Source organism: Gastrolobium bilobum, unplaced genomic scaffold (genome assembly GCF_033153095.1).
Source record: "Gastrolobium bilobum isolate Gb01-03AN ecotype WA unplaced genomic scaffold, APGP_CSIRO_Gbil_v1 utg8637, whole genome shotgun sequence".
In the NCBI taxonomy this organism is placed as follows: Eukaryota; Viridiplantae; Streptophyta; class Magnoliopsida; order Fabales; family Fabaceae; genus Gastrolobium; species Gastrolobium bilobum.
The window spans coordinates 83,187-212,590 of NW_026898325.1; the positions used below are offsets into that span (position 1 = coordinate 83,187).

At 34.2% G+C, this 129,404-nt stretch overlaps 14 protein-coding genes across 21 annotated transcripts in view; 3 read left to right on the forward strand and 11 right to left on the reverse strand.

Annotated features, from left to right (window-relative positions):
* LOC133314928 (chromo domain-containing protein LHP1) overlaps positions 1 to 4,054 on the forward strand; it is a 4,333-nt gene extending 279 nt beyond the window's left edge. The window contains exons 1-6 of the mRNA XM_061516477.1: positions 1 to 39; positions 160 to 185; positions 278 to 364; positions 513 to 1,244; positions 3,552 to 3,612; positions 3,732 to 4,054. The exon at positions 1 to 39 is cut by the window's left edge and continues 279 nt beyond it. Of these exons, the coding sequence (XP_061372461.1) occupies positions 1 to 39; positions 160 to 185; positions 278 to 364; positions 513 to 1,244; positions 3,552 to 3,612; positions 3,732 to 3,779 (993 nt within the window). The 3' untranslated portion in view covers positions 3,780 to 4,054. The remainder of the gene's footprint in view (positions 40 to 159; positions 186 to 277; positions 365 to 512; positions 1,245 to 3,551; positions 3,613 to 3,731) is intronic.
* A 611-nt stretch (positions 4,055 to 4,665) lies between these two features.
* Positions 4,666 to 5,058, forward strand: LOC133314916 (F-box protein GID2-like). Its single transcript, XM_061516463.1, has one exon. The coding sequence runs from the start codon at positions 4,666 to 4,668 to the stop codon at positions 5,056 to 5,058; it is 393 nt and encodes a 130-aa protein (XP_061372447.1).
* Positions 5,059 to 7,796: 2,738 nt separating this feature from the next.
* On the reverse strand, positions 7,797 to 10,480 carry LOC133314911 (cytoplasmic tRNA 2-thiolation protein 1). 4 transcript variants are annotated; one of them, XM_061516458.1, is made up of 7 exons: positions 9,964 to 10,480; positions 9,757 to 9,869; positions 9,571 to 9,663; positions 9,440 to 9,480; positions 9,271 to 9,337; positions 9,061 to 9,172; positions 7,797 to 8,418 (listed from the first exon to the last, which is right to left on the reverse strand). In XM_061516458.1, exons 1-7 carry the CDS (start codon positions 10,435 to 10,437, stop codon positions 8,260 to 8,262), a joined length of 1,059 nt encoding a protein of 352 aa, XP_061372442.1. In that variant the 5' UTR covers positions 10,438 to 10,480; the 3' UTR covers positions 7,797 to 8,259. The 4 variants fall into 4 exon arrangements, with proteins under 4 accessions (XP_061372442.1, XP_061372440.1, XP_061372441.1 ...); XM_061516456.1 differs by having other exon boundaries at positions 9,271 to 9,480; XM_061516457.1 differs by having other exon boundaries at positions 9,440 to 9,663.
* A 1,236-nt stretch (positions 10,481 to 11,716) lies between these two features.
* Positions 11,717 to 13,932, reverse strand: LOC133314925 (large ribosomal subunit protein uL3c). The gene is made up of 2 exons (XM_061516472.1): positions 13,244 to 13,932; positions 11,717 to 12,270 (listed from the first exon to the last, which is right to left on the reverse strand). The coding sequence occupies exons 1-2, from the start codon at positions 13,824 to 13,826 to the stop codon at positions 11,981 to 11,983; spliced, it is 873 nt and encodes a 290-aa protein (XP_061372456.1). The 5' UTR covers positions 13,827 to 13,932; the 3' UTR covers positions 11,717 to 11,980.
* A 952-nt stretch (positions 13,933 to 14,884) lies between these two features.
* Positions 14,885 to 23,593, reverse strand: LOC133314910 (UTP--glucose-1-phosphate uridylyltransferase-like). 3 transcript variants are annotated; one of them, XM_061516453.1, is made up of 19 exons: positions 22,884 to 23,593; positions 22,693 to 22,793; positions 22,500 to 22,590; positions 22,005 to 22,065; positions 21,719 to 21,796; positions 21,590 to 21,640; positions 21,458 to 21,510; positions 20,346 to 20,418; positions 20,088 to 20,145; positions 19,928 to 19,974; positions 19,777 to 19,833; positions 19,276 to 19,308; positions 19,057 to 19,094; positions 18,900 to 18,975; positions 18,167 to 18,250; positions 17,970 to 18,068; positions 17,784 to 17,888; positions 16,816 to 16,887; positions 14,885 to 15,285 (listed from the first exon to the last, which is right to left on the reverse strand). In XM_061516453.1, the coding sequence occupies exons 1-19, from the start codon at positions 23,522 to 23,524 to the stop codon at positions 15,259 to 15,261; spliced, it is 1,845 nt and encodes a 614-aa protein (XP_061372437.1). In that variant the 5' UTR covers positions 23,525 to 23,593; the 3' UTR covers positions 14,885 to 15,258. The 3 variants fall into 3 exon arrangements, 1 of the variants encoding a protein (XP_061372437.1); XR_009752025.1 differs by lacking the exons at positions 14,885 to 15,285; positions 16,816 to 16,887 and having other exon boundaries at positions 17,970 to 18,064; XR_009752026.1 differs by lacking the exons at positions 14,885 to 15,285; positions 16,816 to 16,887; positions 17,784 to 17,888; ... (5 more) ...; positions 19,777 to 19,833; positions 21,458 to 21,510 and having other exon boundaries at positions 19,950 to 19,974.
* A 2,554-nt stretch (positions 23,594 to 26,147) lies between these two features.
* LOC133314900 (MLO-like protein 1) lies at positions 26,148 to 30,951 on the reverse strand. Its single transcript, XM_061516428.1, has 13 exons — positions 30,709 to 30,951; positions 30,356 to 30,609; positions 29,956 to 30,072; positions 29,802 to 29,862; positions 29,437 to 29,534; positions 29,221 to 29,295; positions 29,019 to 29,107; positions 28,780 to 28,829; positions 28,281 to 28,321; positions 27,055 to 27,264; positions 26,812 to 26,879; positions 26,622 to 26,682; positions 26,148 to 26,525 (listed from the first exon to the last, which is right to left on the reverse strand). Exons 1-13 carry the CDS (start codon positions 30,893 to 30,895, stop codon positions 26,334 to 26,336), a joined length of 1,503 nt encoding a protein of 500 aa, XP_061372412.1. The 5' UTR covers positions 30,896 to 30,951; the 3' UTR covers positions 26,148 to 26,333.
* Positions 30,952 to 36,437: 5,486 nt separating this feature from the next.
* LOC133314917 (uncharacterized) lies at positions 36,438 to 44,497 on the reverse strand. Its single transcript, XM_061516464.1, has 11 exons — positions 43,361 to 44,497; positions 41,965 to 42,078; positions 41,672 to 41,704; positions 41,068 to 41,239; positions 40,781 to 40,959; positions 39,666 to 39,802; positions 39,283 to 39,378; positions 38,377 to 38,446; positions 38,199 to 38,276; positions 37,887 to 38,013; positions 36,438 to 36,523 (listed from the first exon to the last, which is right to left on the reverse strand). Exons 1-11 carry the CDS (start codon positions 44,495 to 44,497, stop codon positions 36,438 to 36,440), a joined length of 2,229 nt encoding a protein of 742 aa, XP_061372448.1.
* Positions 44,498 to 45,728: 1,231 nt separating this feature from the next.
* Positions 45,729 to 48,007, reverse strand: LOC133314936 (histone chaperone ASF1B-like). The gene is made up of 4 exons (XM_061516489.1): positions 47,984 to 48,007; positions 47,730 to 47,855; positions 46,357 to 46,472; positions 45,729 to 46,265 (listed from the first exon to the last, which is right to left on the reverse strand). Exons 2-4 carry the CDS (start codon positions 47,836 to 47,838, stop codon positions 45,915 to 45,917), a joined length of 576 nt encoding a protein of 191 aa, XP_061372473.1. The 5' UTR covers positions 47,839 to 47,855; positions 47,984 to 48,007; the 3' UTR covers positions 45,729 to 45,914.
* Positions 48,008 to 49,495: 1,488 nt separating this feature from the next.
* Positions 49,496 to 54,594, reverse strand: LOC133314934 (protein FAR1-RELATED SEQUENCE 2). 2 transcript variants are annotated; one of them, XM_061516487.1, is made up of 9 exons: positions 54,544 to 54,594; positions 50,956 to 53,056; positions 50,806 to 50,862; positions 50,632 to 50,700; positions 50,412 to 50,477; positions 50,260 to 50,322; positions 50,117 to 50,182; positions 49,957 to 50,031; positions 49,496 to 49,874 (listed from the first exon to the last, which is right to left on the reverse strand). In XM_061516487.1, the coding sequence occupies exons 2-9, from the start codon at positions 53,014 to 53,016 to the stop codon at positions 49,800 to 49,802; spliced, it is 2,532 nt and encodes an 843-aa protein (XP_061372471.1). In that variant the 5' UTR covers positions 53,017 to 53,056; positions 54,544 to 54,594; the 3' UTR covers positions 49,496 to 49,799. The 2 variants fall into 2 exon arrangements, with proteins under 2 accessions (XP_061372471.1, XP_061372470.1); XM_061516486.1 differs by having other exon boundaries at positions 50,260 to 50,328.
* A 1,134-nt stretch (positions 54,595 to 55,728) lies between these two features.
* Positions 55,729 to 62,308, reverse strand: LOC133314903 (DEAD-box ATP-dependent RNA helicase 50). Its single transcript, XM_061516433.1, has 7 exons — positions 61,608 to 62,308; positions 59,938 to 60,132; positions 58,195 to 58,382; positions 57,341 to 57,554; positions 56,561 to 56,692; positions 56,279 to 56,454; positions 55,729 to 56,186 (listed from the first exon to the last, which is right to left on the reverse strand). The coding sequence occupies exons 1-7, from the start codon at positions 62,238 to 62,240 to the stop codon at positions 55,949 to 55,951; spliced, it is 1,776 nt and encodes a 591-aa protein (XP_061372417.1). The 5' UTR covers positions 62,241 to 62,308; the 3' UTR covers positions 55,729 to 55,948.
* Positions 62,309 to 64,092: 1,784 nt separating this feature from the next.
* Positions 64,093 to 73,051, reverse strand: LOC133314905 (uncharacterized). Its single transcript, XM_061516435.1, has 6 exons — positions 72,897 to 73,051; positions 72,768 to 72,799; positions 67,388 to 67,576; positions 65,711 to 65,758; positions 64,613 to 64,674; positions 64,093 to 64,537 (listed from the first exon to the last, which is right to left on the reverse strand). The coding sequence occupies exons 1-6, from the start codon at positions 72,971 to 72,973 to the stop codon at positions 64,433 to 64,435; spliced, it is 513 nt and encodes a 170-aa protein (XP_061372419.1). The 5' UTR covers positions 72,974 to 73,051; the 3' UTR covers positions 64,093 to 64,432.
* A 534-nt stretch (positions 73,052 to 73,585) lies between these two features.
* Positions 73,586 to 75,668, forward strand: LOC133314904 (uncharacterized). Its single transcript, XM_061516434.1, has 6 exons — positions 73,586 to 73,780; positions 73,888 to 73,974; positions 74,071 to 74,290; positions 74,598 to 74,689; positions 74,832 to 74,942; positions 75,468 to 75,668. The coding sequence occupies exons 1-6, from the start codon at positions 73,643 to 73,645 to the stop codon at positions 75,627 to 75,629; spliced, it is 810 nt and encodes a 269-aa protein (XP_061372418.1). The 5' UTR covers positions 73,586 to 73,642; the 3' UTR covers positions 75,630 to 75,668.
* Positions 75,669 to 76,429: 761 nt separating this feature from the next.
* Positions 76,430 to 78,627, reverse strand: LOC133314902 (glutamate-1-semialdehyde 2,1-aminomutase, chloroplastic). Its single transcript, XM_061516432.1, has 3 exons — positions 78,325 to 78,627; positions 78,050 to 78,223; positions 76,430 to 77,683 (listed from the first exon to the last, which is right to left on the reverse strand). Exons 1-3 carry the CDS (start codon positions 78,496 to 78,498, stop codon positions 76,616 to 76,618), a joined length of 1,416 nt encoding a protein of 471 aa, XP_061372416.1. The 5' UTR covers positions 78,499 to 78,627; the 3' UTR covers positions 76,430 to 76,615.
* A 3,010-nt stretch (positions 78,628 to 81,637) lies between these two features.
* On the reverse strand, positions 81,638 to 115,828 carry LOC133314896 (uncharacterized). Of its 2 annotated transcripts, none has more exons than XM_061516422.1 (28): positions 115,246 to 115,828; positions 115,000 to 115,160; positions 114,458 to 114,523; positions 113,700 to 113,817; positions 113,485 to 113,594; positions 113,284 to 113,379; positions 109,677 to 109,800; positions 108,686 to 108,753; positions 107,632 to 107,718; positions 107,217 to 107,369; positions 106,990 to 107,085; positions 97,998 to 98,057; positions 97,769 to 97,887; positions 97,551 to 97,638; positions 95,696 to 95,800; positions 95,500 to 95,604; positions 95,361 to 95,413; positions 95,198 to 95,261; positions 93,403 to 93,537; positions 92,330 to 92,442; positions 92,152 to 92,245; positions 89,783 to 90,002; positions 85,926 to 86,056; positions 85,003 to 85,149; positions 84,719 to 84,847; positions 84,236 to 84,334; positions 83,533 to 83,571; positions 81,638 to 82,440 (listed from the first exon to the last, which is right to left on the reverse strand). In XM_061516422.1, exons 1-28 carry the CDS (start codon positions 115,481 to 115,483, stop codon positions 82,303 to 82,305), a joined length of 3,156 nt encoding a protein of 1,051 aa, XP_061372406.1. In that variant the 5' UTR covers positions 115,484 to 115,828; the 3' UTR covers positions 81,638 to 82,302. The 2 variants fall into 2 exon arrangements, with proteins under 2 accessions (XP_061372406.1, XP_061372407.1); XM_061516423.1 differs by having other exon boundaries at positions 81,639 to 82,440; positions 95,500 to 95,601.
* Positions 115,829 to 129,404: the final 13,576 nt, after the last annotated feature.

Consider the following 129,404-nt stretch of genomic DNA (forward strand, 5'->3'; position numbering starts at 1 on the left):
TATGAAATCGAAACCATACGCCGTAAGAGGGTCCGCAAGGTAATTAATTACCTATAAACGAAACGAACTAGTATTTATTTATTTCCTCTATTGTTTTCTTTTCTTTCTTCTGAGGTGAATGGTGAATGGTGAATGTTGCTATTGCAAATGCAAATGCAGGGTCAGCTCCAATACCTTATCAAATGGTGAGTGCTCTCGTGTTCCTTCGTCTCTTGTTATTCTTTTACTACATTCCATTCTCTCTTGTTGAGGCCTCAACGGCATTTCATTTCAATAGGCGTGGATGGCCCGAGACTGCCAACACTTGGGAGCCTCTTGATAATCTACAATCAGTTCCCGATGTCATTGATGCTTTTGAGGACAGGTTTTCCCTTCTTTTTCTTCTTTGGATTCCAATTTCTTTTCTATCTATCTATCATATCACAACATAACAATAGTCATAAAAATAACAACTAAATAACTAAATAAGCATATGCAAAACCCTCCCTCTTGATTTCTTCATGCTTTTGAAGCCTCAAATCAGGAAAACATCGCAAGCGCAAACGCAAGCATGTGGATCATCACACCCAACCTAACAAGAGGCACCAACGTTCTACCACTTCTTACAGCCTCAGACATTTTCCAACTAGTACAACTGACAACCATCCACAGTCTGCACCTCCCAATGATCTTCCTGCCCATCCTCAAACTGTCATCTTTGCTGATGATGAAGGAGAAACTAATGGTGATCCCAAACAAGCAGCTATTGTAAATGGGTTTGCTAATACTTCAAAACAAGCCGTTGTGAGGAATGAGGAAAATGATTATGATCCAAAGCTTAGTGAACTTAAAGCAACAACAAACAGTGGGGTTGATGCAGATAAGCTTGCAATACATTTCCAACAAGCTAAGGTTTCAACAGGCAACACTCACATAGATGGTCAATCCAAGGGGGATTGTGTGGAACCAGTTCAAGATGGGCGCTGCAGAGGAGCGAAAAGGAGAAAATCTGGTTCTGTGAAGAGGTTCAAGAAAGAGACATTTGCATGTGATCCTGCTGATACTCACAAGGCAATCAGCATGTCTGTTGGTACCGTTGAACCAGGCTGGACAGGAATTGCTGGTTATATGGGGAATAATAGTCATAAGAAGACGGGCGATGCTAAAACTCCCTGCAACATTGTCAAGATTATAAAGCCAATAGGCTATTCAGCTTCTTTATCTAGCAACATACAGGATGTTTTAGTGACCTTTATGGCTATGAGGTTAGTCACTCAACTGACAACTCCAAATGTTATTGTTACGCACACCTTTGACAAAAAAATTTTAATAATTGCTTTTGCTTTCTTTATGAGTATGTTTGCTTAATTAATTTTTTTTTTACCCAGATTCAGCTTTAAGGTTTTTTTTTTTTGGTGGTTTAGTTGGTCAGTTTAGGAGCGGGAATAATATTGTCCTTAGTGGATGCATATTTCCAATCAATAATAAGCATTGGTTCGTGAACTCAAAGTAAAGAAAGACCTTAAACATTTTCAAGCGAATTGAATTAGCAGAATTTTCAAAGTACTGAAGTTCAGTCATGCTCAAAATTTACTGTACATTGTTGAAGGGTTCAATCCCGTATGACCATGGTTATCAAAAGTTCAGAACTTTGTGGGACTTGATCCTCTCTGGGTTATTCCTTTAGTGCTATAAGGATTAGGTTAATGGTTAATCAGTTGGCTATTTATACCTTAAAAATTAATTTAGTAATCTATTTAAACTTAGAGCATAAGTTATAGAGGGGATATTGTTAATCAAGCATGATAGTATTTCCAGTTTAGCTGTTCTTTTTTTTTTAGTAAGATTGTTCACTTTTGGTTGTTAAATGATGATTGATAAATTAGGTGTAACAGAAAAGCATTTTAGAATGTATGCCAAATATTGAAGCATTCAGTGTCAAAAGGTGCAAACTTGTATTAAAAGACATTTTAAGCCACTGTATTATATAAGGAATCTCTTTTGCAGTCACCTCATCCGTCTATTAAGACTGTTTGGTGTAGTAAGAACATATTTGAGTCAATGAGAAGATATCAAAAGCTGTTGTTATTGTCCTTGGAAATTGATTCTTTGACAAAATTGTGCTGGTGTGCACTCATTGGATGATTATTGGACGATTTTCCTGTAAACCAACATATTATGTCAATTGATTTTAACTAATTTCTTGTAATTTCACATTACCCATGTTAGCACTCATCAATGGTATATTGGTATGATTTAATTATTTGTGCTTCAGTATGCAAGATGGTTTAATCATCTTGATTATTAAGCAAATTTTGTTCTGTAAGTTTTTGTTTGAATCGAAGGGGAGTCTTGGCACTACGGTTGGTATTGTCACCATATGACCTTAAAATCGCAGGTTTGAATCGTATGATGAGTTTCTTGCAAATGTAAGGTTAGGCTGCCGACTATAGACCTATAGAACGGGTGTGACCGTTCCCTGGGCTCAGCTCATAGCGGGAGCTTTATAGCATGGGGTTGCCCTTGTTATGTTTCTGTTTGAATGCATGAAAATGTTTAGTTATTAAATCCATTTTAACACATACTTTTTATTTATTGTTATCTTTTGGAGAGCGAAAACTTGATCAATTTTCTGTTAATAAATTAGACCAGTCACTAATATTTGCATGATCATTTAATTCTATTGTAGATTTTAGTTGATAAAACATTTATTTTCATTATAAATGTAGAGTGGAATTTTAAATGTAGCTTGAAATTTATTGAGATTGAAACTTTATTTTATAGTGAGGTGTTTTTTTATTTTTTATTTTTGGTTAATAAAAGGAAATGATGTTGATAAAAAAGAAGGGGAAATAAAATGCAATTAAGAGGATGAGATTTCCTGAACTCCTTGTAAGGAAAAGATAATACAGTAGAAAGAAAAACTCTTAAGACTACTAAAAGTTCCCAAAATTTAAAAACTAGTGCCTTTCAGTTTTGTGATTCATTTGCTAGAGGATAGCCCAATATAAATTAAATTTAGATAAAGATTCATGATTGGTTTTATCTCTCTAATATGCCCCTTCACACCGGAGTCCTATGGGCTTAACAAGTCCACGTACCTTATGTTGAAATTTAACAATTTTTTATTTATTTATTAGAACAATGAAAATTAAAATGATCAAACTCCTACTAGCTTAGGCTTCTAGGTAAAGATTCATTATTGGTTTTCTATCTCTAACGAGTATAAGTCATGCCTCATGTAGGTAAAAACCCTACAAGTATTAGAATTACAATGGTAAGCCTTGTACATTATATTTTGGGACTTGGAATGCACGTTGAAAGTGTGCAACTATCCACTACCAGCCTACACTGAGCAGTTGCAACAATTTTAAATGGAATGCAGTTGTCCACTAAATTAGCAAGTAAAAATGGTTTTGACTTGTGTTACTTAATTTTGTGGGAGCTTATGATTTCATTTTCTTATGTAATTTTGATGCCAAATTTGTATCTTTTCCACCTCTTCTATAAAAATCGGGGTGAACTGGATTACTTTTATTAATCATATAGCATGCTTATGATTAACTTTACAGGTCCGATGGAACAGAGGTGATGGTGGATAATAGATATCTCAAGGCATACAATCCACTTCTGGTACTCCGATATCTCTTAGATATTGATTATTTCTTTGTTAATTTTGCATGGTTTCATAGACTTCTGAAAATGTTTCTATTTCTTTTCACCTGAACCAAATGATTTTCTTAATTTTCCAGCTGATCAATTTCTATGAGCAGCGTCTCTTGTACAGTCCTACACTGTGACTTAACAGATTATTGAAGGAGCTTCCTTTAGGCCTAGACATTCCTGAGTTGCTGTTAGTGAAACACAGTGTAATTTTATAGATACAGCAGATGAAATGCATTGTTGGTTAGTGTATGACTATATAACCATTAAAACAATTGTTTTAATTCCTGCATGACTATGTATTTCAAATATCTGGAGACCTCTTGAATCTAGTGATTCTAGATTCCACTCTACCCCTTCACATATGATGGGGAATTGCCTAGATGACAGCTGACGCATCTTTGGTTATGCATTGAGCACTCTTTAATTTGATTTGTGTTTATTTATATTCACACAATTTTGTGAACGCCTCTCTCATATTTGGATCTTCTCGAGTTCTTACTTACTAACATGTCAATATCATGTTTAGGATTCACTATTATAGAATCCATTAGATTTACATTTGTAATATTTTTTTGGATATTGTCATATTATTAAGTTAGGTAAGAAATGAACCTGAGAGGGTGGAAGTCCCTTGTCTTTTCTATCTGGATAACAACCTCAAAGGTCTAACTGTAGTTCGCAGCCCTACTTATGCAAAAACATAGTGGCAAGATTAGTCATGTACCCTTCCCTAGTGAAGCGTAGACAATAGAAATAAATATATTTCTATTTAAAAGCATTAAATAGGTGGGGTTTGCTTAATATTGGTGATTATCTACAAAGAGATAGATGTAAAATTTATACTAGAAAAAGTCATACAATCCACTTCTGGTACTCCGATGGAACACATGTAAATATTAACACATAAATATACAGATTTCCATAATTCGTGTTTTTCTTCCTATCTTTCTTTTCTCTCGTATCAAATTCTTTAGATTCATCTCAATCTATTCGGAACCCTAATTCGGCTCAAGAGAGAAGATGAAGTGTTCTGGAGGCGACGGTGCTAGGGATATGAAACGGAGAAAGATGCAACAGAGTTATGACGATTACTATGAGAAAGGACTACTCGAGCTGCTGAAGCACCTAGATGCCAGGTCTCTGGCTATGGCATTTTGCGTGAGCAAGCGGTGGGGCAAGACGGCATGGGATGAAAGGCTCTGGAAGTTGATCTGCACTGAGCAGTGGTCAAGTACAGGGTCCGCGGCGCAAGAGCTACAATCCCTTGTCGCTCAGGGTAGTGGGTACCGTAGTCTTTACTCACGATTAATTTGGCCTTGCTCTTCTCAGTCTGATATTTACGAGTACCTTTGCAAGTTGGAGGTAGTGGGTACCCTTTCATTTGTTCTGCAAGTTGAAGTTGATCTGCACTGAGCAGTGGTCAAGTACAGTGAATTGATAGGAAAGAATACAGAACAGAACAAATGAAAGGGTACCCACTACCTCCAACTTGCAAAGGTACTCGTAAATATCAGACTGAGAAGAGCAAGGCCAAATTAATCGTGAGTAAAGACTACGGTACCCACTACCCTGAGCGACAAGGGATTGTAGCTCTTGCGCCGCGGACCCGTACTTCACCACTGCTCAATGCAGATCAACTTCCAGAGCCTTTCATCCCATGCCGTCTTGCCCCACCGCTTGCTCACGCAAGACGCCATAGCCAGAGACCTGGCATCTAGGTGCTTCAGCAGCTCGAATAGCCCTTTCTCATAGTAATCGTCATAACTCTGTTGCATCTTTCTCCGTTTCATATCCCTAGCACCTTCGCCTCCAGAACGCTTCATCTTCTCTCTTGAGCCGAATTAGGGTTCCGAATAGATTGAGATGAATCTAAAGAATTTGATACGAGTGAAAAGAAAGATAGGAAGAAAAACACGAATTATGGAAATCTGTATATTGATGTGTTAATATTTACATGGGTTAAGAAACCCTTTTATAATACAGCTCTAGACATTCCTGAGTTGCTGGTAGTGAAATACAGTGTAATTTTATAGATACAGCAGATGAAATGCATTGTTGGGTAGTGTATGACTATATAACAATTAAACCAATTGTTTTAATTCCTGCATGACTATGTATTTCAAATATCTGGAGACCTCTTGAATCTAGTGATTCTAGATTCCACTCTACCCCTTCACATATGATGGGGAATTGCCTAGATGACAGCTGAGGCATCTTTGGTTATGCATTGAGCACTCTTTAATTTGATTTGTGTTTATTTATATTCAAACAATTTTGTGAACGCCTCTCTCTCATATTTGGATCTTCTCGTGTTCTTACTTACTAACATGTCAATATCATGTTTAGGATTCACTATTATAGAATCCATTAGATTTACATTTGCAATTTGTTTTTGGATATTGTCATATTATTAAGTTAGGTAAGAAATGAACCTGAGAGGGTGGAAGTCCCTTGTCTTTCTCTCTGGATAACAACCCTCAAAGGTCTAATTGTAGTTCGCAGCCCTACTTATGCAAAAACATAGTGGCAAGATTAGTCATGTCCCCTGCCCTAGTAAAGCTTAGACAATAGAAATAAATATATTTCTATTTAGAAGCATTAAATATGTGGGGTTTGCTTAATATTGGTGATTATCTACAAAGAGATAGATGTAAAATTTATACTAGAAAAAGTCACGTGAAAATAATTTGCACATAATGACTTTTTTCCATAAATGGATAATCTTTTGTTAAAATTTTGCTCATGTAAATTGAGCCGCTCTCTTTAAAAGCATTCAATAATTGAGGCTCTATTAATATTTATGAAGAAAGAGATAAACACAAAATTTACATGAGGATTCATTGTCATAGGTGAGATCCTATCAATATTTGTAAATATCTATAAAGAAATATAAATGCCATCAACACATGAAATGTGTGAAATTTGTACATGAGAGGATTCATTTTTGTTTCTTAGTAAAGTGATACTCATGAAATTTCACATGACATTGTTTTGTGTAAATTGAATCTCTCCTTACAAACATTAAATAGATGAAATTCTATTAGTATTTGTGAACATTTATGAAAAGAGAGATAAATATAAATTTCACGTGACAAGGTTCATGTGTAAATTGTGTTTATTTCTCTCATAATTTGTGAATATATAAGAGAGAGAGAAAAAAATACAATATTCATACATGACAATGTCATGTAAAATTTACACGAGAGAATTTACATGATATTGTTACGTGTGAGTTTTGTGTCTATATCCTGCTTATAAGCATTAAGTAGCTGGAATTCTATTGATATTTATTATCTAGAGCAAAATTTGGTATGTTATCAAAGTTTTGTATTTTTTGGTTCAGTTTGAAAAGCCGTCAATTTCTGGAGAGATGCAATGGTCATGAATCTAGTTTCGCTTGTACCCAATTCAAGTTGATTTTTTATTTTTTTTAAGAGTTGGACTTAATCTAATGATGATTAAGTTAGGAATGAGCCAGTATGATATTCAGATATTATATATTGCAAAGAGCATGTTTGACACTTTATTTTAAGGTTAAAAAAAAATTAAAAAATAAAGATACAAATTATTTGATATTATATAAAAAATTTAGTTTAAAAATTACTTAAAAACTATTGATTTAAAAAAAAACACATTTTAAAAAAAATATTTATATAACTTAAAAAAATTCTCCTGAAAAAGCTTTTGGCTTTTGATTTTTTTTTATTATAAAAAAAAAAACTTTATTATAAGAATTTTTGTAAAAACTTGTTTGACCTAACTTCTACTTGTAAGGAAAAGAGAAATTAAAAAAAATAAATATACCAAACAAGTACTAAATCTTAAAAATATAAAAAAAGTATAAAGTAAAACTAAGTAATGATTTACAATATTTATTTCAAAGCAAAATCATTATCATATAATGTAAAATGTATATAAAGTTAAAAAACCGTAAGATTTATTTATAAAAATGCTTTGAAATGACATGACATTACGTTGGGTCATAATGTGACTAAGACAGTCAAACTTAAACCAAGAAGTTGATAGATATAACTGTGAAGACTTCAGTTCGGGCAAGTTCTTGAACACCTTTATCAGACAAACCAAACAAAACTAACTCCAGATAAAAAAGTATGGTAATGAAGATGGAATGCAGTGTCAGGTTATTCATATATTCCTCTAAAAAAGTTAGTGCTAGAAAAGAATATTACAATATCAAAACTCCCGCTGCATCTGTAAAGGACTTCTAAGTTCATTGATAAATTTAATAAAACTGCATGACAAAATATTGACCACAAAAAGTAAGCTAGGGGCACACAATTAAAGGACAAGTAACAAAGTCTGCAAATAATGCAACTATTCTAGGTTATATTTTCTTTTCACGATGACGTGAAACCCTGAATTTCAGGAGCAGAAAACCTCAAATTCTTTTAGATCCCGCTTCTTCTTTTGTTTAGTGTCTTGATAGGCTAGGTCCCTCTGCAAAGTCTGTTATTCTTATAGTTTTGTCACCAAATATATTGACATTCCACTATCAATAACCACCACGGGATTCACTAGGTAGTTACTGCAACCACGTTCGATTAATCAGTAGTACATAGAACCTATGGATTCATATGAAGCCTATATGGCGAATTAGAAGTCTAAAGTTCCAAATTGTTTGCTCTCGATGCTCTTTCCTCCCTGACTTTCAATTCCGTCCTTACAACCAATACTGCCCCGATTCCGCCCAATCCCCAGCTTAGGCAAACCTCGATTCAATCCGTCAAGCAGAACACAAGCTTTACACCATTTCTGCACATAAAATAGATACTGTATCTGAGCTGCTCTAGTTCAGACGAACCAAGAATGAAATCAAAGCGAGACAAAGACCAAACAAGACCTTCAGAAAGGCTACGAATGGCCCTATTAGAAAACTAATCATGGCAGGCCAAAGAAAAAAAATGGAAAAAAAGGAAAAACTAATCTTTTAAGGTAAATTGTGCACGATTATTGATAGGAGTCAGAATACAAAAGTCAAAACTGAATTTAGCAATATTAACTTCATGTCCATAAGGCACAAAAGGAGGCCAATGCAGAAAAATAAGTACAATTTGGTTATGATGTAAAAAGAGGCCGTCAGATAACCCCACAGACCTGCAAACTGCAATAATAAACTTTTATTTTGGGAAGGAATTTTAGAAAGAAAAAAAAAAAAATCATTTTGGAAACAACACAGGTAGAAAACAATGTTCAACTAATGGTTAATTTATTGACCATATATTAACTGAATCAATCACTTACATTGCCACCCAAGTCAGTTAGGGCTTAATTACAGTGGCACTTAAATAACATAAACTTACACGGACAAAACCACTAATGCTGATTGAAATGTACCATTGTATATGTAAGACCAAGTTTACGTGAAGTTTTCATACCCATGGTTCATATTCATACCTGACTAGAAATATAACCACACCGTTCACATGTTCCCTGCTCTGGCATTTTCGTAGCAGTGGAAATCCTGAAATTCTCCCCTGATTTGATGATGTCAAGAATGGCTCTGGGTCTGCATTTCACGATAAGGGCCATCGATATTTCAGTTCAGGAATTTGAGGCATATTGTGAATAACTAAAAGATTGAAGCAAAGCTACTCGGATGCTCACCTGATTCTTTCCAAATCCTTGATGAACTCACGAGCAAAACCGCGATAAGCATTTGGAGAATAAATGCCTGCAATTCTCAAGGGAATATTATAATTGGAAGTTGGATGGACCAAAAAATAAAAATAAAAATAATATATATATAAGTAAATTATAAAAAGATAAAGATTACATTCAGTGGAAAAGTAGTCGAGCCTCTTGAAATATGCATACGTAATCAAGATGTCAAGGATTTGCAAGTAAGAAGATCCAATAGCAACAAAACAAAGAATAAGGAAAAAATGATTTAATGAATAAGGATATATGACAATCTCCTTCTCGTATGTATACTTAAAAGGTTTGCATCTGGGGATGGGCCCATCTTCACCGGTGGTTATTGAAGTGCATCGACTCAATCTTATATATAAAAAGTAGAATTGTTCAATTAGTTGAGAAAGTGAATGGAAAATCAAAGTTGTAAGTTAGTCGTGAATGAATAGAACAGAATACCTAGCAATATCTCCTCTTAATATGTTGAGGAGAACGGTCTCAGCAATATCATCAGCATTGTGACCAGTAACGAGTTTATCTACTTTCAAGAAAGCAGCACCTCGATCAAGGGCCTATCCTACATACATGGATCACAAATTATTAAATGAATGAATGAATGAATGAATGAATGATTGAATATGTTAGGTTGCAACAATCTCAGTTCACCTGGCGACGGAAGACACCACAGAAGGTGCAATTGTTTTTGGTACCAATGAGGTTGACAATTTGATCCATAGTCCAACCGTACAAGTCCTTATAAGAGACGACTTTGAGAGGCAAATCATACTGAATTTGGTTTCTATGAACAGTTTGAAGGGAATCGTCACGGTAGCCTGTGATGCCCTCATCAACGGACAAGAGGAATAGATGGAGACCGTAATTGTGGACGCGGTTCAGTTTGGATAACACATAAGCAAGAACAGTCGAATCTTTACCACCAGAAGCACCGATTGCGATACGTTCACCGCTCCTAAAAAGTTGTTCGCCAACAATGAGTTGATGAATCTCATCCTCGAATACATCGTAGAAGCAATCCTTGCATATCTGTTCAAGAGTTTTAGGTCTTTTAAGAGAAGCTCTTCGTTCATTGCATAAACAGCACAATCGCCCCTTGCTTCTTTTCCTCTCCTCCCCTTCCATACTTCTATACTTCTAGTTCTGTTCTAGGGCACCACCGATTCAATCCAACTCTTTTTCATTTTTATTATACAAGTTACAGTATCTCCTACTTTTAACTCATCTTCTTAATTTAAATAAAATATTTTAAAATTATAATCGAAATATGAATAATTAATTTTGTAAAAAAAAAAAAGAATTTACAGAATCAAGTGATTATTATTAAAAAAAAAAACCCTAATTTAATATGTAGTGATGAATATTAATTATTAAAAAATTGTTATAAAATCAAGTGGGTAAAACTAGCTAATGTACGAGTGAAGCCAGAATAGGAAACAACATAAACACGTGTGAAATCTAATTTCACTCAAACCTTTTTATTTATTTATAATAGAGCGGCAAGGCCCAGCAACAAAAACAGCAGAAAAAAGCACAACAGCACCCAATCAATCAGGATTTCTCACGGAAGTTCTGGGAGGCTGCACATTCAGATCAGCAAGCAGTAGGTTCTTTAAGTCTGCAAGAGGGGAGGACAAGAAATAAGTAGGCTAAGGCATTTTTGGCAAGCCAATCAACACAAATATTCCTTTCCCTATCAGCAAAGATGAGTTTTATCTTCTAATTCTTGTCAAGCCACGCTCCTATCCTAATTAGTAATTACCAAGTGCAGTTTTCGAGCGGAGCTAAGCAAGTTAATATAGAAAAGTCACTCTCAACTATCACTTTAGTTATGCCAAAATATCAAGCATACTCTAAATCATGAATAATAACCCAGAGTTCAGCTTGAAGGGAGGGGGGAGGGGGTAGCAAAATTGAAGAAAAGATTGAAAACCACCAATCCAATTACCATTATGATTAGGAATGAGGCTACCACAAGCAGCTTTATTTTTAGAAACAACACCATCAACATTCAACTTCATCCAGTAATGAGTAGGCCAAACCCAGCAGGAGGGAGAGTACTTTCTGTTTGGATCACAAGTACTTTCATCCACTCAAACCTTTTAATTTTACTAATGGATCACAAGTTTAAAACAACTTGAAATTTTTTTAAAAAATGAGAGAACAGAAACAGGTAATTACTTTTAAGTATCATAATCACTTTTACTTGCACAATTATGAAATGTTGGGTTTGGATGAAATTTTTTTCTTCATAAAAAAAAATTTATTAAAAAAAAACACTTGTTTTATTTACTTTTTAGAAGATTTCTTTTAAAAAAATAAAAATAAAAAGTTCATTCCAATCATCCCAGTAACATGATACAAGATATATCAATTATATTTACAATTTTACACAAATCTTTAGCAAATAAATGTCATTTTTTTTTGCCAGGGAAGATGCCTCAATTTATATAAAACGTATTCCCAAGAAAATACAGATTTTCGCTGACCGGGTAAGATACTGAATTCATAATCGAAGGGAACAGTATAACTCGGTCAATCCAATGGGTTGAGAAGGGCAAGAGTAGTATACAGAAACTAGGAACTGAGGGGCTAACAGGAGGGGGGCACAACAGTTACAGATAAATTAATCAAAGCCAATACGAAGTTAAAAGAAAAAAGAGAGATGCTAATTCTTTGGAATGTTCTTGCCGACAATCTTGGCTGGAGTTATCCGCAGAAGATTTCCAGGCTTACCAGGGACAGCACCTTTGATCATTACCACATTAAGATCATTATCAATTTTCACAATCTTAAGCTTTCTTATCTTCCTCTTCTTTCCTCCCATCCTACCAGGCATCTTCTTTCCTTTGTATACATGGCCAGGTGTAGTTCCAGCACCAATTGATCCTAGTTGTCTATGACTCTTAGAACCATGGCTCATTGGACCCCTTTTGAACCCATGACGCTTGATTCCACCTGTGAATATGTGTACAAATAATAAATCAACGGCCACACATAGTTAACTGTTGAAGGCTATTGTCACGTCAACTCATTCACATTAGCTGCATGTCATCAAAATCTAAAATCTTACTAGCAGGAAATTAGAGTTTAATCTAGAAAAATCACGGCATATTTGAATTCTGTTTTCAAAAACAATTTTTAATTTTTAGATAAAAAATATCTGTTTGATAATATCTATTTTGTAAAAATAATTATAAAAATTATATCTTTTTTTAGTTTTTAAAATCAAATTTAAAGAACATATTTCAATTGTTTCTGTTTTGACTTTAATTAAAAAAAAAAAAAAAAAACACATAAAACAATTATTTTATTGATTACTCTAAGAAACAGTTTTTTTTTTTTTTTTAATAAAAAAAGAAGAAGCAAAACACAATCACGCAGCCCCAAATTTTAGACATTTGAGGCCCCCAATAACTAAGGTTATGATATGATTCAAGTCTTCTATGCTTAAGGTTGATATAAAAAATCATCAGGGAAGTGACCATCTACAGCTAAGACGAGTGCGGAAGATAGATATATTTAATTTGGGGATTCAATAGAAAGAAAGTAATGCTTTGAGAAATAGTGAGTTCTTCTCTTACACCAAATTTTCAGAATTAAATAAAGCACGACAGACATTATTCATACTTGTGACTAGCAAATGACATAATTGTGAGCAAATGGTAAGATATCAAATTATATTATTAAATACAATAAAAGAAGATAGGTTTTTCAATCACAATGTGAGTGTAATAAAATAGACAACACAATTTGCACCATTTTAAGATAAGAGCTAAGGAAAATTTATGATTTTATTCACAGGCAGCAGCAAAAGTAGAAGAACAAGAATAATATTTTAATGAAGTAAAAAAAATATAAAAAGAATTAAACAATGCGAAAAGCAAATACCAGTACAGTACTATTAGAAGAAGTTGAAAAGAGAGAGAACCTTGGAAACCCTTGCCAATGGTGGTGCCGGAGACATCAACGAGATCACCCTCCTTGAAGATTTCATCAAAAATAAGACGTTGGTTAGGGTCGAAGCCATCGACGGATTGAAGACGAAACTCCTGAAGATGGCGCATGGGAATGGCCCCAACCTTTTGGAGATGACCCATTTCGGGTTTGGTTAATTTGCGGTCTCTGAGCCTTCGGTAACCAACCTGCACAGCATTGTACCCATCCGTAGCTTCAGACTTTATCTGAGTGACAATGTTGCCTTCTTTGAAACCAACCACTGTGACCGGAACAACCACTCCATCTTCTTCAAAATAGCTCATCATTCCCAACTTGGTCCCCATCACTCCAATACCTGCTTCCATGCTCATAACCACCACCAAACCTTTCCCTTTCCCTTTCCCTTTTCTTCCTCCTCCTCCTTGCAATTTCACAAATGGGTTCGGGTTCGGGTTCTTCATTTGCCATGGCACAACCGTTGTTGAAATAGAACATGGCACGCGAGAAATTGAAAATGAAACTGATGGCGAATAATAAGAACGGGAGATTGGTGAAGAAATGGATAAGATTGACATGACTGACGACTATCTGTATCTGTATCTGTATCTGTATCTCACAGAAGGAAAATCGAAGCCATAGACAGACACAGCAAAGCAATAAATTATGAACTCTTATCCTATATGCCTCTGCGAGTGCTCTACCCAATGGATAGAACTTGCTTTACCATCTACTCGGCCCGACCCGATTCTATTTGTGGGCCTTTCATGTGGATCACCATTTCCCACTGCCTAAATTTGGTTAATAACCATAATTGTGATTTTTCTTAAATAATAATAATAAAAAAAACACGAAACTTCATCCTCTGTATTTCTATCATTTTAGAACATTAGGTTTGAAATGAAAAATTAATTTGATTTCGAATTTCTTTTTATTTTAGTTGTGTCATAAAAATTTACTCAAATTTGATTGGATTTAAGGTGCATTTTATTTTATTTTATTTTATTTTTTGTATTAATATTCTTACGCTTACTGTTTATGCCACTTAACATATTCTAAGTAAGAAAAATAAAATAAAATTATTAACCTAAAAATTTAATTAATCTTTAATGCGTGCAAACAAGAGAGCTTATTGTTGAATTAAATCAAAATAATATGAATCAATTAAACCATTTCGAATTTTTATTGTTCCAAATACAACCAAACTGATATAAATTTGAACTTTTTATTGCTAGAAATTTAATTCGTTCGTTTTGTTTCCAAGGACAACCTTTACTGGTGCCTAAATTTAACTGTAAAGTTGTCATAAGGCATCAATCACACATAGCTCCATAAGTTTTTTTTTTTCAGGTTGCTTTGACTACAGCCGGACTGATCAAGACAGTGTCACCCTTTTACATTGACTATTCTCTCAGACTTTCGAAAGCTACACTCTGGGTCTAATGGTGAATCCCGAGCTGGTGAGTGGAGACAAGTTTTAAACATATTCGTTCACATCACATTACATTACATAAAGTTGCTTGATAGCAAAACGTCCAATATGAGTTAACGACAAAAATGGGTGCGCAGCAAGATAGAAGAAACAGAACAAAACAGTAAATTTTTGTGGTAGCTGATATAAGCCAATGACAAATATATGCCCTAAATTAACTGGGAGGAAAACAAATACCCGCTTCGTATTCTCCAACTCATTGGTACTGTAAACAATTGGTGTGATTCTAAAGTATCAAGGAAAAAAGACCAGCCCAAATAAATGAGATCAACCCTTGCCAAAGTTACAAAATCAAATAAATGACTAGACACAATTATTTCTCACTATTATGACGCTTGAAAGAAAATGTGTGAGAAATTATTTGCTTCTGCAACCTTCTAGTTCCCAGCAAATTGAAAAGTTAGAAGATGGCTGGTTGCTAATGTAACAACTAAATTGTATTGCTCTACAAATCAAAGCTTCGGCAATCATGTATTCGCTGGAAACAAATCCCAGATACTTCCATGAACCATTCATCCTCAGATATCTACAGGGTCGTTGATCTCCTGTAAAACAGCAAAAAGTGAGACTATCAGAACATTTTAGATCTTAAAAAGCTTAGTAGTTATTGTTAACAAAGACATTGAATAACTTGTGCTAATGTTCCTGTAATGTAATTGAACTTAAGTTCTCTGATATATTCCATCCACAAAAGTATATGATGGATCCCCCAACACGGTCTAAGGAGTATATTAGGAAGGGATTTAGGAGAATCAGGGGTAAAAAGGGAATAGAATTTGAGAAAGGGAAGGAATGCTGGAACGGATAGGACAACGGCATTAAAGAGGAAGGAAATGCGCTGGAGATAAATATCCAGAAATTAAGGTGCGGGGAGTAGGGCGTAGGCGCCTTGAATGGCCTACAGCACTATTTTCATTCCAGGTTTTCCTTTTCCAGTTTGAGAGATCTATATACTACATAACTTCTTTCTGATATCTCTTATTTTCAGTAAGAGCAAATTTTAGTAAATAATACAGTGATATTTTAGTTCTCATTATCAGTTTCTATCAGTCTAAGACAACTTTTGACCAATGGAGAGAAACAATTTCTAATTGGGACAAGAATATATTTGAAGATAGTTGCAGAATCAGTATCTTCGTGGTATTCAATAATTAGACGATTTGAAAAGCTAGATAGATGTGAGCACGAATTTAATCACAATGAGCTAATTCCATGGCTGTTCGTTCCAAATCTATTTTTGTTTTAAAGAATATGAATTAATGGAGGTTTTCAATGCCGCCTGTACATGAAGTGATCTCCTCTACTGCCAGGAAGTTCTAATGTGAATGTTGAGGGTGCTGTAGTTGCCTATTCAAAGAAAGCTAATTCAAGATTCATATGCCAAGGCAGTTTGTGCTCTTGAACAACTGAGATCTAGAGCTGTAGCTCATGAAAAAGGGTCCCGGCTATTTCTGTTGAATCAAAGATTCTCAAAAGAGAGGTTCTGAGGTAAATATATCAAGATTCTGGTTCCTGATTGGAGGATCATTCGAGTTCTACATGAGATACCAGGCAACCAAGGATTATGCAACCAAAAAAAAAAAAGAGAAGTGGATATATTTTGAATGCCGTCATCCTCCTCCATCCAGCTTTTAACCTTGCACAGTCTGATTATATAACTGAAAGGAGCTCCATCCTGTTATTTCTACTGACATACATACCCATTTTTTGACCAGCAACTAGACAAGAAACCAAAGATACCCGTTACACCACTTCAAACAAAACACAAACTCTTCTTCCAACACACACCCCACCTAGGAAACACCACCCCTTTTGGGCCCATTTGTTTGTGCCTTTTCTAAGAAAAAAACACTTTAGGATAATTAGATAAATTTTTGAAAAAAAAGAAAACATAAAAGCAACAAAAAAAGTTGTTTTAGTGCTTTTTCATATGCTAAAAAGAGTAGCTTATGGGGAAAAAAAAAAAAAGCTATATCATAAAAGCACATTTTTTAAAAGCTTATCCAAACACATGCGAAAAGGTGAAGTGCCGTGAGAAAGAAACTCAAAAGCCCATAAAGAAAATATTATTGTACCTTATTCTCAATTACCACCCCATCCGGAATTTCCAACTTCAAGCCAGGTTTTGCAACAATAGTCACTTGCCCCTGATAAAGTGCGTGTAAAAGATCAAACAGGTAAATGCAAGGAAATACAAGTCTCTGAAATAGTAGTTCATACAGACTCACCCAAGACAATCATGCATATTTTTTGGTCGATGATGTAAATTTAGTATCATGAACAACTTAAATTACTGGAAGTATATTGAATTTGAATGCTTACAATAAATTCTCTACTCCCAGATGAGCTAATCTCAACCTTCAATTCCATATGAAAAGCTAAAACTTGCCAAGTTTAAATTAACAGAAAACTTAAAGAAAATTTGTGAGAAGAATTCAAGAACATTTTTTTCACGGAGTCTTTGTAAGGTACTGATTGTAGATATCCACTTTAGAATAAATATATGAGTTATCTTTTTTCTGTATTATCCAGATATTTTCCTTTCTCTGATGATCTAGAATAATGAGTTTTAGAAAAATAAAAACCAATCTTGGCCTTCACCTAACAACTTATGGTCCTTGACATGATATCAAAGTCTCTATATCCTAACAGCTTATGATGATCTAGAATATAGCCAGTGCATTGTCTATGCTTTGCTTCTCCCAGCCCAAAGGACTCTTGCAAGAGAGGATGTATTAGAGATACAAAACTAATATGAGGAGAGAAATAGAGAGAGATGAAGCATGCCAATTTGTTACCATTGTATCTTTCCAAAAGTAAGAAAAAAAAATTAAAAAAAAGTAGTAAAAATCAAACTTGTAAGAAAAAGTTTTCCCAGATATTCTATGACCACCATTAGAAAAGGACAAACACAGAATACTGCATGCAGTTCTCAGTAATTTCAATTACGAGTGTAGTCTGTACTCTGCATATAATTAAAGGGAATGTAAAGCGACTATTCAATATGCTGCATGACTAACATAAAAAGGAACATCTATTATACCTTTAAAGTAATATTAGTTCCAAACCACACATCACCTCTCACCATCAAACTATCCAACTCAATGATGCTTGGAATGGATCTGAAGCGACTTTGGAAGTCATCAACCTGAGAATGAAACAGGATATACAATTCATAAGAAAGGGAATAACTAGGGAAGGGTAAGACAACAAATAAGTAAATCTTCACCTTTTCAAATTCAGCTCCCAAGTCTATAACAGGATTTAAAGGATTAGTTCTAGCTGGATTACGAGTTAAAACGCCTTCTTTACAAGTGTATAGATCTGACTGCAAGAATACATGATTGGTGAAAAGGAAAGTCAGTCACGTACACCAAAGTATGTTTTTCAGTAACAGAATTTACAAGTACATGAGGTAATTGTCACCTGTAGAATTAGCAAATCTGATGTTGCATCCAAGGGAAGAAAACGGGACTCTGGTACGGAGACACCGATCACATTATCAAAGAACTAGCATACAAACAAAGGAGATAATATATTAAAAACAGCAATCAGTAACTTCAAATCTAGATGAAATGAGCTTATGTAAGGTGAACCTTTCAGGAAGATATATACAAGGAAAAAGAAGAGGAATGATCTTAAAGGGACAGATCCAGAGAATAAAGAGGAGGTGGACCCAAATGAACAAATACACAAAGGCCCAAGGACAGAATGGGGAGAAGCAACAAATGGCATAGCAAGCAACAATCAGCATAACAGAATGTGGGTGGAATGAACGTGGGGTATGGCATGGTTTGGGTTGTTATAAGAGAGAGAAGGTAGGAAACTAGTATATAAGGGAAATTAGTATAGTGAGAAGGCAGGCAAAATTTGGATAATTAGGTGTAAGGTGAAAAAGAGGGACTGGGAAGTCCTCTTGAGTGGGAGTCAGGCTATGTTAGCCATATCAGTAGTGTCCATTTATTTCTGTTATTTTTCTCTTGTAATGTGTCTCCATTTGTTGGACAATTTTTAATATAATCAGTGTTAGTTTTTCTCCAAATCAGTATCACTGTTTTATCTGTTTAATTAGCTGTGCGTAAATTGGTTTCACCAAGTAACCCTTCAATTCATTCCCACATAAGCTAACAGTAGGGTAAAGATAGTTAGGGAACGGTACCTTTGAAACTGAAGGCTTCTTGTGCTCTAGAATATCAGCGTCAACAAGCCTCTTAACAGCTCTTAAACTTACCCACCTATACAGAGTACAACATATAAAATTTAGCACATTTGGTAAATTTCAGCAAGAGATTGAACAAAACTAGCATTTCACTCACATGTTTGTTGTATCGATGAGTTTGAAATTATCCTTCAACTTCAATAAATCAATCAGGAAAAATAAACCAAAATAGAAAAGATAAATTAGATTATGTTATAATATTCTTGTAAGTCTTGTCAGAAAGCCATTATAAAACTTCTAGAACTAGAGCATAAAATGAAACAGATAATAAAAATATATACAAGTTGTAAAAATAAAATTAAAAATTACAACTTACATGTTTATTGTGATTTTGAGCAATCTCGTGAAGCTGCAAGGATCACAAAATATATAATGTTTAAACCGAAGCTGTTCAAGTTATATATGTCACAGTACCATTACAACAGGATACTAGCAACCGAATTAGCCTATTACCTTATCAGAATTTGACAAGAATTAGTAGGTCCTAAGTACTGAACCTCAGGACTAGACCACTCGAGATAAGTGAAAAAGAGCTCACATCAAACAATCTAAAATGTGTTTCACAATAGTATCCCCAGTGATAAATGAAAATTTTAATTTCAATAAACTTCATTTAGTAGCGCAATGCTTTTCTGGTTTATATTTCTAAATTTCTGAATTCGAAAATTTACAATATATACTCGTATGTAGTGCCACAGGGTAAAACTAGCACAAATATTAATGACCTATTGATCTAGAATCAGACGGTTACAAGTCCTGACACAAATATTGAAGAGACTGAAGGGGGAAGGTAAGAGTGAAGTTAAAGAAAATATACCCTAAAATTTATTGGAGTTAAGATTAAACTAGGTGTAAGTGAATGGCTTGGTGTCACCTGGAAAAAAAGAGAGAAAATGAAACATGAAACTTGGAAACCTAAAAAGGGAACTGGCAGTATTACGCGTCATAGATGAAAATATTTATGTTACCTCCATGCAATATCCAATGTCATTAGTCATCAAATGATTTAGTATGTCTAAAAGATGCAGTCAAGGTTGACAAAAATCTAAATATTTGAATCTCAATGCTAGGTTATGAAGCAATGACTTCAAACAATATTATCACTAATGATCAAAACTATAAGGATACTTGGATCAATGACAGTAGCCACATTGTCTGAGTTCAACACAAGGATATACTCCTTACCCTGGAAAACAAAATGAAAAAATTAGTCAAAAATGCACAAACAAATAGGAGCACTTCCCACACATAAACATATACAAAAGTGTTAGATTATAGCTTTGTGTTGTTACTGTTGTATAATTCAATTCAAGTGTTCTACAGCTCTTGCTTAGGGGTTTTGAAAGACAAAGGAAAAGAGCGGTCAACTGTATAAAAAGTTCATACCTGTGACAATAATAAATCAAGGGTTCCACCAGTTATTAGTGAACAGATCACATCAGCATTGTCAAATGGATACCTTCACATGTATAGAATTAGCAGGTTAATTTAAATGATAAAGTACATACCATGTAAGCCAATTTGAAAGTCATGGAGAACAAGATTAAAAATTGAAATATAAAAGCTTTCAATTGTTTTATTCATTGATAATGATAATTTGACGGCTTGATATTGTCAATTTTATAGTTCAACTGCTAACTACTTAATATTTCAACAATCTTAAATTTACAGCTATTAAACTTATATTTTAATTTTTTTTTATTTAAATTAAAGCATAAATCTCTTTTATTTGGGTTCATTGACTGCCTACTCCAAATAGTTTGGGATGTTGGTGTTGATATAAAGTATAAATCTCTAGGTACTTCAAGGTGCTATGATAATAAGACTTTCTCAGCTCTTTATAAATACCAATACTTTTTGGCAATCCAATAAACAATAGTTACCTGTCATCTATAATGCCATATAGTCATATACTAGGAAGACCATGTTAAAGGGATTAAAAATTTTAAAGAGGTGAATGTGAATATATCATATCATGGTTTCAAAATAAAGAAAATTTGAAGAGATATTTTTACATGCATTAATTTTTGCATGCCAAACCAAATTCAAATGTCAGTTAAAACATAATATGTAACTAGACCTCTTTCATAGGTTATAAGTACTTATAGATCAACTACATCTATTTTGCTCAGTATAAAATAAAATTCTGGAAACAACCTAGTCTGTCCCACAATAATTCAAAAAAGATTAAGTAAACAGAGAATAGCTTCTTGACTATCTCTAAGCTTTGCCTCTGCATCTAAATTACTCAGTATAAAAAAATTCTGGAAACAACCTAGTCTGTCCCACAATAATTCAAAAAAGATTAAGTAAACAGAGAATAGCTTCTTGACTATCTCTAAGCTTTGCCTACAACAAAGGTAATACTAATCTCAATATTTTGAAAATGTCCAAAACAATAGCGAACAATAACTGAACTTTAGATCTCTTATTCTACAAGCATGCATATAAACATCTAGAATTCTATTTAAGAGACAGATATTTGAAGTATGGCATACACTTCATCCATGCTGTAATGTCCACCCAATAACTTCAACTCTGGACCTTCACCCTATATAGATTATGATGAACTAATCATGAGAAATCACAAATCAACATCAATTCATTGAAAATATGAAACAAATGCAAACCTGCTTAAAAGTGTGCACATCAATGCCTGATTTCGAATACTTTTCCAAAACCTATGCAACATGAAGCTGAAGATTTCAATAATAGTTGAGATCAAACAATCCAATATGGAAATTGAAATGTCAAATCACCTTTTGAGTATTATCATGAGTGTCATCTTTGTTAAAAAGAAGCAATGGAACCTTGCACCCATACTTGGAGTTGAGGATCTACAAACAGTCAATGGCAATTATATATTAAGGTAAAATAAGAGTTGCAGATACTATATGAGGTATGTGCACAATCTGGATCATTCATAAAAAAACTGTAGTGGGACCCAAGGAATAAACCAAAGGCTTGCAGAGGAGTCTGTAAGCAGTATGGTAATATAAGTATGTATGAGTACCATAACTCGTATGTTAATTATAAATGTCTCACCTCAATCTGGTTTATGATCAAGTCCAGAAATGTCAGCCCATCGCAAATATCAATGGCAGATCTACATGAGATCCAAAAAGTCTCATCAGTCTAAATCCATTGTGAATTTTGAATAATCCGTGGAGGGAGGGAGCATGAGTAAACAAGTGCATGAAAATGACTTCAAACACTTGATGCATATATGTATAAAGTGCTATAATGTTTTACAAGCCTTTCTAATATATTGATCCTTGATAAAAGAGAAAGAAGAAGGCTAGAAAACAGCAGCAGCACAAACAGAAAGAAAAATACATATGAAACAAATAGGCACAAAAAGAGGGAGAGAAGGAGAGGGGGGGACCCTCCAAAACAGAAGGTCCAGTTTAGACTTGGCATAGATGTGCTTTCAACTAGGAAATTATATATAAAAATATATTGCTCAAATGAAGCCAACATTTTATGCAAAAATAACTGAAGCATGAATATTGCAATTTGAGGAGTTGGATGAATGCTTACTTGGGACCTTCGAAACCCATATTTCTTCCTGGGGTACCATTGAACTTCAAAACAACAAGCTTATCCAAATGCTTCTTAGTTTCTTCTATATCTGCTTTCGATGTGAAAGTTGCTCAGCTATACTTTGTAAAAAGCAATGATCACAATGGCAGAGAAAACAGAAGGCAAATAAGTTATCCAATGATTGTTTTACCTTTAGGTAAGGGCGCTAAATTAGCATAGGGGAGAACAGTTACGTTCAACTTGGCCAAATCATTTTTGCTCATGCTTTCTTCAGTTTGTGGAGCTTCTTCTCTTTAAAGGTTAATGGCATACCAAATAATCAATTTAACAGAAAATCAAATCAAATCAAAAAGAGGTAAATAAAAAAAGGGGGTATAATACCGAGCAGCATGAATATCGGGAGTGGCAGTAGCAGAGAGCTGCAACTTGTTCTGCTCAAGCAGCAAGGTTTTGGTAATCAAATTACAGAACAAATAAACAAATTGGACAGAATCATTGGCGGGAATAGGATAAGCAATACGCTTGTAAATATCGAGGGGCGTGCTAGAGTCAACCAAAGCGACAATGGGAATTTGAAGTTTAAAAGCTTCATTGATGACGGAAGACTTGCGCTCAGTATCAACAATAACAATACAATCGGGTGGCTGTGTGGGACCAAAGTAGAGCTTCTTGTGGCGAGACCTGAACTTCTTTGGGCTGTTGCTGTTCGTCAAGAACCCACCGGTGCGCCACAGAACATTCGCAGAGCGGCTATAGCACCCAACCTTCTTTGTCATCAGCTCGAAGATATCGTCCAACAGAGGGTTCGTGTTGATGAACATGAACCTGCCTTTTTGCCGTGCCAGCGAAGCCATGAAGTTGCACGCGCTGCGCATGCATATCAATGTCTTGTCCGAATCGATTATGGCCATTTTGTTGCGGAAGCCATACGTGTACACCTTGAAATGATGAGCTGCAACTCGCCGACCCAACTGGGCATTCGTGCTCAGCAGCTTCTGAATCACGATCGAATGGATCGTCATGCTTTTCTCGATTGATTCTCTCACTCACACTCTCTCTCGCATTAGGGTTTTTCAATTTTCGCAGAGCAAGGTTTCTCTCTCAAGAGATCTCAATGCTTTGATCTCTTCACTTGAGTGACTAATAAATATTTAAAAAATTATTGAACATAATCAACAATCAATTAATGTTTATTATAAATATATAAATATATATATATTCTATGGAGTTATTTGTGAAAAAAAGAAATAATCTATTCTTAAATGGATTTAATCACGTAAAATATGATTACGAATAATGTGTGTGTATATATATACGAGACTGGCAACCTATTTTATTTTTAAGGTTACATCTTGTAGGATCTTAAATTCTGCAGTTCATATCCATGGATTGTTGCTAGAGCCTTGATCTATTTTTATTTTTATTTTTATTTTTTATTTTCTTTCTGGAAGAAGTGCAAAGTTTCTCAATTTATTTAGATCTCCTTTGTTTTTATCTTTGGGGTATTACTCCATTTAACTTCACCCAAGTTACTTCTTAAGAAAGCTGTTATGCAAAATCGGGAAAGTGCAGTCAATTGTAGAGAGGAACCACCAAGTTTGTCACTCTTCTTTCCATTGATTCATAAAGCGACTCGGAGAGAGGACACAACATATTAGCATCAGGCGAAATTCGTTTCCTAGAAATTTTTTGAATACTAGAGAGACGTAATTATTAGAGAAATGATCAGAGAGTGAGTTTAATAGGAAAATGTAAAAAAATTGTTTGGTTGACTGAAATATTATCAGGAAAATTTATTTAAATTTGCAAAATTTATGTTTGGAAAAAACTTCGCACCTGTTTTTTCACTCCTCCAGTTATCTCAAAATACCACATCTCAAGTGGTATTCTGTAACAGTGAATTTCATCCAAAAATTAACACAAAAGTCATTTATCTATCTATCCTATTTCCCTAGTATTTTTTTCAAAATCATAAACAAAAATAATATTTTTCAATATCCAGTTGCCTCCCCCAAAATAAATTTTCTAACAAAAAGTACATAGAGTGTCCGGTGAAGAATTAAGCGAGAACCAGCGGACATGTGCAGTAAGGGTGATGTTGACAAATTTTAAGGCCTGTTTGCCGCAGTTTTTTACCTTTTTTTTTTATAATTCAAAAGTTATTTTTAAGTTAAAATTAAAAACAACAGTTTAATAATAAAATTAAAAGCAAATTATTTATGAAAAAAGTGTTACGGGAGATGAAATTATCTTCTCCAAACGAAACGCAACCCAAATTGTATTATTTTGAGGGTTAGAAAAAGAGAAAAAGAAGTATAATGTTGTAGGAAAATATTTAGGTAATATTATAGAGATAGAGATGGTGGGACCCACCCTTGTTTTCAAAAACCAAAAAAATAAACAAGTGTGGGTCCCACCATCTCTATCTCTATAACATTACCTAAACATTTTCCTACAACATTATACTTCTATTTCCCTTAGAAAAATTAATGAAAGATATTTTAAGAATTTTATTTGTTTATTTGTTATATGAATTTTACTAAAATACCCTTTATTAATTTCTCTAATCCTTAAAATGATATAATTTTTTGGGTTGACGGAAATAAATTTATCATGTGCCAAGAGAAATGATAAATCCATTGTTTATTATATAAAACTTTTAGCTTTAAAATTATGTTAAAACTCAATTTAAAAATAGGTTGTTAGAGAAAATAAATTTCAAAAATTCTGTTTTAATTACATAAACAATTCTGTTTCTAATTAAATTCGGTACATAAATAATATATAATTAAAAAATTCTACATTATTTACATAAATATAAATAAATTTATATAAATAAAACTATATACTAATGTATTAATTTATAAAAAATTATTTAAAATATTTGTTATTTATCAAATATTTATTTGTATCAATAAATAAATTTAAATTTTTTAAATATATTAGTAATTTTCAAATAATTTTTTAATATAGTAATATTTCATTATTTCAAGTGACTATATCAAGTGAATAAAGTTTCAATTATATACCTTAATAATTTTTTATGGATAACAAAAAATTTTACCCTTTCTACTTGTCAAATTTCCCATGCTTGAACTTATAATATTTCCCTATTGTATTTTTTTTTCTATAACTCTATTTAAGAAGGAAGATAACAAAAAAAAAAATAATAATAATAATAGATGATGGAGAAGTCGATTTTGAAGCCTCCACTCAATTTTTTTTGTTTAATATAAATTATAACTTAAAATACATGCTCAAATGGAAAGGAAAAAAAAAAGAACCAACAGCAACCTAACATGGAAATCTCGTTCAGAAACGAACACTCTTATTAACATTTTGGAAGATTATAGGATACAGGGTGAAATTTTTAAATACAAATTAAAAATATGGACATAGTTGAAAAATAAATGTAAAAATTCCGAAAACTTAATTATATCTAACAAAAACCTTCTCCTAAGAACTTCTTAACTTTTTTATTCATTTTAATTAAAAGCCTTTTTTATTCATTTTAATTTAAAATTTTTATAATAATAACTTTATAAAAGTATATTTGGCTTGGGGGGGGGGGGGGGGGGGGGGGGGGGGGGGGGGGGGGAATGGTACACATCTTAATATCTTAATATTTTAGAAATAGATATAGCAATGCTAACTTAAGCCATACACATCTTTTACCTTATATCTATACCTAGCCAAACACGTGCTAAAATGGTACAATATGTGTTGGCAAGGAAAATATGATAAAGAAAACTGCAATATGTTATGTAAATTTACAAACTAAGATATAAACTATAAAGCACAACTCCTCCTGCTGGCGTTTTTCTTCACCTCTCAGTTGGACCCGTCAGCTCTGGGCACCATTGGCCCAAGCTGAATTCCTGCATTAGCACCCTCATGAGGATTTCCTTGGCCAGTTTGGTTATCAGCTTTTAGTCCTTTCCTCTTCTTTGCCTTTTCCGCCCAACCAAGAACGCCCACTTGTACATGCTCATTAAATATTGCCCTCTTGAAGTGAGTTCCCATCTACAATTGAAAATAATTGAAGTCAACGCAATGACGACACGATTTAAATTCACAAAATTAATCTGCATTTTAGTTTGAATAGCTATGCAAACGTACCTGTGTAACAATTGCATAGAGAGGAAGGGTGCTGTAGCTACAAAGTACCTGAATAAATACCCTATAACCCCAATACAAAGTGGCAAGAAAAAGGAGAAAGAGAACAAAGATTGTACTTTCAGAGTTCATAATGCACAAGCAAAGAAAGAGGTCGTTAAGAATCAAGAACGGAAAAGTGTTAGACAGTTACCCAATAATGAGCCTTGGAACAATGTAACGAACTTGTCCCATTATACAGGAGTCAAATCCATATTGAACCTGAGAACACAAGCTGATATGTTATATTCAATACAACTATACGTAAATCTACCCACAACCCTACACCATCCATGACCTCTCTAAACCAAAAAGCAAGATGAAAAATGAAACGAACAATAAAAAAAAAAGGTCGGCAAAGAGTATTCCAAGTTATGCTTCGAAAGAATTTGCTTACCCATATCCAGAAAAAAAATGCTATCTCAAAAGCATTTTGGAAAAGGATGAAGTGAATCAAGAAGAGGACAACGTGGGGCCGATGAAACCAAAAGTGATTATCTGATGGTTGAACAACTAAATCACCTTCTATAGCTGCATGCTTTTCAGCTACTTCATGAGCAAGTTGGGTTATTACATGCTCCAGCTTAGTGCCCACAGCAAGTAAAAGCTGAAAGAATGCAAACCAGAAACTATGAAATTAACAAAGGTCAAAGGGGGAGGTAACAAGAAAGAAATATTGAAAATTCCAAACATAAGGTCTGTGTTAACACATCAACTTGCATGGTAAATTATACGCATCATAGACATGCATGCCTATGCACACCTATCCATACAAGGTTAACAAGAAACCAACATTGATAGAAAGGGAAAGACTTGCATAAATACACGAGTCTTCTATAACTGTTAAGAACCTTGAGGTCACCACCCCAAAAGCTAGCTCAAGGGGTGGGAGTGCCCAAAGCCTTATAAAGGCCATATTAGTTGCTCATCCAATCAATGTGGGACTATATATCTCAACACGCCCCCTCACGCAAGAGCCCTTTAGGCTAGAAGCGTGGAAATTGCACAGGCCCATTTTTTGTTTACCTTTTTGTGCTTTTTTTTTTTTTTTTAATTCCACTTTTTAAAGCGAGGGACAGTGAGGCTCTGATACCATGTTAAGAACCTTGAGGTCACCACCCTAAAAGCTAGCTCAAGGGTGGGAGTGCCCAAAGCCTTATAAAGGCCATATTAGTTGCCTATCCAATCAATGTGGGACTATATATCTCAACAATAACCAAAAATTAAAGGGCAACCTGGTACTATAAAGCTCCAACTATGGGGGCAGGGTCCAGTTAGGGTCATTCTTAGTTAAATGCTACAAAGTAATGATGTGGACATAACTTAAGAATGGGGGTGGGGGGGGGGGGGAATTGGCATAGGAACTTTTCTTCCTTAACTTTACTTAGGAAAAGATAAGATATTAACAGAAAACCAAGGTACCATATCAGGTTAATAGAATATACAATTTAGTTCTACTTCGGAACTATGAGTTAATTAAGAAATTTCATGCAACATTTTCCAATTTTTTCCTATGCCTTGAACAAAATTAAGAAATGAGGAATTTGCAAGCTGAGTATAATAAATGCATGGCCATGGAAATGCCCACACAAAAAAAGGCAAGAATTTTATCAAGATACTTACAATTAAAGGAAAGAAAGCAATCCAGAAATACGTATGCCAACCTGGAAGAGTTAAGCAGACATCTTAATCATAAGATTCGAAGTAATGTTCTTTAATAACTAGCAAAACCAAAAGAAGCAATTAGATCAACTACTACTCATAGGCAAAAGTATATTGGACATTATTGCTAATGCCATTCATTCTAGAAATTCATCACCAAATCACAAAATATTCTTAAGCTCCTTTTCTTTTTAAATAGCAGAAAATGTTACTTCAATCAACAAATATACAAACATAGAGATGGATAGAAGATTGCTGCATTTGTAAACAAGACCACATCATACACGAATACCAACAACATTGGCCATTTTAGCTCAGAGAATGGCACATGGAAAAACATAAAACAGGTTCCAGATGCCAGTCCTGGAACTACAGAGAAGCATCAGCCATGGCAGAGCCAATTAAATGATGACACACTATATATTAGCATACAGCATAGCTGTTAAGTCTTATAGCATACCGTTGACATTAAGCAACAAGAACATGACTACAAATAGCCAAAGATACCAACTGCAACCATGAAAATATAATTGTTAGTACAAAGAATAGTAGCTTTACAGAATGAGACGAACAGCAAGAAATTTATTTTATTTTATTTTGGGAAATTTACTGATATATATATATGTGTGTGTGTGTGTGTGATATTATACATAGAAACAATAAATACGTTTGACAAAGTTATTCTACAGAAGCATTTACCTTATACCAACAACTTGCTTGAAATCATCTTCAAGGGCCCGAATCATGTACTTGTGAAAATTAAACTTCAGATTTGACTTGCAGTGGGTCTACAACAATGAAATATACCAAAGGATAATATTATGATTCAAGTATGGAAGCCACTGGCTAACAGCCAGCTGAGAGGTTATTTAATGACAAATATGGCACGCTAGGACTTTACCATAATGAAACCAAGTCGTAATGTCACATAATCTGATTTTGTCACAGATCCATAAAATTGCTTTGAAAAGCATTTCTGAAAGAAACAAAAATGATTAGGAGAAATTACTAAAAAGTAAACAAAAACATGGACAAGGCACTAGTATTTATAGCACTGGTAGCGCTAAATGTTTAACAACAAATATAATACAAATGAAAAACTTGTAAATTAACTTACCAACCAACCCATCACAGCAGAGTCTTTGCCGAAACCAGAAAAACGACTCTTGATAAAATCATGCTGGTGAACGTGAGTCACGCTCACCTTTTTCAAAACTGCAGTAAACCAATATGCATTTAAGTGGCAGCGGGGATGAAATAAATTTAGATAGCTTTTCAGGGGTTAAATAAAAAATATAATCTGCAAAATTCTATTAAAATGTTTAATTGTTGACACGTGCATAAAATTAGCCGGTGCAAACATAAAGTAGCATTGTATTGGTTTGAAAAGCATCTTAACTTTAATAGCCGTCAAAGAATTCACACATGAATAAAATAATTGAACATAGAGAAAATAGACCACAATTGATCAAATTTACTTACCTCGCTCTGTTTCGTAGTTCTCTTTCGCAATTGAGTCTTCCCAGTGCTTCCACTGACGTATCTATAAAATGAGAGTCATATGAATAATAGAGAAGATTTTTTAAAAGAAAGACATTTTATGACAAAATTAAGCATATTATTATTAGGTACTCACTCTTGCAGATCCAAAAACAACAGTGAGAACGGAAAAGGTCACATGGACGACAGCGAGGACAAAAATAAAGATGTGGAGGTGATGCAGTGCTTCGACGGATAATAAAGGCACCTTGTTCTGAAAAGGAAACAAAAATTGAAAGCATCTGAAAGGGGAATAATCATAATGATTTTTATTTTTGAGGAAAAGTCGTAAATTAATTCAATCTAACAATCTCAAGAAAGATCAGATCGTGCACTGTAATATCTAATTCCATAGAATAAAAGCGAATCTCGTTGCTGCAGTTCTGTAATGAAGTGCAGGCAGCAAAGGGTGAGTTTTATAACAAATAAAGTGCGAAACAAACATAAAGAATTAGAATGGGTGTAGTGTAGTGTAGTCTAGTCTAGTCTAGGGTTACCTTGCGAGCGCAGTATTCGGGTTTAAGCTCCTCAGCGACAGCGTCAGCATTAGCCTTAGCGTGAGCGAGAAGGCGCCTAGCAGTTCCAGGGAAAGAGAAAAAGGTTTGAAAATGGGATTCATGCTTTTCTTCAACCTTGTCTTCCAGACTACAAGGAAGCATATGACGCGTCAAACCGGGTGGAACGCAGATTTTGGTTATGCCGTTTTGTGAGACCGTTAAAAGCAGGGAAATAAAACCCAACAGCATCAACTCTGCCAAAAAAAGAAAAGAAAAAAGAAAAGAAACCCACACAGATCATAAAATTGAATTGAATGGAATGAAGAAATGTATATGTAAGGAAATAAGCTTACCCTCTTTGATCTTCTGGAGAGCTTCGTAGAGCGGCTTTTGATCTTTCTTTTTGAGAAACTTTCCGCCATAATGAAGACAACGTTCAGCTGCGAGTGAAATGGCGACGATAACAGTGCAAACGGCAGCCACTACCCATGTCGGAGTGAACTCAAGAGTCGTCTCCTCTTCTCCGCCTCCACCACTCATGTCTCCTTCCTTCTCAGTATAACCTTTTTCTTCTTACAATATTATCTTTCTAAATATTCATGACTTCCCCTTTTCTTTTCTTTTTCTTTTTCTTTTTCTGAAAATATGACTTCCCTTTTCATCTTTTTCATTTTTCAAACTTAATTTCCACGTGTCTTTCGACCATCACGCGAACAAACCCATTACAGAAGTTGTTGCGCTGGGTTCCAATCTCTCTTTAGGAGTAACTACTATTTAATGTTTGTAAAATGAATTTAAATAAGTTATTTATATTTGTTCTTAAAATAAAATTATTTGGGATTAAAAAATAAATTATAATTATGAAAATATCTTAATTTTCACACTGTAAAAAAAGCTAACCCTAACTTTATTATTATTGTAAATACAGTTTTGTTTGGTGGATTTTTTTTGAACTCTTGGATGTGAGACTAAAGTTTATTTTACGTTACCAAAACATTAAAAAAGTTCATATTTTAAAGTAGAATTTAATTATAATAATAAATTAAAATTTAATACTATTTTTAGCAAGTTATTAAATAACAAACTACTTGAATAATTATTATATAAACTACGCTACGTATTATGAATAATATATACTATTTGAGCATCTACTGTTTATAGTACGCAATGTTGTTTGTAAATTTAATCTATCTTTTTAAAAATACTGCAATAAAAAAAATTGTAAAGATAATAAAAAATTTAATTATAGTATAATTTGCAAAAAAACATGAAACATAGATTGATGTAATAACAGTCTAATGTCAAATTATTTACAGAGTAGATAAACGTTAAACTTATTTTGCGTTACAGCAAAGAACAATAATCATTGAAATGCAGTAAGCAACTTTTTTGGGGCGTTTGGTACAAGGTATTCTTCAGGATTTGTAGGAAATTAAATTTTTCTAAAATTTTAATTTTTGGATATTATAGTAAACTGAATATTTTCATCATATTTCTGAAAATTAAGATTTCCAGATAAAAAAAATTTCTCTTCTACCAAACACTCCCTAAGTAATTATTGAAATGGAATCCGCTTTTAAGTTGTATTCGGTATAGCATAATTGTAATTTTTATTTTGAAGAGATATTTAAATTATATAATTTTTTATTTTAAAAAGTTAAACTCTTTTCCATATTAAAGTAAAGGAAAATTGTTTGTCCTTTTAAATGATATAACTTATATCTTTTCACTCTCACAAAGAGATAGGATCCACACTTTTATATTTTTTTGTCCACTCTCTCCTCTTTTATCTATCTCTTTCTCTCACTTAAAATGACACAACTTTACATTTTTAAAATGATACACACTTTTCTCATAAAGTAATGTGGGTGTGTCTGTTTACCAACAAAAAAAAAAGGTAATGTGTGCTACACTTCAACTAGTTTTAATATTAATAAGTTGAGTAAATACTCTTTTTTGTACTTAGCAAATCACGATGTTTGCTTTAATCTCTAACAAATAAAAAGGCGCTTTAGTCCCTAATAAATAAAAAGGCTCATCGTGGTCCCTAAGAAATTCAAAATGGACCCATTTTAGTCCTTTTAGGGACTAATACAAGTCTTTTTTGAATTTGTGTGGATCACAATTTCAATTAAATAGGTCCATTTTAAATTTTTTAGGGACCACGATGGGTCTTTTTATTTTTTAAGAACTAAAACGGGTATCGTAAAATTTACTGAGGATCAAAAAGAATATTTACTCTAGTAAGTTTTTAGGAATATTTTTTGTTCTCTTTATAACTCTAAACTTTATTGACGGTTACTTTTGGCCTTAATATATTTTAAAACTTAAAAAGATATAATAAAAATTTTAAATAAAGTTCAAAAGCTAATAGTTAATAATAAAGTATTTCAAAATTCATATAATCTTTTGAAATTCCAACATTTATAATAGAGTATTTTAAATTAGTTGTAAGTGACAATGACAGTTATAAAAAGAAGAAAATGATTTTGAGAAACTGGTTTATTGGCGTTAATTACTGTTGAGAAGTATTTGTATTAAAATAAACTAAAAAATAACTTATTATCCCGACGAAGGTTATATTTATAATTTTTTTTTTTACAATCTCTTACAATTATATCTTAACAGCATTGATTTTCGTCAATTAACAGTTATCATTTATTGTGAATTAATAATTAATTAATAATTTTAATTTGCGAAAATAATAACCGTTGATTAACGAAAATCAACAGTGTTAAAATATGATTATAAGATATTATAAAAAAAAAAGATTATAAGTATAACTTTCCTGTATTATCTCATTTAAAAAGAATAATAATAATGAGACAAATATATATTCTTTTAAAAGATATAAAATTATATTTTTGTAAAGAGAGAGAGAAATTATGAAAATGAGAAGGTCAGATTTTTTTTTTCTTCCTATAATTTATCTTTATCTCTTCTTTTGAAAGGACCATATTTAAAAAGAAATATAATTTTTTTAATAATAATTTGAAGAAAAATGAAAATGTAATTTAAGTACAGTTGACAAGTTATTTATACTTCACCAAGAAGTAAGAACTCACAACAAGTGAAAAGTTTCGCTCAAAAGTGGAAGATAAGTGTACGTCAATCAGCGCGATTTGCTGCTTCAAGTGAGGAGTGGGGACAAGACATGTTTTTAAATTAAATATTAAATTTTCAAAAACGGGCGCTGACCCATGCATCGTGTTGGGTGGCCGTTCCCTAATGATTAGGTTAGGTACAAAATAGTAGTTTTGATAATCTCACACGGCTTATTTTAAAAGAGTATCTCATCTTATATAAACTCAAATTATCTTAGTCATTAATGATAAATTAAAAGTAACATCAAGTAAAAATTATATGTAATTTTATTCCTAAATTTATAATTATTCATTACTCTGCTAATAGAAAATAGAAGAATCATTTTAATTATTAATTTAATAATAATATTTAATTTATTATTAAAAATATGAATATTCACAAGTGATATAATCATATTGATAAGTTTAATGTTATAAATTTATTTTTTTATAATATTTTTTAGGGAAAAATTCATCAATGCTTCTGTGGTTTGCTTCAGAATCACCTATGCTCCTGTGATTTTTTTCTATCACATATGCCCCTGTGGTTTGCAAAAGGGTATGTTTTTTATCACATATGTCCCTGTGATTTTTTATTTTTTACAAAACACAGGGGAATATGTGATAGAAAAAACCACAAGGACATAGGTGATTCTGAAGCAAACCACAGGGGCATTGGTGAACTTTTCTCTATTATAAAATATTGAGTAAATACTCTTTTGGAGTTTGTTCTTTTGGGGGGGGGGGTTTTCTCCTTTAATTTGGGTGATTCGCAATTTGATTGGAGTTTTTCATCTGTTTATTTTTCTTCTTTTTCATCTGTTAATTATCTTTCGTAGTCTTCAACAATAGACCCCAAAAAGAATAAACCCCAAAAGAAGAAGAAAAAATCAAAGGAGAAAAAAAAATGGCGAATCACCCAAATTAACAGATGAAAAAATCCAATCAAATTGCCTCACCATAGAAACACATAATCAAATAGCACCAGCAGCAGAATAAAAAGGAGAAAAAAGAAAAAAGAAACTGTAGATGGGTACCTTTCAAAGATTGCAAGAGGCACACAGAGAGAGAAAAGGGTTAAGGAAGTAAGGAATGGGAAAGTGGTAAGTGAAAGAGATGCGTAACAGGTGCATAAAAGAAAGAAGAAGAATGTGTTCCTCTTTCTGTACTTTCTTCCAAAATATTAAACACTCACAGGTCTGTAATGGCGGCAACAAGGTCGACCGGAGACAAAAATCGCGCACAGGTGTGAAACGCCGACAACAAGATCGACCAGCGGCAGTAAAAGAGCACAATGGCTAGCGCAACGATGGTGGGTGACAGACATGACTGAGACGGCGCGCGAACAAGATGTATGGCAGATGGTCGCGATGGAGCGACGTGGACGCAGACGGCAGTCTACTGCGGTGGAGAGGTGAGGCTTGATCGGAGGAGCGGAGAGAGTAAGAGAGCGTAAAAGTGTGGTAGACGTTAAGAGACGTGAAATGGAAATTATTTCTGAAATCGAAGAATTAGATCAACACCGTCCATGAAACAATTAATCTAACGGTAATTAATTGTTTGTAAACATTTGTAAACTATTTACTTTGTCAATATAACTATGCCCATATATATATAGTAAATATGTGTGTACAACGACTCGATATAAAATTTGGTCCAGTGCACTAAGTTCTCCCGCAAGAACACACAGTTATAGTAAATATTATAACTATGTTCTATCGAGAGAATACCATTATAATATTTAGTGCACTATGTTCTCGTGGGAGAACTTAGTGCACTGGACGGTCCAGTGACTTAATTTCCATTTTGCCCCTATATATATATATATATATATATATATATATATATATATTGAATTCTTCCATCTCTAGGGTTCTTAAACCCCAAAAAAACGGAGGAAACTACGTTGTTTCCCATTGACATGTCTAGAGCAAACGTCACTGTGCCCAAAACCATCCGCTGGATTGACGTAGTCTTTCCAGAAAAATGGAAACTCGAGAAGGCAACACCTGCTCAACCTAGGGCCATTCCAAACTTTAGAGAAATTGAGCAGTTCCCAAATGATGCTGTTGAAATCACCTTCGACAGAAGAAACTCTTTCAGCTCTGCGAGTTCATTTAGATCTGTTCAAGCTCAAGATTTTCGTTCTGAAAATTTTCAATCAGCTCTTTCAAAAAGATCTTTTTCTACAATCTCTGAGCCTAGTAGGTTCAATCTCCATCTTCAAGTATTAGACATTTCTTCCTCTATTCCTATATATATATATATATATCGCTTTAATGTTTCTAGAGTGGATGTAGATAAGTTATCTACATTTGCTCCCAAAACGACGTCGTTTTGGGTTGAAAAATTAAAAAATTATAACGAAAAAGACTATTATAACCCTAAAATAAATTATAATTACAAAATTATCTTGATTTCCGCCTTAAAACAACGTCGTTTTAGGCTCAATGTAGATAAATTATCTAATCTGTAGAAAAAGCGAACACTATATATATATATATATATATATATATATATATATATATATATATATATATGCGCTATCCAATTACACTTGCTTGCATCAGATACAGAGGTACTCAAGGCAATATGTATGAATGTTGAAATCCTTCGTACATTTCCATGTTTGTGGTTGTATAGTGGCAATCTAAACACATACTTTCAAATTATTGAATATCTTGCTTAATACGAAAATGGCGGCATATTAAACACATACACCCGTACATCTTATTTGACTGTTGCTTCTAAACACAAAATATCTTATTTTTATTCACAAAGTTACTTGAAGACATTTATTTAATAAAAAATAATTCGTTTACAATTTTTTTTATAAATTTTTAAAAATTATATTATATACTTCTAAAAATATATAATATAACCTAATGTATTTTCGAAATATATAATATAATTCATAAGAGTTTGTAAATAAGAAATTTATAATATAACCTCTTATTTAATAGACCGGCGTGGTTGGTCTCCGCTACAAGAACAAGCATTTATAATGTTCCACCAAATAGTTGCACATGCTTGCCACTTTTTACAGACGAATTCTTGTACCAGCTCATGAATTTCGCTATAAACTCTGTAATTAAAAAAATCCACTAAATGAGTAGATATTTACTTTGAAAAAGTTATGAGAGAATTAGAACTAGTTCAAAATGATGAATAAGAATTTAAATCAAGGCATATATATATATATATATATATTTCAATGGAGAAAACAAGTGAATTAAAAGAAGAAAATTCTGAGAAAAATATATCATTATTTATTACTCTTATTTAATTATTATATTAAATTCATTACTACACAAAAGTATCGTTATTTTCAAAAAAAAGGATGGTTAAATTATTAACTTTTATGTTACAAATATTATTTTAAAATTAATTTTAGATATAAATTATAATCTGTCATATTCAGAAATTTTTTTAATAAATAAATCATTTATCGGATACAGTTAGTTATATCTATATATATAGATTAAACCTTATATGTTTCATTAGTTTAAGAAATTAACAAAAATATTTTCTTTATAATTTTGACATGAAAAGTTATACATTAATTCTTTTAAATAGAAATAGAAATTATATTTTCAAATGAACATAACATGCATGACTTTTTTTAACATGGGAAATATAAATTATTTTGTTTTTTATTTGACTCCTGAAAACTTTTATCTCTTATATATAGTATTCTTTTTTTTTTTAGATATTGTAGAGACACTGAAATGTGAATCTAAAACTCATGCAAATTACTCAAATCGCTTATCACTGCACCAGTTTTAGTGGCTTATATATAGTATTCTTTCTTTTCTTTTTTCTTTTTTGGTAAAATTATATAGTATTCTTTCTTAATCATACGATTCCTCGATAACAAATGTGATTTAATACAGCTGGGCATAGTTATTTAATGAAATAAGAAAAATAATTTTAATAACATGAAGGCTATGAAAGCACCTCGCCGATCAATTTATTTAAAAATGAGTACTAGAATATAAACAACTAATTTTACGCAAATTAATTATACGTCTGTTTATATCATTGGACTTTTACGTTTCTATGAAGGTTACACCAACAATTACATATATATATATATATATATATATATATATATATATATATATATATATATATATATATATATATATATAATTAAATAACTTGAATGTTAATTTAATTAAATGAATTTTAGCATAAAAGTACTTTTTACGTTATCACATAATTTTATATTGAAACTTCGTCTAATGAATTTTATTGTATTAAATGCATGTAAATAATTATATAAAATAATAAATTCATATCTTTATGCATAGTAAATAATTTTTGTGCAACTGACAGTCTTATCTGCCAAATGTAATACTCATTCTTAGTTTTGAACTAAATTATGCATGATTACTAAGAATTAAACATAGAAATGGCAAAGGGGGAATTGTTAGAAAGTATTTTACCTTCAACTTTCAAGTAACTTAACGTATTCTTTTTTGTTGGCTCCTTGTTCCTTTCATCAGATTCCACTTGTTTGTTTTGAACATGACCGAATTGCTTCATAGTCTCAAATTTGATTTCACTAGCTTTCTGAAATATAATAAAACAAAATTATTTGTGTATATATTCTCGATATCGCCTTCAACACATTATAAAAAATGAGAGGAGGAAAAACTAAATATATAGTCCCACATTAATGGTAGGTTTTTTATACTATAAAACACGAAATAAACCCAAAATATGCTAAAGTAAACAAAACAGTTTAATGTTTTTACGTTGTATTCCTTGTCGAGTTTGGCAACCCCTGAGCGTAGTGAGTCATCAACTAGACTCGTTAACCCTGCTACCAAAGACTGCATGAACCAAGACAACGTCTTAAATTGGAATACATCTAAAAATTAGAAAATCAAAATATATCGTTAGAATTATGAAAATACACAACTAAATTCTTACCTTGTAAATAAACCCAGGAGCAACATCATGAATCATGAGGCTTTGAAGCTTTCTACGAATGACGTACAACCTATTAATAATGGTTGTCAAGTAAGTTGATCGCAGAATAATAAAATTTAATTTCAATTTATTTTCACTGTATTCTTTTTAGATGTTTGTTTAATAATACATTACTATATATTAAAAGAATTTGATTTTTCAAATAATTATAATAATTATTAAACTCCTTTACTGGTTTATAAATACGTGATTAGATATTCAGTTTCTAATTGTTAAACATAGATAATGCACTTTTAACTTCAGGTCCTATAGAAAAGAAAAGAAAAAAACTTCAGGTTTTTAAAGGCTTATAGTATGAGAGTGTTTAAAGGTGTATTAGCACAAATTACTGAAATTAATTAAAAGTGTTATTGATCATAAAAAAAATACCTTCGTAATCTATAAAAAGAACATAATATTTTATGTACGTGTGTAAATAGGTATGATGATTTTATTTTTTGAAGGTTGGGTATGATGATTTATATATCAGGAACTTACGACTTGATCTATCATAGGTTGGGTTTGCTTTCAAAGACTTGGTTTATAAATATATAGGCTGAAATATATTTTATTATTTATTTTAAATCAAAAAATTATTAGTTAAACAAATTTAAATGATAAAAAAATGCTATTTTCATTTTTTCTTACTAATTTTTGACCGGCTTAGAAAGTTTGTTAGGTAAAGTTGGATATTTCATTTTTAAAAATAAATTAAACCAGATTATAATTTAACTCATTAATCAATTAAACAAGACTCAAAATATTTTTATATAATTTTATCTATTTAAGTCAAAGTCTACCTAACATAGTATATTTTTACCCTTAATCCTAAGCATTCAATAAATATAAGACTGAAAATTTACTTACTGTCTTGGACTTTGCTCTTCAATTATATTCTTAGCAATATTCAAAATATCATCTTCCCATCCAGTTAAAACTAAATCGTCGTCTTTTAGGGAATCCCTGCATGCAAAATAAACAAACATTTGAATAAATAATGACATTTGTAAGTGCGCGAGCTCAATAATATTCCTCTAGATATTCCTAAAGAGTGCTATTTAATTCTTATACATTTTACTACAACATTCATTACAAAAATGAAGTTGATTAACAAAAAGTCATTTAAAATTTCATCCCTCACTTTTTTTTATATATGACAATAGATATAGTGTGCATATTGAAAGCTGTATAAACTAGTTACATAATTGTACTAATTAATTAACATAGTGAATATTTGGTAAATGACTTACTTGTTTCGGCAAGTGGCCTCCAATGAACGAATGGCTTGGCGGAGATTGTTTCTGGACCTCAAAATAATCTTCTTTACTAAGTCCGGTGATAGTTTTATTCCTTCTTCTTTTCCAATATATTCCAATATCTTAACAATCTGTTTATTAAAAAACATAGAAAAATTGAAACTTCATCAAATACTTTTCGTTATATGGTTAATGGGTAATACTCTTTTTTTTTTATATTATATAAGAAAAATATTATCTACTATCCAAACAATAAATATAAGAGAGAAAAGAGTTGCACGTTAGAGAAAAAAGTTATTGTGAGACCCATTTGAAAAATGTGAATATAGGAAGTAGCAGAGCCAGAAGACAAACCCAGTCAGTGCCAAAAGACCCACAAGGTAGAATTCAGTCAGTGCCAAAAGACCCACAAGGTAGAATTCAACCACTGTTAAGGTTATATTATTTTTTAAAACTCAACCGATACTAAGACTGTACCATAATTTATGAAGAAAATATGTACCATTTTTAAAAATTAGCTAGTGCCAAGACACTAACTGACCTGTAAGTGGCTCAGTCAATAAGTGTAGGAAATAATACTTTTCTTATGTAATGGTTAATTTGGTGTCTTCTTAGAACATTGATGAAAAATTAAGAATAAAACTTTATATCTAATTAGTTGTATTAAAATTCATTTCTAAAGTTCTTATCCTAAATTTTTTAAGGCAAACTGGTTGTAAAAGACAAAAGACCCACTGATGTCGATCTCTAAGCATTATCTAAAAACTAATTATAGATCTGTAAAAAAGAAGAAACGCATACTTTCTCACATTAGTCTTATTGCATTTCTATCTGTCATATTTCCCGAAATTTTACAAATTTATTAATCTAATGCTACTCAATTTCGGATTATAATTATATCGTTATGGGATTGCATTCCAAAAATAACATACATATAAAAGGTAATGTGCTCAGATCCACATGTCAGCAAGATGAGACTCTGTCCATTAGCACATTACATTTTTTACATATAAATGATTGGAGTAAATGGAAAAATAGATTAGATTCTGAAATTGAAATTGCACAATTAGGTCTTCAAGTTGAAAAGAAAAGTTATTGGAAATTCTAACCTCTTGGCTTGATGGTGATGAAAGGCGGACAATGGTGCAAAGTGGTTTGACAAGTTGGAGCTTTGATCCATCAGAGCAACAAAAGAACACCTTATTACACCCTTTGTACTTTTCTAGTAGCCATTTTATATACAACAAGGATTCCCTCGATAGCTTCTCCGCCTCATACAAAATGATCGCTTTCAGATAATTAAATAGTACGTAAACATGTTACTAACTCGATGGATTGGTCCATAAGAATTATAAGAAACAACACCTTTTGCTTTAGTGCTAAAATTAGAGCGTACCTTGGCAATTTTCAGGGGTACAAGGCATTGAGTTATTTATGATCTTCCCATATGTTTCTTTGAATAAATCAACAATTACATGCTTTTCATATCCCTTTGTCTCTGAGAGATTGACCTCAACATGATGTAGTGATTTATTTATGCGCACTTGGAGATTATCAATCATTTCTCCCTATGGATGTTAGGGGAGGAAAGAAATTCAAACACGCAATAAATTCATTTTTTTCTCTCCATTAATTATACTCTATGAAAATAAATAAATAAAATTCATTTGTTGGTTTCATACAAATAACTAACGAGACATGATAAAAGGTTAATATATATATATCATGAAGTAATGACTCCATTATTATAAGCCTAGGGTCTGAACGTGAAAGCATAAACTTCCTAAATGAATTAGGCTTTGTTGATGAAAATGACAGCTGAGAATATTTAAGTCATGAGGCATGGCGAATTAGTTGTATTGATCTTAAGGCCCCCACTCAGATATTTGGAGCCATTTGCTTGTAAATTGATTTAAAGGAACATTTCATTTATCATTCTGTTGAAGAAATTGATGAGAAGAGAACATAAGGGATGGAATGATGATAAAAATACACATTACCTTCCAGTTGAAGTCTTTACATTCTTCTATGACCTGTCACTCAGTAGCAAAGTAGAGTTATCTTAATTTGTAGTTTCTTTTTTTGGTAGTAAATGCACATACACACATATAGTATATAGTATGTACTCCTTTTACTCTTTTTTTTTTTTTTTATAAATACTCCTTTTACTTAAAATAAAAGGAGTATTTATAAAAAAAAAAAAGAAGAGTAAAAGGAGTACATACTATATACTATATGATGAGAGTTCTGAAGTGAAGAAATTTTCTACTACAAATATATCTAAAATCATTACCTGTACTCTGTCAGCGCCAAATACCTCTCGAAGCATAGCCCGTATCATGGATCTCTTTCCTGCACTTGGTGGTCCTTCAAATATAAAATGATTACAGCCACACCCCTCTTTTACCTGCGATTATAAAAACCAATTTTATTTTCATCTTTTAGCTTAAACAATGTTATGAAGTTGATATTTTCTTAATTGGAAAAAAATCTTTACAAGTGTGATGGCTATATTTTAGTTCCATTAACACTTGTGTCGAATAATTTTCACAAGAAGTTTTTACATCTACTTGGTGTATTAAAGAATTTAAAAATGCAGTTGTCTAATTTTACGTCCACTCCCCATAGCATTAAAATGTAGAGTGAGATGTTTGAAAAGGATTAGTTCATGTATCCCCTCATAGCAATAGCGATAATCTAACGAAAGATGATAATAATAATAATAATAAAGGTTTACATATGAAAATGTCTAACATCTTTTCATCATATTAATGGAAGTAAGTTTGGAATTCTTTAAATTTATTGATTGATCATGAAATAAATGAGAACTGCAAAAGAAAAAAAAAACTTTTTTTAAGTAATCTGAATCTTAAATCAAAATCATATTTTATTACTTTGTCATATAAATCTTACGTACTTTCTCCTATAATATGTAGCAATAATTATAAGATATTTTTCAAAAAAAATTCGAATGTTTATGTAGACTACTGGCCTTGTAAATGATTAAATTCACCGCGCTTCTGCTTCAAATAGTAGTATTATATTTGTACAAGGCGTGCTTCTGCTTCAGTTGGCTGCAGTCAGCAGGAACTTCTAGTCAAGAATCCATGATAAAACTCTTGCTTCATGATACAATAATATTATTGTTACATTTTATAATTTTCATTTTTATTTTACACATTGTTTATAAAAGGAAAAAATTCGCTTTTTCCTTTTCTCTTTTTCTCTTTTATCCATAGAAGTTACTTAGATGTAAAATAAGAGTGAGGAAAATAAAAAGTAGAAGGAACATGAATAATACAAGTATTATATATAAACGGTTTCTATATGCTTTGCTTTTCTCTTGTAGGAAAGAAAAAAATAAAAATAAAACACACACACACACAGAGAAAAAAGAGAGTAAAAAAGAGAGAGAGCAAAATAAAAGTAAAAATATTAAGAGTAAATATTTAAATTGGTCTTTCAAATATTAGTGTGTCAGTATATTAATCTTTGAAGATTATGTTAATAATTAATCCCTAAAGATATAAAACAGTTAACAAATTTGTTGTTGAGTCACTGATTTAGTTTTGTATAAGAATAAATGTTGTGACATTTATAATTTCTGAGATATTAATTTGGTGACAATATTTTTTAGAGAACTAGTAATTTTTGGGGTTTACTGAAGTATCAAGTGGAGTCATTCTCACCAATTCTTTCAGCTGAAGTGCTGTATCTCTGTTGCATATGAAGTCTGCCAAGGTCATGGGCTGGTATTTGGTTGCCCACAAATACTCGTACAATTTTCCTTCTTCTGCTTTGTCTTTCTCTGCATTTTCTTGTAATACTTTCTCAACATTGCTTGCTTCTGATACTCTCTCTCTCAAGGGCTTCTTTTCAATCACCAACCCAACATCACCAATACCATCGCCAGCCTCCTTTGTCATCAACTCCAAAATTGTTTTCTCTGCATTTCCTTCTAATACACTCTCAACCTTACTAGCCTCTGATACTCTCCTGTCCCTCGATGGCTTCTCTTTAATCTCCAACCCAACATCACAATCATCGACCCCTTTTGTCATCAGCTCCATCTCCTCCAAAATTATTTTATCTGTTTTTTCTTCCAATACATTATTCTCAATTATACTTGCCTCTGATACTCTCTCCCTCAATGACTTCTCTTCAATCACCTCTTTTGTCATCAATTCGATCTCCTCCACAATTGTTTTCTTTGCATTTTCTTCTAATACACTCCCAACCTTAATTGCTTCTGATTCTTTCTCCCTCAGTGGCTTCTCTTCAGTCAGAAAGGCAACATCATCATCGACCATCTTAGTCATCAACTCCTCCAAAGTAGAGTGATTCTTAATCTTAGGGGGTGATAGCTGTGGTCGATGAAGTGCAAGGGAGTAATCTATGAGACCCCTATAGTATGGACTACACTCGTGTGGAAGGGAGTTGTTGGCAGGATTGTTCTGAAGCACAGGGCTCCAAGAATCAATAACAAGGGAATAATCTGTAAGACCTTTGTAGTATGGACTATGTCCAGATGGAAGGAGGTTAGAGGTAGAAGAGTGAGGTGCAGGGCAGGAACTAACAGCAAGGGATTGATCTGTGAGACCCTTATAGTATGGACTATTAGAAGACTCGCCATAGATGTCATATGGTTGGAGGTTCACTGATGACAAGGAACGACCATTGCTTTGTTTAGGCCTTCTCACAGTTTTTGAAGATGAAGATTTCGACCGGAAGTTGTGGCGGCGGGACAGGTTTGTATCTGATGCAGATTGCTTGATCGTTGGGCTACGCATTTTCATTGTTGCCACATTTTGCTCACCACTCACCATTACTCACAACTAGTATCTCAACTTCTGACAAATATCTATCTCGGAGCTTCCTAGGATGCGATGATATCCATGGAACAAAACTCCTACATCGTTAAAAACTACGTTATCGTTGTTCTTCTCAGCAAGTCAACTCTGCTGCCCCGGTCCTCATGCCTTCTTATTATTAGCTTAATTGTCTGTGAGTGTCTCTCTCTCTCTCTATATATATATACATGAGAAAAATACTTGAGATAAATTTAACTCCGACCACCCCAAAACTACGTCATTTTGTTTATTTATTTCTTTATATTAATTGATTCACCTTTGAATGGTTATGATTTCTTTTTTCTCTCTTCCTTTATCACCATTGATCCATCTTTGTACGGTTATAATGTAGCCGAAAATAACATTGTCTCAAGCAACTTGAGAAATAATAAGCCATATATATATATATATATATATATATATATATATATATATATATATATAGGGTTTAATATTTCTCATTTAACATGAGAATTGAATTCTCATGTTGTAGAGACAAAAAGCATGTGGGACCCGTATGTTAGAAAAATTATGTGTAGGACCCACGTTGGCACGGAAATCGAAGAGTGTGTAGAAAAATTCAAATTCTCATGTTAAATGAGAATTATAAATCCCATATATATATATATATATATATATACAAAAGCTTAATGAGTTGGGCTTGAATTCTATTTCAATAAAATAAATTTAAATATATTTAATTAATAAAAATGATTTAGGAAGACACAATAAAATCAAATGCAAAAATATATTAAGCAAGTGAGCTAAAGATGTAAAATCTCTCATCTTTAGGAGGGATATAAGACCTTAATCTCAAACTTGCGGGATATAAGACCTTAATCTCAAACTTGCTCTGCACTCAGAATTAGTCTCATTATCAATTCAAAAAACCGAAGCTTGTGAAGGTATCCGAAAAAACCTACTCACCTCAAAGACGTAATTAGAGTTGGTATAAAAAAAAAGAAAGATGTAAAATCTCATGTTTAGCATATTCAATAAACTAGCCAAAATTTTCAATTCATTGAATTGTCGCATTCAAGCAACAAGCTTACTCAACTTATTGTCAAACCTAGTCTTAATTTATATCATTGAGCAAAAATTCAACGAAAACCAAAATGAAAAAAAAAGCTAAAAATAACGGGGGCTATCTTTGCTATTACAAATCATAAATATTGATTTGCGAAACAGTGAGACAAAGTTTCATGGATAGAAACTGGTTTTCACATTATACAAACATTTTGAACCAAGTGTTTCAAAGGCCCCTACTTCCAAAAGAATTCATAAATCTCATTCACATCATCCATAATAGATTCACAAAAATGGCATCTTAATCCCTACAGTGAATGTAAAGTTGGAGATTTAGGAATTGAAAGGTCCGTATACCTACAAAATGTTAGGAATCCTTCTCATCTGGGGGATCACGATCAACTAAAGCAAGCTGATCTTCTCCAGTTTCAGATGGGTGCTCTGATGGAGGGGGTTGCTCTTCATTTTCATTGTTCTCAGGATGGAAATTGATGGGGAACTTTGTGACCCTTGGTTTATCAGATAAAATATTCCTTTGAACCCTATCAATTAAAACCTTTGGTGGAGGTTCCTCTCTCAGCTGCTCATCATCATAATCATTGTTCACATAATAGCCAACACGAATAAATTCCTGACCAAGATAAGAGCAGGTCAACAGAAGCACTGTGACACCAATTATATCTTCTTCACGAATCTTTGATGGGTCTGGTGGATCTGCCTGCTATCAAAACAGTATTTAAAAGTTTGATTCTAAAAGCAATTGCAAGTCGCAACACAGATTTCAAAGGATTAGTTTTCATAAAGCTTGCCTGTAAAACAAATCGATAGTTTCCAACATTGACAGGACCAACAAGGACACTCTCTAGTAATTGGTCATAGGTCTCATCCTCAGCGGATCCAACATAAATGAGCTTCCATTCCAAATCTGTACCCGCACGACAGCAAGCATTGTCACAACCAAACAAGGAAAAGTAGACTATAGAAGCGAGATTAATCAAGGAGTAAAATTATAATGAAGCTGATAGAAAAATAGGCTTCATTATGACTTTAGGACCCAAACTTGACATGATAATTCAGATCAAGTTGTTTCATGAAATCACTTGATAAAAATTATTTTCCATGTGTTTTCATATATCAACGTATGGAACATTTCAGGAGAAGAAAAATGATGTCCTCTTCTCAAAATTTAGAAAAACCGTTTCCAGAACAAAATGAAGCACTAGAAAGTTAAATGAGAACACATCATTTTACAGAATCATATTTTATGAAACAAATGGAGCCTCCATGAAACTTGCAAAATTGCAATTTTAAGTTTGCACTATTCCAAAAACAAGAATAAACCCCTGCAAATTCAGCACATAGTTATCAATCCTAGGTATTGATGCGTAGCAGCCGATCCCAAAAAAACACTATAGCTATATTGTGGTAGGGGTATAGTCGCTACTGTGAAGTCCACATGACTTGAGTGGGCTTGCTGGAAATACTGGAGCAAGAAAACACTGGAGCCTTGCTGGAAATCTGAACTGAAGAGAGGAGAAAATACTATCAATAGCTGCAACCGAGTCGAATACAGTTGAGCAAACTTTTGGTAGTTAGATTACATGGGGAATGTTCAGGATAACATGGGAAACGCACAGCCTATAATAACAGAGAAAGCCCTCGGTTTAACTTGTTTAAGAGAAAGACAGAGATCCTCCCTTATTGTATTAAACAAAAGATTCATATTTAACTTGTACTAACAAACATGGGGCAAGGATGAAAGGGCGAGATAGAGGGTGGGGTTTGACAGTGCATGCCATGTTTGGTCTGATTGGTTTGGCTAATCACACACAGCTACCAAGTTATTGCAGCAACAAGATCTGTAGACATGGATTGAAAAGAAAAAGCTATCCAATCTACAACAAATTCTTAAGAGAGAGGATGAGGATGGATTTGAACATTAAAGGCAGATGAACAGTTCCCAAAATCAATATCTGGTGTATAAAACTATAAAAATGTTGTAAGGTAGCAAGAGATGACAAAATTTCATTCAGCATCAGCACGTGAAGTGAGTAAAACCTAGGATACAAAACAATGGCGTCCTTGTTATAAATGATAAAAAAAAAAAAACACCAATACTGGCAGAAGCAAATGAAATCAAAGAATTGAAGTTGAAGAAACCCTAAAAGAGGGGAAGAAATACCATCTTTGAGAGCGGTCAAACACTCGTAGGAAATCTCGAACTGAAAAGGGGTAAGAAAGGAAGCAGGGTTGTCGAGGACGGTGACGTTGGTGATGTTCACAGCACTCATCGTTACTCTTCTCGAATCTTCCGAGTTTTCAAAAAGGCAACACAAAGCACAGACAGGTGTTGGCGGGAGTGAGTTTGAAGGGAAGAAATAAAAAAACAACCAAAGTTTAAGAAAGAAAGAAAGAAGGGGCAAAGCTACTTATTACAATTGCTTGCCTTGCACTTGCACAACCTACACTACACGAGAAAACTTCAAAACTGCTAGGGTAAAGCTTCGCTTTAAAACTCTGACTTAAACTTTTTATTTTTATCTTTTATATTGTTTTTCATACATAAAAATTAAAAATTATTACTCTAAACTAAGTTTAATATAAATAATAGAGTTTGATTAAAAACATATTTATTTACTTATGTACAAATAAACAACCAATTCGCTATTCGAAATCTCCTTCACATTTTATACTTCTTACCCTTTATAATGGAAATTTCCTACCCCCTCCCCTAAATTTTACCACAAACAAAACAATAAGAAAGTGAGTTAAGATCTATAAATTAAAAAAACCCTTAAATCCTTCATCAAAAAAAAAAAACCCTTAAATCAATAAATTTTTTCATGCTTATAACTATAAATGAGAAAACAATTAACGTATTTATTTTAATTGCGTATTACTTTCTCCGCATTTATATTTAAAAGGATTATTTTCCTGATATTTAAAATTTAACTTTTTTACCAGTTACACATTTAAATTTAATGAATAAAGAAAACTGAGTTAATAATTTTGTTAAAGAGTTATTTGATAGTATAAGGATGACCCTGTAATAAAATAATATTACCAGCCATATAAAAAAATATTATAAGCATTAAGCAATATATTATAATACTCCTACATTAACATAACCCTAATATGATAATGATTGAATTTAGTTCTTTTAAAATGTGTGATTCATTTTAAAGGAAAATGCGAGACGTAATAACTGTGATAAGAAAATCAATTATTAAGATTATAATAAAATTTATACACGCGTACCGAAATAAGAGGTTGGAGTTTAAATATCATCAACAATTATAATTCATTACTTATGAAAAATCAAATTTGAAATTGTAAATTCAATCCAAATATTAAACTTGAAGTTTATTTTATTTTATTTTTTTGGTAACATCGGTGTTTATTTTCAAAACATTCTATTGTTGAAGCCACTATTTTCAATGTCCCGCCCCCCGGCCACTTATTTGTTATCAACTCCCCGTTGTTCTTTTGGGCTTAATACGTTGAGATATAATTACAAGATTCACCGCCTCTAGTATGGGCAATGATTGTCTCCTTTTATAGGAGAGAAGGAATACTTCCTACACTCACATTAAATTTTGTGTCAAATATTTTTTTATTTTTTATTTTTTAAAAGGAATGGTGGCCCCACATCTTTGTTTGAGTAGGAGATAACTTATTTTTTCCTACAAAATGAGAAAAGTTTTTCTCCTCTAGTATTTGATGTTGTCTTTAATAAATTTTCGGTTTAAATTATCTTATGTTACTTGCGAGAATTCTCTCATGCAAGTGACACATGAAAAGTCGTGTCATTCTTTTTTCTTTTTTTTTGATTTTTTTAAAAATAGTGGGACCCACATAATTTGTTTCTATAACATGAGGTAAGTTATCTCCTACAGTAGGAGATTAATAAATCCCATTTTCTAATTATCAATAAATTATGTTATGGGGAAAGAAAAAGTTAAACACAGATATTATAAAAGCCCGGAAGAAATAATGAACCTCTCATAATTTGTTGGCTCACAGACCCACAAGCCCACACCACAAGAATCTTGCCACCGACGAATATGCAGTCGTCCTCCGGTGACGGACTACGCCAGCACTGATTTAGGTTTGACAAGGGCGTTTAGTGGAAGCTTTTTGGCATTAACCCTCCTCCCCAAGCAAATGAGCTTCTTAAATTGTTTAATATATATTAACTATATACATATTACGTTATATTCTGACACGGAAAGAAACGGTACCCTTCCAGCTATCAGGAAAGTGATTTATCAACATCTAGTTGCTTTGATGTAATGCCATGGAACTGCGAGGCCCTAATAGGTTGTTCCTGAAGCAAAATCATATATCATGAATCTACTTTGCAGCGCAAATTAAAGTGCTAATCAGAACTCACTCACATAAGTGCATACCATATCTTGTACACTATCTTGAAGCTCAAAACACTCATGCACTGTTGGCGTTCTGAAAGTAAGCTGTCCCCCAAACTGCAAAAATAAACCAGAATAAGCTGATTACTACGGATCTAAAATATTAAGCCATACTGCTTCAAAATGTAACATAACCCACTACCAGTCCTTGCATGCTGTGCTGCATCCCATAATATGGACCGCGGTTTGGCACGGAATGCATTTGCCCCTGAAGATTAGGACAAACTATGAGATCCATAAACATCTCTTAAAACAAGAGCTTAGGAAAAAGTACATGCGCTCTACCATCCCCAGATTGGCCTGTTGACTGCTATAATAGCCATCATGCATGATAGATACTGAGTTCAGCTGTGCCTTTAAAAAGTACATAGAACAATTAATTTATACATTACAGTCAATCCTACTATAAGAAAAGTACAGAGAAGACTAGAGAATACGTCTCCAAGCACATTCTGTTGAGCCCCATAATAGCCATCAAGAGTTGAAGCTCTAGAATCCAAGTTCTGTAAGACCAAAGGCAGAAATATCTTATATGCCAAAAGAATATAACAGAAATTAAATAATAATAAGAATAAACATTTAAGAAGCATGGAACTATTAAAAGTACTGTAACTGGATACTTTTATGGACAATGTTGGGCTCAGAAATACCCCATACCACTGTTTGCGTGTCCAGTTGAGAAATATAACAATTATCAAAGTTGTGTGCTCTCGAATTTCTCTGTTCCTGCACATAAAAGACCACCGAAGATGCTATAAATTATAACCAATATAGGAGCTCAGAACTTTGTTCATGAAGGACAAAGGGCAAAAAAAGCAACATGTGACAGACCCCCTTTTGGAAGCCGTCCAGCATCTTGATGTTGATTTTTTCTGGATCAAAGCATTCCTGTAATATACAAAATCTGTTTAAGAATGCCCACCACTTACTACAAGTCAAAACAAGTATTAGCATCGCCACATTATTCGATCATTAACTAACCCTTCTATTACATGACTTCTTTTTCTTTGTAGACTTTGTCCGATGGCAGCCAGAATTCTTCTCTTCAACATCAACAGCCAACTTGTTGGACTCTAAAGTGCTTCTAGTCACACACTGTTTATAGACTTCTTCCAAAGCCTGAGATGCAATACGGTAAGTATCTTCAGATAAAGACCCAATTTCACTTAATCTAATAGCCCGCCTACAAAGATCATTAAAACGTTGCACTCTACTAGCAGTTCTGCTAATTAGGTCACCAGAAAATTGATTGGCCTTTGCATCTTTTGTCCATCGTTTTAAAATATAATTTGATGGAATGTTGGTTATACCAGACATCTGAATGACAAGAATTGCATGTCTACACAGAAAACCTTTGTATTGAAATAAATGACATGAACAAAAGACATCCAAATCTGCTCCATTCCAAGAAACAGTAAATTTCTTCCGCTCCTCAAAATCATCAACAAGAAATGTTACATTTGACCTGTTTTCTGTTTTCTTCTGCAGATGACAAGACACCATTCCCAATATCTCCAACTGAATTTTTCTAAATATGGCATCTGTATAAATTGTTGATAGCTGCTTCTCAAAAGGTGATAGAGATCTTAATGCAGGTTGCTTTTGTCTTGTTTCAAAGTCAGCTTTGGCTTCCAGGTCAAAACTGTTTGTAGAGAAAACTTTATACCGTTCAATAAACTCTTTAAAGGTAGAATCGGCACAAATATAGCTGTCAAAGGAAGATGCTGCACTTTCAGACCTTACAGTTGTTGACAGTCCAGCCAGACAAACATCCCGCATGTATGTGAGCACCCACTTTTTACGATCTTCATACAATGATTTAACCCATTCATTGTCCTTTAGTTCAAATCTATTGATCAGTTTCCACCATCTCTTTTCAAACTGCTCATCCGAACAGGAATGATGAATGCATTTGTCAAATTTTTCCATAAAATTATTATTTTGATTTATGATATAACCCAAATTCTTGGTGATTTTATGTACAATATGCCATAGACAGAAACAATGATGTGTATCCGGAAACACTTCTACAACTGCTTCTTTCAAGAATTTCTCATGGTCGGTGATAATCACCTTTGGAGATAGGCTACTCATTGCTTTTAGCCATGTTCGCATTAACCATATAAAAGCTGAAACAGTCTCCTCCCCAACCAGTGCACATCCAAGTAAAGTGTACTGGAAGTGATGGTTGACTCCCACAATAGGAACAAAAGGAATTTTATACTTGTTTTTCATGTAAAAAGTGTCAATCAAAACAACATCATGGAAGTTTTGATAATCAAGTCTTCCCTTTGAGTCAACCCAAAATACATTTCTCAAATGTCTATTCTGATCCAGGTCTATTGCATAAAAGAAGTTTGGATTCTCACCCTGCATAGACACAAAGTATTCAATCATCACCTGAATATCTCCCTCATCTAGAGCCAATTGCATACCCTTCTTCTGACAAGCTACATTACTTGTAAGTTTGTTCCGCCCCCTGAAAAAATCATCTGGGCAGATCTCATGATTATGCTCTTTTACAAAATTGTATATGACCCAGTTACCGTCTAGCTTCTTCTTCATATGCATGCCAGCCTTACAGTCTGTCTTTATACACGGTCGTGGACTAACAGTTGTACTGGACTCCCGCTTACTTCCAAATCTGGAACAAGCAATTTTAATATCAATAAATTTACCACACTTTTTTGAGCGTCTACTGGCTTTTATTGTTATGCCAAATCCCACTGAGCGAGCATATTCTCTGTAGAAAGAATACGCAGCCTCCTTTGATTCAAATTCCAAGCCATTCTGTGGCTCTTCAAAGGGATTTTTATCAATAGCATCCACCTGATTGGAATTCAAATCCACCTGTTCCTGGCAACAGAAAGCATTTTCACTTAAAACTTCCTCATAGTGTTCAGTCATTGGAGAAGGATTAATTCTTTGCTCCTCAACATGTATATTACATGCAGTATCGGCAACATCATTTCCATTAGATCCAATATCAAGCTTCTCATGCTCATATATAGGCAGCTCAAGATCAATCTCCATGGTTGACATGGACCATTATCTAATGGAGAAACCATTTCTATCACAATATCTGAAAAGAAGAGTATAAGAAAAAGCAACTACAACATTATTAACACAAGATGCAAGTATAATCCAATGTTTAATAACAGCATAAAACATATGCAATGATCATATATACGGCACAATAATGAAGAACATTGGATGAAGAAGATAGAAGCATAGAACGCTTGAATATCATAGATACAAGAGGAAATGATAGTAATCCTTGTTATATTAAACTACACAACATTGGTGCTATTATATAGCAAACCAATTGAAGAATACAAAGAGACACACTCAATGTGGGACTTCTACACTATCAACACTAACACTCTTAACAGCTTCAGGATTTGAACAATTTCTCAAGGTAATAGATTAAAGATTCTATAGTGAACAAATATATTATAAAGTAGATAATAGCTATAAATTCCGTGTTGGATTATTATTGGTTTTCACTATTCATTCTATAATAGTCATAAATTGAATTTGACAAAATAAAACATATATCTTACTTTTTTATTCTAAAAAAATGATAGCCTGGTGGCTGGTGCTATAAAGCTCCTGTTACGCATAGGGTCCAGGAAAGGGTCTATATTAAGCAGTTTTACCTTGCATTTTAACGAGGCTGACAACATGAATCGAAACTGTGACCTTCAAGTGTAGTTGAAATTATATATATGAAAATATATATTTCAAAGTTCATTTGAGCTTTTGTTTAGAGTTTCATTTAAGCTCAGTTTCATTTATATAGGCTGAGGATAGCAATTGAGCAAAACCAAGTATCTTATATTAAATGAACTGAGCACAAGAACGAGCACAAGTTTAGTCTCGGTTAATAAACAAGCCAAGCCTGAGGCTGCTAGTGTTCCCCTGCGCTATACAACTTGGACCCAGCAGTGAATAACTACCACGTAGTGTGATTTGAGTGAACGGGGCATCTTCTATGCATATTTGCTCATTTCTCTCACTTCTTCTTCCAACATGCGACGCACAACCCTCTCACACCTCATCAATCTCACTATGCTTAAAAAGCATTTTCTTGATTCTATTCATATATGCTTCCATACTCACTTTTCAAAAGCAAAAATGTTTCTAATATGGTTATGGAAAATACTGTACATGATATGATCTAAGGCCATAAATATACAGAGTAACTAATTTGGCTTGGCCTCCAACTCTCTGGCATTCTTTCTTGAATAACTTGAAAACCTAATAAAGAATCGCTGAATCATTCCATGAGCTTAAGCTCTTCCGATTATTACATGAAATTCCATGAGGCTGGAATTGTTAACACTGGCACCATGCCATTGTCAAGTGGATCAGCTAAAATTTAATAAACTCTCATCTCAACATCAAGGAAACCATTACTCAAAATTCAAGTTCAACTATAATAATAAAGCACATGAATAGGAAAACAGGAACCGCGAAATTATGAATTTTCCTCCGGAAATGAAGTAAACTAATCGTAATAAAAAGAAGAGAACAGCGATAAATCGAAAGGAAAAGTGAAGTAACTACCGAAATGGAATGGTTGACGAAACCACCATTGTTGAAAGATAGCATAGAAAGGGGAAGCGCGCAAAACCCAAGATGCTCCTCCGCGGATGAAGTTTTGATCTTCCACCAAACGACGAAGTTTGATATAAAAATTTTCGAAAAATTCTTTTTTTTTTAATAGGTGAAAAATTTACTTCAAAGTAAGTTTTGTAACCAAAGTGTAGAAATAAAAATTTATTTATTGCTAATTTAATTTATAATACGTATATAATTTTTTATTTATTAAAATTTAAAGATGAATAAATTCTTATTTATTTTATCCATAATCTTTTTCTTAATATGAGAACCGATTTCCCTAAAACCACACGAGATTGCGTTTAAGAGCGGTGGCCCTAAGAAAAACAAAATGTTTTTAACAACAGGTTATAGGATGAATGTTTTTTGAAAGTCTTTTTTTTTTATTTTTTTATTCATAATCCCATCCAAAAGGCTCAAGAAGTGAATGGATGAAATTTATTTTTACTTGAGTAATAATGGGTTAATAGTTGTTTTCCAGTTTCCACCTAAAGAGAACTTGGTGGGTGAAAATTTTGCACTTACAATATTTGTATCGTCTTCTTGGTTCGACCACGTTACCAGAGTTTCATACAAGGAGGAGAGAATAATGGCATAAGGAGTTTAGACTTTTATGCATTTTCTTTTCATTTTCTCCGTAGATCTATGACAATTTATTAGGAGCCCATATTACCACCACGTAAAACATATGAAGTGAATTATAATTATATAATAATAAGTTAAAAAATATTTGAAGACAATTTTTTTTCATTTATGTAATAAATAAAGAGTTTGGTGTTTGTCATTTTAAATGACATAAATTATATCATTTTAAGAGAAAGATAAACACAAGGAATGAAAATCATAGGAGAAAAATTGAATAGTTTTTTTTTTAATTTAAATTTTAAATTAAAAAAATATTTTTTCATGTCCATCTCTCTCTACTTTTCCCATAAATAAAATGACAGATCCAAGCACATAATTACTTTTTACTTAATGATTTCTGAGTTCTAATTATTAATTTGCTTTCAATTATCTTCTAGACTTGCACTCTTACTAGTTTCATCAACGAATACAAGAGAATTAATTGTGCATTTGGAAACTACGATAGTTCAAAATATATTAAAAAAAACTATCATAGGTAAAATCAATATTTCATTTCATACTTAAGAGATACAGGTAGTTAATGTAGTTGTTGCTTTTGCTATAAGGAAGTGTTGCAAACCACATTGTGTGTATGCAACTATAAGCCGAGTGAGAATGAATGTGCAATTTGGTGGTTCTTAAGCATAAGCAGCTTGTAGTGCTCCTTGCCATTGTTTGTTTGAGAATGAGAGCACACAAAACTCAAAATCAAACTCACCATAATAGTTCATCTCATGAGCTCATAAGCCGAAGGTACATCATGTAGTGGATGACCCTTCTGATTTCTTTCCATTATTTTGCGTGCAAGTGATACTTGCTTCCCAACTACAAATATATATGCCTTCCCCTTTCCGCTAGCTCCTCTCGCTGTTCTTCCAACACGACGTACATATTCACTTGGATCACGTGGAAAGTCAAATAGTATCACATGATCCACTCTCGCGAAGTCAATTCCCCGTGATGCTCTGCCATCATTTCATTACTTATCAAACAAGTCAAAAGTAAATAAAAACAACTGAAAGACAAGATTTTGAACCTGAGTTATAGAGATAAATACCTGTCGGTGCAAACCATAAACTGGGAGACTTCTTTTGACGGAGAATGTGTGAACTCTCCCATACTAGCAAGCCGTGATTCTTGTGTCATTGCAGCATGGAAAGGTAGAACTTGAATGCGAGTTCCTTTCTTATCAATACGCTTTAATGAATTTTCAACTTTTCTGCATGTTTCAATCTGCAATTTATTTTTGGAGGGTTATGCCAAAATAAAAAAGAATAAATACTGCAACAGAAAATCAAAATTATAAAAGATAAGTCCCGGAAGAAAGAATTCAAAATACTTTGTTACAGAACACAATAGTTCTCGGGACAGGGCTTTCCTCCATAAGCTGCAGAAGAGCATCTTTTTTGTTCAAAAATGCGGTATCAGGAGTTTTTTCTTGTCCATCTTCTCCACTGCAATCTACTATAATCTGAAAAAAAATGAGAAATAAATCATCGCACCAATGTACGCTGAAACAGACTACTCAAAACAACGGTGCAGAGTTCAGTTATATTGCAAATATTAATTTGGATTATAGCGCGGTCTATACATGATTTTATATTATAACTCTCAAATATTTGGAAGCGTGGATATTGCACAAGTCTATTTTTTAGTTCTATCTTGTGCTTACTTAATTCCATTAGAAAGTGGGGGCAGAGAGGATCGAACTCGTAACCCTGTAGTCATAGACAATATGAAACAACCATCTCACCCAACAGTTTAAGCTTGTAATTAAAAACCCGTAAATGGTTTTACATTATAACTCTAACAATACATGTCATTATATCCAGCATGGCTGGCACACACCAAAAGATCCCAGCACTCTAAGAATATTATAATACTCGTGTGCCATACCAGTTTTATAATTGTTACGAACTTGAGTGCCATACGCAATGGTACAGAACAAAGTATATAAAGCTTGAGAATAAAATACAAAAGGAGTTTTGTTTCTCATATTTAGTCAGCAAATGCAAGGATTGTGTTTTCTCATATTTAGTCAGCAAATTCAGGGAATACGTTTTCTTCTGTCCAAGAAAAATAAAATACAAGGAAAAGGATTTTGCAACTGAAACCTAACCTCTTCAAGGCGAGAGCTTATTCGGTGCATACTAGGTCCCATGATCATTTCACAATCGGGAAAAAGTTCAACAAGTTTGCTGTAAACATTTTTTGGTAAAGTCGCAGTCACAAATAAATATTGTGTGTCGACCGGTGAAGAATTAATCAAGCATTGAAGAGCCCCTTCGAAGTCCTCATCACCAAAGAGTATATCTACCTCATCCAACACGGCACTGCAGCAAATTACTGTTAAGATAAATTCCACAATTGACGTGGATGGATAAACATGGAATGGACAGATATCCATAGTGGTGAAGGAAGGGGCGAAGAAGTCTAGTACTTTTCTATTCATTTAATAGGAAAATGTTATAATATCAAAATAGGAATAAAAAGTCAGACATCCCAATAGGCATATATCCATAGTGGCCAGCATTTATTCCTGATATTATCACAGCGCAGTTTCAACATCAATTTCCACATGTTGGATAATTTCTGCCATAATGACAGCAGATCAATCAGCAAAAGAAATCAATTTTGCTGTGGCCTAATCCTGATCACCAATTTTGTACCACGTGCTAAATGACAAGTTAAAATTTATGTCCTTGACTCCGTGTCATAATATGTGAGTCAAAGATTAACGATATGTTGACTCCAGCTACAAGACCATGCAATTCCAAGGACCAATTTCGCACTAGCTACACTAGCTTTTATTTAACTGTTGTACATTGTGTCAACAAAATCATAACATACTAAAGGAAATTAATTGCATTACTGCTCGTTTAATGATAAAGCTGACGCAACAGAAAATTTATGTGGAAATTTATAAGGGTAATAACTAATAAGTAGTTCAATCTAAAAGAGACCAAGGCTTACCATCTTAGATTTGTTAACTGCAAGAAGCCTTCCTTTATCAGTAACAAAAAACGGCCAGGTGTAGCTATTAAGACATCAACACCCTGCTGTAAATTTTCCAGTTGAGTTTTTTGCTTAAATCCACCTGTGACAACCATAGATTTGAATGGAACCCCAGATTTTGACAATGATCGACAATTATTTAAGACCTGCAAGCAATACATTAACAAACAACAGTTATACCACTCTCCAGGGGATGAAACTGCATTTTCTTAACTTGTACTTGTGCATTCAGATGGTTGACCTACCCCTCTGCATATTCTTAGGTCATCAATTACCATCATTTTTGGGCTTCTGTTTTTAAATAATAAATGCTACAATGGCAAATGATCAAACATACTTTCTTAAAGAAAACTTCTATTTCTTATGTTTGGACAGTAAGGTTACAAAATGTACAATAGTTCTATTTAATATTTATTTTAAAACACACAAAAATTCCAAATCAAAATGGAAATTTCGATTCTTGCAACTGGTTACAATTGGTCCTTTAAGGTAATAAAAATCAGCTGGATACAAGTTATACACTCAGATACAATAAAAGACAACTATATTCATAACGGTAACTAAATAAACAAACAAGAAATATGACGAGGGGTTATTACCCATAAGCCATCACCCTTGCCTCAAACATTTATTCTACATCACCCTTGTCAGGGACCAACTCTTGTAAAAGTTTAAGTTGTTAGGTAAAGGCTCATAAGTCATAACACGCCCCTTCATGCAATAGCTCTTTAACCTTTTAAAGCATAAATAATACATAGACCCCGCTCAACTTTAATTAGAAGAATGAGGACAATAATGATTAAACTCTAAACCTCTTGGTCATAAAGGCTTTGATACTAAGTCAAGGGCAAACTTTTCTAAAAGCTTAAGTTGCTACGTGAAGGTCATAAATGATTTTACACCTCCAGAAACTTAATCAATCATAATCAATCAGGCCTATTAAAGGCAAATTAGCTTCCCACGATTGTTACAGCAATAGTTTTAACTTCCCATCTCAAATTATTTCTCGCTAGTCAAACTCAGTACTTGACGAATTCCCCCTGGGAAACTACTTTTATTAAGTTAAATTTACACTCAAATGCTTTAAGGAACAGCAAGGTATAAGCAAGAGAATATAAAACAGGAACATTTAATGTGAGCCAAAATGCCAGCATCAGTTTCAAAACATAATAATAGCCTATGATGTTATTTATTTATTACATTAAAAAAGTACACGAAACAATCTTTTTGAATTCTCCAGACACATCAAAATATTGGTGACAATATAATCTGATTGTTTCCCATCTCATATTTGAAAAGTATCAAACCCACACCCCACAAAATAAAAAAAAATAAAAAGAAGAAAAGCTCAAGTGATCCCTGCATAAATAGTAAGAGGTAACATCAAAAAACGATCAAGGAGCAAAGCTCTTTCCCTTTTTGTTTTATTTTATGGTTTATTTTCTTGTTTTCCTTTCTATTCTGTTTTTAACGTGATTCTTAATGTATTAAGTAGCCACATTACTAGGATCTGACCTTTTAATGTCTAAAATGGGCTGAGTTTAGATGGGACTAGTATTTTGACTTGGAGCTTCCCTACACTTAAACCATAATTCTGTTAAGAAGTTACTGTTTATGTACTTTCTCTGCATCAGACAAGAAAAAAAATAAAGAAAAGGAAAATGAGATAGATTCCTATTGAGAATACGAGCAGCATTTAACCTGAGAAGCTAACTCAGCTGTCGGTGCCATTATAACCACTCTAGGGGCTTGCGGAGAGGATTTACTAAGTCCTTCTAGTTCTTCTTGTCTAAGACGCTGAACTATTGGTGCAAGATAAGCTAATGTCTTTCCAGAACCGCTTTGATCAGCTACGACACAAGTCTTTCCGCCAACAACAGGTTTAAATGCCATGGCCTACACATAATCAAATTATTCACCATAAAGCACACTTGGAGTATAAAAACTAAAAAAATGGTAACTAATTTTTTTTGACAGGTATACAGTTTACAAACTTATAAATGTATATAATGCATAAAAAATGACCAGAAGCAAACCCAAAAAAGTAAACGTGTTCCAAGCCTATAAACAAGGGGAATTTTGGTCTTGGTAACTTGATCTTGCAAAATAGCACTTACATGCTGCAGGTTCATAAGCCACATAAGTCTGATGTGTGTTGTGTGCAACAGTAGCTCAGAAGCAGTTCCCCATTTATTCTTACATTGTTTTGAAGCTAATTAGTTAAGAATTATTTGTTTGGCAAGAGTGTTGGGTGTGCCCTAGGTCTTTGGAAAAGTTTTTGTTGACTAGCTTTACTGGCTTTGGTAGAATAAAGAAGCCAATTTTTTTGTGGCTATGTGCAATCTATGCTACACTTTGGTACATTTGGTTGGAGCATAATTCACGCATCTTTAAAGATATTTCTATGGATCAACAACTTGTTTGGAATAAGATTAGGGGTTTGTTTGGCTTCCATTTGATGAAAAGCACATGGTCTTTTTAAAGGGGTTTCCCCTACAGGTATGTTGAGGGATTGCAAAACTTTGCTTCACTTATGTTTTTGTTTTTCTCTCCTGGTTGTTTATTCATATATATATTGAGGGTCCGTTATCCTGGTAACTATTTGAATTATCTTCTATTTGTTTTAATGAAAAATTTTCTTGAGTAAACTCCTAGATTGGTCCTCCAAAGTTTACGGTGTCACCATGTTAGTTCTCCAAAGATTTTTTTCACCAGATAAGTCCCTCAAATATCTAAAACATCACCACATTCCTCCTTATGGAGGGCTAAAGTGGTGATACTCAGACAAATTTTGTATCTTTAAGGGACTGATTTAGTGACAAACTTTTGGAAGACTAATGTGGTTATATGCTAATCTTTGGAGGACCAATTTATGGGTTTACTCTATTTTCTTTTATTAAAAATAAAAATAAAAATGATATCTAAGAACATTGCCCTAGCTAGCCAATGGCTATAACAGTTTCCTCTGGCATCAGAAAATTCGGAACAAGTGTGGGATTCAACAGAATGGCCGGGATGCAAGAACTGCAAACAATGCAGCTTACTAAAGTTATTGGCATTTATCTCACTTGGGTATTCATTTTTCCTTCCATCGGTTTCTTTCAGATTAACAGATTTTGAGAGGTTTTATGAATTGGGGTTCATCCTTTATCTATGTCCTACTCTTATCACTGTCTATAAAGGGAATATGACAATAATATGAATGTCCCCGAACAAATATCGAACCAACTTCCAATACAGGAAGAACTACTGTTAGAGAAATCAATGGTTAGCTGAAATGAAAATGGGGTAGCAGAGATAGTTTAGTTGAGCTGTCATGGTATTCCCATCCATTCAGGGGAAAAACATAGTTAAGAAATAGAGTTGATTACCTGTACATGGGAAGGGCGCGTAAGAGATTGTTTTTTAAGGGATTGGATGATATAGTCACTGTAGCCTATATCTTTGAATGACTTGAGACTGAAAAAGTTGTTGTCAGGCAATTGTTTTCTCTGTTCCTTCTTCTGCGTTTGAGGCTTAGGAGGACTATACCCCCATCCACTTGAATGAGAGGGAGAACGTCTTGCACCTGAACCTGAACCTGAACTCGCTTTATTGGTAACATCAGGGTTTTCATCTTCAATATCAATACGTTTGGAAAATGGTGCACGTTTTACAACTAGGTTATCATCAACACTGCGTTTTTGCTCCTTGGCTCGGTGGATAAGAGCTTTCACTCGCTGAGCTTTTAATCTTCCAAAATTCGATGATAGTTTTGAGGGAGAGTTTGATGAAGAATCATTATCAAGAGTAGAGTGAAGATTGCCACCGTTATTGGACGTTGTTGTGTGTTCATTGGCGGAGGCGCTTAAAGAGAAAGAGGAAGAGGAAGAGGAAGAGAGTATGTGTGTGGGACTGGGTGTGAGTGTGAGAGAATAGCCATGCCCATAGCCACCTCTGAGACCATTGGATTTGAGTTTAAGGACCAACTTTGAAGAAGGAAGAGGAACTTGCCCAACCACCATTGCCCTTTGTTACTTGTTGTTTCTCTTCTCTTTCTTTCTTCTATCTCTGTGTCTCTCTGTGTGTTTGTTACAACTCCCAATTCATGAAGAAGATAAGGAGAGAAGGACTATTCTACACTTTTGAACCAGATTCGGCCCAAATCCACCTCCCAAGCCCAACATTGTTTATTAAATATAACAAAAAATAATATTTTTATATTATTTTCATTTTTACAGATATTTCTACTCATATTCTATATTTTCCCTCTTTTGGCAATGGAAGATGTATTTCCGTTGTACCGGAAATGATCTCTCATAAAATAGAATTATTTAATTTAAAGAGAAAAATAATTAATTAGAAAGAAAATTATTTAATTTCAGCTAATGATCAAATTTGTCCTTCTCAAATCTCAACCATCCATCTCTCTCCTTAATTTTGTTACATCAATTGCACTTTTGTCTCGTTAATGCTTTAATTTACTTCTTCTTTCGTTTGCTCGAAACAAAAACAATTCAAAATCTATTTAGGACAACGGGTAAGTTTTTAAAACTTTACCTCTTCTTTTCATATTTTTTAATTTTTGTTATCAATAGTTACTGAATAGTCATACGTTAATGCTCATTAATCATCTTTAAATGGTCAACAGTTTGATATTTATCATAAACGACTGCAATTCATTTTTGATTGATCAATAACAGTCTTTGGATGGTCATCGCATGGATATCGTCGATGCTCAAATAATAAACAATAGTCATTAAGTCCCTTTAACGATAAGCATCAACCACGATATGAAAAAGAACATATATTGAAACGAAAAAAATAAATAAATGGAAACATGAATCTTTTTACTACCGAAATTGGCCTCGCGACCTCTATGGAAAAGCAACTTATCAACTATTGCAATGAAGATAGCACTCAACTTTGGTAAGAGCATCTAGTTTAGCAATTAGCGTTAATGAGGGTATCTGGTTTGACAACTGGCATTAGTGAAGGTGTCATCCAGGGAAGAAAGAGCTTGAAGAAAGCAAAGAAGATATAAGGGAAGAGATTGACGTTAAAGATTTCATTAAGATTACCCTCTTCAATTAAAATTTGAATAGTCATTCTTAATAACATTATTTCTTAACAATCCTTACGGTTAATAACATTATTTCTTAACATTCTTTTTGTTTGAGAAGATTATAATTACTATCTCTTTTTCATATTATCTCTTACTATTAAATCTTAATCGTTGATTTCCGTCAATCTAACGATTGTAATTTATTGCATCATACTTAATAATTAATTATTAATAAATTATAACTGTTAGATTGGTGAAAATTAACGGTTAAAATTTGATAGTAAGAAAAAATAATAAAAAGAGGTAGCAAATATAACCTCGCTTCTTTTTTATCCCTTCAAAATAAATATTATTTCTTAACATTCCTTACAGTTAATTTTCCCTTTAATCAATTCAAACAAAACTAAGGACATACCATGCATGAAAAATAAAATGGACACAACGATGAACCAAAATTATCACCTTTAATTTGGCGTACGAATCTCAAATTCAATGTCTGTTGCTTTCCCGATGACCAAACAACAATCCCAAAAAAAAGGCATACATACCTGTCCAAAGGAAGCTAAGATTGCTTAGATAATTGTTGTGGAAAAAGTAGAAAACGGGATGGAAGTGAAACACAGATTTCAAAAGCCAACACATCAAGGACCAGGTCTACTGGTGAGAACAACAGCGCTTATAACACACCGCTTGCAGAAAAGGCCCATGGCGGTAAACAAAAGCAACACAACCGGATGTATACTAGGGCATCGAAGAGAAGCCAGACTGAGAAAAAGCACAAACTTCATCTATAAAAGATAATTAATCTCGAAGAGGTTATAATAGTGCATGTCAGTTATATCATGAATTTTAGCTTCTAGTTTCTTCATTTTTTACAACAACCAAAAAATGGTCATACCAAACCTCTGTAAACTATGAAAACTATTTTTCGCAAGCATACAGAGTAAATATTTAAATATGAATCCTGAATGGACGACATCCCAACTTACACATACACAGGCGCGGCAGAAACTCTGATTTTCAGTTACAAACACTATGCAATCAGTTTGACATATCAATGTCACAAAGTCACAAAAAAACAGGTAGCTGAGCATCTAAGTCTCCTTAAAGCATTCAGCAAATCCAGATTCAGTCAAAAACTTTATTAAATAATCATATGCTGAAACTAGGATTAGCACTTTGCATTTGGCGTTGAAGTTCTCCCAGGAAGTCCAGCTGTGACACAGAAGATGAAGCACTTGCAGCTGGGGACATAATCTGAAAGAAAATATAGTATCAAAATATCACATGAGAAGGTAAGAGGGAGGGGAATGAGTTTAATACCAAGCTTACCTGATGAGGGAGTCTAAACTGAGTCCATACTGATGTTCCACCGGAATACATAACTGGCTTTTCTGAAATGTGACAGCAGTAAAAAAAGAAAATTAAAATGCATGCTCTATGCCAGCAGTACAGAACACAACATGCCCATACTACACAGTTCACATGCAGCACATAATATATTATCGCTTGCATTTACTTAGGCCAGCCATGATATGAATTCTCCATATGATAGATGCTCACAGAAGTGGGAAAATGGTTATATAATATATCCCAACATCAATTATAAACTAAAAGAGCCAAAACCAAAAGGCTGATTAAAGAATGATGCTTCAATGAAAGAATAATGATATCCATCACTTAATGAGTCCTCAGCTTGAACAACAACAAAACACTTGGACTCAGTGTAATTATAAATCATTAATAAAAGGCAAAATTACTTATACTGCATGTGGTTGAGATGCAGACCCATTGAAAAAAACCATTAAACATTAGTTACTAGTGTATAACGTAAGAACATCTTCTAGTTACTTAATTAAAGTAACCGAAAATCTCATAAGCATCTCAATTGTAAATCAGACCACTCCTGAATACATCTAATAACCAAATTTCCAGTAGGTGATGGTCTTAATCATGGAAGGCCCAAGATTTATCCAATTAGTACCTAAGAACAACTTTAATTAGATGCTTTAAAATCACCATATTAAGCATATTTATTACATGAGCAAGATCTGGGTTTTTTTTAGGTTATTGGATAGAAGAAATTATTAGAAAGGAAGAAAAGTCATCAGGTCAAATAGACTTGGCCAGATCCCAGCTTACATTGGAGCTAAAAGTACTTGTTTCTTTATTCCCATTACAGTTGCAAATTCTCTATAAATACAATTACACCCACAAGAAACTGTCAGCCAAATATGCAAAATAAAAATTTGGTCTATTACAGTAGTTATTCTGAATCATTAGTTTCACTGATGACCTGAATTCAATTCACCAAAAACTTCCAAGGCATACAAAACAAGTTTGAGTTCCATCATCATCAAATACTAGGAACAGAGTAGCAAATATTCATAAAACGGAAAAGCTTGTCATCTTTGATGGTTGCCCACTCACCAGATGAATCTTTGAGATTATTGTAGGAATGTATTGCAGCTGTCCAACCTGGAAACAGAAATACATTGCCAGAGATAACAGGTAATATTAACCAAGGATATGGACATAGCAGATTCATAACAGAAATTGAACAACTCCTGCCCCACCCACCCCTCCACCTTCCTGTCCTTTCTTTTCTTCCTCCCTTTCTCTCTGTAATCCAATAAATTTAAATTCTGTATTGTGGAGAGCTGAATAGTTAAAATACTGAAGACAATAGAACCTTTAATCAAACAAAAAATATGCAACCATGTAAGCAGACAGTTAAAGCAAAACATATATTCATTATAAGCAAAACAATTTCTAACAACGTTGATATTTCTTTGGACTTTGAGTTAGTAATCATCTGTTAAGGAAACTAACTCGATGGGATGCAGACAAACACTTTTGGAATCCAACAAGAATGAGTGAGCATAAACCATATTAGGTCAAACTAAAAGTTGGCCTTAGGCATCCCCTTTCCACCAACAACCTCAAAGAAATTACCATGATCCAACTATTCCAAAAACCTAAACTGTAAGGCGAAGAAATATGAATAATGTTATATTTTATATCTAACAAGCTTCTTCATGCAAGAGCCATTTAGGCTTGAAGCATGGACAACGCATAGGTCCACCTACCTTGCATTGAAATTCAACTTTTTATTAAAAGAACAAGGGCGGCAAAGATCGCACTCTAGACCATTTAGTCATAAAGGCTTTGGTACCAACTCAAATGAAAAAAAAGGGACTGTATATTGTTAGAGAAATATTAAAACCATTATTATAGCCTCACCTAAAGGCTTTTTAACCATTTTGCCCCTAATTAATTATTTAATAACCATTTTGCCCCTGATTGGAAACTATCTACCAATCTGCCCCTCTTTAATCGACTAAGCCAAAAATTTAATCGACTAAATGATCGAATGAAGATTTAGTCGATTAAATCTCCCTATTTAATTGACTAAATCTCCCATACACAAGGTTGTTCTTCTGATAAAGAGGTAGATTTAGTCGATTAAGTTGAAGATTTAATCGACTAAATCTTCATTCGATCATTTAGTCGATTAAATTTTTGGCTTAGTCGATTAAAGAGGGGCAGATTGGTAGATAGTTTCCAATCAGGGGCAAAATGGTTATTAAATAATTAATTAGGGGCAAAATGGTTAAAATGCCTTCACCTAAAAGCTTAAGCTTTTGGGTTGAATTGGTTCTTTTATCAGAGCTCGGTATTACGGATTCGATTCTCACCGCCCCCATTTAATTAATAATTAATTATATTTTGTGGAGTTTCTTAACACAGATAGGTGGGTCTGTTCATTATCCACCTTTCAAGTCCAGTGGGTTCTCGTGTAAGGAGGCGTGTTAGAGATATATAAAATTATTAATGTAGTCTCATCCAACAGCTAAAGCTTTTGAATTGAATTGACGCTTTACATATATCATTTCTGATTAATTAGTGTACATGAGTTCATTCTAATTCGTAGACCTAGCTAAATAATTACTTGCCTAAAATAACAACAGGTGTCATTGTCATTGGTCACGAACTCCAGTGATGCTCTAATAAGAAAACCTAAGGAATTGTAGAAACCATCAAAGTAAAGAATACGCAAATACTAAACATATACAAGTTTTCTCAAGCAAGAGTCAGGGTACTTACGATCAATAAGAAGCTGGGAAGCTGGACTGCAACTACACCCTTCTAAAGCTATGAACCTTGAATAATGATTCTCATTAAGAAGATTACTGCTACCAGCATCTCTGTGATCTGGAACTTGAAAATTTCTTGAAGAAGCAACTTGATTCTTTTCTAAATCATTCCCAACACTGTTTGTTCGATCAAGCCGGTCTACAGAATTTGATAGAAACCAACAGATATTTAAAAAATTAAAAAAAAAAAAAAAAAAAACAGGAACTGGCAACAAATGTGCCGAAAGCTTTGCCATTGCTAGCTGATAATTATGTAAATGAGTAATGTACAGTTGTTCAGTGTGGGGACTTCACTGAGACAAGTACTTTATCTTTCTTTCTTTTTTGTAATATTTTTTCACAATCGGAAATTGTAGAAAAACAGAACATAAGTTTTCTCTATAGTATTTCCATGAAGGTGGCTTCAATTTAAGGGTGTGGGCCACTCACATTGGCCAATCAAATCTCATAATTTAAGGAAATAAAAAAAATAGGATTATCTAAACAAGGAAACAAAATATTTTAAGGTTGACAAGCATATGGGCCTAATCAACCGAAACTAGGAAAATATATATATATATATATAAGGATCAAGTGGAGAGTCACTCATACTAACAATGAATCAGTGAATGAAGATTGTTGAAATTATAGGGATTTAGATAGGGAAGGAAGAAAAAATAGAATAAAGACTGATTAATCTGAAGTTGATATTGATTTGATATGAAGGAAGTGTTATAAAAGACAAAGCAATAATCCTTATTTATACTAATAGTAGACTCCTAATCCTAATCAAATAAGGAAACAAATCATGAAATATAAGGAAATATGAAAACCAATCCTAAGAGATTATTTAAGATACTCTTAACTATTCTAAGATATAATCAATGATATTATGAGATATCCTCTCGATCTTCTAACAAAGATATTATTTTTTAAGGAAATCATAGCTACCGGACATATGATGAGTCTCTAAGGTGAGATGCCTTGGTTAATTTACTCCCCTACAATCCTAATCATTTTTGTTCAGTTCACAGACCAGATTCTTTGGTAATAAGTATTAAAAATTTACCCGCATTGAGTCACAGTTTATTTCTTGCTTGAATTATTGATGATATTTATTACACTTATTTGTTACTCTTAATTAGTAGTTTTAGGATTATTTAGTGTGTAAATAATGGTCTTTTGGGCCGAATTGGCTGTTGGACTGTTAATTGGGTTTAATTCGCTTTTATGCAAAAAGTCCAGATTTACGTTGTTCCAGTATTTTGAGCAGAACTTTTGTTATAGGTATCCGATTAATCTCATTCTTGTACCATTTTGTAGATAATTCAGAGATCTACAAATGTTATGAGACATGAAAGCCAAATTCGGATAAGAAGATGGTCAAAGTTGGAGCCAAAGTCAGACACGAGTTGCTGGAGTTTTAGTTAATTAATTGGGCTTAAGTTTGTAATTGAGAACCCAATATCTATAAGGCCCAAAGCTATTATTTACATTTTGTTTCCTTTTACTTTCAGTTAGACTTGTGGAGCCTCGTAAGGGCGAGATTAGGAACCTTGTAGGGAGTCTTTAGTTTTAGTTTTCAGTTATACGTTTTACTGTTTTTAGGATTGAATACAATTTCGTTTTCTCTCTTCTGTTGTTCTTTATTTCTATTTTCGTTTTCTACTTAGCCATAAAAGGCTAAGCGACCTTTAATAAATCAAAGGATTAAGGATTCCATGGTTGAATCCGGAGGACCTGTGCCTTCTTTGCATTCAATTCGTTTCTCTTTCTTTATCTCGGATTCGAGATGTACAATTGCACTCTAGGGAAGGGATTAAGAGAAGAAGAGGACCTCCATAGTGGATAGACATCATCTCAAGACTCTCTATGAGGAGCCCCAACAGCAGCCTGTGAAGGCAGAGATTCAACTCACTGATGCCATTTACCCTCCTTAAGGAGGATAGAGAGTCTCCTTTTCCTTTTTTCTTTATTTTTTGTTTTTCTTTGCATTTTTTATTTCCACTTTGATTGCAAATAATTGGATTTTCCTTTTTTTCTGATAATTGTTGAGCTTCACATAGAACTTGGACATGTTGCTTTTGATGGATCATTCTGATTGTGCTGAGTTCTTGATTCTTAGATTATCTGACTTGGTAGTTGAATTCATGATGCTGATTGCATGAATTGGTTTAACCCTTGTGAGATTTTAGGCCTGTGTGAATGGATTTCCTTTTTTTCCATTCTTTCTTTCTTGTGTGCTTCTACTCATGATTTTTGTTCTCTAAAACTTACTCTTTTTCTTTTTCAAAATACATTTCTCACTTGCATGCATAAATATGATAGAGACATTCTTTGTTTTATTTTCCCACTTTGGTCAGATAGCCACCACTTGCATTATATTTCCCTTAGTTAGCCCCTTTGTGTCTTTTTATATCATTCTTGTCTTAGCCACATTACAAGCCTAAGTGCAAAACCATTTGATCCTGCACCTTAGAAATTTTTTAAGAATTGATTTCATCTTAGTGTTGTGTTTAAGTGGGGGGTTGCCCAAGACGTGCAACATTTTAAGCGCGGAGGGGGGTTGCCCAAGACGTGCAACATTTTAAACGTGGAGGGGGTATTTTATTTGGCATTGCAAGCGTGGAAGGGGTATTTTATTTGGCATTGCATTGGTTTGGTCATTGTGTTTGCATAAATAGCTAACTGTTGAATCATTATTATAAAAAATAATTGCAGAATATAAAAAAAAATTGTGTTTGGTCATTGTGTTTGCATAAATAGCTAATTGTTGAATCATTTTTTTTAAACCACTCCCCGTTAAACCCGACTAGCGAGTGTGGGGTGGAGAAAATCCTTGTACGCAGCCTTACCCTTGCATAATTACAAAGAGGCTGTTTCTTGGATTCGAACTCATGACCTTTCAGTCATGAAGGAACAGTTTTACCACTGCTCCGGTTCGCCCCCTTTTTAATTGTTGAATCATTATTATAAAAAAAATTGCAGAATATATATATATATATATATATATATATATATATATATAGAAAAGGAAGAAAAATAGAAAAGAAACAAAAAAAAGGAGAAGAGAAAGAAAGAAAAAATGAAAAAAAGAGAAATTAAAGGAAAAACTAAAAAAGAAAATGTCTATTTCAATAACTTTGTGTTATCTTTGTTTTATTTTTGTTTTATCCTCGTTTCTGTTTTGTGTAGTTCTTGACCAATGCTTTTTTAAATTTATTGGGTGTTTAGCCTCTTATTTCCATACTTATCCACCATTCCTTCGCCCTAGCCCCATACAATCTTGAATAATAAGTCCTCTTGATTTGTGCATGCATGTGTTTTGAGCAGTGAAGAAGTAAAAGTTGAGCAAACCTATGGTAGGACAATTTTCTTGAGTGGAATTTGAGTGATACACTTGCTTACCCCATACACTTGAGAGATTGACTGAGAGCATCCCTTGAGAGACCATCTTGCGTGAATAGCATTATCAAATGAGATTACCATGTTTTGTAATTTGAGATGAAGGAATTCTTGTCTTGATTGGTTGATCTTTAGAAGCTTTATGATCCTTGTTCACATTCTGTGTTCTTGGCAATTGTTAGAAAGGATTGGTCTATCCCCTAGTCTTTATTTCTGTTTTGTCAACTTTTTGGTTTGTTTCAAGTTTTAATTTTGCTCAGGAGTGCAAAAGGATAAGTGGGGAGGATTTGATAATTGATATTTATTACACTTATTTGTTACTCTTGATTAGTAATTTTAGGATTATTTAATATGTAAATAATGGTCTTTTAAGCCGCATTGGATGTTGGTCTTTTAATTGGTTTTAATTTGTTTTTATGCAAAAAGTCCATATTTATGCTGTTCCAGTATTTTGAGCATAATTTTTGTTCTAGGTATCCGATTAATCCCGTTCTTATCCCATTTTGCAGATAATTCAGAGATCTAAAAATGTTATGAAGATATGAAAGCCAAATTCGGACAAGAAGATGGTCAAAGTGGGAGCCAAAGTCAAACACGAGTTGCTGGAGTTTTAGTTAATTAATCGGAGCCAAAGCGACCTTTAATCAATCCAAAGATTAAGGATTCCATGGTTGAATCTGGAAGACTTGCGCCTCATTTGCATTCAACTCGTTTCTCTTCCCTTATCTCGGATTCAAGATGTGCGATTGCACTCTAGGGAAGGGATTAAACATTTACGTTTATTAACCCAATGATCTTAAGTCGAACGGGTTGATACTCTACGATTGCACGAGTAGACGCGCTGTATTCGATTAAACGTTAGGCGATCATCTAGAGAGGAGTTTCTAAACGAATGAAGGGATTCCGATTCGTATTGTCCAATGATGGATGTTCTTGAGAGAGACGATTCAGGTTGTTTCCTATATTACAAATCCTTATTTTTTTAAACCTGATTAATTTAAGTGAGTTTGACAGCTCACGTCAATTATCCCTAAATCCTATCCAACCCCAAATTCTAATCTCACAACTACAGTTCACAGCACCAAACAGTCACTGATTTAACTCTTAATATCTCTCCTATTGCCTACAAGTTAATCTTGCCTTACTATGACTTCGATCCACAATTTTACAAGCTTAAACTCACCCAAGAAGACCGTATGCTATTAAATCCTAAAGCATCTTTTGTCCTCCATCAGAGACATTAGACTTATTTGACAGAAAGAATCTAGATTCCTCTTCAACTATATAATCAAGGTGGCAAGTTACAGGAGTATGTCATTAGAGTTCACGTGGTCAAGATGCTGATTAAGCAGCAAGTAGCTTTTTTTGGCTAAGTATTCTGAGATTAATTGCTGAACAAAATGATAACAGGTGAAATTTCACATCAGAAACTCCAGTTTGACAAGGGAAAATAAATTTTTTACCTAGATTACATAAACTCCAAAACTCACAAGTTTTTTGTTTTTCAACTCTGGATTGGATTAGGATCTTAATCTTGCATAGCAGTATAGTTGAACATAATTTGATAGTGGAATGGGCAGAAAAGATATCACAGAAAGAGTAAAGAAATTCTAAAATGCTGTTTTACATGGGAATCACTCTGGGAGCGCACCAGTAATGATAAGTTCGTTGAGATTTCTGTGAATTGCTCAGATCTTGTTATGGGTTAAATTCAATGTCTAAACGCGTGGTTTGTCCCGATTTCACTGCCCGACATTGTAGTTAAAACTTTGTCACACTATCTACTGTGATTTGTTCCATTATCATATAACCACCCTATTCTTTATATATATCGCCAAGCTCCTAAAAGCAAAAAATAAAAAATAAAATAAAATAAAATAAAGAATCGTTAAAATGAAAGGTGAATTGATTGGGAGATGGATGAAAAGAATAAGGAGTGAACTGACCAGATGACTTGCGCCTGTTGGTAGAACGGCTCCTGCAAAAAGAAGAATGAGAAAATTGAAAAGGGAAGAAGAAGAAGAAGAAGAAGAAGAAGAGGGTAATAGGCAACAGTGTTGTGTTGGTAAAAGTACCTTTGATTGGGAGGAGCATAGCGCTTCACCACTGTGGCCGATTCCGTTGCTGGAGCTGACTGAATGTTTTCTAGCATCTCTCTCTAACTACTACTACTTCTTCTTCTTCTTCTCCTTCTTAGAGAGAGAGAGAGAGAGAGAGAGAGGAATCACGAGTTGCAACAACTCGGTTTCCTTTGACCATAGATTTAACATTAATTAACTAAGCGAGGACTGGATCGGATCGGGTCGGTCCGGATGAAGCGGGTACTCTTCTGTGCAATAAATTAGCGTCACAAAACAAACATGTATCACACCTCTCACTCTATTTATTCTGTTTTTAATTACTTGTTACATAAATTAATACCCTAACCCGCATCCCATCAAATATGAGTTATAATAAACTAGGGCACCATCAAACGTGTTGGAACTTTTTTATAAATTAAATTATTTCATTTATAATAGTAATTTTGACTTTATAATTATTTATAAAAAAAATATTTATTATTGTAAATGACATAACTCTTTCTAAGATTCATATTTTTTTTTTTTTTGTACATTTTCTCTTCCTCGTGATCTATTTTTTTTATGACACAACTTTACATAAATGATACATATTTTTTCCTTATTTACATGTTTTTCCCATTTACTAATATTATTTGATACGGCAAAGGAGAGAAAAAAAAATTAGCGCGCAGAGAGAGAGAGAGAGAGAGGGAGGGAGGGTGTGGAAAGGTGAAGGAAGCGTAGCGGTGAGGGTGATACTGATGAGAGAGATGGAAGGGAGAGAGTCAGGGTCAGGGTCAGAGTCAGGTGCAATCGCTTCAACTGCAACTGCAGCTGCAACGCGGCCATCTCTAAAATCGAATTCTCAATTCAACAAATACCAATTCTGGAAACAAAAGGTTTATCCCTATCCCTATCCCTATTTAACCCTTGTTTGATTTTTATCGTACAAATCAAATCATGATTATTGAAGTAGAAACATTGATAACGTACATGTGATTCGCAGTTGAGGGAGAATTGTTTCAAAAGGGTGCGAGACGACAGAAACCGCTTGCTCTGGAAAGTAAGGTCTCAATCATCTAACCAACACCAGGTTCTCTCTCTCTCTCTCTCATTTTTTCGAAATTCAATTCTACTTGTATGCTATATGCATTTAGGAACATTTGGATAACTTTTTCCTTGGTTGCAGGATATTGTCACAACTGCTTTCCAGGATATTGTATCCGATGAACTCAACAAAATCAAACACTCATCGATTCATAACATTCCAATTTCTGATTCTGAGATGGATGATCTATTATGGGACTATCAGGGTCTCCATACTAGTTACCAGGGTGAATGCCAAGAGATACTCTTAGAAATGCAAAGGATATTTTATGAAAATCTCAAATCCGAACCACCCATTGAAGGTCTAACTTTATAATATCACCTTCTTCTCATTTAACATGCTACATTGCATTATTAAAGAACGAAACTTTCTCTCTAACATTATTATTTCTGTAGTGAACAGTGAAACAAGAACAAAATGACGAGTGTTCTGTTGAACATTTGGGTAGTTCTAGATTATGCCAGAAGATGAGATGGAAATAAAAGAATCATCAAAGCTATTAGGAAAATCTATAAATGGGCCATGTGGCTGTAGATTTACTTTTCAGTTAAATTTGCTTTAACTCGCACCTGCTTTTAATATGGAGATTTTACTTGATCTCCCTGCAGATTTAGAAAACGAAATTGAAACATGGGAAGATGAAGTGGATGAGTACTTGGCTCGTGCAGTTTATGAGCACATGCAGCTAAATGCAGATAAGGTATGCAAATTCAAAACATGACCATTTTCCCAAAGTATATTCTAACTAGATATTGTCAGCTCCCAAAAACAGCAGCCTTAGGTTTTAGTTCTGCATTTACTTGGAATGAAGTCTCTGATTTAATTATGGGAATTGATAATAGGGGCATAGAGAAGAGATTTGGTGTCCTATTTGTAAGCAAGGAGAGCTTAAAGACAGTCACAATGTTATACACTGCACTCGTTGTGATCTTAAACTAAACAAAGCCAATGAGGTACTTACATTTCCTCTCTTTGTCATAACCCTTGATTTTCTTCTACTAAACCATTTTTTACCAGCTTAAAGAGAATAAAAACATGGTTTTTTTTATTTATTTTTGAACTTGTTTAAACATCAAGTCAAGTGGCACTGAGGCTATAGATTTGTGTAGCCTAGCTCTCTATTAGCTATTCAATCTATTGCTATGGACTATACTAGTTTATTTTAGTCTCTGTAGATTTGGAGATTTGGTTTTTTTCTTATATGGGAAAGTGGGGGTTCAAACTTGGGGCCTCCAACGATATAATGACAATTCAGTTCCTCCAGATAGGTCACTGGGTAATTGCTCTTGTTTGTTCTGCATTCCTGGATGCGTTTTCTTTTCTATTTGACAAGGATATTTTATTATTAAATAGGAATTTGTCTTTCAATAATTTTTACAAATTTAAATGACATAATAAACCTGGCATATGTACTAATGTTGATGTATCGTGCATCGTTTTTAACTACTAGCCATAATCTTATTCTTCTGAGATTTCAGCTTACTTTGGACTTTTTGCGGGACCGGCTGGCTGAAGTTCATACAGAGCATCTTGACAGGGGCTGCAGATTGAAACCCAGATTTTGTATAAAGACAAATTTTAATTTAACTGCATTATACATTTCATGTGAAGGTTGTGATACATTTGAGGTTGTAATTTAACAATTTCGTTAGTGCTTGTGACATAATTAACAGAGGTTCAACACACGTCAAGATTTTTCCTTATCTTTTTTGTTTTGCTTCATCATTTTGTTTGGTTTCTAATATACATGGGAAAAGGGAATTTGCGTGTAGAAAAAAATGTTGGAACTGTAACCTGAAGAACGCAGAAACGGAAATACCTTGCCTCACATTTTAGAAAAATAAAAAGAATGCAAAACTATAAACTATGTCAAAAAAAACCTATTCATTTTCTCCTGTCAGAAACTGTTTTTAATCGTTTTAAAAGAAATGTTGGCAATACATTCTTTTTAACACTTTTTATTATGAAATAAAACCTTTTCTGAGTTTCAATGAGTAATTTGGACTTCTTTGAGACTCACATGATATTTTGTGAGTCATGATAAAGAATATTAAAAAGAGAATATAAACAAAAAAATGTGTTGTTAAGATGAATTCAATTTATCTTATCTGCTTTGATATATCTTTTGATATAGATCATTCTCTTTAAAAGGAAGCTCCGTCAGGAAGATAAACGCTAGAGCCTACTGTTTTCAACTTTCTTTACGGGTCTCTCGGTCTCTCCTACTCTGTACCTCAAGACTCTTTAAAGTCTCCATTTGCACAATACCTTGCTAATGTGTTCTCCAATGACATCCGTGATTTCCACCCGTAGGCAGCTTCCGATTCCCGGGTGAGGGGCCAAGAGAATTACAATCATTTGTAGTTATGAAAGTTCGGTAGAAAATGCTTAGCTGTATTGAAAAGTTTACATGAAGATTCAAGATTTATGAGTCAAACAATGAATTCAAATGCTTACAACCTTCAAGTGCCTTACAGCTTAAAATGATACACGCAGTAGATACAAGAAGCGAAAATGATACAGGTTATAATTAAACCAACTGCCATTATAATAGTCTAAATTGACCTACAAAACTATTACAATGACCTTTCAGAAACTCAATTAGCAACCAGACAAAATTTTACATTCAGATCTCCCTGAAAACCTTCTCGGCAGCGGCTATGGTCTTTTTGATGTCATCAGAAGTATGTGCCAAGCTGGTAAACCCAGCCTCAAACTGTGAAGGTGCCAAATAGACACCTTCTGCTAACATTCCCCAGTAGAACCTAGCAAACTTGGCCGTATCACTCTTTTTGGCATCTGTAAAATTGTACACAGGTCCTTCTGTGAAGAAAAACCCAAACATCCCACTTATATGCCCACCACATATTGCATGGCCTGCCCTCTTCCCAGCATCAATGATGCCTTGAACAAGCTCACCTGTGATTTTGTCCAAGTATTTGTAAGTTCCTGGCTCCTTAATACGCTTCAGAGTCTGTATGCCAGCAGTCATGGCCAAAGGGTTCCCGCTCAAAGTCCCAGCCTGGTACATAGGCCCAGCTGGCGCCACCATCTCCATAATATCTCTCCTGCCTCCATAAGCGCCTACTGGCAGACCCCCACCAATGATCTTTCCTAGAGTTGTTAAATCAGGAGTAATGCCATAATATTCTTGAGCACCACCATATGACAAACGAAATCCAGTCATGACTTCATCAAAGATGAGAAGGGTGTTGTTCTCCTTGGTGATTCTGCGCAAGAAGCTAAGAAAATCAGCATTAGGAGTAATGAAACCAGAGTTTCCAACAACAGGTTCAAGGATAACTGCTGCTATCTCTCCTTTGTTTGCCTCAAAGAGCTTCTCAACAGCTGAGAAGTCGTTGTAGGGGGCTGTAAGGGTTTCAAAAGTGGCAGCTTTAGGAACCCCAGGGGAATCAGGAAGTCCTAAGGTGGCAACTCCACTTCCTGCCTTAACAAGAAAAGGATCCGCATGGCCATGGTAACAGCCCTCAAACTTGATGAGCTTCTCATTTCCGGTGAACGCACGAGCCAGGCGGAGCACACCCATGCAAGCTTCTGTACCTGAATTAACAAATCGAACCATTTCAATGCTTGGAACCGCAGAGATAACCATCTCCGCTAAAGTGTTTTCCAGCAGACAAGGTGCACCAAAGCTTGTTCCTTTTTTCATTGTTTCAGCCAGAGCAGCAAGCACCTGCAATTCAAATTAGAAACATAACCTTTTGCAACAAAGTAAAAACTAGCCATGCTAATATCTCAGCAACCCCAAAAGGGGCTAAGAATTGAATGGATCGTCTTCCATTACCAGGAACATATTGAGCAAAATACTTTGACAAATAAAAGGAGTTCTATGGGATCCCCAACCAGTCACCAACCACAACCCCAGCAATAAAAGCTTAAAAACCCAAAGCCATAGATATCTAGGTTGCTAAAAAACTCGTAATTAACATAACAACACAGTATCATCATATAAAAAATGATATGAATACAAGAGCGCCTCTAAGAAAGAAGACAACAAGTAGAAAATATGAAGCGGAATGGGATTTAGAACAGTGGAAACCTGATCATCAGCATGACCAATAATTGCAGGACCCCAAGAACCGACATAATCAATGTACTCATTGCCATCAATATCCCACATACGAGATCCCTTCACTGAATCAATCAAAATTGGTTGACCACCCACAGATTTAAAGGCACGAACAGGGGAGTTGACACCTCCAGGCATCAATTCCTAACAACAACATAACATAAACATTCATCACTACAAATCAAATGAGCAATTTGAGAAAGAAAGAAGAAAAGAAAAAGAAAAAAGAGAGAGTGAAAAAGTACCTTAGCAGCAGCGAAAGCTTCTTCAGACTTGCGAAGAGTGAGATTCTTCTTGGTCTTCTCGTCGATGGAAACGGCCATTACGAAGGAAGGAGTTCGAGTTGAAGTCCGAAGAGGCAGAGTTGAACCGGCAAAGCCTAGTGCAAGCCCTGCACCACTGACGCCGGCAACACCCATTTTCTTCTTCTTCTTCTTCTTTTTTTTAATGTGAATTCGATTTGGAAGATGAGATATTAACTAAGATGATAAGATTGCCAAACTCTCCTCTGAGTCCTCTCCTCTCTCCGGCTGCTGTAAATTGGATAGGATCTGTTAGACTTGTGCAAGAGCGAATTATAATTTTCACCTCCATTTAAAAAATAAAAATTTATACTTATTTAATACTTAAAATATTATTATTTTATTATTTAAAATTATTATAAATAATAATTTATTTATTTTATTTAAAATAAATAAAATGATATAGACCAACATGTATGCTTGTCAGCCTGGTATGTAAAAAATACATATATAATTTGCTTTCTAAATAATTTTTTTTGAAGACTAAGTTTGTTCTATTTTTGCTTTTATTTTTTGAAGTTAATTCAACCTTAATTACTTTTTTAAGACTAGTTAGTTTTATCCGATATTTTCATAAGTTTCGATTCTTTGAACCGATTATAGGACTAACTTGGAGTGCGGGTCGAGTAAGAGATTAAGATACTTGAACATCTTTCAAACGTGGTATACGAAGATTAAAAAGAAATTTCTTTTTTCACTTCCTCAATTCCCTTACTACTATTTAATTAAACTTATTCTATTTAATCATATGTAAATGAAGTCATACATCCTTATTAGACCGAATAATCCATTTGCATCATCTCTCAGCTCACTTGTAATTGTAAATAACTTAACCCATTTCCTCCTCCTTAAATTCTAATCTTTTGCGAAATCATATTGATATTCTTACATCACCGCTTCTTCTTTTTCTTTTTTTTTTCACAATCTTTGTCAAACACGTTTTCACTTTAGCAATACCACACAGTTAGGTTTAGAAAAAAAAATTAGGTCCTCCCTCGTATAAATTTTGGTTTTTGTAATTATTGTTTTAATTATCAATACTTATAATTTCATTTATTTAAGTTAAGTTTCTTCGTATAAAACGAGAATTAATACTAAAATGACTAAAAATAAAATAAGATTCTTTTTTTTTTGGATACAAAATAAAATAAGATTCTATATATTAATTCTAAATATGAAATAAAATTAAAGGATTGTTTTTTATAAAAATATATATATATATATATATATATATATATATATCCCAAACTCAAATTATAAATGGTATAACACTTTCGATAAACCTATTTGCCTAACATGGCTTTTGGAGTGATTTAGTGCTAAACTATCCAAGAAGTAAACACTTCGACTGCATCAGAGATGCAATTCCCGTATTTTTGCAATATAATAATCATGTAGTTCTGTTCTGGAAATATAATAACCATGAATAATATGCACGAAGTCTTTTCAAAATATGCAAGAAATCTATTTACCAAAAGTAAAAATTGAATACATACAAAATAAAAAAAGTGTCCCAAAAAGTGATAAATTTTATACATAAGTGAATGTTTTAACATTACTTACTGAAGGGTGTTGTCATTCACTGTTATAAAAAACTCGACCAGAAATGTAGAAATATAAGTTTTTATGTTTTTATTAAGGGAATAAAACTTCTGCCGTTGCAGAATAACTTTTATTCTTGCAGCAGAGGCTAGAGCTCAGCATTTTGTTTTATCTTATCTATTTTACTTTTCTCTCTTTTTCATTGATGGATCTATGAGAAGAATAAAAGTTCTTCTGCAATAGCAGAAGGTTTATTCCCTTTTATTAAAATCATATGTATCAAAATATAAGTAAAAACCTATCTCAATAAAAATAGATAAAAACTCCGCATAAAAATATAAAAACAATAGAAATACAAGTTTTTATATTTTTTCTTGTACCCAAAAATAGAAAAGTGATTTGGTGGAAGATGCAAATATGAAGATGCAACAGGTGGTAATAACAACTTGAAGGTATTTAACAAAAAAAAAAACTTGAAGATTAATTTTTCTAAAATAAATAAACAATAAAAACCTAAAGTAGCTTAGCCAATATTTTCTTAAATAATCAGCGCCAAACAATAATTTTTTTTTTGGTAACAATTTTTTTTTATTTTTAATACTAGAGGCCGTTGCAATAATGTTCAAAAAATAACATTTCTTTTGAGAAATGATACTAGCATAGAGACCCCCTCACAAAATCTTTTTTTTTTTGAAAAGAAGGAAATAAAGACAAAGCAAACTACAAAGATTTAGTTAAACGAGACCAAGCAACACTCCTAAAATTATTCCCCAAGACTAGAGGTGCTAAACGATCCTGGGGCCTCTGGCTCGGCTCGTGAAGGCCTGAGCTTACATATCTAAAATTGATAGTTGAAATCAGGTTTGGACTTGTATAAAAGTTCGTTTAATAAAAAAGTCTCAGGCTCCAATTCAAAAGCTCGGCCTTAGAGCATCTTAGGCTGACCTAATATATTAATTTTTATTTTTATTTTATATTTTTTATGCTACTTGTGATAGCCTCTCTCTCTCTCCTCAATCTATTTCATAGTATTATACAGTACATTACCAAATACTAGATTATATTATCTTATACACTATATTATCTTATACAATACCGTGACAAACGCTAGATAATATTAAAATTCAATCAGGTCTTATACACTCAGGTCTTAAACTATCAGGTCTTATCCTATACTATGCACCAAACATACTCTAAGTTAAAATAAATGCTTTGTTCATTAAATTTACTAAAATTTAAAAATAAATTTAACAGTAGCAAATTTATTTTAAGAAAAAAGTTTTTTTTTTCTTAATCACAAAAACACCTTTTTACCCAAAACTAATTTTTTTTCAAAACCTAGCTATTTTACGAAATATTCCTCTATTTTTACTTCTTGAACAAGTACAAGCATCATAATAGAAAAAAGAAATATGACAAACTAGGAAATTAAACTTCAAATGTCAAAATAACATTCGCCAACGCTAAATAGAACTTTCTCTATTAAAAAACCTATAACTAGGACAAACCATTTGTCCACCCATTTTCTCAATGTCAAACCCCCTTCTTCTATCTCTTTTCACAAGACTGAAGTTGTTCAGTACAGAGTCTGACCATGACATCAGTCTAAACTTTCATCCTTTACAAAATATTACGCAATAAGAGATTATTCAAAAGTTATACATAAACTTAACATTTGTTCCCAAATTTTCTGCCACAAAATTGCAAGCTTTAGTTTTCTTCAAACAAAACTATAAAGAACTCCCCGATCAAGTAATTTAGTTACAAAACAATATTTTAAGAAGATTTCAAACCGCTAAAGATAGACTAAGGTATGAACCTTTCTATTCTATGATTCTATCACCATCTAAACACAATTTCTTTTCCTTTTTTTCCTTTCTGGTTTTGACTAGGAGCACAAAGAAATCAATTATACAAAAGTATCAAAAAATAAGCCAGTTTCTAAAGAAATATCATGGACAATAATATACATGCGTTCTACAAAAGAATATATCTAACCCAATCACTCTACGTTTCGGGTGGTTTCGGTTTCATCCCTCCCCTAATTTTCTTATCTATTTTCCTTCTTGTCCCGACCACTTAAACCTTCAGAATCTTTGCACTACCATCAGTGAACTTTGAATCACCCAAATCTGGGAACAAAAGAGAATTTATACGGTACCACCACAAGTATACACCTGATCTTCCACACTCCATGAACCATAATTACAAAGAATACATTTCTTTCACATAAGACGAAAATGAAGAAATCGCATAAATTGGTTGCTTTTTCCATCATAGGATCCCAAGATGCCACCAGAATAGAGGGCAGCAGTTTCTCCAAACAGCTACTATACAAACACCAATCATTCTTCATTTTTTACTCCACATAGATATGAATTATTTGGCACGGAATTCATGCCGAAATATGGTGAGGTTTTGAGTAAACTTATCCCTGTTTTTTGAATCTAAGCTTAGCGTAACATCCGCCATAAGTTTATCAAAACATAGAGAGAGCCGCTGATGCTGATCCATCGGCTGCAAAAAGTAACCAACCTGACTTACTCAACATAAACATAGTAGAAAAACACACTACAGTTCCAAACACTCAAATACATGCAAGATATTACAACAACAGTTATAAAAACTGAACCATTATAGGATTCTGTTGAGATATATAGTCCCACATTGATTGGATGGGCAACTAATATGGCCTTTATAAGGCTTTGGGCACTCCCACCCCTTGAGCTAGCTTTTGGGGTGATGTATCCCAAGATTCTTAACATGGTATCAGAGCCTCACCGTCCCCCGCTTTAAAAAGTGAAATTAAAATAAATAAATAAAAGCACAAAAAGGTAAACCAAAAATGGGCCTGTGCAATTTTCACGCTTCTAGCCTAAAGGGCTCTTGCGTGAGGAGGCGTGTTGAGATATATAGTCCCACATTGATTGGATGGGCAACTAATATGGCCTTTATAAGGCTTTGGGCACTCCCACCCCTTGAGCTAGCTTTTGGGGTGATGTATCCCAAGATTCTTAACAGATTCTTAGCATGCTATTGCTACCACTCTGATGATGTCAAATAAAGAATCTGATGTATTGTCATCTGTAATCACGCAAACTGTCAGCCACATGGGAATGGATCATCTCTCTGAGTTTTCCATGTGACAGTATCATGTGAAGTGAGAGATAGATATAATAACTATAGGGTCACACTACTGAAGCCATATATAGAGTTGTTGTATCTATCTCTCTCCTCACATCACCTCTTCATATGAAAAATTCACATGAGAGGATCCACTCCAGCCATATATAGAGTCTTTGCATCTATCTCTCTCCTCACATCACCTCAAACCCTAGTGCACAAGACTCCCCCAACTTTGAGAAAATAGGGGTGAGGATCCATTGTATGTAGCCTTTTCTTTGTATTTTTGCAAAAAGACTATTTCCTAGACTTGAACCCATGACGTTAACGTCACAAAGGAGCAACCTTAAAGGTTCACCTTCATCCCATCAGCCATACATTCTCAATATTTTGCTATATGGTTATACCTGATCTGTAATCTAGATTAATAACCACGATAAAAAATTCTGTAATCCAACTTTGATGTTTCGGTGAGAAGGAAAATACCTGTGACGACAATATTTGAGCTTTCAAATTTGAGAATATCTGCAAGTAAATAATAACTCTTAGTTTGACATGTCAAATAAAATTCAAAGAGTGTGGCTGGAATTGTGTGACTAATCATACTATGTTCAGGATCAATTACAAGAAGATTCTGTTACAACTCTGGATTCTTAACAGCAAGAGTAGACAATAATGTGGTATCGGGAACGATGGGAAGATATGTCAAATGAGAAAAAGGAAATGTATTATTGATGAATTAATAAAGAAAGAATACAAGAGCAGAGCTCTTCACAAGGGAGAGTTCCCTTCACACTGAGAATGAACTCAATCACTTACTAATTAAGCCAAAAGTCCCGAACAGTGGAAACTGTGCCCCTTTTATACACACATGTGATTCTAACTTTCTAACTTCCTGGCACCCCGATATTTACTGCCTAACCCTATACACACAATTACTAACAGTTCACGCCTTCTAACTGTTACCTGGGTATATTCCCACCTCCAAACCCCTATGTCAAATACAAGTCGTAACAGATTCAACTACTAAATTAGAGCACTAATTAGTTGGACGGTAAATACATATCTAATATACTAACACTCAAGTTCAAGTAGGAGCATTTATACAATTTGTACCAAGCCTGTTACACATATAACTGCTTACAGTAAATTTGACGAGAACAGAACACAGATTTAGAAGGTCCATTACCTGCTCATTAATAAGTATCAAGCTCAACATTGGCCTGCTCAGACTCCACTGGTTGGCACAGTCTTCAAACAATATGATCTCAAATAGGGTCTTCAAAATCTTGGTATGCAAAAGAGAGATACCCAAGTCAAATAACACACATAAAAATGGTTCCCCACTTCAGTCTCACAGAAGGAAAAAAGGAATAAGATGAGCATAATTTATAAACAAAAATGGCAGTTTGCTATGAGGAGCTAGGAGGCTTTTTTAAGAATAAGTCAAGCACACAAAGTTTCAAATCAGTCATATAACTTGTTTTCTACAATTTGAAGGTTTGCACTGAATTAATATGTGAAAATTGGAATAAAATGAAGACATAAATATTAACTAGCAGAATGTTTTTCAGATTCCAGACAAATAATTTTGTAAAAAAATTCCGTGCAAAATTTATGAATTTTTAACTGACTGGTGAGCGGTTAAAAAAAAAAAAAAAAAGAAACATACTTCTGGAAACAGATTGGGACACTCAGCAATATGACGAGCAAGATTGACGGATGCAGGTAAACTTGGAGCCTCTCCCATAGTGATGTTATTAAAATAGAAAGCAGCCAAATTATCAACAGCAGATGCACACTGTAATCAGAAATTAAAAGAGTTGGACAAAGGCACAGTCCCAAGAAACCAAATACTTATGCTTATAGCAAGAGAATCCCCTGAAAAAAATGTTATGCAAAAATGTGATTTAGTCCGAGGACGGGAAGATGCAAATGAGATGTTGTTTCCATAACCTGTGATGAGATAATTGTATCCAAGCCCTTGAGTCCAGATTCAAGGGAGCCAACTATATGCATAAAGGTGTTTGAGCCCACGTTCAACATGAAAGTGATGTGGCTGTTGAACAAAACCTCCAAGAATGCAAAATAAGCCCTTGTTAGCTGCATAAAAGCGAAAACCAAGTGAGGTTTACCTTGACAATATTTGGCAAGCTGGCAGATAACTAGTCTGACATAATTCAGGACCTAGATAAAAGAGTACTTAAATAAGCTGTTAGATGAAGATTAATAAATTGTTTATATCTAACAAAGAGCCCATTGGGCTTGAAGCGCGGACTATGCAATGGCCCTCCCTAACTTGTGTTGAAATTCAACCTAGTTGAAATTTGGAATTCAGAATTTGAATATTATTTACTTATTTATGTACAAATGTTCACAATATATAGACTAATGTGAATATTTACTTTCCTTATATTCTAGGAAAACAAATAAGAAGCATATCAGACGTATAACCTGTCTCATATCACTTACCTTCATGGGTTTCCAATTTTTATTTCTAAACAAAAAATAAATAGAAAAGTAAGGGGATGCTAACCTCCATAAAAAGGTAAGGACTAAATAGCATTTCAATATATACACACATCTTATGGACGAAGAATGATTAGATCCAATAGAAACCTAAACATCAATCTCTTCAAAATACTTTAAACAATCAGTCTATATAAATATTTAAGCAAATATTAAAAAAAATAAAAATTTATAACTACTTAGTCGAGGTTTTATTAGAAAAGGTAAAAAAGTAAAAAAACAAAGCTTTGTAAAAAGATTTTAATTCATTCCCTCATTTGTTTTTATATCCTTTACCTTTTAATTGCAACTTTAAATTGAGGAACAAGGAGTGTACATAATAATATATGGCAAGCAAATAGTTTGCATACCTTCCGATAAGCCAATATATCAGACAAAGGAATTGACAGGGTCATCTTTAGAGCAGCATCGAGTGCATCAGATAGAGCTCTGTCACCATATAGTTCAAACACACCGAAGTTGACATAATTTCCTGCAAGGGCTGTCATTTGGCGAGAGTATGTTAAATTTAACCCACCCACGTACAAGTTTGCTAGTACATCAATTAAAGGAGATGAATCAAGAGGATCATGAAAATTACCCCTCATCATAATACCACTAAGGATTTAGAATGCCCGTTCAGTTTGAAACCAAAACAATCCAAAGCCCCAAATAGCAACAATCATAACAATCCAATATACTTAAGCACAGACATCTATTTCCAGGTAGAAATTACAGAGTTTGCTCAAACTGCCCCCACACATGTTAATACAGCCTGCTAAAAAAGTGCAGGCTGCAAGTGAATATCCAGTTATACCTTTTTCTGTGTAATTTTATGCCTTTATATTTATATATAAACATATAGATATACAAAGATATTGGGTAGCCTAGTTGCATTCTTGAATTCTTTTACCCCTTATTTTATCTAGTTTGTATATTTTGGAAGATATCTTATCCTCTCCTAGTTGTACTTCTCTCACTAATAAAATTCCTTTTCTACTATTGCAATGCAAAAAATTATTATAAAATTTGGAACAACTAGAGTTGGATGATAGTAGGGTTGAATGCTTTAATTTATACACTTGATCCTTCAAAACTTTGAAATATGAAGAAGAAAAACCAATAAAACATGAAAAGCCAGACAAACGCAGACAAAAATTCATGAAAGCAAAAATGTTGATATGAGAAAGCTAAAACTCATAATTAGTTTTAAGTGCAAGGTCAAGAGCATACAACAGGGAGCAAGACGAGAAACAAAAATACGACAAAAGGGATAGGCCCCAAGACGTAAGAATCTAATCATCAATTTCACTTTCATATATTAAACATCCAAAATCTAAGCTATGGGTAAAGAACCAATTCAACCCAAAAGCTTAAGCTATTAGGTGAGGCTACATTAATAGTTTTATATATCTCAACACGACTCCTAACACGAGAGCCCACTGGGCTTGAAGGGTGGACAATGCACAGGCCCACCTACCTGTGCGAAAAAACAAATTCCACTAGAAAAAAGTTGCAGGCGATGAGGATCGAACCCGATACGCCGAGGCTCTGATACCATGTAAAAAACCAATTCAACCGAAAAGCTTAAGCTATTAGGTGAGGCTACATTAATAGTTTTATATATATTGTTGTAAATATTAGAATTTTACCTATTTATTTGTAATAGCTAGAATACTCTAGAAGTGTATTTTGGGCTTAACTCATTAGGTCTTTCAGTACTCTTTATATAGAACATAGTAGTTAAAAGCGGATTGCGGCCCGTTGCGGCCAACCCTGAAAAACGCTATAGCGGCCCGTTGCGACTTTTGAAATATCCGAACAAGCCCTTTTGAAAAACAAGACAATCAAATGATGTCGGATCAAACAAACGAGCACAGATCCAAAAAGAGCAAAAAGAGGCGATCAGAACCCAAGTGGTCTGTGACGGAAAGTCACTGTCACGCGCCAGTGAAGTTGTTGGCGCGTAGGCATCACGCGCAGAAGGACTGGTGGCGCGTGAGAGCACGTGTGAGGTCCGCCGAAGCTGGGCTCTTCTCGATGAGGTCGTCCAGCGAGCGCGAACCTGTCTGTGGCTGGTCGGAGTCAAAAAGTCGCTAGAACAGTGTTGTTTGGCATCGAAACAGTGTTGTTTAGCGTCGGAATAGTGCTGTCTGGTCATTTTGGAGCTGTTTTGGTCATCTGATGAAAGGGAAACTTTCGTAGAATGATAGATAAGAGAAAAACAGAACGAAACAATAGGCCTCTTGATCCAAAAGGTCCCCGAAAAAATTTTCTAGTGGCAACTTCGTGATGGCAAGAGGCAAATTGGGTTTCGCCTTTAAAGGCGACAGTTTGCGGAAGCAGAGCCCTCAGAATCGAGAGCTCTAATACCAAATTGAAAAGAAGGATTTTGTATATTATTGAATTGTGTGAATAAATGTACAAGAATTCTCTATTTAAGGAGACTAAAAAGACCTAATGGGCTAAACCCAAATAAGCTTCTAGAGTATTCTAGCTATTACAAAATAATGATACAAAACTATAATTAAATAATTCTAATATTTACAATACAATCTATAATTCACTCCATTAACTCTTGTTTTACTACTTTCCTTTAAGTAAGTTTCGGCCAACCTCTTCCTTTTTTTACGTCATGCTCCTTGTAACAAATTTCTTCTTACCGAAACATCTAAAGGTCTTCAACAAAACATGCGCAAATCATTTCAATTTGTGTTCTCTCATATTATGTTACACTGACACAACTCTAACTTTTCGTTGAATATCCTCATTTTTTTATCTTATTCGTCCTTCCATGATCACATATCCACCTTAACATCTTCATCAATCACCCCCGTACAAGATTGATGCCAGATATCTAAATATATCTTTCTTGGGTACTTGTCTTAACATATTCACAAATTCGTGATATTTTCCTCTTGTCATAGCGAATTCACACTATGTATTCAGTCTTACTCCAACTTAATGTAAATCTTTTGGACTTCAACGTGCTTCTCCGTTATTCCAGCTCATCTGCAAATAGCAAATAATATACACCATGGCACCTCATCTTGGATATCTTTTGTTAACTTATCCATAAATAGGTAAAAAAAATAGAAGGACTCAATGTATAACCTTGCTGTAAACCTACTATGATTGGAAAATAGCTTGATGTGTAATTACAATCCCTTACATATATAGCAACACCATCATACATAATTGCCTCCACGTACCTTGCATATACTTTTTTTTCCTCAACAACCCACTACAAAACCTTTCTTGAAATTCTATCATACCCTTTCTCAAGATCAATAAATATCATATGTAGGTCCTTCTTTTCTTGATATCTCTCCATTACCTGTCATATCAAGAAGATAGCCTCCATGGTAGATCTTCATGGCATAAACCCAAAGTGATTTACAGAAATCATAGTCTTAATTCAAAAAACATCTCCCCAGTTCAATAGAGACACCATTGTGCCAAAGTTTTATCGGTCTTCATCTTCTTTAATGCATCCTTAACTTCATGCACTCTAATTCTAGACACAAACCTTAAGTTTAAACCATCAAAAGCATTGATAAGTACACCCTTTTTTCATGCACAAAAGTTCAAAGTGAGAGGAGGTTTTCCTCCTTTCACCAAAAATACACTTTGATTAACAAAATAAAATCACAAAAATAATAGAAGCTACGATAAGATCAAATACAAAACCAACACGTTATTCTTTTGGGTGACTAAATCTTCATATAAATAACTTTTTCTAAATAATTTTTTTTGCTAGACTCTTATACAACATGCGTCTACCCAAACTTAAATATTCACCTTGCTCAAATTATATTGGCCCCAATCAACACGTAAAAAATTTAAAATTTTGACTCTTCTCATATTCAAACAAATACTTCGGGAAAATAATAGGAGACAGCATAAAAGTGGAGGACAAGTAAAATCCCTAATGCAGTCAAGCACTTAACTAAGTCCCTAATCCCCGATAATAATCCACCCCAATTTAGGAGCTGATGATCTAGAAGAAATCATATCAAACTAAAACAACGAACAGATCAGATATATTATACGCCCATTCATATAACTCTGTTAAGCAATATCATAAAAAAAATATATATATAAAATAAAAAAAAAATAAAAAAAACTTACTAGTTGCTGCAACTAACAAGCACAGGTACAAAAATTCAGGCAGAACACTAAACCACGCTACTGGAATAGAAAGAACCAAACAGGGCAAGTATTTCACCTCTTGACAGTATTGTTAAACATATCCATATTCCTTTGTACTTGTACGTATATATATCAGCAGCATTAGGAAGAGATAAAACTCCAGATCCATAAGCGACGATCAGTTTACTGACTTCCCGGAAGAGAAGTATGCCATTTGGAGAAGAAGAGTCAAATGTCAAACGTTGAGCTTTATTTAGCACAAACTCAGCCATGAACTTCAACAACGGGGTGGTAACCTGCAGGCGGAAGGGGGGGCATACATCAGAATACATGCATCAGAAGCAATTCAACATGTAAACTACAAAGTGCATTCGAAGAGGGAAATTTAGCATCCAAATACATATTGATACACATTTCAATGACTGTGACCATCAAAACTCGAGCACAAGAGAAAGAAATGACACAATAAAAAAAGAATAAAGCTGCAGCAAGAGGGTGCACAAAGTGATCCTCTACTTCAACATATACTATACATCCAATAAAAAATATTTTTAACTCATGAACCAATTCTCCCAAAAACTTATGTTATTAGGTAAAAGGCTAATGTTTTATATCTAACACGCGCCTCATGCAAGTGTTCTTTAAACTATTCGGTGATAGCTCATGAATGGTTTTTATATCAAATACTCTACCTCTCAACAATTTTCAGACCAGTTTTTCTCCCAAAAGTTCCAAAATGACCCTTCCCCTTTGAATGTCCACTAATTAAACTAATCAACATAATGAACAATATACTATTTTTAAATTGTCTCCTTTCTTTCCTCACAATTCACAGTTCACTTCATCTCATGCAACAAGTTAATCTTATCGAAAGCAAAAAGTCTGGACCCACACCCCATACTGTACCTTCAATTTTTTATTTTTCTTGAATCCCACAGTTAGTGAGTGTCACAAGATTTCCTTTAGACCATTCGTATATTCCGATAACTTTGACTGCTAATAACAAGTTTGGAAAGGATGTTCAGGTGAAGATTTTTCCTTTCATAGAGGCTTTTCATTGCCTCTACTAACTCTACTTTGTGTAATACTCCCATCAAATCTTATTTTCAATACATTGTTTATTTTTAGAGAAAGGGGAGTGATAGAGACAAGCAAAATAACAGACCCTCTGCTTCATTACATTACTTTCTCCACCAATGCTTCCCGTGAGTTTTCTTGTAAATTAATCATCCAGTACCTTACATCATCAAAGGCTCTTTCTTGACAAACACATTTCGAAATCCAAAACACCTTCATAGTTCAAGACCTCATACTGCTCTTTCCCCTAATGTGAGTGCATTATGCGCACCCTCTAACTCAGAAACAGTACACCACATAATTTTGCTTTGTATTGTGGCTAGCTTCCTTGGAACAATCCTTTTGGGGTCCTTAGTGACCACTGTGTGTGTCGTGAATTGGAACAGTTTTTTATTTGGTACAAGTAATAAGTTAAAAAACTTATTGAAGTTGCAGTCTTTTCAATCCTTTGCTTCATTTGGTTGGAGCAAAATGCTTACAGCATTAAGTATGCGTCTTTGCTCCAAGACCTGTTATGGGATGGGGTTGTGTTTGTGGCTTCTCTGCTCAAGCCTATTTCAAGGAAGTTGCTATCTCCGATATGCAAAGAAAGATTGGGCAACTTTACTGCACTGTTGAGTTTTTCTTGCATTCTGTATTATTACTTTTTCTTCTTTGGAGGATTTCATCTGCCCCCTAGTTGTCTTTTCTGATTTTCTCTCTAACAAACTTCCATAAAGAATATCTTGCCCCGGAAAATAATTCCAATCCAAATGCAACAACTTCTACAGTTCTTTCGCATTGGATTGTGACAAAGCACTTGCCTTATTAGCAGTTTAATACTAATGCAGAAACATAACAGTATTGTCACAACGCAATGGAGGATTGAGGCAGCAACCCAGAAGCAAGTTGCAACAGAAGCAGCCACATCATGAATCAGCAAACCTCTCCAGGTAATGTGGTGCCATATGGCTGCCTATCCTATATTGAGGTGGCCAAGGAAATCTGAGGTGCTTGCAGTTTGGCCCAAAAGCCACCCTCGTTTTCTTAGCCAGCTACAACACTATAGATAATGATTAAATAATTTGTGCTTATAATGCTAAAACTCCTCAACATAACAAAGAGTCATGATAGGAAATTCGATGCCTCAGGTTGTGTTAAAAAATCCTATTAAATATAAAGCTGAATAATGCAGGAGAAGTTACAAAACCAAATTGCTGCAGACCATAAATTTTTCCCATGTTATGATATTACGTAGTAATTCATGTACTGTCCTAGTATCTGCAGAATTATATTTTGAAATAACAACTTCAATAATGGGTAATGGACTGTTAATTAAATATTTGAATGTATATACAGGCAACGAAAATTATCCACAAAATCCATAACCTCTGGGGTGTCTGTCCAATGCGAGATGCCTTTTATGAGTAGAGGCATGTGAGCAGGATACAACCAATCAAATAGAAGGCCATAAGCTCGGCGGCTAAGAAATACAAACATGAAAAGCAGGGAGGTCAGTTTAATTGCTTTCCTCAGCTTGAAAAACAGAAACAGTACAAGTATCAACCTGTTTGTGGCCATGGCAATTCCTCTAAGGTCCCTCATCAAACCAACAAGTGCATACTTTACAGCATCTGTTCGAAACACTGAATCGGGAGTTGATTCCAAACTGAGAAAAACCTAAAACAGAGAAAACATTATATGCTGACTTCATCCATAACCAAAAAGATTAACCAATTAATTATAAGAAAAGTCCATCTAGATGCCATAATTAACTAAATAAAATAAACAAAAAATTACTGTTTCTTATGCTTATGCACTTGCAAAAATTTACTTTTCTTGAAAACATAGAAAGGAAGAATTAAGAAAGAAACAAGTTACCAAAAATAGGCCCCCTGAAAAGATTAGCTTAAAGAACAGAAAATCAAAAGAAATACAATAGAAACCCGAATAACAATAACAACACCCTCCAGTCTTGCTGAATATCCAGAATACGAATATCTCTAAATAAGCCTTGATCTGAACACTAAAGGGAATGAAGTGCACAGTGTGGTCATATTTTATTTTTATGAAAGAAATATTTTTATCATTGAAAAATTAAAAAGTTCACATTTAATCGTTGGAGAAGGAGAATGAGTTTCATTTAAACTGGAAGCTCTCCCCTCTAAGTGACCTGGTTTCTAGGGAGAGATCCAAATCATCTAAGGTGCAATTCCACCAAGTCTAAAAAGCCAATCCAAGCATCGCTATCAACACGACATTTATCACAAACTAGTTGGTTTGGCGGTTGATGAACCCAAATAAAAACCAAGAAAAAAATAAAATAAAATAAAAAATCCAAGCAATCAAAAGGAAATCTCACTATTATGGTATGCATAGCCCAGCTTCTAGCCAATGCAAAACAACCCATCACACAAGTTCCAAATCTTACTATTGTTGAAAGAATCTATGTCCTCATATCAATTTTATGTTATTTCATATTGTTTGTCAATGTCAAGTCATCATTATGTCATCATGTTTAATATTTAGATTTGTTTAATTATTTTATTAATTACACAATTTAATCTGCATTAAGTAGTAGAGAGACATCAGATGAAAAATGACTCCGCAAACATATTAACAAGAATAGTAATAGAGTACCTGCTGGAGTGGATCCATTGAAGATTTAAATTTCATAGGGCTATCCTCCATGAATATCAACCAGCCAATAGTGTAATAGAATGTTGTTCTGCTGCGGGAGCATCTCTTCGCTTCCAAAAATGGAAAATGTTCCCTCTAAGATTAATTTAAGGGAAAAAAGAATTAGAAGAAAGAAAAAGAGGAATCTATTTCTATAAAAAGAAAAGTGGACAAATATGGGGGAGGAATGTGCCGCCTCCTGCACACAGAGAGAGGAGGGATTTGCAACATTGCTATCCATTCTCTCAAACATTAAAATCAATTTATATCATTTTTTATAGAAATAAACTTCATTAGATGGAAAAGAGGGGAAGTGAGGCTAAAAGGAGCGAGTACAAAGTACATCGCGAAGTAAATATTGCCGCAAGACAGCCCGGTCTCTTCACATATCTGAAATGGCAACTTCCTTAAAAAAATTTGCAGAACTCTAGAGAGGCGCTAAAAAAATACAACTCTATACCAAATTGAGTTGAGGAGAAAAGAGATGCCCCTAAAGTTCCAACCGCTTCACTCCAATCAAATGCACCAGAGGACAGTCTAAACAGCAGGATGCCACAAAGTTTTCGCCTCTTTTTTTTTCCTAAAGCCCTTAAACCTTACCACCAGAAGATATTTCAAAATAGGACACTTACTCGCATCTGGACTCTGGATTAGTTCAAAGCTTACAAGATTCAACTAGAACCAGAAAGGATTCTAGGATTATAGCTTCCATGTCATTTAGGTCTCCATAAAAGTGAAAATCCCAAGAAAAGGGAGACTCTCTAGAAGAAAGAAAGATTAATTGGTAAATTATGCAAAGTGGAGAGATGGTAAAAAAACAGGGGAAAGGCCTACATGAAAAGGACATTTCCACCCCCAAACATCCTCTCAAAACCTTAAGCAAGAGCTGTCGCCCACAAGTAGAGAAATTAGTAGTATAAAAGGAGTCTATCCCTGAGAGAAAAACTTCCAAGGACTAGCATGAGTGGGTTGGTATCCCACTCATTCTAGTTTAAACCATAATTATTCTAGATTACTTGGAGCCATCAGGAAGCCTCTGAAAGAAATTGCCATAGCCATTTAGCCACCAAAGCAATCTTTTTTGAAACCAGAATCGCAAGACCCAGATCCTTTCATTCTTACGCATGCAATAGATCACCCAGCTAACAAGATGATCTCTTCTTAGGACAACCATACCCTGTAGCACCAAGGTTTAATTGAACCGATTTTTTAATTGATTTTGATCACTTCAAACCTTTTGATATTGTTTTATGGATTTAAGGCCAAAAGGTTAAGTTTTCATTTTATAAGTTCCTTAAATACGCTTATTGTTAGAATCTACTCACTTTGATACTTAGTGCTAAAAAGTTGGTTGCTTCAAGTACTTTCAGGTATCACGGTGCCAAAGGATGATATTTTGAGAATCTGGACTGATGAAGCTCTAAGCTAACTCAATTTGGAGAAAATTCCAATCTGGCCAACACAAAACACAAAGCACTTACCAAAAGGTAGAGACACCGTGCTACACTCTTTTTATTGAAAGAACGGGAATAGAAAAGTAGAGAAGGATTTCTCTGCCAAGGGATACTCCCTTTCAATGTGCCTACTCACGATTTAAAAGATAATGCTAGAGATGCCCTCTCCTCCCCTCAAACCATCCTATTTATTATTATGAACAACTGTGTCCAACTTTAAGTTACACTTGTCAGCTTTAGTTTTGGCGAAGTAAATGATAATCCAAGATAGTTTATGAGCAACTGACAAAAAGAGATTCTACCGTATGATTGGCAACAATAAATTTCACTGTGTCCAACTTCAGAAGTAGCTTTCCAGTCATGTAGCTGTTGCAAGAGAAATCAGTAAATTTGGGTGCATTGTCCTAACCACAAAAATAAAAGGTAGCTAATACTCTTCCACAGTTCCACCCAACGAAAACTAACCCAGATGCAAGCTCCAAGAACAAACTCAATGTGTGATGAATGACTTCTTCACTCTGAAATTAGCACAAATACAACAAGTGTGTTAAACCAGGAAAGAATTTGAAAAAGAGAAAACAAAAAGAACAAGCTAAAAACTCACCTCCGTGTAGCATTTAAGGTTAGTCGCAATCTTGCCAATAATAACATTTAACAGTAATAGATGATCATGCAGGCCAAGAAGCTCAGATAACCGGGCATATAACTGCTGCAACATAAAAATATAGATATATAAAAAGATGCATAGAAAACTAATTGTTTGTTATGTCTTATTATCAATAATCGAAAAATTATATTACCTTGGAAGAATGCATGGCCTGATCTCCTACATAAGACTTTCGGAAATGCTGAAAGAAAGTAAGAATTGCCCTATCAAGCCTTTGTTTGCTTATTTCACCATATCTCTGTCAAATGCAAATAATATGAACAAATAAGCAAAATATTCTTCCAAAGCATATCATTAACTAAACTCATCATTAAGAAAAGCAAAAGCAGAAAAAAAAAAAAAAAAAAGAGCAATGATAAGACCACCACCAAATAAAGAGATATTTTTATTCTCTTGTTGCATTAAGAGAAATATATTAGGTCTGGCAGTTCCCGAAAGACCAAATGATTTCCACTTCCACCAATTGCACGTCAACTAGTCAGTTACTATGAGACAGATAGGAGACATTAAGAGAAAGATAAGAGGCATTAAAAGAGTACATTTCATTTGTCACATAAGCATCTTATTTAATAGTTTAAAAAAGAGAGAGTAAAACCACGTTTTAGTCCCTGAAAGATACACTAGTTATCAATTTCATCTATTAAAATTTCAAATCTCCCAACATTTGAGTCCCTCCATCAAGTCTAGTCCACGTCATTTATAATGGAATCAGAACCTTCCAAGAGAGTGAAAGAAACTGAAAGTACAAGAGGAAAGAGACTAGAGAAACGAAAGTGTCCTGAACTATTACTGAGTGAAAATGAATTCATAATGCTGATTTACAAAAGAGTATATCTATTTATAGGTTACATAACAGCAAACCAAATCTGTTAGCTGTTACAACAGTCTGAGAATGTTACTTCTGTAACAACCTAACAGAATTAGCTCAGTGCTTAACAGCGCTAACAGAATCAGCTCAGTGCTGAGTCAGCACAGTTTAAAGTGCCTAACAGCTATATTCTATATACTCTAATGTTTAACCTAATTATTTGGAAGAAGAGACTAAAATATTGGGAATTTGAACTTTGACTATTTCACTGCATTTTGGAACCATTTATTCATCATGCTCTTGACAAACTCTTTAAATCATGTAATAAAAAATAGTGGATTAGGCCTGTCATATCAGTGTCGTGTAGTTTACTGTTGATACAGTTACTTATACTCATAGGCCATAGCTGCTATGTTCAAATTATAAATTCATATATTTGAATAAAATTCTTGTAACGCAGGGATGTCTTATCCTCACCAGCTTTGTGAGTACTCCCCTTCTATTCTCTTCAATAAAATTCTTTTTATACAATATATATATATATGGGACAGGTTATTCTACCTATCTTTTTTTCTACTTACCACTCTCCAACACCATTAGACCAGAATCTCAATAGGAGAGAGAAATGATGAAGGTAGTTTAGATTCTGATCTAATGATGTTGGAGAGTAGTAGGCAAAGGTAGATAGAATAACCTATAGCCTATCCCTATATCTATCTATCTATCTATCTATATATATATATATATATAGGAGAGAGATCTTTTCACTCCGGTGTAAAACTTAGAAGTCTTACTACTCATCTTAGCCATTGATTTTCGTCCATCTAACGGTTATAGTTTATTGAGTTGTACTAATTAATTAATTATTAATTTCAAATAAATAACAATTGTTAAATGGACGAAATTCAACGGTTGAGATGGGTAGTAAGACTTCTAAATCTTATACTGGAGTCAAAAGACACACACACACACAAAAGAAAACAATAGATCACCCTTCAGCCAACAACATAAATACGAATTACTAAACACAAATGTCTTAACATACAACCATAGACACACATTATTCAATAGAAGTATATGTCAGTTATGCAAATTTATAGCTTTAGGGTTAAACAATAAAAATAAAAAAAGATGATTCATGTTTCAAGATTTGCAAAAACTAATGTTTGAGCTGGTATACCTGACTGTGAATTCCACTGTCAGTTACATTTATCAACTGTAAAACTCGTGCTGAAATTTCGGCATCAAGCACTTCCTGGGACTCCACACTACATAAGAGAAATATTGCAGGAAAATTAGATTACAAACAGGTTGATATGCATATAAACACTGCTCAGAACTTATTTGACAATCCATAACATTTCAACAGATACTAAGGTATGAGCCAGAGGTTTTTACCTACAACCAGTACAAGATTTTATCTTAAGAATTGCAGCAATGATATGAACAATCCAAGCAAGTTTGTCTTCAATCACAGCGAGGTCACTGTTATCACTAACTTGTACTCTTGCTCTTTCCTACTCCAGTCATTGAAAACAATCAAACACCAATTACAAATTCATTCCCCCCAGCCAAAAAAAATACAAAAAGATAAAATTGATGCATTCAGAGAAATTTATAAACACACCGTGTATATTTGCAGCACTGGCTCCATTATGTTTATTATAAACAAACTACTGCTTTCATACTGCACAATGAATAAAAAGGAGTCAAACAACCAACATAGTTCAATAAATTGCCCCAGAATTACAGAAATCAATTTAGGAAAGAGTTTCCTATGTTGGAAGCTAGATTATCTTCAGAAAATAATTCACAAATAATAATATTTATTCCCATTCCTTGATAGAACCAAAGGTTTGGATTTAGTTCGAGGAATTTGTTAACACTTAAGAGATATAATAAAATCATTTATTTGACTTCATCCAACAGTTTAAGCTTTTCGGAGAGTTGCTTCTGTGACATAGTATCAAAGCCTATGACCAAATGATCTAGAATTCCATCCATATCACCCACATTCTTCAAAAAAAAAAATTAAAAAAAAAAGTTGAATTTTAGCACAAGGTAATCAAAAGAAAAAAAGGGGCCCATACGTTATCAACACTTCAAAGCCCAAAGGTTCTCACATGAGAGGACATATAATAAAATCATTCACGTGCTTAAGCTTTTGGGAGAGTTGATTGTGTGACAGAATTAAATCAAAGTTTCCTCTTGATGGTCACTTTCTCTCTGGTTGTAAAGCTTGACCCCAAGTTTAGGTTTCAATGTTAGAGCAGAGTTGAACAAGACCCCATTTACCCTTTCTTGTTAAGTACGGTGGCAGGTTTATTGAGTAAAATGAATTTCAAGAGAATATTTTTTGGACAAAACGAAATTCTAGAGACAAGAAAGTACATATAAAGAAGAGACTATTAAAATATATTCCTTAACAGGGCAGCAAAATAAAACAGAAAAAACAAACAGCTTTATCAAAGAGCCTCTCCAATTTCTCTGCATATATGCAAGGAAGATTCCCATACAGAAACTGCTGCATATCTGATTTCCATGGGATTTGACAGACACTATAGAAATGTCATTTTTCACTAGCAATTTGCAGAGGGAGATCAGGATAATTTAACTGTTGAGATATATAGTCCCACATTGATTGTGTGTGTAACTAGTGTGGCCTATATTCTGTCAGGTGGGTCCCGGGGGAAGCCCGTGGCGGGAGACCACCACCAATGAGCTAAGTGGATCCGATACACCAAGTGGGTCCGACACCACGTCTCAACCCAAAACCTTAAGACATTAGGTTCATGGGTCCTTTCACTTATATACTCTTCACTTAGCCCATTACCAACCAATGTGGGACTCGTCACACTTGAATATCCCAACAATCTCCCCCTCAAGTGTGAAACCCACCATTGGTATGCTCCCCCTCAACCGAGTACCCCAAGCGCAAAGTACTCAACCGGCCTCATAGCCAATCATCAGGCTAGCTCGAGCCCAACCTGGCTCTGATACCACTGTCAAGCGGGTCCCAGGGGAAGCCCATGGCGGGAGACCACCACCAATGAGCTAAGTGGATCCGATACACCAAGTGTGTCCGACACCACGTCTCAACCCAAAACCTTAAGGCATTAGGTTCATGGGTCCTTTCACTTATATACTCCTCACTTAGCCCATTACCAACCCACGTGGGACTCATCACACTTGAATATCCCATGTTGAGGAATCCAAGTGTGAATGATTGTGTAAAAAATGTCCCATGTTGGTTAAGAATGGACTAAGTGAGCACCATATAAGTGGAAGGATCCATGCACCTAAGGCCTTAAGGTTTTGGGTTTGATTGTGGTGTTCCGAGCCCACTTAATGTTGCTGCTCACTTGGCCCAAGGTTGGCGGTCTCTTCCCGCCATGAGCTCCCCGTGCACGGCCCAACAATTGGTATCAGAGCTAATGGTGGATTGACATGTGGTGATCCGAGTATGTCTTGATGTGGGAAGCCAAGGTCTTGATGGATAGCCAAACCTTGACGAGGAACCCCATGAATACTCGAAGAAAGAATGTGGGCCTTGGATTCACACTTGAGGGGGAGATGTTGAGGAATCCAAGTGTGAATAATTGTGTAAAAAATGTCCCACGTTGGTTAAGAATGGACTAAGTGAGCACCATATAAGTGGAAGAATCCATGCACCTAAGGCCTTAAGGTTTTGGGTTTGATTGTGGTGTTACGAGCCCACTTAATGTTGCTGCTCACTTGGCCCAAGGTTGGCAGTCTCTTCCCGCCATGAGCTCCCCGTCCACGCTTCAAGCCAAATGGGCTCTTGTGTGAGGAGGCGTGTTGAGATATATAGTCCCACATTGGTTGTATGTGCAACTAATGTAGAGTTTATAAGGCCTTGGGCACTCCCACCCTTTGAGCTAGCTTTTGGGGTGGTGTATCCCAAGATTCTTTACATTAACTATTGCTTGTCATCAGAATTTTGAAGTCAAGTATGACTAGAAAATCAATTTGGCAAAGAGTAGATTAGCAGGTGACAGAACCTATTTTTATAAAACTGAAAATGATGAAAACATAAATGGAGCCAAGCTCCTTACAAAGATAAAGTGCAGAAAATAAATCCAGAAAGCCACAACTCCCCCTCAAACCAAATACCTAGGCTAAAGAGTTCCCTAGAGGTCTCCCAATTCTCCCACTAAACCAGTATTGAATTCATGCATACCCACACTGCCTACCTTTTATCCTATACTTAAGGAATATTCTAGAATAGTTTCCATAACAAACTAACTAATTCACTAACTTTTAGGCCCATCAGGTATTAGAGTAGGTTCTTAAATCTTGCAACTCTAGTTGTGGGTTAGGTTGGGGATGATTGTGAGGAAATCCTCAGGTTGTTTCTTTTAGGGACTCTATGATTCAGAATATTTCAGAATTTGGAAGGGTGCCTCATTTTTTCATTGGGGGTCAATTTGCTCTCATTCACACTTATTTGTCCAGCATCCATCTGATTACTTATCTTTTTTTCATATTCCAATTCGGTTTCTCAGTAGAATGGAAAGAAATATGAGATATTTCCATTGGTCAAAGATGGAAAAGTAAAGAAAGGATCATTCGCTTTGTTTGTTGGGTGTACACAGAAGGGGGAACATTTTCAATGTAGGTAATGCCATGCCCAAAAGCATTGCTTCATTTGGATAACTAAAGATTTCTCCCTTGTGGCACCAGGCTGTGAATAGTACGTCTAGTTGAAACCATTACGCGTGGAACGCTAACCTAGCAATCATCACAACTCCCTTCAATCCTAGGAAGTTTATATCTCAAGAAAGCGTCACTTTTAGAGAACACTGGCCCATTTTAAAGGTGCTAATCGCTATCAAATTATTGAAGGATCTTTGGGGGGAAGATGTTCACTTTACAAATGCTTATCCTTTCCTTTATGGTCTTTCTTCTCTACATCATTCTTCAATTCCAAGCTTAAAGAAAGTTTACAACATTTCTTTTCTTTGAACTTCCTTTTTTCAGTAACTTGAATGATACAGGCTTTGATCTGGAATCACTTTTTCTTGCTTCTTTCTGTTGCATGTCATTTAATCCTGATGGGAAGATTTGGACACGTGATTCTGCTGGTTTTCTTTGCTGTAAGTCCTTCTCCCACTTTCAAACCAATTATTAAGAATATCGAAAAATTCCTTCTTCAAAATCCAATCTGGAAGTCCACAGTTCCTAAACGAAAGCAAGATGAACTAGAGAGAGAGAGAGAGAGAAAGAGAAAGAGAAACTGAATATTATTGATGTGTAAAATTGTTGTATTGTGAATGTACACTGAGGTCACTATATAGACCTTCAGATTAAGCCTAATACACTGAGCTAGGTGGTTATGAGCTATCTAACTAACTCCTTAGAATCAGGAGCTGATTAACCAATTAATACAAGGGTGTGATCAGCTACTACAATGATGCACAGTAAGCTTTAACAGAAAGTAAGCTAAGCTAGCTATTCTCTAATATTCCCCCTTCAAGCTCAAGGAGGTTTGAGTAACAATGTGTAATCAAACACCTTGAGTTTGTCTCTGAGTTCTGCAAACCTTGAGGCAGAGAGAGGCTTGGTAAAAGTGTCAGCTACTTGTAAAACAGCAGGAATGTGATGAACCACTAGGGATTTGGCCAAAACCTTTTCCCGGACAAAGAAGAGGTCAAGTTCCATATGCTTGGTTCTAGAATGGAGAACCGGATTGTGAGCAAGAGCAACTGTGCTCTGATTGTCACAGTAAATAATTGGAACCTTGAAGGGAATGTGGAGTTCCTGCAATAGGGATTGTACCCATAAAATCTCAGCTGCAGTATGCGCAAGGCTTCTGTACTCAGCCTCAGCACTTGAGCGAGCCACCAATGATTGTTTCTTAGCCCACCAAGATATTGGATTTGACCCAAGAAGAACACACGCACCAGAAGTGGATCTTCTATCATCTGGATCAGATCCCCAGTCAGCATCACAAAAAGCTACAAGAGACAGTGGCTGCTGCAGTGAGGAAGGATGAAACAGAAGTCCATATGTGAGGGTGCCTTCAAGGTAACGCAGAATGCGTTTGACAATTTTCCAATGCTCTTCAAGAGGTTGAGATAAGAATTGGCAGACTTTGTTGACACTAAAGGCAATTTCTGGCCTGGTGAGAGTGACATATTGGAGTGCTCCTACAACAGATCTGTAAAGAGAAGGATCAGAGATGTAGTTGGAGCCATGTTTACTTAACTTGCAGCCACTTGGCATAGGAGAGGAAATGCCCTTAGCTTCAGCCATTCCAGCTTTGTGGAGAAGATCTCTAATATATTTTGATTGGCATAACATCAGTCTGCCATCAGAGAGGGATTTTACTTCAATACCAAGAAAGTAATCCAGATTGCCAAGTTGTTTCAAAGCAAATTTGGAGTTAAGATGGTTGGTAAGCTGCTGAATGAAGTCAGAATTATTCCCTGTGATTATAATGTCATCTACATAGACTATAATAAGATGCAGATGCCTTTGGATCGAAGAAGAAAGAGAGAGGGATCACATTTGCTAGAAACAAATCCAAGATCATGAAGAGATGATGCAAATTTTTCAAACCAGGCCCTTGGAGCCTGCTTTAGGCCATAAAGAGCCTTGTTAAGCTTACAAACTAGAGATTTGTCAGAAACCTCAAAACCTGGAGGTTGAGACATGTATACTTCTTCAATGAGTTCTCCATTAAGAAAGGCATTATTGACATCAAGTTGTTTAAGAGGCCAGCCATGAGACAAAGCCAAAGTAAGGATGATTCTGACTGTAATGGGCTTCACAACCGGTGAAAAAGTCTCATTGTAATCAAAGCCAAGCTGTTGATGAAAGCCCTTGGCAACAAGCCTAGCCTTGTACTTATTGATTGTGCCATCAGGATTCTCTTTGATTCGAAAAACCCACTTGCAACCAATGGGTTTTCGAGTGGCTGGCAGGGAAACTAATTGCCAAGTTCCAGTAGCAATGAGTGCATCATACTCTTGTTGCATTGCTTGTGCCCATTTGGGATCAGCCAAGGCTTGTTTAGCGCTGGTTGGTTCAGTGTTGATGGTCAGAATTTCAGGGGCAGGACCTTTGGAACGAGTAATAATTCTGTGTGGAGATAAGCAAGTGCTTAGTGGTGCTGAAGGTAAATATTCAGAACCAAAAGATGGTGGGGAGGAGGAGGAGGAAGGGAAAGGAGTGTGTTGTGAATGATCAGTGGATGGTGTGTGTGTGTAGGAAGTATTTTGAGAATTTGGAGTAGTGGAGGTGTGAGAAAGAGACTGAGTTGCCAAGGGTGAGGAGTGAGATGAAGATGGAGAAGTTGGATGTGGTAAAGTGTGAATCTCAATTGGAGATGTATCAGGAGCACTGGAATTTGTAGAGTTAGGACTGGAAGAAGAAGTGGGAGTATTATTGGTGAAGGAATTATGACTGGAGGCAGAATCAGAAGCAATAGGAGAAGGTACAGCAGGATTAGATTGTGATGAAGACCAGGGAATAATTGTGCTAGAGTAAAAGGAGGTGGTAGATGGAGTTGAAGGTGTGGTATGGAAAATAGTAGAATATGGAAAACGAAATTCATTAAAAATGACATCCTTAGAGATGTAGATTCTGCCTTCAGAACTGAGGCACTTATAACCTTTGTGGCTGGGTGAATACCCCAAGAAAACACACTCTTGAGACCTGAAATCTAGTTTGTTTTTGTTATATGGTCTGAGTAAAGGGAAACAAGCACATCCAAAGGTACGCAGGAAAGGATAGTTAGGTTGTGTTTTGTAAAGTTCTATGTAAGGAACTTTGAAATGTAAAGAAGAGGTAGGAAGCCTATTAATGAGGTAGACAGCAGTGACAAAGGCATGATCCCAATATTTCAAAGGAAGAGTGGCATGAGCTAAAAGGGTTAAGCCCATGTCAATTATCTGCCTATGTTTGCGCTCAACCAAACCATTTTGATGGTGAGTGTGAGGACAAATTAATCGATGAATAACACCTAATTCAGAAAGAAATTTGGTGAAGGGTCTAAATTCACCTCCCCAATCAGATTGAACAGATTTAATGGTGTGTTGAGATTGAGTTTGTACAAATGTGTGAAACTGTTTGAAAGTGTTTAAGGCTTCTGACTTTTTCTTGAGAGGATATATCCAAGTGAACCTTGTGGTGACATCAACAAATGTGATGTAATAGAAAAAGCCCTGTGATGATTGAATGGGGGCTGGTCCCCACAAGTCACTGTATATAAGGGTAAAGGGTACTGGATAATCAGTTGATGAAGGAAAGGAAGGTAAACGATGAGATTTCCCAATACAACAAGCAGAACAGAAATCAGATGTACTTTTATTATGAAACGGGATATCACATTGTTTAAGTACATTTTTCACAGCCTCAAAATGAGGGTGTCCTAACCTACAATGCCATAGGCTATATGAAGAAGTGCTCCTTGATACATCAGAGTGGAGATTGTAACTATTACATGGACTATTTTTTGATACAGAATTACAAGAAGAAAGTTGTGTATTACAAGACATAGTATTGGACAATGAACTGGACAAAGAATTGCAGATAGAAGACTTGGGCAGAGAGGTTGAAGTATGTGCTCGAAGTCCTTGGAACTTATAGAGACCATCTTGACCAAGAGATCCTTCAAGCAAGACCTCCTGAGTCTCCTGTGATTTGACAAAACAGTGAGTAGGATGAAATTCAAAAAATACATGATTGTCCTTGGCAAACTGACTGACACTAATGAGATTCTTTGTTATTTTGGGAACAAGAAGGAGATTATGTAAGTGCAAGAGAGTGTGTGAATTAACTGGTGAAGTAAATGTAGTTGAACCAACAGAGTTAATAGGTAAACCTTGGCCGTTCCCAACAAAGACTTGATCAGGACCAGTATACTGTTGATATTGCAACAAGTTGGCAGGTTCTGCAGTGACATGATGTGATGCTCCTGAATCAGGATACCAGTCAAGGGCTAACTGTCCATTGGTGGAAGTAGAAAGTGCTCGGGGTGCTCCAGATTGTGATGAGAAACCAGTATAATGAGGTGGTGTATGAGAAGATAATGCTGCTGAGTTCACGAATTGGGAACCAGGAGCAGAGTTGATGGAATTCCAGTTGTTGTGATGAGCTGGAATTTGAGAGAGAGTGAGATTTGCTGTCGCCGGAAAGTTCGCCGGAAAGTTCGTGTGTGGTACTGTGGTGCTCGGAAAACGTGACTGAGTTTGCTGTGGAGGTGTGAAGTTGGAATTGTACCTCCACCAGCAGTTAGCCGCTTCGTGGCCTGGTTTCCGGCAAAGTTGACACGAGACGGGGAACCTTCCACCACTTCTGCCACCACGATACCGGCCACGACCACCGCGCCAACCACCGCGGAATGGAGGAAAGTATCCTCCTGCATTGATTCCTTGACCAAAGGATCCTTGTTGCAGAGCTTCCACATCAAACGTGCTGGATTCTCTTCCTCTGAAGTAGGTCATGAACGAACCATAGTCCTCAGGTAAGCCTTCAAGTACAGTGCGTACAAGTTCACGTTCAGAGAGTGGTTCTCCTATGGCCAATAAGACATCACCAAGTGCTTTGACTCGTGCTAGATACTCTTCGATAGTTTTGTCATCCTTCTTGATATTATGTAATTCAGAACTAACTTGATTGGCTTTTGCTTTGGTTACAGATTCGAAATACCTGTGGATCTTGTCCCAGGCTTGATGAGATTGACGTACGCCAAGGATTTTGTTGATGATTTCTTCAGATAGCGTAGATTGCAGCCATGTGAGAAGCATTTTATCCGTTTTCTCCCACTCGATGAACTCTGGATTTACTTTTTCAACAATTCTGTCTTCTTCTGATAGAAACTTCACAGGAATTCTTGGATTAACCAAGAAACGTTCAAGTTGATGTGCTATAATAGGAGGTTCAACGATTTGCTTCCAGAGGAGGAAATTTTTGCTGGATAGTTTTACTGACATTTGAGTATTGAATAGTATAGATGATTTGGAGTTTCCCAAAGGATTTTGTGTAGCTGAAGAACTAGTATCACTAGAACTTTGTGTAGCGGAAGCCATGGATGAGCAAGAAATGGATCAGGGCCCCAAGATTGGAGCTCTGATACCATAAACGAAAGCAAGATGAACTAGAGAGAGAGAGAGAGAAAGAGAAACTGAATATTATTGATGTGTAAAATTGTTGTATTGTGAATGTACACTGAGGTCACTATATAGACCTTCAGATTAAGCCTAATACACTGAGCTAGGTGGTTATGAGCTATCTAACTAACTCCTTAGAATCAGGAGCTGATTAACCAATTAATACAAGGGTGTGATCAGCTACTACACTGATGCACAGTAAGCTTTAACAGAAAGTAAGCTAAGCTAGCTATTCTCTAATAGTTCCAATCAAGATCAAATCTTTTATTTTGACAGAGATACACCCATTCAATAGGATTACATCAATTATTTATTGCACTTTAAACAAGTACGGGAGCTGTAAAGCAGTTTTGAATTAATACTTCTGTTTATTTTAGCTTTGTCTTCTTCTGCTGCTTTGTTTATATCCTCTGTCTTACCTTCTTATTAAATTTCTTCTTTCATCAAAAAGTGAAGAATGATAATATAAAGTATATAGGATACCTGAAATCTGCATAGGTACGGAAAGCAGTCTAATTGGTCCTGAAGAAGTTCAGCATTGTCTAAGGGATTCTCGGAAAGATCATCAGGTAATCCAGCCTTCAAAAAACAGGCAGAAGAAAATATATTACTGACAGCTGTCTCGTTAACAGTGGTGTTAAATTAAATACATACAGCCTGGAAGTATGCAGCAGACAACAAGTAAAGCATGCATGGAAAATTGGAAATACCTGAACAGAGTTGAATCTTGATGTGATGAAACTTTCAGTAATCTTAGGAACAAATTCATCAAGCAAGCTTGGTGCATCACCTTTTAAATATGGAACAGAAGACACCAATCTGGACCACAGCCCTAACAGGTAGTACACACTATTGCTGGCCCACTGCCAAGAAGGCATCAACTTATTCAATATTTCACATCACACTTGCAAATAACCTAAGTTAAAATTTTGATAACTCATGAAATATATCTTCTTATTGATAATTTCACATGATGCCATCCTGAATTTCATTTCACAGGGGAAGGTGGCAGTGCCATTATCACAAAGATAAAATGGCTTTAAAAGATAAAAAAGTATGTCATTTTTGAGCTACAATACATCATGTACTCTCAGGAAATTTCTTAATAGTGACACAATAATTAACCTGCCATGATTGCAAAGATTTGAGAGTGAACTCTGCAACCAAACGTATCCAATCACTATAGCCTTCCACGTTAACAAGCTCCGACAACTGCAGCATTTATTTTGCAAATTTAGGTAAAGAAAGAGTTGAAGCTAATTAATCAAAGGAAGAAACTACAGAACAAAAATACATTCAGATGGAATAAACTATTCCTCCACATTTTATCAACATAACTGTCAATGTATACCAAGTGTAAGGAATTTACTAAGTAATTGACAAGAACGTTGATAGACATCTCTTGTAGTCCATTTACTATTTTTGGGTCAGCAATTTTGGGAGGAGAGAATACATGTGACACTGGTTTTTAGTTGCAATAAATGCCAATCAGATTTGGATACTAAACAAATCTTTAAACATTAGAGGAAGGATACAGTTGGCTGAGAAACATTAAGTAAAACCTAGTAATAAAAATGTGGTACAAGGATAGGACACCCCAGAGAATTGACTTCTATTGCACCAGTTAATAAGTACGAAATAAAACATTTATATCTATAATGGTTAGGATAAGACACAATTAACAATAAAGGCATACATCTTCTCTGACCATTTTAATTATTAGGTGTCATCCTTTTTTTTTGGTCTCACTATCTAAATGTGTCAATTCTTTTTTCAGTTAGGCAAATAGAGATGTCTCAATATATTGTTATTTAAAAAAAAAAAAACTTATATTAATTATGGAATGCCCGCAGATTGGCCCTAGTGCATAGGACTTTTGGCCGGTGTGGGTCTTTATCATTGCAGGCTTTTTGGCCCTACCCCTTACGGGCTAAGGCCAAATGAGACGGGTTGTCCCGTTTTGATACCTCTAATTAAAAGTTCAAAACTTAAAACCCAACAAGTACACTAATTGCCAGTTTCTGTGATGCACACGGTACAATGCCCTTCTAATTTCTAAGCCAAAGTATGTACCTAGCCTCTACTGCATGAACTCCATGTCCCTGCTTATGCGCATGGCATCACTACCAATTAGAAACAAAAACCAGCAGATAGGCCAGAAAACTACACAAAAGTCTACCTGATAATTCACTCTGAACCGACCAAGAAGACGACAAAACTCATGGTAATTATCATGATCTGCAAGACCTGCTTCCCAACAGAGTTGAAATTATAAATGCATGGGCATCAAGAAGAAGGTAAAAAACAATGAAATGAAAATAAAGACTTAAAATTATTGCTCGAGAATGTATATGCAGGACTGGCCAATTTTTGTTATGTGTAACTTCTTTCTTCGTAACATTTTTTGCTTTGCTGAATCTAGAGGGATTTACCTGCACTTTCCACTTTCATTGCTACTTAAAAATAGAGTATGATTGGATCTTAAATCCAACTAATATATATCCTAACTAGTGATTGGTAGGATACAACCACGTGTTTAGCCAATTTCAGCTTTGAACAAAACCTCACCAAGAGCTTTTACCTAGGTTGAATAAGAAATTTTCCAAGTTACCATACAACCTTCTGATGCAAATTTTAGAATGGAACTCTCATTTCCTACCACGGCGGGTAATAACAGATCAATTTGTTAGAGAACCAAAAATGCACTTTTATTGCTACTTAAAAATAGAGTATGATTGGATCTTAAATCCAACTAATACATATCCTGACTAGTGGTTGATAGGATACAACCACGTGTCTAGCCCAATTTCACCTTTGAATAAAACCTCACCAAGAGCTTTTACCTAGGTTGAATAACAAATTTTACAAGATAACATACAAACTTCTGATGCAAATTTTAGATTGGAACTCTCATTTCCTACACGAGTTAATAAAAGATTGAACAACTCAGGGCAGAGATAAATTGCGATGATGAAAAATGCACTCATAAAAAGCAGGTGAAAGAGAGATATATTCTTCTTTTTTTAATGCTACCGATAAGGAATATGTAAGAAGTCACAAAATAATAAGGAATAGAAGGTATTCTTTTCCTTACATGTACAATGATAAAAGATAATTTTTCCAGTTAGTTATTACAATACAAAACAAGCAAAGTAATAAGCCTACAACACCTTGTCCTGTTTGCAGGATTACTTTGGTTCCTGTCATTAAATGGGCCAAAAACTTGGAACGGGCAGCATCATTTGTAAACAAAGAACGTCTTACAGAAGCTAGTCGCACCAAGCACTCCAGTGCCTGGAAAGCAAAAAAATTAATACCCAATAGAGAAGGTTCAAAAGTAGCAAGCTGATGAACCATCAATAAGAACATTTCACAATTCAAAATAAATATTAACCAATCATTAATCAAGAAACACTTATTTTCACAACTTTATAAAATGACCAACATAATCCAATAACAAAAGAAACTATCAACTAACAGAAGTGATAATATCAAATTGGAAAATATTAAAGAAAACACTCTGTTTTGTTGCAGTATTAAATTTTCATGCAATACGCAATATAAGGTAAGAAAGAGGTAATGTTGGATAATCACTGTTTTCTGCAGGATGCATTGCTCTAATTTGGACATAGCAGCACAAGTAATTTTACACTGCCCAGGAGCCATTCATTACCACATTTTTGTGTGTATGGTGGAGTTTGGAGTGTTTGCATTGAAACTTTTGATCTAATCAAAAGGATTTGCCAGAGCACATCCTTTTGGTTAGATTTTAGTCCTTACCCAGGCTTTCAGACCAGACCACTTTCTGGCATCCCTCTTGAGCTTGTGGATTCTCCTTGTCACACATACCAAGGGATTGAAGAGCCCTTTGTACTAATAAGTTTGGTTGTTCCCATTTTCCCTTTCCATTTATTTTTTCCTTTTGGTTACGACAGAAGTCCAAGGACATGTTGAAGGCAAGGAGAAAGGTAGGCTAGTGTCAGTACTAGCATTTATTGGAGATCGAACTTGGCATCAGGTGCTTCCCATTGAAATAGTGGGAGCTGCTAGGCCACAAGGCTGTTAGTTTTATGTCCTTTATATATTATACCTTATGATCAAGGAAAATAACTCATCGCCCTCTTTCTTTGTTTGTTTATAGACATTCTCCCATCTAATAAAATTATTCTTTTATCCCAAAGAAAATATTGCTGCTTCCAGTGCAATAGAGATCAACTTCACTTTTTCGTAATCTAAGAATTGGGGCATCAGCTATTTTCCTTTTTCTATCCAAAAACAAAGAAAGGGGGGAGGCGGGGGGGACCTTGTATTTGATTACTGTTCTTTCTATCTCAATGATGCTATGCACAGAAAGTCAGAAATTTTGAATATATCTCCAAAACTAACAATATAACTATTTTAATATGAAGCAATTTCTGCAACAAAGAGCTTCAATGGAATTTATCCTACCAGATGTCCAATCTTCGTCTTTTTCATAGAAAAAGAAATTTTTGTAACAACTAAAGAGGAGCGCCACCAGAATTTATCTGACCAGTGTCCAATCATCCTCTTTAAAAGGGAAGGTTTTTGTTTCAAACCATAGTTCTTAGAATCTTAGGATTCGCGATTCAAATCTCTTGATTCGATACGATTCGGCAAGCCAGCAATTCATATCATATGATGAATTGCAGATGGCTTTGAATCTTGCGATATATGCATGAATTGGGGTGATTCCGTATCACTGATACAAGTGGAAAGATTTAATGAATCATTAATATTTTTTTCTTTCTTTGCTTGCTTTCATAAAATAGCAAGAGGACGAGTGTGGAGTAGTGGTAAATAGGGCGAGCTTTGACCTTAATAGCATAAGCCTATGTAAAACATTTAGAGCCTACAATGACCTATTAAACGATTAAAACTTGGTTTATAGGCCTGATCTGGCCTATTGTAAAAAAAATGAAAAGCCTAACATAGCCTATAAGACCTAGACCTACAAAGTTGCAAACCAAACTAAAATAATAAAGATAAAATTTCTCATTCATTAAATAGTGTTTCCAGCAAGAGTCCAAAATCCTTAAATAATGTTCATAACAACACATAAAATAGTTATTTTTATGATCTTTTTCTTTGCTTTTGGCAGCCTTCATAAATATATTATTTTAAAAAAAAAAAATTAAAAAGACAGGCTGCAAGCCTATGGCCTAATTTTTAAACGGCTTTTTCTAAAAACCTAAACCTGCTCTATTCTGTACAGAGACTAGGCTAGACCAGGCTGTAGGCCCCTGATAGGCCGCTTGTACCATTTACACCCCTAGTGGTAAAGATGCTCCTTTGCGACTAAAAGGTCCCGAGTTTGAATACAAGAAACAGCCTCTTTACAAATATGCAAGGGTAAAGTTGCATACAAAGATTGCTTTCACCCCACTCTCACTAGTCGGGATTTGATGGAAAGTGGTTTCTTTATTTGCTTTCATCAATTCTCGTAAAAGAAATTGAAAAATCAAAGAAGCTTAAATTGTTAAATGAAAAAGAGCTAAATGAGCACCACTAAATACACCCCAATATTCCATTGCCCCATTTTCATTATTCTGAAACAAGGGACTTACACACTATTTGGCTATTCTATTACTCTTTTTCATTCTTTTGCAACAGATGCTTCACACAGTCACTTGTTCACTTTGTATGCACCTTATTTGGTTATATCATTGCTCTATTTTTGTTTATTGTCTATTTTTTTTTAAAATATATACTTCACGCAATCATTTTATGTGACTCCATCATGACTATTGACTTAAAATTTTGTTTTATGAGTTGTGGTTAAGTTATTTTGTCAATTCCTAGTTTAAATTTTGCACATTGTGCATTGTACATCATTTTTATGATATATTTCAAGTTATTTTTCATTGTGTCTTTCAATCTTATGATTTGATACGATTTACGATTCAAAAATTAACTTGCCAATTTATAATTTGAATTTCAATTTGATAAACTTGTTAAAAATTTAAAAGCTCAATAATATAGTTTCTTTGGTCACCATTAAATAATTAATTATGCTCATTTAGCTTCATTATGACATTGTAATTACCTATTCAAATATATAAATAGCACCCCAAGGTGCTTTGGCTAACACTTCTGCATTCTAATGGCTTTATCATATGTGCCGATCTCAAATAGCCTAAATATAGTACAGAGTAGGTAGGAAATCTCTTATGATTCTCTTTATAATTTGATCAAAATTCTTTTACGCGTAGAAAATAATATAAACCCAAAAAAATTGAAATGAAGTGAGACCGCCTACACACATCTATGCCCCTAACATACTTCAAATAAACTTTGACATTGATATCACATGAAGAATATCAAGTGAAATGAGTGGGTTATTGTGAGAACAAAATAAGCAAAATCATGACTATTGGATCATGCATGTATAGTCAAGATTAAAACAAAAATGCATGTGTCATTTTTAAGTGGTCATGCGACCTTTAAATAACTTATAATCTTGATTATCCATGTTAATATACTGCTCTCCCTTCATATGCCCCTAATATATATATATATATATATATATATATATATATATATATATACATTGCACGCTCAAACAAATATATATGGCCAAATTTAAGTCCTTCAAATTAAGGGGGACTATAAACCATTTCTAAAATAAATGGCTAGGTAAAATGTAAGTAGTAGAGAATTTCCCAAGACCAAAATTGATTCTAATTCTAATGGTTAATTAGTTATCTTCAAGGTCTGACTGTTAAGTATACAAACATAGAAAGAAATGCATGTACAGACCTCCTTTGAAAGAGGGGGCTTTGTAATGGCATAGTAATCAAAAAATATTTGAAGCGTTGAAGAATCCTCCAAAACTGGCTTCCAAGGAGATGGAATCTGCAAACCGCCATATTACAAGGTAATAGATGAGCCAACATAAAAGGAAATACGGTAGGACTTCCAAAAATTAAATTTTAAAATAAAATTAAAATAAACAGATACCTGAACTGTGCCAAACTCATCTGAACTTTCATCAACAGTTGTCCCCACAAAATCAAATGATAAACATTTCAAAGAAAGAGAAAGCGCCAATTCTTGCAATTGACTTATGACTGCAAATAATATAATCTCAACTCTTAATTAAATGATCATCATAAAGTAATAAACACAATAATAAAGAGAGGGGTAAAATTTTAAGATGGGTATAGCCATTTTACCATCATTCTTCAGTTGACCCAATGATGTTAAAGATATCTGAAATATTTGAAAAAGAGATTGATCCCTAAAGGAGCAAGCTACCCTTCGATGATTTGATGCAGGCAAACCAGCATTAGCCTGGAGAAGGATTTAAGAAATAAGAAAAAAGGTATGAGCACAATAACAAAAATATAAAAGTAATTTTGAAACAGTTTTGAAGCCAAACTAGTTTTTTCAAAAAATAATAAGCTCCTAATACAAAAAAGCATCAGCAACCAACACGATTATTTAAATTGAATAAACCTTGGAGGGGAGAAGGTTAGCACAAATTTCAACAATGACTTTATGAAGCATATACGCACATGACCAATGCTTTAAACTCATTAAGGAATACGTAAGTATGGAAATTCATAAAAAGTACAATGGAAACAAAAAGTATTAACTGAAAAAACACGTGTCAGTGCCTCAGCTCTTATCTGTGAGTGCTATATCGAGGAATCTTACTCAACTTCCAATGGAAATTTGATGAGTACATCTCCCGTTATCATTCAATATCCCCCACCCCTCAGCGCAGAACCATCAAACCACAACCCCCCCTTTTTACCTTATTGAAAGAATTCAACTAATTTAACCTCCAGATCAATGGATGATCTCCATAAACAAAAACAGGCACGCACACAAAGCATGGACCTACTCAGTATGATAAATGTTCCAACAGTATATCGTAAATTCCACTCCAGCACCAAACATATTCAAGAAGCACAAGTAAATATCTAACCTGATTCATCTCAGAGATAAGCTGATTTAATATCTTCAAACCAATGGCATAATGACCTGGCATTGCCTGGATTAAAAAATAATGTGAGCAAAGTGTACCAGAAACATTAATCTACAAGTTGGGATGGTACGCAAGGCAACAATTTCGTATCATAAATTGATATGCGGTTAACCTAATAGGATTAAAAAAAATGCAGAGACCAAAGTAACTACTAAATTTGGCATGCTGAATAGATCATAAAAAAAGGAATAAGAGCTGAGAGGGGAAGAAATCAGATGAGGGAGATAGGATAAGTTCTTTGTCTAAACTGAGACAAACTTATACAGGATAAGTCCTTTTAAGTACACAATTGACTGCTGGGTGCAAAAGAGAATAAACTATATTACCCAACCAAATGTAATGCAAACAAACATACCAGACTCAGAAAGCTCATTGAGTTCAGTAAATCAGTCGTCGACATAAAATACCCCATTACATACTAATTAACACCCCTCAAATCCTTTTCCTATAGTAAAACCAATAGAACAAACACTTTTCATCACCTGACTCAAAAAGCTCATTGATTCTTTAACCAGGTCCCGGAATCGGTCATCATCAAACCATCCAAATTTCGTTACTCGACACAAAAGTTGGATCAAAGAAGCAGTCACGAAAGGCTGTAACTCGGGCCCTCTGGTAGCTAGATAGTTGATAAGGTAGGTCCCTGACATGCATTAAAAGAAATCCATCAATTCCGGCATTGAGTCACCGAAGAAGGAGAGAGGGAAGGGGGGGAGAAGAAAGATTACATATATCAAGGCGAAGCTTTAAAGCCAGGCTATGTTCGGTTACTTGTTTCAACAAACTGGAGCTAGCTAGCATCAATGCATAAGGGGTCAAAGCATGATCAAGAATGTATTGGCATTGGGAAATATATTCAGTGTTCATGGAGAAGCATTTCAGTGTGTTCTCCGCATGAGCCCGTTCCACCGAGTCCTGTGAATTATATAGCCTCTCACACAATGCTTCTAGTTGTGCCAACTCCATCGCTGTCCGAGATTCGGCACACACAGAGGGTTGCAATCTCAAAACCGCACTTTCCTACTCGGATTTTCTTACAACTAACGCTGATTAGGGTTGCGAAGGCAAGAACAAAGCGGCGGCGATGACGACGGAGATGCCGCCAGCAACCGCGAAACAAGGGGGAATTACCGGAACAAGGCGCAGTCGCCGATGGAGATTACAGAAATCAGAGGTTGTGGTTCATCACAGCTTCACAATCACATCGCATTGACAACAGAGAAGAAATTCTTATACTTGATCCCTTTAGGTTTTCTCGATCGCTTTTTTTTTAATTTCTTTTTATTTTTTTCTTGGTTGAGAGGGTTTTTTTGTTTTCCACTCGTGTAAGTTATTAGTTTATGGCGTCTAAAAGACTAAAACTATTAAATTATAATTTTGGGGATACACCGACATATAAATATATAAAAGGAAATTTGTGAATTGACATCGATTTTTATATTTATGGGGCGATGATTAGTCCCTAAATATCTTCTCTCGTGTAATTAATAGAAAAGATCGATTGTATCAAAAACAATTAATGAGAACAAAAATTATTGAATAAATTTGAATTTTTTGTTTTTTACTTTTTAAGATACATGGCTCCGTCTTATTTCTTCAAACTATAAAATGAAGAGTTTTATTATATACACTTCCGAATTTATTTTTCCTGTTTTAAATAACTAAATCATTTTTTTACATTTTTCGTATAGGTTAAATGGTTAATCTTTATTTTTCGTAAAATATTTTCAGATTAACTTTTAAATTAATTGATAGCAATATTTTTTTAAAATAATTTTAAGATGAACTACACATTTGCCTGGTGCTTCTAAAGTTTTATCAAAAGAAGAAAATTCATGATAGCACAATTATTTTATTTCTAAATCAATATCTATTTTATATAGCTAATAAAGTAAAATGAGTCTTTCACTAATTTTTCACATATCACATTTTTTTAAATGGATGTTTTTTAATTGTATAATAATACCATTAGTCAAATATCTCGTCCTTTCAAAAAAATTATTTTTCAATACAAGTCTGTCTTCATTAAATTATTATTTTTATGACATTTATGTTGTAACAATTTGTATCAGTAATTATTTTATTTATTTATTTTTGTCTTTTTTAATTCATTTAATTACTTCAAACAAATATTTGCATAAATTTTTTACAATAAAAGGTATTTCCATTGGGTAATAACAAAAATGATTCATATATCATATTAATATCTGAATTATATAAATAAATATTTTCATATCATAAAAGTAAAAATTTCATATTAGAGCGCGATAAATATTTGCATCATATGTAAACAAAAACTTTGCGTAAATTTAATTAGCAGTTGCGTAATGTATAAAGAAATTTTTATTTTTATAAAAAAAAATTAATTATCAAGGAACTACCTTACGATATTTTATTCAATTTTTAAAAGAAGACATGTCTTATAATTTATTTATTTATTGAAAAAGTGATATTAAGTAAATCCCAACTGTAACTGTTCATTTTATAATAACTAAAGTGGAATATTATTATTTGGTAATATTACAAAAAATTCATTTTATAATATTATTATAAGAAAAGTGTTTGTCCTTTCAAATAACACAACTTATGTCATTCCACTCTCACAAAGAGGTGAAACCCATACTTTTATTTTTTTGTCTATGATCTATCTTTTTCTCTCACTTAAAATGACACAACTTTATATCCTTTAAAATAACACACATTTTTCATATATATATATAGATATATATATAGGGATATGATATTGTGACACCCAAGTTATGTTACACCCAGGTGACACCCAGTCAATCTCACCGTTAGATTGCTTATGTTGATCCAACGGTTATATTTATTTCCATCTTTGTATGGTCATGATTTTCCAAATTTAATATTTTATATTTATTTCTACCTTTATATGGTTATGATTTCTCATATTTAATGCTTTCACTTTAAATTTAGGAAATCATGACCATACAAAGATGGAAATAAATATAACCGTTGGATCAACTTAAGCGATCTAACGGTGAGAATGACTGGGTGTCACATGGGTGTAACATAACTTGGGTGTCACAATATCCTATATATATATATATATATATATATATATATATATATATATATATATATATATATATATATATATATATATATATGTCTGGCCTAATTTATTTTCTGTTTTGCTTATCGTTAAAAGAAATCGGATCAGATAATATTTTATAGAAGCTCTTAAAATAAATGAATTTTTTATTTTAATGAAGTGCAATAAAAAAAAGGGTTTAGCCCAACTTATTTTGATTTTTTCTTTTCTTCGAAATGAGAAGCTAGGACAAAGTTTTTTTTTTTGTACTAATCATCGTCGAAGTAGTTCAACCAAACCTAATAATTTTGGGAGAATTAATTGTGAGAGAATTAATATTTTAAAAAAATAATTTTGAAAGGAAACTATATTACTTGTGTTTTAGAATATTATTGTAAAAATATTTTAATTCGGATAATAAAACACAATCAATTTTAAAGTGCAAATAAATATTTTTTTAAGATTCTTTTATATCCTATACCTAGAATAAATTCTATTGACTGGAAAAGTAAAAAAAAAAAAATTGCATCTCTCAAAATCAATTCACTTACCACATAAATTAGTTTTAAAAAAAAAACCTGCAGACGATTTTTATAAATTATCACAAAGCATTTGATACGCACCGACCAACGGAGACCGTAGATATGGAGAACCAACCGAGTTAAGGAGGACAGATCGAACAGGCTGAGGAAGGACGTGGCATACGTCTGAGGGAGAGAAGAGAAAGAAGGACACCTCAGTGGCTCAAAGAGTTCGTAAAGTTGACAAGTGGCTGAACTCAAAATCAAAGGACAAGGATGTTGGGTTGAGGAAGGGCCCAATAGATGTTAATAGGATTCTGGTTATTAAATAAAAGGGTTTAGGAGGCTGATGGGCCCAACCCATATAATTCCTTTTGATGAGTATTCTGTTGCTATATAGGATAGTAGGGACCACAGGGAAGGGTATTGAAAATTGTTGTAACGACTTCTTCTTCCTTCTTATGCATATTCTCTGGAGTAACCGGCATACTCGAAATTGCCGTTGAAAATACCAATTTTCCAGTATTTCGTTTCAGTAATTGTGTTTTGGATTTGTTGACCCTATAATTTGGTGCTCTTTTCATTGAGAGAAACTTCCTTAAGATGGCGGAAGGAACTCGTTCAAGGGTGAAGACTAACATGATGGAAGAATGCTTAGCCAATCTAGCCCGTCATGAAGAGCAGTTTAGTGCTTTGGGTGAGCTACTCCAGAGCATGAATCTGAAATTAACGTTGATGGAAGCCAGGTTAGACCAAAAAAAAATAAAAAATCAGAAGTCAAAGGAGGAAGCAAGAGCAGCGAGTCTGGGTTGAATACCTTCTTTGGAAATAATGCATACAAATCGGTGAAGTTCTCAGTGCCTAGATTCTCAGGAGGAATTCCGGAACCATGGATTCACAAGATCCAGCAATTTTATGGGTTTCACAATTTAAATGATGGGGACAAGCTGACCTTGACATCCTTTCAGATGGATGGATCAGCTGAAGATTGGTTCCGTTGGATGGAGAGAAGCCAACGATTAACAACCTGGGATGCATTTGTAGTAGCAATACGCTCACGGTTTGGTCCTTCCAAATATAGGGATCTCATAGGAGAATTGGGAAGGTTGATGCAGAATGCAACAGTAGCAGATTATCAGAAAGAGTTTGAACAATTATCCAACCAAATCATAGGGATTGATGATATTACCTTGCAAAGTTACTTCGAGAATGGGCTTAGATCTAAAATTCGGAAGGAGGTTCGAATGCACCTCCCTGAATCATTGCAGAATGCCATTGAATTGGATAAGGTGGTGGAGGATAAATTGAATGATAGGACCCCTTCAAGGGTGGGATTCCAAAAGAATTATACCAACAACCACACGGTGAGACAACAACCAGGCTTACTACCAACTCCAGCCAAAGGGGTGGTAAGCAACACGGGAAATTCAAAGGAAATCCTGCCAATTAAACGTTTGTCAGCTGCTGAAATGATGGAGAAAAGGGAGAAAGGTCTTTGTTATTATTGTGATGAAAAATTTAATAGGAGTCATGTGTGTAAAGGAAAAATGTTCTTGTTGCTTATTCAGGAAGATGATGAAGAAGAGAAGGATTAAGTATTTGAAATTACCAATGAGATAATATGAGGTGAGGAGGAGGAGATATCTGGCATTGGCTTGCGTGCTATGGATGGGCAATACTCTTCAAGTACCCTAAGGTTGACAAGGCTCATCAGCAAGAAATCAGTCCAAGTGTTAGTGGATGGAGGATCTACTTACAATTTTGTGCAAGAAAGGTTAGTGAAGTTTCTCGGTTTGGAGATAAAACCTGTTAATCAATTCAAGGTTCTAGTAGGAAATGGAGCCAGCTTGGGTTGTAAGGGGGTATGTCAAAAGGTGAGGTTGGAATTACAAGGGAACCAATTCCTTACTGATCTGTTTGTCCTTCCCATCCAAGGAGCCGAGATAGTTCTGAGAGTACAATGGTTATCGGAACTTGGGGATGTGACTACCAATTACAAGCAATTAGTGTTGAAGTTTGAAAGGGATTGAGAGATGGTTGATCTACAAGGAGAGAGCCGAATACAAGTAGAACCCATAGAGCTACATCAGCTTCGCAAACTCACCAATTCTGATGTTGTTGCTACCTATTTTCAGATGCAAACTATTGATCATCACTACTCACAGGCAGCAATCAAGGATGAGGACTGCCATTTGTCAATACAACCGGTTTTACAAGAATATGAAGACATATTTGCAACTCCCATTCAGCTACCACCCAGATGATTAGAGGATCACAGAATTCATCTTGAACCTGAAACCAAAGCAGTAAATGTCAGACCATACAGATACCCATACTTTCAAAAATCTGAAATTAAAAGAATGGTGAAAGAAATGTTGGAGACTGGTGTCATTAGGCCTAGCTTGAGCCTGTTCTCATCACCAGCCTTACTGGTCAAGAAGAAGGATGGGACTTGGAGGTTCTGTGTTGATTACAGAGCTCTAAATCAAGTCACTATACCAAATCGATTTCCAATTCCAACGATGGATGAGATGTTAGACGAATTAACTGGCTCTGTCATTTTCTCCAAGATGGATTTGCGCTCAGGGTACCATCAAATTCGAATGGCCCCTGAAGATGTTTACAAAACTGCCTTTAGGACTCATCATGGGCACTATGAATTTGTAGTGATGCCCTTTGGGCTCACTAATGCCCCAGCAACCTTTCAAGGAATTATGAACTCAATTCTAAAAGAGTTCCTGCGCAAGTTTGTAATGGTGTTCTTTGATGACATACTGATATACAGTAAATCAGTGTTAGAACATGTGGATCATCTAAGAAGAGTTATGGAGTGTCTTAGGCAGAATCAATTGTATGCCAAAAGATCAAAGTGTGCATTTGGCCAAGAGGAGGTGGAGTACTTGGGTCACATAGTTGATGCTATGGGGGTGAGGCCTGATGTGGGTAAGATTCAAGCAATACAGGATTGGGATAAACCTTCCACTGTGAAACAGTTACGTGGATTTCTTGGGTTAGCAGGATACTACCGCAAATTCGTTCGCGGATTTTCCCAAATTGCATCCCCTTTAACTGCTTTACTGCACAAGGGTGCCTTTACTTGGAATGAAAGGGTCGAGCAAGCTATGTTGGAACGCAAAACAGCTTTGTCTAATCCACCTATTCTGACTCTACCCGATTTTACTAAAAGGTTTGTGTTGACTACAAATGCTTCTGGGGTTGGCATATGGGCATTGTTAAGCCAGGACAACAAACCTATAGCCTATTTCAGCAAGAAACCCAATCCAAAGATGCAACAGGCTTCTACCTATGTGAGAGAGATGTTTGCAATCACATAAGGGGTGGCTAAATGGAGACAGTATCTGTTAGGAGGGCCTTTCACTATTAGAACCGACCAGAAGAGTCTCCGGGATATGATGGGGCAGGTAATCCAAACCCCTGAACAACAATGTTTTCTAGTCAAATTACTTGGATTTGATTACACTATAGAGTACTATCCTAGAGCTGTGAATAAAGTAGCCGATGCATTGTCTCGAAAGTCTGAAACTGAGCCATCAGAAGACACCAGCAATGCTTGCACCATGACACTTTCCACAGTAATGCACAACCTGACTGAGCAAATCAAATCAGAGGTTCAAAATATGACCGAGTTGGTTCAATTGAAAGAGAAGATTGAAAAAAGAGTTGAAGGTTATGAACATTACAGCCCAATAGATGGCCTTATTCTCTTTAAGGGAAAGATCACCCTAGCTTCCAGCTCACAGCTTCGCATAGTTATTCTTCACGAGTTCCACTCATCGTTAATTAGAGTCCATGGAGGTGTGAAGAAAACATTGCAGCGAATACTTCCCATATATTACTGGCCCAATCTTAATAGGGATGTCCAAGAGTTTGTGAGGACCTGTCCAGTTTCTCAAGTGACAAAGTATCGGCCACTATCACCTGCAGGGCTCCTTCAACCACTGTCAGTATCGCTCGCAATCTGGGAAGATTTGTCCATGGATTTCATCATCGGACTTCCCAACTCAGAAGAAAAAATGGTCATCCTAGTGGTAATAGATCGCCTCTCAAAGTACGCCCATTTTATAGGGTTGCCTCCCAATTTCACAGCCACTAAAGTTGCTTCGGTTTTTGTTGAAAACATCTGTAGATTGCATGGGATTCCTCGATCGATTGTCTCGGATAGGGACAATATCTTTGTGAGCAAATTTTGGTCTGAACTGGCGTGTCTGAGTGGCACAAGGCTCTGTTACAGCACTACCAATCATCCTGAAACAGATGGCCAAACAGAAGTTACAAACAGGGGGCTTGAACAATATTTGCGATGTTACACCATAGAGTCACAAAAACAATGGACTTATTACTTACCTTGGGCTGGATTTTCCTATAACTCAGCATATCATTCCTCAATTGGAACTTCCCCTTTTCAAATCGTCTATGGACGATCTCCGCCTAGCATCCCACCGTATGCAGAAACGACATCCCAAATTGAAGTTGTCGATGTGTTGCTAACCTATCAAGATGAAATGATCAAACAACTTAGGGAGACCCTGCACAAAACCAAACACAGAATGAAGATTCAAACAGACAAGAAAAGGAGAGATGTGAAGTTTACAGTGGGTACCCAAGTCCTGGTAAAGCTCCAACCGTACCGGCAGCGTTCCGTGCGCAATCAAACATTTTCCAAACTTCGGCGCCACTTCTATGGTCCTTATTCCATCACCGAGCGTGTGGGTCCAGTAGCTTACAGATTGGATCTTCCAGCGGAGTCAAGGATCCATCCAGTGTTTCATGTGTCTCTCCTCAAACAATATCATCAAAATCCAGCCTTTCGTTCCGCCCCTCTACCACATGCAAGCTGGGAAAACCACCCGATCACTAAGCCAGTGGCGGTGCTTCGAACTCGAGTGTTGCAGCACGGAAAGAAGGAGACTTTACAACTCCTGGTGCAGTGGGAAGGTCTTCCACTGGAGGATGCTACCTGGGTTGCTTATTCAAAGATCGAACAAGCCTTTCCAAGTTTCGATCTTGAGGACAAGATCACGTCTTCAAGAGGGAAGAGAAATGATACGCACCCACCAAGGGAGACCATAGATATGGAGAACCAACCGAGTCAAGGAGGAAAGATCGAACAGGCTGAGGAAGGACGTGGCATACGTCTGAGGGAGAGAAGAGAAATAAGGACACCTCAGTGGCTCAAAGAGTTCATAAAGTTGACAAGTGGCTGAACTCAAAATCAAAGGACAAGGATGTTGGGCTGAGGAAGGGCCCAATAGATGTTAATAGGATTCTGGTTATTAAATAAAAGGGTTTAGTAGGCTGATGGGCCCAACCCACATAATTCATTTTGATGAGTATTCTGTTGCTATATAGGATAGTAAGGACCACAGGGAAGGGTATTGAAAATTGTTGTAACAACTTCTTCTTCCTTCTTATGCATATTCTCTGGAGTAACCGGCATACTCGAAATTGCCGTTGAAAATACCAATTTTCTAGTATTTCGTTTCAGTAATTGTATTTTAGATTTGTTGACCCTATCAGCATTTGAATCAATTGGTAATAAATCGTCCCAACTTAATCAATAATATCAAGTTCGAGTTCTAAGTATATAATCGCGTAGAGTTTTCTTTTACGGTCCGACTAATTTTTTACTGTTCGACTCATTCAAATTAGTTGATTAATCAATAAATTGAAGAATTAAAAAAAAAAACTGTATGGATTCAATTGTTTCCCTGCTTTTTTTTTTGGTAAGCTGTTTCCCTACCTCTTCACAACTTGATAATATTTGGATGCAAAATAACACACATTTTCACATATTTGTCAAATGCCTTTTTTATGCTTGAAAACTTCTAAGTAAAAAAACGCGCAGCATAAATTTTGTCATTCTTTGAAATGATATATAATTCATTATAGAAGTTGTTTCATAGCTTTATGTTTTTTCATTGAAAAAACAAAAAGAGAAAAACTACAAAGTAGTAAGGTGATAATTTAGAAAATAACAGAAAGAATGTGTCACTTTCTAAATCACAAGAAAATAAAGTTATCTTGAATTAATCACGAAAATAAATTATAATTTATTTTTTTATTAAACTAAAAATGTACTTACAAGTTACGACGGTAGCTCAAGCCTCAAAGCAATGGCGCACCCAGACTATTGCAAGTGTGGGCACTTGTAGACACAAATTTTTGTGGAAATATTGGCTTTATGAGATGTTAGAGTTTACTTTATGTTATAAAGACTTGAACAACTGGTAATGTAAAGACTTGAAACTTATTTCTATGAAATATCAAATGAAATGTAAAGACTTGAACAACAATATATTTCAAGTCTTTACACAAGTTTTATATTAATGTTTCAAATCAATCAATTTTACCCTCATTTTTTACATACACATATTTTATATTAATGTCTAGCCATGCATCTTTTAGGTATAAAATTGGCTTTACAACAAAAAATATTAAAACTTATTGGAGTTTCTATGAAATGTTGTACAAGGTCCTAATGTAAAATTTTTTATCCTCACTTGTGATATATAGTTATATTTAATATTAAAATAATAATAAAAAATAGGACAAGATTATTTTGCTTCGCTATACAAATAAAAAACTTAACAAATAATCATTGCTTGAAATTATGATAGCTTAGTTGACTCTTGATTATTATTATTTTATGTTAAGGTGAAGTTTTTTTTTTTTTTTTGTTTATATTTTTTTTGTTTTTTAATTCATTTAAAAAAAAATTAAAAAAAAATCAACACTGTTAAACATGCAGACATAAATAAAATTTATGGATACGCTGTTGGCTCAAAGTATTAGCATCAAAGTATTAGCAATACTTGAACGCCCGAAGTACATTGGGAACATCATGCAGTATCACAAATTAAACAAGATGGGAATTAATGTAAGATATACCAATAAATTCACACCTGAATATAATTTGTGGCATTATAAAAAGGTGAATAATTTTTGTTGGGCCAGATAAGAATCGGAAGAAATAGGGCGATAAATACGCAGCCCAAACCAAATCATATAAAAAAAACCCTCATTCAACTTCAGCAATGGTACGGTGCGTGCTGCCACTTATCTGCAGTGGTACGTATCTCATCTATCTCGTCTGTACTCTATCATATTCATGCTCCCTTTACTACATTTAATATTCTTGATGTGGGTTTACGGATGGTTTTAATTTCTTGTATTTATAGAGGTTGTTTTCTTTGTATATTTACTGCATTTTGACCTTGCTCATTTTGGCCCGGTAAAGTTAAATTTTGAAATCAACAGATTCAAGAGGCATTAAAGTTGGCAGTATGAGTTCTCAACAGCCTATTACGCTGTAGATATAATTTATTACTTATTAGACTCGTCCCTTTTGGTCCTCAAAGCTGTCTTCTGAGAATTATTCAATGTCAAAGATCTGTTACAATAAACTTTGCTTGATATTTCATAGGTTTGTTTTATTTCTCAATGGGTGAATATTAATTTCTCTATAGAATCCGACGGTGCGAATTGTCTCCTAATTATGGGTTGAATTAAATTAATAGTATTGTCTGCTTTTTTAACCACTTTACTTATATTACGTATTTATTTATTCCTTATTCAAGGTATGACCTATTGTTTTTTTAATATTCTTGTAGATCTATAACCAGAATTAATTGAATGATGGAATCATAAGCAAAATTTGGTCTATAAAAGAATGACTTTTTTATTTGTATATGAGCTTGGGATCTTCCGTTAGGCAAAAAAATTTAAATATTGTTTTTAAATAAATAATTACGTAAATATAGTCATTTAGAAACTATTTACATAGGTATAGCAGTCAAATACGTTCCACGGTAGTGTGACCGGTTGGAGAGAGACACTTCTCATTGGGGCGTGACCGAGTAGAGAGACACTCCCCTGTGGGGCGTGTTTCACCAGGTGCTGCCACGTGGCACAAAAGTCAACAGTTTGACCGTACAACTTTGGAAGTCTATAACTTTTGACTCGGTTATCCGAATTAGGTAATTTTTTTTATTCCTCATAACTTTTTGAGATTTACGTAATGACACCTCATTTGGGATATTTTGTCTCGCAAAAAATTTAAATTTACAACAATGATATCATAAGAACGTTTAAATCCAAATTAATAAACAGAAAATCACTGTTATGATTAGAAACATTCATAGTAAAGACCCTTATGATTATAGTAAAAATACATCAAAACGATATAGTTTTATTAAAAATAACAAAATTTTGTGTCATTTAAAATAATAGAAATTATCCCCACCTTAATAATTTTATCAAAACATTCATGGTATCTCATCAAAAGAAAAGGAAAAAAAATAATAAAAATAGCACTACCATATTGTTTATATTTTAAAACAAAGACAGGAAAAAAATTTTATCACTATCTTAATATTCATTTTTATCTTTCTTCATTAATAAAGTTCGTTAGTCTTAACTTTTTTTATTTATCTATTTTTCTTTTAATAGAGTATCCTCAAAAATTTCCAAGACTCCCCTCTTTTATTCCCGCTCTCTTATTTCTCTAAAATAAATTATTTTTGATAAAGCCTCCTTACTATTTATTAATTTTATATTCTTTATTCTTTATCTCATTCTTTTTTAATTTATTTTTTTGCTAGAACTTTCTCTCATTTACTAATAGTAGTCTTATTAATTTTTGCTAGAACTTTACTCTTAGGCTCCATTTTTTTTCAGGTTAATAATTTCTTTTTAGAAATAACTATAAAATTATTGTTACCTTATAATTATTACTAAAAATAATCTAACATTTTTATAATCATGAACTAAAACTTAAAAATTAAAATAAAAACAAAAAGCATTCACTTAACTTTTTAATATAAATTATTCGATATTCTGTCACCGACAGACGTTAATCGGATAAATTTAATAAAAAAATTCATTTAAATTTTTACTATATACCTCAATAACATACATAATTAATTTTGATAAAATAAGTCATATTCATTGTTATAGAGAGAAAGAAGAAGACAGAGAGAGACATAGGTGGAAGATGTCACCGCAAAATTTACTATCAATTTAAAAAAAACTTTACCTTTTCAACCCCTAAAGTGAACATTTTTTATGCAAAGAAAACAAAGAATAAGAGAAGAGAGCAAAGGTTTAAATTTCACAAAAAATATGTACTAATTACTATAATCTAAATAGATAATTCAAAGCAGACCTCTCATTTCTAAACCTCTTTTTCTATTCACTAACTGTTAGCCCAACAAGAAAAAAAAACCAAAGACAAATTAGAAGAGACAGATTGCTAAGAAGCACAATCACCAAACCCTTCTGCCCCTCACTTCCCTCTCTGTCACGAATCATCAGAAAAGGAGAGGGATCGAAAGAATAAGGTCCATTCTTTCATAAGACTCTCGGACTTCTTATTTTTATTCATGGATGAGAAGATTTTTGCTAACATCTAAGTATAATACAAGTTGAAACTGCAATCAGAGTTAGAGGGGTTTCAATAGATATAGGACCTGAGAATATAAAGAAGTTCTATAAACTCTTTGCGGTGGGAGAACACAACTTCACATTAATGGTGAGAAAAAATAGAGGTTTCTTGCATTATACTTATGTTAAAAATTTTCTTCAAATTTTGAGAGGGGCGACCGCCTACCCTAGCACCCCCCTGGGTCCGCCTCTGGGAGTGTCTCTCCTCGATGACGCTCAAATGAGAAATTTCTCTCTCCAATCGGTCACATCTCTATGGGGCGTGTTTGACTATTATACCTACATAAATAGTTTCGAAACGACTATATTTACGTAATTATTTGTTAAAAAAGTAATTTAATTTTTTTCCCTCTTCCGTTAAGTATTGGATATTTTCATTGGGTTCATTTTTTCTGCAGTTACTGCAGATAAGTTATCTGCAGTAAGCCCAATACGACGTCGTTTTGGGCAAAAATCATGATGTTTTTGTAATTTTATTTTATTTCAGAGTTATAATAGTCTTTATATTTATAATTTTTTAAGATTTAATACCAAAACGACGTCGTTTTGGGAATAAATGCAGAGAATTTATCTGCGTTAACGGCAGAAATACTTTTTCCATTTTGATTCTATTTAAGTTTATAAAATTGCAGCCTTGATGAAAATTCTTGTATCATAAGTTCGACAATTAGTTGGATGTGAAAAGGCATCTATAATAGTTGGTGTAATTGTGACGTAATAAAAGTAATGTGTAATTGCAGTTTTGAAAAGAAAAGAAAAGTTATGTCTAATTAAATGTTGACTCTTCATATTTGGAAGTAGGGTCGTAATTGACATTTATTTGACAGTTCTTTATGGATTTTTTGGGTTTATCACAAATAAAAGCGATTCATTATCTGATTGAACGATCTGAAAATAGAATTATGCACGTTTACTCATGCAAGCCGAATTTGATAATCCAAGACAAGACTGGACTCTGTTTAGTTCGAGAAGATTTCATTAAGAATATATGCTTATATATAAATGAACAAACCCCCTTAAGAATATAAGCTTATATTTTCAACAACATAAAAGTAAAGAAGCTTACATATCTTAAATTGTAAACTATTTATGATACTAACATATTAAGATACACATTTTAGTTTATATATATGTAAGCTCATATATAGTAAAAATAATAATTACAATTCTCTTATTTTAGTTTTATTGAAGTTACGCGTTAAAATTGGAAAATCAATCACGTGAGCAAAACTCGCTCCGGTAATATTTAATGATTAAGATTAAAGATTTCTCCTAGCTTTGTTTAATGATTCCTTCTTGATACCATTATTGATAAATAATAAGGGTATTTATCAATCGATCATTCAAACCGCATTGACCAAACCGAAAAATCGATAACCGAATAAATCGAAAAATCAAAAACTGAAAAAAAAAATCGCAAATTTTAATTGGATTGGATCGATTTTCAGATTGATTGATAAAAACCGATCAAATATATCGATTTTTCTCTACCTACTTGGGTCTTTCCTTAATTATAGCCTAAAAATTTCTAAACCCAAGATCCATTAACCCATCAGCTACACCCAAGAAAAAATCTAGTCACATCTCATCAACAAAATTTCATTGCGTAAAGCTTTATATCTCACTGCAAAAAAAAAAAAGTTATGTTATCGTTTACTTATGCTTTTGTATTTCAAAAAAAATAAAATTACAAAGCCAATATATACAAAAGATATTATTTGTACAATAATCATGAAACCAATGTTAGGATTTTCAAAAAAACCGAAAACCAATCTAATTCAAACCGAAAAAAGTTGGATTGGATCGGATCGGATTTGGAAAAAATTCAAACCGAATAGATGATTACATT

Coding starts and splice junctions, on each gene's coding strand:
- LOC133314911 (XM_061516455.1), bottom strand. CDS start 10,437: ATGGAAGGGGAGGAGAGGAAAAGAAGCAAGGGGCGATTGTGCTGTTTA. Junction 9,870..9,963: donor GTGGTGTCTTCCGTCGCCAG/GTGAACTGAGAT, acceptor TATGTAGGATAG/GCCCTTGATCGAGGTGCTGC. Junction 9,664..9,756: donor TTAAGAGGAGATATTGCTAG/GTATTCTGTTCT, acceptor TTTATATATAAG/ATTGAGTCGATGCACTTCAA.
- LOC133314936 (XM_061516489.1), bottom strand. CDS start 47,838: ATGAGTGCTGTGAACATCACCAACGTCACCGTCCTCGACAACCCTGCT. Junction 46,473..47,729: donor TTTGACCGCTCTCAAAGATG/GTATTTCTTCCC, acceptor GTGCGGGTACAG/ATTTGGAATGGAAGCTCATT. Junction 46,266..46,356: donor ACTATCGATTTGTTTTACAG/GCAAGCTTTATG, acceptor TTTTGATAGCAG/GCAGATCCACCAGACCCATC.
- LOC133314910 (XM_061516453.1), bottom strand. CDS start 23,524: ATGACGATCCATTCGATCGTGATTCAGAAGCTGCTGAGCACGAATGCC. Junction 20,419..21,457: donor CATTACAGCATGGATGAAGT/GTATGCCATACT, acceptor ATACATGTGAAG/GTATCCATTTGACAATGCTG. Junction 18,976..19,056: donor CTCATCGATACAACAAACAT/GTGAGTGAAATG, acceptor TACTCTGTATAG/GTGGGTAAGTTTAAGAGCTG.
- LOC133314896 (XM_061516422.1), bottom strand. CDS start 115,483: ATGGAGTTGGCACAACTAGAAGCATTGTGTGAGAGGCTATATAATTCA. Junction 109,801..113,283: donor AGCCCCCTCTTTCAAAGGAG/GTCTGTACATGC, acceptor TTTGCTTTCCAG/GCACTGGAGTGCTTGGTGCG. Junction 95,414..95,499: donor ACCTTAAATGCTACACGGAG/GTGAGTTTTTAG, acceptor TGCTAATTTCAG/AGTGAAGAAGTCATTCATCA.
- LOC133314904 (XM_061516434.1), top strand. CDS start 73,643: ATGAGAGAGATGGAAGGGAGAGAGTCAGGGTCAGGGTCAGAGTCAGGT. Junction 73,781..73,887: donor ACCAATTCTGGAAACAAAAG/GTTTATCCCTAT, acceptor TGTGATTCGCAG/TTGAGGGAGAATTGTTTCAA. Junction 74,943..75,467: donor AACTAAACAAAGCCAATGAG/GTACTTACATTT, acceptor CTGAGATTTCAG/CTTACTTTGGACTTTTTGCG.
- LOC133314916 (XM_061516463.1), top strand. CDS start 4,666: ATGAAGTGTTCTGGAGGCGACGGTGCTAGGGATATGAAACGGAGAAAG.
- LOC133314905 (XM_061516435.1), bottom strand. CDS start 72,973: ATGCTAGAAAACATTCAGTCAGCTCCAGCAACGGAATCGGCCACAGTG. Junction 67,577..72,767: donor CAACAGGCGCAAGTCATCTG/GTCAGTTCACTC, acceptor CAAATTCTGTAG/ACCGGCTTGATCGAACAAAC. Junction 64,538..64,612: donor AGTTTAGACTCCCTCATCAG/GTAAGCTTGGTA, acceptor ATTTTCTTTCAG/ATTATGTCCCCAGCTGCAAG.
- LOC133314902 (XM_061516432.1), bottom strand. CDS start 78,498: ATGGGTGTTGCCGGCGTCAGTGGTGCAGGGCTTGCACTAGGCTTTGCC. Junction 78,224..78,324: donor AAGCTTTCGCTGCTGCTAAG/GTACTTTTTCAC, acceptor TGTTGTTGTTAG/GAATTGATGCCTGGAGGTGT. Junction 77,684..78,049: donor TTGGTCATGCTGATGATCAG/GTTTCCACTGTT, acceptor TTTGAATTGCAG/GTGCTTGCTGCTCTGGCTGA.
- LOC133314917 (XM_061516464.1), bottom strand. CDS start 44,497: ATGGTGAGTGGTGAGCAAAATGTGGCAACAATGAAAATGCGTAGCCCA. Junction 40,960..41,067: donor TACCCCTGAAAATTGCCAAG/GTACGCTCTAAT, acceptor ATTATCTGAAAG/CGATCATTTTGTATGAGGCG. Junction 39,379..39,665: donor GAGGCCACTTGCCGAAACAA/GTAAGTCATTTA, acceptor TTTTGCATGCAG/GGATTCCCTAAAAGACGACG.
- LOC133314900 (XM_061516428.1), bottom strand. CDS start 30,895: ATGAGTGGTGGAGGCGGAGAAGAGGAGACGACTCTTGAGTTCACTCCG. Junction 29,296..29,436: donor CTGCTGTGATGGGTTGGTTG/GTAAGTTAATTT, acceptor TGTTTCTTTCAG/AAATGCTTTTCAAAGCAATT. Junction 29,108..29,220: donor TACGACTTGGTTTCATTATG/GTAAAGTCCTAG, acceptor TCATTGTTGTAG/ACCCACTGCAAGTCAAATCT.
- LOC133314925 (XM_061516472.1), bottom strand. CDS start 13,826: ATGTCAATCTTATCCATTTCTTCACCAATCTCCCGTTCTTATTATTCG. Junction 12,271..13,243: donor CATTGGCAAGGGTTTCCAAG/GTTCTCTCTCTT, acceptor ACATATTCACAG/GTGGAATCAAGCGTCATGGG.
- LOC133314903 (XM_061516433.1), bottom strand. CDS start 62,240: ATGGTGGTTGGGCAAGTTCCTCTTCCTTCTTCAAAGTTGGTCCTTAAA. Junction 58,383..59,937: donor CAGCTGAGTTAGCTTCTCAG/GTTAAATGCTGC, acceptor TATTGCTTGCAG/GTCTTAAATAATTGTCGATC. Junction 56,187..56,278: donor TTTATGGTTTGCACCGACAG/GTATTTATCTCT, acceptor AAATGATGGCAG/AGCATCACGGGGAATTGACT.
- LOC133314934 (XM_061516486.1), bottom strand. CDS start 53,016: ATGTCAACCATGGAGATTGATCTTGAGCTGCCTATATATGAGCATGAG. Junction 50,329..50,411: donor AACAGAATGTGCTTGGAGAC/GTATTCTCTAGT, acceptor TACTTTTTAAAG/GCACAGCTGAACTCAGTATC. Junction 50,032..50,116: donor AGCACAGCATGCAAGGACTG/GTAGTGGGTTAT, acceptor TTATTTTTGCAG/TTTGGGGGACAGCTTACTTT.